This window comes from Sceloporus occidentalis, unplaced genomic scaffold (genome assembly GCF_023333645.1).
Source record: "Sceloporus occidentalis isolate IW3139 unplaced genomic scaffold, rSceOcc1.0.p SCAF_1, whole genome shotgun sequence".
Classification (NCBI taxonomy): Eukaryota; Metazoa; Chordata; class Lepidosauria; order Squamata; family Phrynosomatidae; genus Sceloporus; species Sceloporus occidentalis.
In genome coordinates this window covers 185,100,288-185,217,000 of record NW_028316981.1, presented here as the reverse complement: position 1 = coordinate 185,217,000, position 116,713 = coordinate 185,100,288, and the positions used below count along the sequence as shown (strand labels likewise).

General features: G+C 42.0%; 1 protein-coding gene across 1 annotated transcript; it reads right to left on the bottom strand.

Annotated features, from left to right (window-relative positions):
- Positions 1 to 43,838: 43,838 nt before the first annotated feature.
- Positions 43,839 to 116,477, bottom strand: LOC149323035 (A.superbus venom factor 1-like). Its single transcript, XM_089535646.1, has 38 exons — positions 116,395 to 116,477; positions 110,880 to 111,072; positions 107,728 to 107,890; positions 104,718 to 104,788; positions 103,532 to 103,617; positions 102,837 to 102,919; positions 101,327 to 101,417; positions 97,844 to 97,946; positions 97,616 to 97,736; positions 95,971 to 96,086; positions 95,656 to 95,802; positions 94,184 to 94,396; positions 89,960 to 90,154; positions 89,514 to 89,675; positions 89,275 to 89,404; positions 87,718 to 87,792; positions 85,226 to 85,337; positions 84,291 to 84,376; positions 83,984 to 84,123; positions 82,418 to 82,630; positions 81,705 to 81,768; positions 80,014 to 80,100; positions 79,051 to 79,254; positions 77,698 to 77,773; positions 75,555 to 75,717; positions 74,079 to 74,174; positions 71,774 to 71,924; positions 70,523 to 70,686; positions 67,996 to 68,154; positions 66,525 to 66,675; positions 62,871 to 62,925; positions 61,899 to 61,986; positions 60,917 to 61,006; positions 59,281 to 59,386; positions 58,428 to 58,517; positions 44,622 to 44,711; positions 44,075 to 44,137; positions 43,839 to 43,951 (listed from the first exon to the last, which is right to left on the bottom strand). The coding sequence occupies exons 1-38, from the start codon at positions 116,466 to 116,468 to the stop codon at positions 43,839 to 43,841; spliced, it is 4,584 nt and encodes a 1,527-aa protein (XP_089391772.1). The 5' UTR covers positions 116,469 to 116,477.
- Between the last annotated feature and the right edge of the window lie 236 nt (positions 116,478 to 116,713).

Genomic DNA, 116,713 nt, shown 5'->3' with positions numbered 1-116,713 from the left:
CGCAAGGTTTTTGGCTCCAATTTTGCTGCCTGAATACATCATGTGTCCATCCACACTTCCAGAGCTGTTCCTCATGGCTCTTTTTGGATCCGAGAGTTTTCCAGCTGCTGGAACCCTCCTGGAAGTGAGGATGAGCCCGGCAAATATTTGGGTGGGAAAATTGGAGCCAAAAACCTTGTGATAATATTAGGATGCCACCCAAATTAAGGGTTAAACCAGACTGAGGTAAAAAGAATTAATATCCATGCAATAAGCTCCTGAGTATGGTTAACTTGGAATCAGAGCCTCAGAGAGAAATTTTGCAAGGCAGAACAAGACTGCTCGCGGGCCGTCACTTCAGTCTTTTCAATAAAGATAACAGTATAAAATAAAATTTTAACATTGTAGTTCTACTCTATTTGTAGAAAAATATTTTAATGCTAAAACATGAACAAAGAGCCAATGTGGTGTAGTGGTTTGAGCACTGGACTATGGAGATTATTGCACCTGCAAATCCTGCTGGGATAGATACGGGATTGAAAAATCAAAAACAGGTGTTATCACACGCAGCAGAGGCTGGACTAGTGCAACCCGTCTGCAGCCCGGATCCCAGCCACACTTATCCAGTTGCTTTTCAAAAATTAGAGCTTGCCATTTTTGAAAAGCTGCTGAATAAAAGTGGCTGGGGTTCAGGCTGCAAACGGGTTGCACTCACCCAGCCTTAGCTGCATGCAATAACACCCGTTTTTGACTTTTCTATCCTGCATCTATCCTGGCGGATTTTGCAGGTGTGATAATTTCCTATGATTCCTAAGACCAGGGTTCAAATCCCAGTTCAGCCATGGAAACCCACTGGGTGGCCTTGGGCAAGTCACACTCTCTCAGCCTCAGAGGATGGCCATGGCAATCTCCCTCTGCAGAAACTTGCCAAGAAAACGTCTTGATAGCTTCACATAACAACACCAATAAAAGATGGCTTTTGGTTTATTATAATGAAGGCATAATTGAAATGTCAATTGAAATGGTCCATTTGTTTCATAGGAAAAATAACCAGTTTCCAGTAACAATCCAAGAAAATATCTGAAAAGCTACATGTCTGGAAACTTTGTTAAAAAAAAAAACCACACACACACACACACACACACACAATGGAGGGAGGCTGTGAGGGTTTTACAGAGAGGAGGCTTTCAGAAATGCATGGGCTTTAGGTCTTTAGCTCTCCGGGCCCTGCACAAATGTACTGGCCCAACCCTCCTGTTATAGGCCCTGCTCCGAACTGAGGTATGTGTATGAGGTTTGTCTTTAAATCACTTCCAACCTATGAGACCCTTAAGATGAATCTATCATGAAGTTTTCTTGGCATGTTTTTTCAGAGGAAATTTGCCATTGTCATCCTCTGAGACTGGGAAAGTGTAACTTGCCCAGGGCCACTGAGCAGTTTTACATAGCTGAGCCAGAATTTGAACCCTGGTCTCCATTGGTCATAGACCAATGCTCAAATCACTACGCTATGTTAGCTCTCCAAGACAGGGAGGGAGTGGCAAATAGGCTTCCTATGCAGAGTCTGTCCCATGAGAAGGAAGCCAAAGCAATAAAGTGACATTTCAAATATGTCACAGCATATCACCATTTCTACAGAAGGTCCCACCTTGTTTACACTCATATCCAAGATGACACCACCCATAGAATACCCCTCAGAGTAGTTTGAACAAACATTTTTTTTTCCTATAGAATTCTATAGGAGAGGTGTCTGACACCCAAACAGCAGTATGAGGCAGCCTCTACTTGAACCATGAGCTACCATTGTTCTATAATTAATTGTTGTCACTGTCACTATGGGCAGGTTTTTTTAGAGACCAAAGCAAATGTACTGGGAAAAACACATTTGCTTGCCAAACAGCAAGTGCTTTCAGATGCTCTCTGGAACCTCAGACTGTGAGACAGTGCACAGGTATTAGCCTAGATATTGGGAAACTTTGTAATCAGCATCATGTGCGATATGTAGAATCCCAAAAGGCTAGAGCAGCTTCCTCTGTGCAGAACTTGAAAACATTTGCATCTTCAGTTACAATTCATAGAATTTGTATTAGAGTTCCCAATCCTCAAAGGGTTTCCTTATGTATGTAATTGTATTTTTGGGCTAATGCATCATGTCTGTACATTGGGACCTTGGTATCTACTATGTTTTGGTTCCAGAACCCCACATGGATATCAAGATCCATGGATACTTGTCCCATTAAATGTGGCATTGTAATATGATGTCCCTTATATAAAATGGCAAAACTGAGGTTTGCTTTCTGCTATCTATCTATCTATCTATCTATCTATCTATCTATCTATCTATCTGTATCTTAATATAATATTTTCAAACCACAGAGGGTAGAATCCATAGATAAAAAATCCGTGGATATGGAAGGCCAACTGTATTCAGATTAAGGTTATAAATGCTGAGTTATGCATGTGGTGTCACTGCGCATCATTGTGCATCATTGTACATTGTGATTTGATTGCATGGTTGTTCATGGCAATGCACATTGCATATTTTGGTGTAGAAAACTACAGTTCTATAACAAGATGGTGAACCTATCACAGGGTTTTCCTGGCAAGGATTATTCAGAAGAGATTTTCCATTGCCTTCTTCTCAGGCTGAGAGAGTATAACTTGAACAAGATCACCCAGTGGGTTTCCATGGCTGTGCCAGAAGTCAGCCCTGGTGTCCAGAATCCTAGCCCAAGACACAAACCACTACACCTTAAAAGTAGAACCCATAGTGAATGAATGAAATGCAACGAAAGTGTCTGTATTTCCTGTATTTTGTTTTCAACTGTGACCAGCCAGAAGTGTCAGGGTTAGAAGGCAACAGCTTTTTGTTGTTCTGCACTTTCAAGAAATTTCCCACTTATGATGAACATTAAGCAAATTTATCACATTTTTTTAGAAGAGCTTTGCCATTGCCTTCCTCTAGGCTGAGAGAGGACACTCAGTGGGTTTTCATGACTAAGCACAGATCTGAAGGCTGATCTCTCAGAGTCATAGTCCAATAGTTAAACTTCTATCTGCTCTGGATCTTGGATGTATATACCCATTGATTAAAGCAGGGCTGGGCAACTTTGGCATGCCCAGGAGGTAATTTTCCACCACACCTGGACCTATCATGGACTGTACCATATTCTCCCACTGAAACTAGAAGTAGCCAGAAGTCCATCTTCTGTTTCAATCCCCTTCCCTCACCTTATCTTTAACCTTCCAAAAACGCCTTATCTTTAACCTTTCAAAAATTAAAGTTAGCCATATGGGGATCTGTGAGCAGTTCAAAAAAGATAACCAGATGGATACATAGATGGAGGGGATGTTTAAATGTTTCCCATTACAGCCTGGAGCCCTTTCACATTACACACTTTGAGCTCTGTAATTCCACTTTGTCATAGTAACATTCAATGGCACTATGGGTCACAAGGGTAAAAAGTGTGATATTCACTGTCTTATGGAATCCTGGAAGGAACACTTTAGGGAAAAGATTTTAGACTCCTCAGCCTGGGAACTCCTCTGGTGCCCCTGACCAAATTACAAAACCCAGGATTAAATAGGATGGAGCCAGGGCAGCTAAAGTGGAATCATAGCGCTATAATAACATAGTGTGAAAGGGCTACAGATCCACCATGAGTGACCCCCTACAAAGTGTAGGATTTCCAATGTGGTGAATAAAAGCACTGGGATTCCTGCAGGGTGAGTGAGGGGGAATAACCATCTCTACTCCTAAGCAATGGATGAGGAAAGATCAATAACTCCAATCGTAAAGTTAAAACAGCCAGAGGCCTAGACTACATACAAGCAAGCACGGTTTTTTGTAGATTCAAAAGGCAAATTCAAATTTTATTTCTTCTATTTTATTACTTTGGCCTGGTACAGACTGACAGTTTGCACTGGCCTGGGGTCTATTTTAGGGCTCAGAAGAGCAGAGCATCTGCACACTCCCAAGCTCTACCATGCTGTCCGGGCATCATCTTGGTGCACGCCTGTTCAGACAGCACGCGTGATAATGACGTGTCTCGTGCGCAGTGTCCAAATGGCGCGGTGCACAAGGAACATCACCGCGCCATTCTAGGACACTAATGGCACCTCGGCAACGGTGGAGAAAAGAGCGTGTTTCATGGCTCCTTTTTCCAGGTGCATTGTTGCTGCGCTGTTTGGTTGGTACAGCCACGATCCGGGAGAGAAAGGGACAGCCTCTGTCCAACCCTTTCCCCCGTTTGTTTCCACTTGGCTAACATCCACTGGATGGGGAGTTCATGTTTTACATGCACATATTTCCTAGACTCCGCTCACAGCAAAATATAGAGGTTATGATTACAACATGGCTGCATTTTCCACTGCTCCACTACTTTACCATTTTTGCTTTTTGAAGAACCTATGCAGCTTTGAAAGCTAGCATGATATTTTGCACCTTTTGGTTGGCCCAATAAAGTTAACACCAGAAGACAGATTTTGGATTTTATAGTTGTTTTATGACAAACATGATGTCCCTTACAAGGTTTATCACATGCCTTAATATTCTTCTTATCCAAACAGCACCCTCCTGAAATGATTTTATCCTAATAGAAAGATTAACCAGAGTTTGTTATATTCATGCACATCATATTTAAGTTGTAGTTCTGAACTCACAGACTATCCTGAAATCACTTTATCTTAATAAAAAGAGCCATCAGGGTTTGAGTACACACATACACATCATATTTAAGTTGCAGTTTTGTCCTAACAGAGGCAGGATACAGACCGCCCAAAAAGGGCGGTCTGCCTCCGCCTCCATTTCCGTCGGCAGGAAGCCTCAGCTGCCAAACGGCAAGGCTTCTCAGCAGCAGAAAAAGAACCCGCAAAAAGTGTGTGCATCCTTGGGCTTGCGATGCGCAAGTGCGCAAATGGTGCACTCATGACGTCACCAGCGCAACAGGACATGTGCATGCTATGTGGCTGTCATGTCAAAATGGCAGCGCCCGGGTGTACAGGGCGCCGCCATTTTGACACCCGGGTCACGTGCTAGGGGTAAGGCCGGTATCGACGCTGCATCCTCGGCCAACCCCTAGAACATGACGGGGGCGGCGCAACGGCCCATTTAAATCGGGCCAGACATAGCAAAACCTACATTTATTTGTATACACTATCTCCTTAGACATGTGAACATATGGTTTTTAAAGATGGTTAAATGATACAGCAAGTAAGGGAGTATTCTGAATTTAAATAAATATGTGGGTTTCTGGGTTGCTTGATCATGTGTTATTTGATGAAATTAAAACTCTTAGGAATTGAAAATGTGGCACATAAATATATCAAATAAACACCTCTAGAAGAAAACAAGTTGAGATGGTGCTGACAAATCTCCCTACAAGTCCAAGTTGTGTTCTCAAATTTTATTCAGAGACATTCCAATATGGAAGATAATACTCAAAAAGGTATAAGGTTAATCCACAACAGTTAAATGTGTGGAGAGTGACAAAGGATGTATCAATCTGTACAAGTTCAAATTTTAGACCTACTATGTGTATAATCACAACTTGGGAATAGGCAGATAAGGTGGTAAGAGGTATAAAATAGAAAACTGACATATCACTTCATAAGACACAACCCCCCCCCCCCCACACACACACACAAAACCCAATGTTCTGGCATGTTCTAAACCAGGGGTAGGCAACCTTTTCGAGCCAGGGGCTGGGTTGGTGTCCCCAAGACAACCGGGGGGGGGGGGGGGGGGGGCAAAGCCAAAAATTATTAAATAATATAGGACAACATTTTCAAATGTAGGACACATTTTTAAGAAATGGAGGACATGTGAAAAAAATTGATGATTTTTAAAAAATGTTATTATAAATGCATGTTTCTTAGGCATGATCAAAATGGAGGACATTTGGGCATTATTCCTAGACAGATGGCAGAAATGTACTTCCCTTTCTGGCCAACCCCCCCTTCCCCCATTCCAAACAGCACATTTCAGCATTGAACATGGCTTTACTTAACATGGCAATCTCTTGCATATTTCAGAGGCTTATTGCATAACCAAACTCTTTGGATTTCACACTGAACATGGGTTCACATGGCTATGCGTATTTAACATGTCAAAGTGGTCTCACAAGAAGTGATTTGCCCTCGGGTTCAAATGTACTTCTCAGAAGTGTGTACTTGGTCAAGGGACTGTGTTTTTTCTTCACTGCGCATGAGTTTGTAAAAATCACAGCAACTTACATTGGCCATGCCTCTGAAGCTGGCTCATATCAATATCACCATCACCATCCTCCTCCTGCTCCTCTTCTTCTTCTTCCTCCTCCTCCTCCTCCTCCTCTTCCTCCACCTTCCCCCTCCTCCTCCTCTTCCTTCCTCCCTCCTCCCTCCTCCCTGTGCGGCTGTGTGAGAGGTCCAAGGGCCTGCGTGCTTGTGCACGGGGCCTTTGCCCCCCCTGCCCGCCGCCAAAGGCCCCGCACACTGAGCAGGGGCCGGTCCCAACGGCTCAGCGGGCCACATGCGGCCCGCGGGCTGTAGGTTGCCGACCCCTATTCTAAACACTTTTTTATGTTGTGCGTTAAGAACACATATTGGTAATGGCAATAATATTATGAATTACAATGGTTTTTGTCAAATAAAATGCACAGAGATTTGCAAAGTAGTTCATAAATTACATCTACTGTTGAACATCAGGAAATCAGGAGTTAATCAGGAAATGCTGGTTATCAGCTGTTTTCCAGTAACAGGTTTGCCTTCCTGGCAACTAGTTGGATAGAAAGGGGCCCTGGATAATATCCAAAGACAATCAATTGCAACATGTCAACATATTTACTTGGGAAAACATTCAACATATCCAGGGTCATAACTCTGGGAGGGAGAAGTGATCTATCCCTACCAAGGTGGAGGGAAAGCAAGGAGAGTGAGGTGTAGGAGGCCCTGGGAGTATTACAAGGAAACTAGAATGCCTCTAAGGGGATGTCAAAACAATGCAGTGGAAGGGATACTGGTGGCATTTTGTGTGAAAGGACTTGTCAAACTGGTTCACAAATTCCTAGAGTGAGCAGGTACTCAGAAGCACTGTGTTACTGATGCTTGGCATATGTGTCCCTGCCTAAACCGTCATTATGCTCCTGGCTTTGGTTCGTGAATGTTTTGGTTATCACAGGCATTGAAATCTGTCCAAGGATGATGCCAGCATTGAGTATTTATACATGATGTTGTAGAGCTAAGAACAGAGCAGGGCTTCTTATCCTGCAGCGCAGAGGTGGAAACTATGTGGCCATACACATGCTGTTGAACTGCAGTTTCCAACATGTCTCCCCCTAGGTTATGTAGTCTAGGGATAATGGGTATTACAGTTCAACAGTATCTGTAGGGTCACACAATTCCCACCCCTGCTGTAGCCTAACAATCTTTCTAAGCTGATAGAGATGGCCTCAGAATCCATAGCAACCATGGAGCCAGTCTGCTAATTCTCTTAGACCTTTCCACAGCTTCTGATGTCATCAGCTCTAGTATCTTCCTGGAACAATTGTCTGGGGAGGGGAATTGGGCATTCCTTGGTTCTGTTGCAACATGGATGACTGTTGCAAAAGTTCTTCTGTGCCTCACAGCAATTATGTCATGGTATGCCAGAAGACTGTTCCATTTGTGCAGTATGAGGATGTGAAAAGGATCCGTGGAGAGGTGAGAGCCACCACATCTGTACTAGACTCTTGGTCTTTCTGGTGTATTAAACAGGCAAGAGGAGGACTGACTGAATGAATAAAAGAAGTGATTAATGCCTCTTTACAACAAGAAAGGGTTCCAAAATGCCTGAAGGATGTTTGGTGAGACCTCTTCTGGAAGGAAAAAAAACTTCCCTGGATCCTACTGTACTAGATAACTATATGCCAGTCTTTAACATTCCATTTTTGGGCAAGGTACTGAGAAGGCAATGGCAAACTTCCTCTGAAGAAATCTTGCCAAGGAAACCCTGTGACCTTAGGGTCACCATAAGCCAGAAACGATTTGAATCATGCCAGACTAGTCTACTTTCTTTCTTTCTTTCTTTTTTCATTTTTTTATTTGTTTGTTTGTTTGTTTGTTGATAAGAGTTACAAGTTTGGTAGATGAGAGGAATGCTGCGGATATGGTGTATCTTGATTTCAGTAAGATCTTTGACAAAGTCCTCCATGATATCCTTGCAAAAAAGCTAGTATAATGTGCTGTAGACAATACAATTATCAGATTTATTTGTAATTGGCTGACTGACTGAATCCAAAGGGTATTCACCAATGGCTCCTTTTCATCCTGGAGAGAAGTGACCAGTGGGGTCCCACAGGGCTCTGCCCTGGGCCCAGTGCTATTCAACATCTTTATTAATGACTTGGATGAGGGAATAGAGGGCATGCTTATCAAATTTGCAGATGACACAAAATTAGGAGGAGTAGCTAACATCCCAGAGGACAGGATCAGAATTCAAAATGACCTTAACAAACTAGCAAGCTGGGCCAGAACTAATAAAATAAATTTCAACAACGAGAAATATAAGGTACTACACTTAGGCAGAAAAAATGAAATGCATAGATATAGGCTGGGTGATACCTGGCTTCACAACAATATATGTGAAAGGGATCTAGGAGTCTTAGTAGACCACAAGCTAAACATGAGTCAACAGTGTGATGCACCAGCTAAAAAAGACAATATGGTCCCAGGTTACATAAAAAGGAGAGTAGTGTCTGCATCAAGGGAAGGAATAGTACCACTCTATTCTGCTTTGGTCAGACCTCACCTGGAATACTGTTTCTAGCTCTTGGCACCATGATTCATGAGGGTTATTGACAAGATGAAGCATGTCCAGAGGAGGCCAGCCAAATGGTGAAAGGTCTGGAAACCATGCTCTATGAGGAACAACTTTGGGAAGTTTAACCTGGAAAGGTTGTTAAGGGTTGACATGGCAACCATGTTCAAATATTTGACATACTGAAGATGGAGCAAACTTGTTTTGTGCTGCTCCAGAGACTAGGACAGGGGTAACAGATTCAAACTACAGGAAAAGAGATTCTACCTCAACATTAGAAAGAACTTCCTGACAATAGTGGAATATGCTGCCTTGGGGAGTGGTGGAATCTCCTTCTTTGGACGTTTTTAAACAGAGGCTGGATGGCCATCTGTCAGGAGTGCTCTGACTATGTATCCCTTCATGGCAGGGGGTTGGACAGGATGGCCCTTGAAGTATCATCCAATTCTATGATTCCAAGCATCTGGAGGTATCATCCAACTCTATGATTCCAAGCATGTTATGGCTTCCCAGTGGTTCCTGGATGAGGTGGATTATCTAGATCCATTTCAATCTGGTTCAGGGTTGATTATAGGACAGAGACATCATTGGTCACCTTGGTGAATGATCTACTGGATAGGCGGAGTGTGTCTCTATTGGACCTCTCAGCAGTTTTTGGTACCATTAGCCAAGGTTTCCTTCTGAGTTACTTCTCTAGGATGTGTCTCAGAAGTGCTGTTCTAGCGGGTCTGTTCTTTCTTGGAATAGCAAGAAGATAGTTCTGGAGAAATCCTGCTTGACTTCTTGGCCATTGGCCTAGGAGTCCCTCAGGGTTCAATCTTGTCCCTTATGCTATTTAACAGCTACATGAAACCTTTGATAGGGTTTCGAAATCAGACGTCACCAGTATGCTGACGATACCCAGCTCTATCACTCCTTTTCACCTAATTCCAAGGAAGCTGTTCCTCTGCTAAACTGGTGCCTGGCAGCTGTAATGGACTGGGTGAAGTTGAACAAATTGAAGCTTAATCCAGACAAGACAAAGGTGATCCCATTCAGTAAAAAAACAGATCTGGGAATAGGGATTAAGCGTGTTATACTCCCCTGGAAAATGAAGGTTGAGTTTGGGAGTACTGGTGGATTGTAGTCTGAACCTGGAGGCCCATGTTTCGGTAATAACAAGGACAGCATTTGCACAGTTAAAGCTTGTGCACCTTTTGCTCCCATTCTTGGAGAGGTCCAATCTGACCTCATGCCTTGGTTGCATCCCATTTGGATTACTGCAATGTGCTGTATGTGAGTCTGCCTTTGAAAAGTGCTCAGCAACCTCAGTTGCCCAGCCAGATAGATAACTGGGGCTGGCTACAGGGAGCACATAACTCCTTTATTGCAACAGCTTCACTGGCTGCCTCTGTTTCCAGGCACAGCTCAAAGTACTGGTTTTGACCTATGGGCCCCGGTTATTTGAAAGACCAGATTATTTGAAGGACTGTATCTCCTTTTATGAGCCTATTAAACTGTTAAAAACATCCAGAGAAGCCCTTTTCTCTGTCCCACCATCCTGTCAGGTTAATTTAGTGGGAACAAGGGAGAGGGCCTTCTTGGTGGCTACTCCCAGACTTTGGAAAACCCTCCCTAGAAAGGCAGTGATGACCCCCATCAGTGATCTCCTTTTGGTGGCAGGAAAAAAATATTTTTGTGCCACAGACTTTTAAAAAGTGGCTGGGGTGATGTGTGTGTGTGTGTGTGTGTGTGTGTGTTTTTTAATGAACCTTAATGTTTTATTTATAAATTGTTTAATTGCTTTTTAAATAACTCTTTATAGTTATATATTTATTAATGGCACTCAATCGTTTTAGTCTGTATTGTTTTTAAATATGTTGTTAGCTGTCTAGAGTCCCATTCTTTGGAGAAAGGCAGAATATTAATTAATTAATTAATTAATATTTTTTCATTTGAGCCAATGAAAAACCTCCATAAACCAGGGGTGATCAAAGCACAGACTGTGATTCACTTCCTGCACCGATTCTTGAAACTGGCGCAAACATAGTGGGAACCAAAATGTTTGCTGAACCGGTTTCAGGAATTGGCGCAAGAAGCGAATCAAGAGGTAAGTGGGAATGAGGCCAAAGAAAACAAAAAAATAGTAAGAAAGCAAATAGAAACTATACAGGGTTTAAAAAAATTCTTTTTTATTTTTGATGAAAACACAATTTTTTGTAAAGAACTCAAGGAGATTGGAGGATAAGTTAAAGGTAACAATGAAATAGATGGAGCGGATGATTGTAAATACATATAAATATGAATTGTGTATGACAATGGCAAACGTCTTTCCCATTTTGACACAAAGGAGTTTCTACATAATGAGATTTGTTTTATATTTATACATGTTAAATAATTTTGGAAAAGAAATACTGGGAATGTGACCCTTAATAGTCTCCTGAAGTGGTAATGTGGGCACATAGCCTCCCAAAATTACCTACTCCTGTCATAAACCATACTACAGTGTTAGAACTGAAGAGAGGTGAGAAATCAGTCTGTTTGTTTGAATTGTCCTTAAAAAGTAAAAAAAGGGAAATGATTTTCAAAGATCAGAAATCAGTAGCTTAGAAATAAGGACGGTGACCAGTCTGTAAGAGAGTCACAGTACCTAACTTTTGCTGACAAGATGTTTACTGCTCTTTAGAGGAACCTGAAGTCAGTGTCTTGTCCCAGCTAGGTTTCAAACAGGAAACACCCTTTCCGTGAACGTGCGCCTGCAAAGGGTCCGTGGTTACATTGCCTGGGACTCAGTGGAATAAAATTAAAGATTATAGACAAGCTTGTTGCTATGGGATAATCGTCCCAAAATGGCATTGCTAGACAGATAATTATTTCCTCAATACATGTCACTGGTCAAATATGATTTGGAGAAACTCCGACCCTTCACTGTTAAGATTACAAAATAAAATGTTCTGTCTAATGGTTAGAACTCCTTCTCCTGGGGTTGTACCCCAAATTCATGTTTAATAAAAGTGAACTCCTGCTTCGAAGACTCTTTTGTTTTCAGAGTCAACTTTGGCTGAATCTACAGGAGGGGCTTTACCACACTAGACAATAAACTGCAATAACAGCTGGTTAACAGTGTTTGTTGCTGCAACTTATCAGACAATGTTGTCTCCTTTCTGTTGTTATCTTGGTGGGAGACCATTTGGCAGGCGGATCTTTTCATCCACCATGCTTCCATGGTGCATTTGCAGTGCAATAAATCAATAAATCTGCTTTAATCCCAATGTTAGGTGCTCTGTAGGCAGGCTTTAGGTGTTGCTTTCCCTTTGCTTGATTTGAAATTAACCATTGGTAGATTAATCTCTCTCATTTCTCATTGATTAATCTACTCTGAATCAATAAGCCTCCTCCCACCCAACCTCCCAGGTAAAAAGGCCTATTTTTAAACAAAGCAATACTTGTATATTTCTTTGGGGGAATGTCTGTGGGTGGGTCCAAACTAGGCACACACTGGGCAGTATTTGGTGGGCAATGCCAAATGCTGCATGAGAGTAAAAGTAAAAGCTATAATGCTGGACACATTACAAAAATTATGAAGGTGTGATAAAGAAGAGAGCAGTCCCAACCACATAAGAAAATGTCACAATTTTAGCAGGAGAACAGCCTGGTGCAATAAAAGTCCAAGGGCTGTATCCCAGTTTCACTGCATAGTATCCTAGTTTGATCCCTTTGTTCCCACACTCACCTGTTTTAATCCAAACTAAAATCAGTTTGGAAATCCACACATTATGTAGCCACAATGGTGCAAGGGGATGTTTCTATTGTGTGCGTGTGTCTGCTGTATTGGTTTATATCTAGTTACACAGCCACATAGGCTGTGGGTTGTTGTTGTTGTTGTTGTTTTAATTCCTGAGACGCATGCATGTATTTGTGTATTCACTTAAATAGCCTTTGTTTTCCTTTTGTTCTGATTGCTCATCTGCACTTCTATAAAGTCAAGCCCACAGACAAGGGAGAGGTGAAATGTTTTTTCTGCAAATGTGTGCATACAAACACCAATTCCCACTCACCCCCACAGGCAACAAAATGTTTTCCTTCTGCCAATACAAACAAAGGAGCTACCCTTCTGTGACTGGAATGATCAGATGACCTAAGTGACCAGATGATCACCCACCAACATACATACATAGACACACATGAATCTTTGTGGAATTTGGCCGACTTTGTCCTTGTTTGTGCAGCTTGCACAAGTCTACAGTAGGTAGCCTTTCTCCAGCATTCCTGGAACTGAATCATGAACTGGGTACATTAACCTTTTCTTTCTACCTTTTCCCGATATTGAGATATTTCTAAATATTCCTAAAGGAGACATTTTTTGGAATATCCATGGCCAACCTCACTGGCATTCTGGTAAGCCACAGAGACCTTGGGAGAGTGACCCACTTCATCTGTAGTATTGTGCAAAACTGGACATTGGATAAATCAAGCCTTTGCAAAGCTGATACAATTTAGGGGAATCATAGTAGAAATGGGGGAGGGGACATTCCAGTTTAGCACTTTGTACTTATACTGGTCTTTGCTTATACTTGAATTAATTACACATTCATCATTTTGTTGACTTACTGCCCCACACTGGTTAGTAATTTACATAAATATTTTCTTCCTATCGATGATGTTTAGCTAGGTTCATATATGCTCTCCATGATCATTTGCATACCAACTTCCTCAAGTATCCATGTAAGAATTTATTTGTACAGTTAAGACTCATATACTCCGAAGAATAAGGGGTAATAAGGAGAGGCTTGCAGAGAAAAACCTAAACAAACAATTCTAATCAATAGGTGGAGGTGATGGGGAACATGGGGAACCTACGTATACAGCAGGGAATTCCCCTTGGCTTGCCGTCAGATCTGTGGTTGACCTGAGGAATTTCTTCCTTCTCAAATTACTGGCTGGCAACAATATCTGTTACTGTGAGTTGCAGGACACGTAGTCACTCACCCCATCACTATGGGACAGGAGGAGGACTTTCACCTGCTCCTGGAATTTCCTCCTAACCTGCTTGCAAAGTGGCTGTCTCACCGTCTCTTCTGAATTTCCATACTTCAAAAACAAACTATCAAGAATCTTCCAAAACAGCAATATTTGGGGACCAAAACAAAAATGCCATTAAGAATTAAGAACACAAGTGTTCAAGTTGTCCAGAACCGGTCTTCTGTAATGTGTCATTCTTTCAAACTGCTTCTAAAAAATTACCTTGAAAGAGCACCAGTAATTCAAATATCAGATGAAATCATGCAGGTTGATACCATTTTAACTTCCGTGGCTCAATGTTATTGAATGCTGGGATCTGTAGTTTGTTATAGCACCAGCATTCTCTGACAAAAAGCTAAATGTCTCCCAAAACGGCAAATCCCAGACTTCCACAGCATTTAGCCATGGCAGTAGTGTAATGTTAAACTGCATTATTTCTGCAGTGCAGATTAGACCACACTGGACTTCCATGGAAGGTAATTTCCTTGATATGGGAGGCAATTCTCAAAGAAGAGTAGTTTTACACTGAACATTAATCTTCATTTATAACCTACCAGGAAGTTGGCAGTCTGCAACTGGAGCCCATCATAAAGAGGAATTGTACCATCAGCACCGGAAACAGCTTTGGAAAGGTGACAAAAACAGTGAAAAACTGGGGAACCATCTTGCTGGTTCCTCAGTTATTCACTCTTTCACACCAAGATTTATGATCCAGCATTCTGTCTCCCACAGCCACTAACAAGATGCTTTTGGGAGTTTACAAGTAAGATGTGAAGGCAAAGACCTTCTTTTCTTTTTTGAATGAGCACTTGGTTATACAGAGATACACTGCAACATATGTAAATGGAGGATGAATTACATACTATATATACTCATGTACAAGTCTAAACATTTTAGTTTAAAAATTGACCCATAAAACCTGGGACAACTTATCCATGGAACAATGTAATTAAATCTTCAATCTTATCAAAAAGGGAACCATCCCCTGGTGAAAGGTGAGAGCTTAATCCCTCTCCTTGGAGCACCTAAAAGAAGCACTGGCCTCTTTTACTCTCTCATCCATCCAGCTTTTAGGATGAGCACAAACAATTATGCCTTCTTGAATTTTGTATTTTCTTTGGCATCATTTTTCTTTGCTTCATCCTTTACATCCTTTGTTATATGGTTTTCTCCTCGACATATGCACAAGTCATATAAAAATCCACAATTTTGACCCCAAAATCTGCCCTCGGCTTTTACATGAGGTCGACTTACAGTAGGCCCCATTTAGACTGACCTTTTTGCACTGGAAGGAACTGGGAAGATTCAGTCCCCTCCCCCCCCCCCCCGAATCCCTCCGGAAGCAAGTGCTTACTACCTCATCAGGGTATTTTAACCCTGAATGCCCTCTCAGAGAAATCCAGTTAAAATGAAGGCGCCTAGCTGTCAATCAAATTTAGTTATGTGTTTGTCATAGGTGACATTTCCTGCACCCACTGGGCAATCAGAAGTGTCCTTCCCCCCTATTTTTTTATAAAAAACCAGGCACCAGTATGCACACATTTTGTCAAATTTAAAAACCTCTTCTGTGTGTGTGTTGTGTTGCAGGTATTTGGGTCACTGCAGGTTTTCAATCACCAAATGCAATCTAATGCCATCTCTGCATCCTGTATCCTCCCTCCTTGCCATGCCAGAATGCTTCATACACATGTAATAATAATAATAATAATAATAATAATAATAATAATAATAAATTCCTCACCTCGTAATGCCATAAAAGGATGCCATGCATTCTTTGCTTTCCCTAGGCTACCCCTGAATTCCTTAGAGACAGTAGCAAAAGCATTCTGTATCAGTTTGCCAAATTGGAAAGAGAAATGTTGTAACATTTACATTGTAGTATTCACAAAGGAAAAAAGCCTCTTGCAAAGTACCCTTTGCAGCATTACCTTTGCTGGAAGCAAGGAAATGAAAGGGAAAGGGAACAGGCATCCAGCCACATTCTATCTATATATCTATCTACCTATTGCAAAAAATATACACATAATTTGTCAAAAATAATAAAAAAAATTAAAAGGAGGGAAAGCTGCCTGGTGCGAGCTCCATCCTGTGCCCTCCCTCTGACCTGCCTTGAATTGACCCTTCGTACTGCTCCTTACTTCCTCTCCTCCTGCTCCGTTACAGAATGCCCTCCATGGCTCCCTTCTTCCCCTCGGCTCCTTCATCCTCCTCCTCCTCCTTCTCCTCTGTCACTCTTGGCACCCTTTCTCCAGTTCCCCCCTCTGCCCTCCCTCTGACTCCCCTTTGCATCCCCCATCAGTCACCCCAATTGCCCTTTTTTGATCCTTCCTCTGGCTCCTTCCTCTTCCTCCTCCTCCTCCTCCCCCTTCGCCCCAATGAAGGGGAGGGAATGCTCTGCCCACTGCCCTCCCTCTGACCTAAATCCCTCCCCTGAACTTGCCCCGATCATGATCATATTCATATTCACCAGGGGTTTTTTCAAAAGAGACGGCTTTTACCCCGATTCCAAATGATGCGCGCCAAGGGGTATTTGCCCCAAAATGGTTGTGCATGCCTCAAATTCAATTGTGAGAGATTCGGGGCCAATATGAACTTCATGTGCAAGATTCGGTTCCTGATCCAGGGTAAAAGGTAGTCTGAATGGCCCCCTAGTAAGTTTCTTAAGAACATAAGAGATGTGGTGATTCAGGTTCAAACCCTGTTTAGTACAACATTCTGTTCACAAGGTGGCCAGTCATTTGTCTCAACATCTCCCAGAAGGACATGAGTACAATAAGTACAAGCTCAGGCTTCCTAGCCTCTGATAATGGTGGTGATGTGTAATCATCTTGACAATCATAGAATCATAGAGTTGGTAGAGACCACAAGGGCTATCCAGTCCAAACCCATTCTGCCATGCAGGAACTCTTAATCAAAGCTTCCCCGACAGATGGCCATCCAGCCCCTGTTTAAAGACCTCCAAGGAAGGAGACTCCACTACACTCCGAGGGAGTTTGTTCCACTGTCGAACAGCCCTTACTGTCAGGAAGCTCCTTCTAATGTTGAGGTGGAATCTCTTTTCCTGGAGCTTGCATCCATTGTTCCAGGTCCTGTTCTTCGGAGCAGCAGAAAACAAGCTAGCTCCCTCCTCAATATGACATCCCTTCAAGTATTTAAACAGGGCGGTCATATCACCTCCTAACCTTCTCTTCTCCAGGCTAAACATCCCCAGCTCCCTAGCAGCCATGGATGACCCTAGCTACTGTATTTCCATCCTGAACATATTTCTGTGATAAGAAGCAATTAAAATATTGGAAGTCATATTCAAATTAGAGATGACAGTGCCTGGACTCTCCATGAAAACTCTATATTTGAGGCAGCCTGGTCACATAGTACAACATAGATTAAATTTATACCTGTGGCCTCCTCAATTTTAAATAAAAAATTGAAGGTTGGTCTGATGTTGCAAATGGATACCAGGTCTACACAAGGTGAAGACCATAGAACTTAGAAGGAGGAGGAAAGAAGGAGGAAAACACCAGATGGCCCTTGTGGTCTCTTCCGGCTCTACAATTCTATGATTCTATGATGGCTCAAGATAGTTCTGTGAACCTCATGGGGAACCATCTACATGGCGATCCATGGGGAGAGGTGGGTAAGAAATTAATATTAATATGAATACTTCTTTCATTATTGTGACCCATTTGGAGATTACACTTCTCTTTTGCAAGCAAAGAGCTAGGAGGAAATAGAAAATAATTACTAACCTACGTTTTTGCAGGCTGCACCACATAGGTGTGTCTGTGCCAAATTACTCTTTTCTACTCCAGCTCTGGGCAAACCTGTCTTCTCCTTGCCAAATCTGGCACTAATCCTGGAGGTGGAGGAACTTCTCCAATTACTAATTAACCTTAGGAAACCTCTCTACATAAGGGAAGCCCCAACTAACCTTACCCCACTCTAAAGTGTGGAGGTTTGCCTCTTGAAGCATGATGAGAAGCTATGCTGCTTCTCTGGGTTGGTTGGCTTTGTTCACATTCTTTTTGGTGGCTATCTCTGACCCTCAGCCCTTGTAAGTATCTCTCTGACCAACAGCCAAGGTTCAGTGGTCTTTCTTACACTTTATTTGGAGGAATAGCAAGAGGGTTTTCCAAAAGGGACTCTGATTTTTGCAGCCTCATCTAATAATTCATCATCACTTATTTCCTAACATTTGGCTTCTTTGAGGCATTGGGACAGAAGTAGAATGAACCAGCTCTGCTTGCTTACACAAAGCCTCTCATTTCTAAAACATTAAAATTCTCAAACTCCGCAAAACTGATCTTCTTCTTTATGACTTCAGAATTTTAGCCCTCTGCTTGACTACTTGTAGTCTGTAAATATTTTGGTAGATTCGCTTTAAGTTTTTGCTTTTTTTCCAGATTATTTATCTTTAATTGATTACCTTATCAAAGATTTGAGGGTTGATAATCTGTTTCAAACTTCACCAAATGAATATTTGTTTGTTTGTTTGTGTGTGTGTTGCTAAGGGCTCTGAAATAGTTGAAATCCCTCCCTTAGTTATCTTGACTGTGTTATACAAATAATTTAAAAGTTTTTATGGGGCTGTTGATGATGGTGTTTAGGGCCGAGCACAGCTACAAACCTTTTTACAAAACATAGCTGAAAACTATGGTCTAGTGCAAACTGTAGATATAATATTTACCAATTGCTTAACTATGGTCCAATACATACCTCTCTCTAAGTCTGGGCTACAGGTGCCCAGTTTCCCTCCAGAGGGATGCTGCGGAAGCCAAACCACATGGCGTCCCTCTAGACCAAATAAAACCTGGAAAAAATGGGTTCTTTTTGGTGTGCAGGGATGACATCATCAGTGCACCATCGAGACAGATTTCTAATGAGAACTATCAGACACAGTGGCACTCCACGTCCTTCACTTTTCATGGTCTGTGCAGTCAAATGCTTTGCTATAGTCTCTAAAGTATTTCTTTGTATGCTCCAATCAGCCATTCTGTGTTTGCACTGTGGTCCAAAGTGCCTCTTCCTTTCCAAATCCTGCTTGGATCTCTCGGATTTCTCTCTCCATGTACGGTTGGAGTCTGTGATTGTTGCCTTTTGTGTCTCTTTTTTTGTGGATGGGAATGTATGCTGGCAGTTTCCAATCTGTTAGCCACTGTTTTTTTGTTTTGCTTTCTCTGTATTTGTTGACATATGTTGGTTACTAGAGTTGATTCTGTCTGTGTGGATTGTAGCAGTTTGATTGGAATATCATCTGTTCCTGGTGATTTGTTTTTCCCAATTTCTCTTATTGCTGTTTCCAACTCACTTTTTAAAATTTGGGGTTTGTCTTCATATTCATAAATTCTCTTACAAGAGATAAAGAGGGGAGAAATATGCCTGTTTGTGGGACACTAAACTTTCTTTACCTATAATTGGGAACATATTGGTTTAGAACAATTTGCAATTCTTCACCTGTTGACATGCATGAGATTAAAATGTAAATTATTTGTGCAAATCCCATTGACAATGAGAAGATTTGTTTATTTTAATAGGTCCTAAATTCAGCTCACTTAATCTGGGCGCAACCTGTTATGTGTGCAAGAACATGCCTGAAAGAAGCTAAAACAGATCATTTTTAAAAGAGATTCCTAAATCTGCCCTTCCTGGTGTCATTATTTACACAGTTAGCAGAATTACATGATAAAAGTTTCATTGAACTGGACCACTTTAAACTGTAGTCAAAAACTGCATGTAGAAGCAATGGTTTCTCCCAGATAAGCTATATTTCTGCAAGACATGTCTGACAAATGATACCCCAGTGAGAATTTCCCCTATGCTCCCTTAAGTGACTATTTTTATTTGTCTTTGGCTCAACATCAATTAGAAAAACACTATTTTAAAACAGGTAAATGTTGTGGGCCTAAATATCCTAAAACCCAGATCTTGTCTGATCTTGGAAGCTAAGCAGGGTCAGCCTTGGTTAGTACTTGGGTGGCAGAGAGCCAAAAATACCTGGTGCTGTAGGCTATATTTCAGAGGAAGGAACTGGCAAAACCATGTGTCAATGGCAGAGAAGCTAGAAAAGGTGAGGGCTGCTCCCAGAAGCAGGTATAAATAGAGAGGTGGAGCTGTGTGTTAGGGGAGTGTGTCACTGTACCCTGAGCAGATAGCAGTCAAGGAGTCTGAGGAAGAATGCAGTGAGTTGCAGTTAGAAGGGGTTTAGTTACCCCAGTTAGGGACTAGGGGAGTCTGGAGTTAAAGTGTATGTGTTAATACCCACATATATAAATGAAATATATAAATCACTACGAGGCAGTGGAGATCATTAATGTTATCAAGAGAACAGATGAAATAATTTTTTAGGAAACTGAGGAAGTTCAGTTATGTGGTTATTGGTGTAACAGATAACCAGAAGGGTCTATAAGGGAATGTTTGTAAAGTCAAGTGAAAGGAACGGTTAAACTTTGTAACGACTGAAACAGGTTATACACCATATCAAGCTTGACTACTAACATCCTACAAGAAAGCTACTTATCCAACCTGTCTGAGTATTCCTTGCTTAAGAAAACCCTATGAAACCCTTCTTGGTTAACAAAGTAGATGTGTTCCTGTGCATTACTTGTTTAACAGAAAATTTGATACCAGAGGCAGAAATAGCATGGAAAGAATAAGAACAGGTTCCTAAACCACAAAAAGGAAACGTGTAGTTCAACACACTTCAGCAAACTTTGGAGCAATTCGTGAGAAAAATAAAACTCTTTTCTAGATCCCAGGCAGGGGCTGATATTTTTTAAAGACAGCATGATCTAGTGGTTTGAATGTTGGACTACAACTCTGGAGACTGAGGTTTGAATCCTGGCTTCGCCATATAAAGTCACCGGTTGATTCTGGGCAAGCCACACTCTCTTAGCTTCATAGGAAGGCAATGGGAAACCCACTCAAAATGGAAAAAGCTTGCCAAGAAAACCACATGGAAGGTTGACCATAGGATCACCCTAAATCAGAAACAACTCAAAGGCATGCAACAGCAACAACAACAACAACAACAACACTTCTAAAGATCTTGACATCCACATGCGTCAGACCTCCAGACAGACGAGCCCAAAGACCTTCTTACTCAGGACTTTATCACATGAGGCTTGAAAAGTAAAATTAGAGCAGGATAGTAGGGTCTAGGGCATGATTCTGCTCCTCTCCCTTCTTTCCCTTGCTATTCCTAAGTAGGCTGTTTTTCTTTTTCATTTTTTCAATTTCTTTTCTTTTCTAAATTTTTTGCTTAATGGATTGCCATGATTGGTCAATGGCACTAAAAATAAAAATAAATACAAACCGTGTGCCTTCGAATCATTTCCAACTTATGGCAACCCTGGTTTGGTTTTGTTTTTGTTTTTTGGCAAGCTTTGTTCCCAGGAGGTTTGCCACTGCAAGAAATGCTGGGAAAGACATGAGGCTGGGAAAAGTGGCTACAGAGGCTGATGTGCAGCAGGCAGAGGCTGAGATAAAAGCAGCACCCTGGTGATTTGGAAGAGCTGCATAATAATGACTGTCCCCAACTGTCATGTTTACATTTGCTAGACTAACAACAAAGAGAACTCCCAAAAACTACAAATCCCATTCTGTAGAATGCAGCCATGACAGTTAAAGTCATGTCAAACTGCATCACTTTTACAATGTAGATGCACCAAAGATAGTAATATAGCATATAGGGGAAAGAAGATGACAGTGATGCAGTCACAGGAAATGTATGTTGATAAAAACTGAGATTCCTCCCTCCTTCCATGGCCATAAAGAATTGATTATTACATTTAAAGCCCTATATAGTTTGGGTACAGGTTATCTAAGGGATCACCTTCTCTCATTTAATCTGCTTTGTATGCTCAGATCTTCTGGGGAACATTTGCCCCAGTCAGCCAGGACTAAGCAGGCAACTATCAGCCAGAGGACTTTTACTTCAGCTGTCTCTAGACTGTTGAATGACCTGTTGGAAGCTATTTAACAGCAGACTACACTGTCTGAATTTAAAAGAGCACTAAAGACCAGTATTTTCCAGCAGGCCTACCCAGATGCTTTTTTAATTATACGTTTTAAAAGTATGAATTTACTGTTTTAATATGCATTGGGGTTGTTTTATTATTATTATTTTAACAGATGCCATGTGTTTTTTTAACTAGTATTATGTGTTTTTAACTGATGTTATGTGTCTAATCTATTGATGTGTGTTAATCTGCTGTTGATCCTTGCCTTGGTTTATAGGAAGAGGAAGGTAAGAAATTGATGTTGTTGTTGTTATTAGCCAAATGGGCATAAACTCAATAAAACAGAGACAGTTTACTTTCTCCATTTGAAGGTACACTATTCCAAGAACTATACAGTATTTGCATCTATCCATTATGAAGCCACATGCCACTAAGACCGTAGAGTGCATTTAGAATGCATTTAGCATCCTGGAAAAGTGTCTGTGGTCCAAAACACACTGCAGAAATAATCCAGATTGAGAGACAGCTTTAATGGCCCGGGTTCAGTGCTAGGGAATCCTGGGAATTGTAGTTTATTGTGGTACCAGAGCTCTTTGATATTTCTCACAAAATGGCACATAAATGTAGTTTCCAGAATTCTCTAGCATTGAGCCAGGGTAGTTTAAAGGGTCTCAAACTGGATTATTTCTGCAATGTGTTTTGGATTTATATTCTCTGGTATGGAGATCATTTCAGATGATGGAAGAAGCATCATCTGTCAGTTGAGACAAGGGATGCTACATGTGCCAATTATGCCAGTTGCCCCCTGGACCTTACTGCAGTCTGTCTATCTGACACAGGGCCAAAGCTCCAATTTGAGAGCGGACTATCTTCATGAGTAAATGGCAATTCTACACCAAATCTGATCTATCTGTGGCTAAACCTGGATTTTAAAAATTCACCTTATGCTGTGGATTTTGCAGAATGCGGGATGGCTGTTTACCTACATGTCCCACTGTGCCGCCTGGTACTGCTGCTGTTGGCATGGCTGTCTACACAGTGCTCCCTCTGAAGTCACAATAAAATGCCCAGCCATGTGATCAATGCTGGGCACCTCATTTCTGACCTCAGAGGGTGTAACTAGCACCAGTGGGAGGCACAGCAGAACATGTGTGTAGACAGCCACCTCCTGTTGCTCCGGAGTGTGGCGGTACCAGGGGTAATCCAGTGCAGCTCTGGGGCCAGGAGCAACCTAGAGTATTCAGGCTAGTGTAGATGAGCCCTGAATCAAGTTGGTTTAGCTGTTGGTGGAGGAATTAACCTGACAAGAGGTTACTCTGACAAGGACCCTTCACCCTAAATGTTGGCAGCGGATTCATGTGCATAGACGAGATGATACTGAACTAGTTTTAGCTTTGTACTGCTATGCTTTGACTAAAAATAAAAACTTGATCTTGGCTGCTTTCTTGCAGGTACATGCTCATCACACCCAGCATCTTATGTGTGGACAGTGAGGAGACCATCATTGTGGAGGCTCATGATCACACTAGCCCTTTTTCAGTTCAAATCAGTCTTTGATTTTCCTGAAAAGAATAGCTTGTTCAGGATGGAAGCCAGACTAAACCCTGATGATGGCTTGGTTGTAGCAAAGATAAAGGTAGGCAAGGTCTAGAGCCAGATGGGAAAAAATGGTTGTCACTTGTATCATGGTATATTCGTACAGGAAGGCTGAAAAGAGTTCTTGCTTGGAAGGTTTTGTTAAAGTGAAGATGAAACTGGAGGCTTGATAATTGTTTTGTAAAGCTAGGATTATACATTTGGTAGAACTAAGCATAGACTATTTTTCCCACCCGAGAATTGGTGGGATGAGCAAGAAGGTTGTATCTTTGGATCCTATCCTATGTGGCGAGGGGAGGGGGGGATATTTAATGCAATAAAATAATACTACAGAAAAAAGAGTCAGCGTAGCCTTCTCCCTTATTTTCTACATCAGGTATGAGAATGAGGCAGCCATTCAGATATTGTGGTACTGCAAGTCAGTGCAGGCCTGACCAATGGTAAAGAGTGCTGGGAATTGCAGTCCAAAAATATCTAGACGCTAGTGTGATTCCCACTTTGTTTTATGTAGAGATCCGTTTGTGCCACCACCATAGAATCATAGCTTGAAGCTGTCAAAACAAAGTGCATTGTTTGCCTTCAAGTCATTTCTGACTTATGGCGACGCTAAGGTAAACCAATCACAGGGTTTTTCTGACAAGTTTTTTTCAGAGAGGGATTGCCATTGCCATCCTCAGAGGCTGAGAGAGTGTGACTTGCCCAAAGTCATCCAGTGACTTTCCATGGTCAAGACAAGATTTGAATCTTGCTGTCCCAGTGTCTAACACTCAGACCACAGCACCACTTGTAAACCACTTACAGCAAACACAGTAAATGGGTACTACAGATAATAACATAGTCCCTACTTACTATATTATATGGCATAATGTTTTCTTGCTTGCATTTATCCAGTATCCAGCATCCTCAGCAGTACCCTTTGAAATCTCTAGCTCATTCTACTTTTAGTTTTCTTATCCCAAACACTCTGACTTCATTTTCTTTAAACTCTCCTCTAAATTCCATCCCCAAAATTGCTCATGAAAAAATATAATAGTTTGTTGTATATCAGAGGCATAGCCATGTTAATCTGGAATATTTGTATGCAAAGAGACTCAAAGGTACAAGGTACCTTTTCTGAATAGGTATATGTTGACTAATGTCTGTCTCATCATCCTGTTTTGAGAAAAATCAAAGAAAAAATGGACACAAGTGAAATGTGGCCTCCGTGCAACACAAAAGCAGTTTTGTGGAGGACCACTCAGAAAAAGTTGAGGGTGAAAGGCAAAATATGCTGTTTGCTATTAATGCAAGCCATTTTTCAAAAATGAACAAGTGAACACAAGTGATGGCAAGAGAGCCAAGTGCCCAAGTTCCACACACCACCAGTCTTATAAACCACATCCAGGTGGCGACATCGAGGTGGCACCTGTAATGATGGCACTATAATGGCCGTGGAAAGTTTAGTATGTATTCCTCACCTGGGAGAGAAGGAATCAATTAGACTAGGGCCCATATGGCCTTAGCTTTAAACCTAGTACATTCTAATTGTTATTGTTGAACAAGAGAGGGGTTTCATTCCAAGGATTTGGTTTACAAGGATAACAATGGAAGTGGCAGAGGGTCCCATCATTATGCACTGGCCATGAAACGGTGAAGCCACCATTCCTTTTAAGCTCTTGCTTCTGAACACCAGGCGTTTGTTCAGGTGGAGGATAGAAGGGTGGGATCAGGAGATGGCAGAGAAACAACATGCCCTGTTTACATTAGAACTGGATTAAGTAAAGTTGAGAGCCATTTTTTTAACATAGAGACACTTCCTGGGAAATTATCCAAATAAGAAGACATGAAAAGCAGAATAGGTTTTTGTTTGCTTGGATTGGGACTAATTCTTCAGGAGTCAGAATGGATACTTGTGTATGGAGGCCCTCTTGACATTTCTATATTGGTTACTTTTTACCAAGTTCATTTATTGAGAATCTTTCTGAAACAGGATATATATAAAAATATTAGCTTCCTCTTTGAATGGAACACTCTTCAAGAATCAAATATGAATCATTAGTTCACCCAAGTTCACCTTTCTTCGGCCCGGTACACACAGGTGCTTTGTGATGTGGCAGCTGTGATTTTAGGGTTCAGGAGCACGCAGCAACTGCACGTTCCCGAACCCTAATACATACAGAGGCTGGCATCATGGTGGCCTCACATCCATATGGCGGCCACCATGATGCCACCGTCACCGTACAGTGACTAGACGTCGCTGGCAGGAAATGGCGTCACGGCGGCGCCCCTTCCTGCTTCCGGCATCGCAAAAAAGAAGCTGCTGTAGGTGGCTCTTTTTTTGTGGACGTCTGTGCTGCACCATGGGGATGCTGCAGCACAAACACAGGCAAAAACAGACGGCACAGAGCCGTCCATCTGTACTGCCCCTCACTTCCTGATCTTTATGTACCTTCTAGAATAAATATTTCTTGGGGTCACTCTCCCTTTAGAGTTTATCACACAGCAAAATAAAACTTTTTACCGCTCCCAAATTCAAGCCAAATTCGGGCTGCCCCCTGCTGTTATCGCACGGCTTTTGTCCCCAAAACTGCCATCCAGGTACAGCCTGGCTACAATACTGGTCCCTGAACTCACTTCAGTGGCCATTTTTCAAAGTCAGAAAGCTCCCGACTTTGAAAAATGGCCGCCAAAGCGAGTTCAGGGACCAGTATTGGAACCAGGCTGTACCCAGGTGGTGGTTTTGGGGACAAAAGCTGAGCGATAACACCAGGAGGCAGCCTGAATTTGACTTGAATTCGGGAGCGGTAAGTTGCTTTATTTAGCTACTCACTAATGTCTCTGAAAAACAGCATGAGATGGTAACATGTTTCTTTTTTTCTGTTTAAAAAGAATATGATATTGCTATCCAAACCTTTTCTTTTTTCTTTTCTTTTTCTTTTGGTAGATTCCAGCCATAGAGAAGAAATATGGAAACCACTATGTGTACATCCAAGCTACCAATTCACTCTTCACTCTGGAGACAATTGTTCTTCTATCTTTCCACAATGGCTACATTTTTATCCAGACTGATAAAACCATCTATACACCTGGATCAATAGGTAACATACAATGATATTTGGCTGACACTCTGCCACATAGGTGGCATCACATACAACCTGGTGGCTGAACACAAAGGCCTCATTCTTCATGGAATATGAGGTTGTTTACTCCCTCACTGAAGGAAAGTATCTTGTCTAGAGAGTTATGTGTCTTGATATACCCAAAAGGGAATGAGAAAGCTTTTAGTTGTTGAGGTGAAAGCAAGTAAGGATCGAGCTCTCAGATTCTGATGCCTCAAGTGTCCTGGACATGGAAGGGCAGGGAGGGGGTTAAAAAACAACAACACCTAAGATATGGAACAGTTAGAATCATAGAATCATAGATTTGGAAGAGACCACAAGGGCCATCCAGTCCAACTCCCTGCCATGCAGGAAATCTCAGTCAAAGCATCCCCGACAGATGGCCATCCAGCCTCTGTTTAAAGACCTCTAGTTGATTTGCTGCACTGTGACAGAATGGTCAAACACTAAATTTCTGGGATAAATGTGGATGACCACAACTTTATTAGAGAACAAATGATTATAAGCTAGCATAGTGGCAACCAATGGAAAGAAAGGGTGTGTGTGTGAAAGAGTAAGTAATCCAGAGCAAGGCAGAAAGCAATTAGGGAGGCTGGTAAATGGCAGGTAACACCTGCCAATATTGGTCATTCCAAGGAATGATCAGAACAGTCCAGACGATGTGTGCTAAGCTACAGATGTGTGCTAACCAGCCCATTGTCCTCCCACAACAGTTGCCCTAACCCTCTGGAGCTTCCACTTCCTAGATCTGTATAGTGCTCAATGTTCTTTCCCCCTTACCCACCAGTTATGACAAAGCAAATACAAATTACAATATAGATTAGCATGACATAAAACCACCAAGTGTAAATCGCAACTGAAGAGCCCTATGTAAACAAGTGAAACCTACGTAAGCCCCTATTCTTAGGGTGAGTTGTGCAAGAGGTCCAGCTAGAAATGGTCAACCAGGAAGTGCATCCTGTTTAGTAGACTTTGTGCACAATTTCAGCCAAGAACATGTATGACATCTCATAAAGGCTGAAAAACATACAGCCTCCATAAGACGTTCTCTCAGACCTGTGGCTGAGTTGCCACTTAGTTTAGGCCTGGGATCCACAATGCTGGCCCACCCCTCAGCAAAATGTGCCCCTTTTTGTGAGAGCATGAGTCTCTTGTTGAAGAAGAGAAAAACAAATACTCTCTTCATGTTCTTCTAGACTAAGGACCTTATCACACTAGCTCAGAAACAGGATTTAAAGCAGAATTAAAGTAGAAAAAAATGCAAATGTGGGAGGTTTATCACACAATGTTTCTGCAAAGCTGAAATAATGCAAAAATAAGCGAATGTAAAGGGGACAAAAACAACACCTTTTTACTTTCGGAACTTCCCGAAAATAAAAAGGTGTCATTTTTGTCCCCTTCACATTTGTTTTATTTTCATGTTATTTCAACTTTGCAGAAACATTGTGTGATAAATCTCCTGTATTTGTGTTTTTCTACTTTAAATCTACTTTAAATCCCATTTCTTAGAGAGATTCCTCTAGTCTAGTGTGATAAAGTCCTAAGTTGTGTCAGCCTTATTACTGTCCTGATTTCCCAGAGCTCTCAGAAACCTGAATTTGTGAAAGCACAGGGATAAAATTTGTCTTTGTGAAGAAGAGAAAAGCTCTACTAGGAAGACAAATTGTTGTTTATCTCATTTTCACATGAAATATTTATTTCCTCCTTGCTGGGTGAGAGTGTGTACATTTTTCAGTTGCTTTTGGCACTTTGGAATTTGTTTGCAAAAAAAAAGTGTCTCCCAAAAGATTGTTTTTTGCACAAAATCCTAATTTTTTCCCCAAGCTGTTTTGGACAAAAATGTTTAAAACAGCTAAAGTAAAGCTTTATGTACAAATAGATTTTTCACATTAAGAAAGTCCCAAAATGTAAGACAAAACACTTACTTGCATTTGGTTTTCGTGAAGGATAAGAAATTTTGGACATATTCTTGATCTCCTTCCTATCTCTAGCACTTTAGAATGGGACTTCTTAAAATTAGCTGTTTTCCTCAGATAATCTGTAGATTGCTGTCCCCTGGTGTCAAATGATGATACTGCCTTTAAAATAAAGGGAATTCAGAAACAAAACTCCATGTAACAAGGAGTTCTTGATCTTGTGATGTTTTCATTTCATTATATCCTCCTTTTTGAATTTGGAAAAGAAGAATGGAATAGTTTTTGGTAGGTTTTTCAAATAACTATGGATGCCGGTCGTGAAAGCCTTCGACTTCTCAAGAATGGAATAGTCAACTAAATGACTATAAATTTGGGAGTAGCCTCACTGAATGAAGGAGCTTATCGCATGAACTTCAAAAGTGTTTCAAGCCTCCTGGGCTGGAGCCGGGGATTATTGCATGCTAAATTGCTGCCTAATTGCCACCCGCCATCAGCCCAGGTCCAAGCCGGGTCCCAGCCATGCTTCACCAGCACTTTTTCTAGGTCAGAAATTTTCTGGCTTCTAAAAAGTGCTGGCAGAACGTGGCTGGGACCCAGACTGATGGCGGCAGGTGATTAGGCAGCGATCTAGCATGCAATAATCCATGCCTCCATCCCGTGTCCCGGCTTTCGCCCAGGAGGCTTGAAATGCTTTTAAAGTTCATGTGATAAGCTCCACAGTAGGACATAATGCTAAACAGGCATGTAATCTACTCTCCTCTCACAAAAGGTGGAATGAATAGCTCCCAGTTCCCAGATTTTTCCCTCTACACTTGATAAATGCTAAATGAGGGAATTTAATATAAAATGTAAGAAATTTTATTGCAAACATACATGAGCAGCACAAAATCTAATGTGACCATTGAGCTTATCGCTGAGCCTAAATAACCTGGTTTACCTCTTCCAAACTGAAGCCTAAATTTCTGTCTAAATGCAGGTGTTTGAGGAGCAGTGGGGTCTCATCCGGTGCAGTCGGCACCCGCACCCCGCACCCCTCTAGTGATGCCACTGCCTGTAAAAACCCTGTAGAAATCATGGGGGTCACCATAAGTCAACAGGCAACTTGAAGGCATGTACACAGAGAGAGAGAGCATGAGGAATGCACAAGACAATATAGCTGTATCTAGATATAGACAATGTTCTGAAGAAGACAGAGGATGTTTATAGCACTGGGAAATGATGGCGAGAGTAATACCAATACAGTTTTCTACCCTGCAACGTTTTAAGGATGAAAACTGGGACACAAGCAACACCAGAGTGCAATCAATATGGCAAAAGTTATTAATGAGGAAGAGCACACAAGCTGAGGGAGGCTAAGGCTGTTTGCTTTTGCATGAACCTCCTGGAAAAGACAAGAGTCCTCATGCCATTGCTGGATTAACGGAGTACTGCACTTTGAACTCAGTGTGCAGCAATAAAATAAGTTGAAGACAAGGGGGGAAAGTGAAAGGAGAGAGAAACTGGAACTTTTTCAGCAGCTGAAAAAGTGAAATGACACAGGAATAATCAGAACTGTCCCTGTCAAATCAGGACATTTGGGGGAAATGGATTTTATAACTAGCCCTGCATGTTTATGTCTATGATACACATGCGCACAACACTTTGGAGTAATGTTTCTGTCTTTTGCTTAGTGAAGTATCGACTGTTCACTGTTGGACACGTATTGGACCCTCAAAGAAAGATTGTTGATGTATCGATTGTGGTAAGAAAATATTAATTCATCCTTCTTGTTTCTCCTCCTGGAATATCCATTTTCCTCCTACTGCCAAGACTCTGGTCCATGCTCTGGTCATCTCACGACTAGACTATTGTAAGCTCCTTCTTGCAGGGCTTCCTCTCTCTCACCTCCGTCCTTTAATTTCTATCCAGCATTCAGCTGCACACGTTATTACATCCACCCACTGTTCCAACCATATCTCTCCTTTATTATCATCCCTTCACTGGCTCCCCTTCCCCTTCCGTATTCAGTATAAGCTCCTGTTGCTGACTTTTAAAGCCTTCCATGGGCTGGCCCCTCCTTATTTATCAGACCTTCTTTCTCCTCACCGTCCCGCTCGTACCCTCCATTCTGGTAGTCATGGTCTGCTATCTCAGCCCAGGATTTTCTCTGCCCCGTCCTGGATTCGCCCCTTTTCACTTGCTGCCCCTCATTCCTGGAATCTCCTTCCCCCACGAACACGGCTTATCACTTCTTTAACTAGTTTCAAAACTGAGTTGAAGACCATCCTGTTCAGAGAAGTGTTCCCTGGCATTGCGTGACTATTATTTGCTATTTGACGTTTTTAATTTGTTGCCTGTTTTACTGAACCCTTTCCTGTATTGTTATGTATTATTTATATGTATTATGCTATTATTTTTTAGATTGTACACCATGGGCAGGTTTACTCTTACCTATTTTAATATTTGTATGTACAGCGCTTTGCAAATCTACAGCACAGGCTTTTATTGGGATTCTTTAAACATGGAGTGCTAACATCTTTGCCTATAGATACCACTTTCTGCCATCTGTGAGGATAGAACAAAATGTTCTTTTTCAGTAGCCAGTGCTATGAAATGGGCCTGTAACTTTGGTGAACTGCAGTATAACATCCTCACCAGGACCCAAGTTTCTGCTAAGATATGCCAGCAAGTTTTCCCTTGGTTTTTTTTAAACATTCCCAGATCAAGGTGAAATAAGATTATTTTTTCTCACTTACTTAGAGAGATGGGATAAAGAATAATTAATTAATTAATTAATTTGTTTTATTTATATACCGCTATTCCAAAGATCATAGCGATGAACAGCAAGTAAGCTAATTAGCAAGTAAGCTAATTTGCCCCCAACAGTCTGGGTACTCATTTTAGCGACCTCGGAAGGATGCAAACCTGAGTCGAGCTTGGGCCCTTTCGCTGGTCTTGAACTCGCAACCTTGTGGTTTTGAGTGAATGGCTGCAGTACAGGCATTTAACCATTGCGCTACCAGGGCTCCTGTATTTAATCTAGACTACTTGCTTTTAGCCAGAAGGTGGGTGCAGAGCAGAATGGAGGGTAAACCCTGGTGCCACACTGACTGGGACAGAAAGAGGAAGCTAACTAAATAAGCACATAAAGACCTGGAGAGTCTTTGCAAGTTGTAGCAGCAAATCAATTAATCCTTATGGATGATAGCAAACTACTGTTCCCCTCCTGAGTTGGAGGTTTTCACACAGCCCTTTATACCCTTGCCTGGAGATGTTTTGTTCTTCATGCATACTCAGAGCTTGTCCACATGGACCAAATAAAACAGCCTCACTTCATTTTTACAAGGAGCTGTCCACACAATGTATGGGACAATTGGGACAAATTCTAGCTTTTTCATCACCTTAGGGCTTTCATCTAGAGAGGAAAAAAGTGGAGATTTAGGGGCTGTGCAGACCGCCCCTGAAGGGATGGCCTGCAGCCGCCTCCATCTTCACCAGATCAGGGCCATGACAACCATACACCACAGCCCTGATTTGGCCTTTCCAGGGTGCAAAAAGGAGCCGCTAAAAGCAGTTCTTTTATGCTCCCTGGAAAGGGTGCCATAATGCCGGCACTGCGGCTTTATGGTATGCACCGTGTTTTGCAGTGCATGGCATCATGCTACCATGGGGCGGAGTCGGGGCATGCATCGTGTGGATGCCACGCCCCAACTCCACCCCCAGGTCAGCCTTAATGGCTGATCTGCACAGCCCTTCACTCCAAATCTGAGCAAAAGATCCAGGTATTCATGCGTCAGTGGGTGGACTGCACCTGGCCTAACCCCTCACCCCTGATATCATGCTTGCACATTTTCATAAATAAAAGATAGATAAAATACTTTTTCCTCTTTCTCCATTATGTGTATGTGTTTATATATTTAAAATTCCCTCCCTCCACTGGGGTGGCAAAGAAGGAAAGTGGACTGGATAGGGAGGTATGCCATCACAGTGGATGTAATAGATTCAAGGGCAATCAGTAAGGGCTATTGGCTGATAGGTTGCTGTATACTGGGAAGGGAGAGAAAGCAAGTTCACCAGGGGAAAACATCAACAGCTGGTTATGTTGATGTCACCTCACTGTGTCTGTGTGTCGTGTTGACAGCACTGATGCAGGGTCAAGGCAGAATGGAAAAATGCAAGGCAAAACTGATTCCCCCCCTCCCCTTCCCAGTAATGTAGATGCACCTTGAGTGAGAGATTCTGGAAGGCAGCTGTTGTTTACCTTGCTTGTCATAGGCAGGCATACACAGCTACAGTAGGATCAGCTATAGTAAAATCCCATTCTTACCAGTTCAAGCATTATTTAACGGAACTAATGCAGACATGCTGCTGCAAACTGACAGTCTGTATTCATCCAATGCCTCTTCACCATTATCCCAAAATGGTGATGCTGATTGACAACTTCCAGCCAGACTGAAGACAAAGAGGAAAGTGGGGAAGGGCTGGGCAGACATCAAAAGACATCAAAAAGTGGAGATTCTTTGTCAGAAGCTTTGCTGACTGATATATACCTTTAGCACAACCCCAGGCTGTCCCTTCTGAAGGTGCTGGCTGAGACCTGCCAGAATTTGCCATGGAATTTGAAATCAAGGAATATGGTACTGGAATAATACGACTAAATATGTGCATGAACATACACACACATAAACAGTTTCTAATCTAGAACTATTTTAGAAACTTTTTGGTGAGCAGTAAAAATCTTAGGCCAGACCTAATGTGATTCTTCTCTAAGCCATGTATCTGAAAGGTCAGGAAGGAGGGCAGGCAATTGGGGGGGGGGGGGGGCCTTGGGGTTCCTGCCAGCAGTGTCATCATCTTCTTTGAATGTTGAGAAAACAATTAGCTCAAAAAGAAGACTGCAAGAGGTGGATAACTTTGGGGATTTTTTTTCACCTATTTGTACGAGGACAGTCAGCCCTCCATATCCATGGATTCAAACTACCACAGTTTGAAAATATATTTAAAATAGATAAATTCCAAAAAGCAAACCTTGATTTTGCCATTTTAAGCAAGGGACATAATCTTACTATGTCACTGTATTTAATGGGACTTGAGTACTCACGGATTTTGGTAATCACAAGGGGTCCTGGAACCAGAGCCCAATGGATGCCAAGGGCCCACTGTACTAACCACAAGAAACTCCAGTTCGGAATAAATAAAGAGTTTTCATTAAGAAATGTGCAAGGGAGCACTCAAACACACGCAAGACCTGATTCAGTAATAAGATACACAAAGCTACAGAAGGGGAAAGTTGAAAAACTGGATAGTGAAAGATTAAGGATTAAGAAGGAGGTATATTTGCCCATCTAGAAAGAAGTCTGCTGGAGTTTCGGGCAGCCTCTGTGGGTACATTCAAAAAAGTGAACACTGGATAACCTGATAGCATCCGAGGGTACACTGGAGAAAGTGAGCATTGATAACTGAGATGGCGAGGGGGGGTTCTTACCCAAACCTAAGGATTTTCAGCACCAAGGTGTTCATGAATTGATGGTATCTGACACAAACCTTTGATGATCAGACAGGAAGAGGAAATGTGAGGACTTCAAAGAGGGAGAACAGGGTATGGTGTCTGTCAGTTTGACAAAAGTCTTCCTTTGTTTCCATAGGAAATGCAAAATGGGCAAGCAGGAGAAATGTGTCATGTTTACCATAACCCATGGTGCTTGTCTTTGATGTCATTTAGGCTAGGCATGGCCTAGGTTAAGTGACCCTGACATTGGTGGCTTTCAGTTTCCTTGGGTCATTGTAATCCCTGAAAACACATGTCAGGTCATTGTGACTTCCAGTCTTGTTCCTCTCTAGATGTCAAATATGAAATCCCATATTCAGCAGGAGGGGTGATAGGGTATGATAACAGAAATGGAGGACAATCTCAGGGCTCAGAATAGAATATTGTCAACCTGCCAAAGATGCAATTGAAACTCCTGCCGCTGTAATGAGGTGGCACCTAAATTAATCAAAAACTATCCTATACCCTACAGAAGTCTTCCTATTTGCCTGACATGGATATGCTCATTAGATTCCCCTTCCAATCCCCCAAGTGTTCAGAGCTACAAACAGAGGAGATATATGTTGGAGCTACTATAGCAAGCCTTATGCTCTGGAGCAGTGGTAGGCAACCTTTTTGAGCTGGGGGCCAGGTTGCTGTCCCTCAGACAACTGGGGGGCTGAAGCCAATAAATAAATAAATAAATAATTTTTAAAAAATTAAAGAAAGAAAGAAACCAGGACAAATATAGGACAAAATTTTCAAATGGAGGACACTTTTTATAAAAAATGGAGGACACGCGAAAAAATTTGCTGATTTTTTACAAAATTTTAAGATAAATGCATGTTTCTGAGGCTTCTATAGACAACTGCCCCACCATGCCCCCTCGCGCAAGAGGCCAAAGGCCCCGGCAGCATTCGGCAGCAGGACTGGGCTGGGGCCGGTCCCAAGGCCTTGCCGGGCTGCATCCGGCCCACAGGCCGCAGGTTGCCTACCCCTGCTCTGGAGGGATGCCATATACCAAGGGACAGAATATCCCCAAGGGTTTGGTCTAAATCGTAGAAGGTACTGCTGGCTGCACTCTGCTATTTTCTCTTCTTTAAAGGTGGTGATTTGGCCTTCTTTAAATTTGCTGTTTTAAGATATCCCTCTGTAATGCTGTCTTGTAGTGCAAATAATGTAACACAAAAGGTTCTGCTCCTTTCAACTTGAAAAGCTTGTCTCTCCAACATTTTATAGTGTTGCCAAACTTCAAGGTGACTCTGGTGTCCTCCAAAAAGTTCTTCTATGTTGATGATAATGAACTCATCATTGATATCACTGCCAGGTAAACAGCTTCCTTTTGATTTTAATCATTCAGTCAATATAATAATAGTGAGTGAATGAATGAATGAATGAATGAATGAATGAATGCTTTTATTTCATTTAACAAATCATAGGCAGTATAAACGCAAAACAACAACAACAGCAACAAATTAAATAACAGCAAGAGTAGTACATACACAGCATATAAACGAACATGTAAAATACGGTACATTATAACAGGGGTTTTGTTAACAGATTCGCCACTTCATAGTGCAACCCACCCCAATTTTCCATAAGTGTTTGAACCGGGAGAGGACATCACTACTCGCCTTTATAGTACGTGACTTTACAAACTTTTATAGCAGGGAAAATAAACTTTGCGACTTCCTCTGTGATCTTTTTGTCCTCATCTGCCAATAAAAAGTTCAGATACCATTCAGAGGTTCTGCCTGGATGTCTATTTTATAAAGAGGTAATTAATCGTAGTCTCTCATCCTTGTAAAATATACAATAAAGAAGAATGTGAGATATGGTCATTCCCACATAACGCGGGTCTGGATGCGAATCATGGGTGCATTGTTTCCATTTGAGCGTGAATCCAAGCCACATTGCTCCAATATCGTTCCCATTGAGATTCGAATCTGATTCGATTTATCTAGGAAAACCCGAATAATAGGTCGATAAATCGGTTTTAAAAAACAGTGGTTTTAAAGCAAGTTTTCTTTTGTCTCCCGAGTCTGATTTGCAGCAACCGAATGGGAACAACAAGGGTTTCTGATTCGGGAACCTGGAGATGGGAGGAGCAACGTTCAAGGGGCTGGCCTGGGGGGTATCACCCTCTTTGTTCTCTTTCTGCATCGCTGGCGCCATTTTCCCCGTTCATGTCCCTTTTTCCACTGAGGTTGGTGCGAGAAGCAGGTTAGTATATAATTTTTAAAAAAAAAAAAAAAAATTAAATCTAGCTCTTTAGATCACTTAAGCACTCTGATGCTTCCCTTAGAGATCGCTTAGGCGCTGTTTCGGTTGTCAGAGCGTACCATGAAAATCACTCCTGCTTTTCCTGGTTACACAATATATATTAGCCATTGATATACCCCCCATTTGCTAAGCACATTACCGACCTCATGGGAACCCCTCCTCAACAGAGATCAGTATGTTCTTAGGGCCAATTTTTACATGTTCTATTATATGTTTTAATTATAATGGGTGGAGGAATTCCTGCCTGACCACTTAAGCACTTTTTACCCTACTATTGTGTTGACTGACCAGAAAATTGCCTTTTAAGAGACAATGGCAGAGCCAGGTTTTGTTTGGTTTTTTTGGTTTGGGGCCATGTTTAGGTGTTGTGCTCAGGAAGAAGGGGGGAAGGTAGGTGATGGCAACCATGTCTTCTCTTGTTTGTTTGTTTGCCATGTGGTCCTGACCAGAACAATTGCTGGCCTTGGACACAAATGATGGATGGCATGGTGGGCGGTCAAAGGTGGGCATGGGCATCACCTATCCTGACAATCATAGAATCATAGAATCATAGAATCATAGAGTTGGAAGAGACCACTAGGGCCATCCAGTCCAACCCCCTGTCATGCAGGAAATCCAATTCAAAGCATCCCTGACAGATGGCCATCCAGCCTCTGTTTAAAGACCTCCAAGGAAGGAGACTCTATCACCCTCCGAGGGAGTGCATTCCACTGTCGAACAGCCCTTACTGTCAGGAAGTTCCTCCTAATGTTCAGGTGGAATCTCTTTTCCTGTAGCTTGCATCCATTGTTCCGGGTCCTGTTCTCTGGAGCAGCAGAGAACAAGCTTGCTCCCTCTTGAATATGACATCCTTTCAAATATTTAAACAGGGCTATCATATCACCTCTTAACCTTCTTTTCTCCAGGCTAAACATCCCCAGCTCCCTAAGTCGTTCCTCATAGGGCATGGTTTCCAGACCCTTCACCATTTTTGTCGCCCTCCTTTGGACACGCTCCAGTTTCTCAATGTCCTTTCTGAATTGTGGTGCCCAGAACTGGACACAATATTCTAGGTGGGGCCTGACCAGAGCAGAATACAGTGGCACTATTACTTCTCTTGATCTAGACACTATACTTCTATTGATGCAGCCTAAAATAGCATTGGCCTTTTTAGCTGCCGCATCACACTGTTCACTCATGTTCAACTTGTGGTCTACTTGGACTCCTAGATCCCTTTCACATGTAGTTTCATTCAGCCAGGTGTCAACCATCCTATATCTGTGCATTTTATTTTTCCGCCCTAAGTGCAATACCTTACATTTCTCTGTGTTGAATTTCATTTTGTTAGCTTTGGCCCAGCTTTCTAGTCTATTCAGGTCATTTTGAATCTTGATCCTGTCCTCTGGGGTATTAGCTATACCTCCTAATTTGGTGTCATCTGCAAATTTGATAAGTATGCTCCCAATTCTGTCATCCAGGTCATTGATAAAGATGTTGAATAGCACTGGACCCAGGACAGAGCCCTGTGGGACCCCACTGGTCACTTCTCTCCAGGATGAAAAGGAGCCATTGTTGAGCACCCTTTGGGTTCGGCCGGTCAACCAATTACAGATCCATTTAACAGTTCCTTTGTCTAGCCCACATTTTACAAGCTTGTTTGCAAGAATGTCATAGGAAACCTTGTCAAAGGCCTTACTGAAATCAAGATATACTATATCCACAGCATTCCCTTCATCTACCAAGCTGGTAATTTTATCAAAGAAAGAGATTAGATTTGTCTGGCATGACTTGTTTCTCTGAAACCCATGTTGAGTTTTTGTGATTATGGCATTGCCTTCTAGATGTTCACAGACTCTGTTTAATAATCTCCTCGAGAATCTTTCCTGGTATTGATGTCAGACTAACTGGACGATAATTGTTGGGATCCTCTTTTCCCCCTTTTTGAAGATGGGGACAACGTTTGCCCTCCTCCAGTCTGCTGGGATTTCTCTTGTTTTCCAAGAGTTTTCAAAGATTATTGCCAATGGCTCCGATATTACATTTGCCACTTCTTTTAGTACCCTTGGATGTAGTTCATCTGGTCCTGGAGACTTAAATTCATTTAGATTAACAAGGTATTTCTCTACTATCTCTACTTATTCTGTGCTGAAATTCCCCTATTCTGTCCTCTGCTCCATTACCCTCAGGTTGAGCACCCTTTGCCTTTTCTGAGAAGACTGAGGCAAAGAAGGTGTTGAATAATTCTGCCTTTTCTCTGTCCCCTGTTAGCATTTTGCCATCTTCTCCACGCAGTGGCCCTACCGTTTCCTTCTTCTTCCTCTTGCTGCGGACATATCCAAAAAAGCCCTTTTTATTGTTCTTAACCTCTCTAGCAAGCCTGAGTTCATTCTGCGCTTTAGCTTTTCTGACTTTACCCCTACACATGCCTGCTATTTCTTTGAATTCCTTGATTTCCCCCTTTTTCCATTTCTTATACATGTTCCGTTTCAAACTTAGCTCTGTTGAAAGTTCCTTAGTCATCCATCCTGGTTTCTTGAGACACCTCCCGTTTTTCTTTCTCACTGGAACTGTTTGAAATTGTGCCTTCAGTATCTCTCTTTTGAGAAACTCCCATCCATCCTGAACTCCTTTATCTTTTAGTATTTCTGACCATGGAATCGCCCTCAATACTTCTCTAAGTTTACTGAAATTCGCTCTCCTAAAGTCTAGGATGCGCGTCTGACTCTGCCTGGCTTCTCCTTTCCACTGTATTACAAACTCCAGGAGAACATGGTCACTTCCACCTAATGATCCCACCACTTGCACCCCATTAACCAAGTCATCCTTGTTGGTTAGGATCAGATCTAAAATAGCTGACCCCCTTGTTGCCTCTTCCACCTTTTGGACCATGAAATTGTCTTCCAGGCAAGTGAGGAATTTGCTAGACCTTGAGGATTTTGCTGAGTTTGACTTCCAGCAAATATCAGGGTAGTTGAAGTCGCCCATCACTACTACATCTCTCTTTTCTGACTGTGTGGTCATCTGTTCTAGAAAGATATCATCCAATTCCTCAGTCTGACTTGGGGGGTCTGTAGTAGACTCCCACCGTAACACCCTTGTTGTTTCCCTCCCCTTTGATTCTTATCCAGATGCTCTCCACCTGGCTTCCATGATTGATGTCCAGGATCTCTTCACTGGTGTAAATATCTCTGACATATAGTGCTATTCCTCCTCCTTTCTTGTTTGGCCTATTTCTCTTAAAAAGGTTAGGCCAAACAAGAAAGGAGGAGGAATAGCACTATATGACAAGGCTTGCCCTCCCCCCCCCCCCCATTGTGTTCCCTATGCTCGCCCATCATTTTCACCACTCCCTCGTGAGGGAGCCATTTTAAAAAAGCCTTTTGAAAAGCTATCTGCTGGCTACTGCTGCTGCTACTGCTGCTGTTGCTGCTGCTGCTGCTCCTCATCTTTTCCTGTGCAATTTAGCAATGGAGGACAACTCACAGAGAGTGGGGAGGGGCATGTCTTGGCAATTTGAGGAGACGAGGGATTTGATAGCTTTCTGGGGGGAATACACTGTTCAGATGCAGTTGAGAAAAAAATCACAGGAACATATGTGTTTATGAGACTATTGCAGCAAAGCTTAGGAAGAGGGGCTTTCAGAGGACAGGCAATGAAAGTAGGACAAAAGCGAAGGTGTTGAAACAGAATTTTAAGAGAGCCAAGCAGCTGGCCAACAGTAGTGGAATGGGGGCAATATCTATGCCTTTTTTAAGGAGCTTCAAGACATCTTTGCTGGCGACTCTAGTGTTGAGTCTGCCAGGGTGACTGCCTTGGTGGGTCTCACATTTGATAAGAATAAGGAGAAGCCATCGAAAATGCCTTCTCAGACACAGACTTCATACAAATTTCATCCTGAGGAAGGGTCAGAGGACCTGTTTTCCCAAGGTAAGTTTGCAGTTTGATGTATTCTTGGGACTGGGATAAAACTGAGTGGCCATGAGTTGCATCTGTGAAGTGGGGGTGGGGGGGAGTTAGCACAACAATGGGGGAGGGGAGGAGAGGGGAAGCGAGGGGGAAGGGAAGAGGTAATTGTATGTTGTGCTATCCTACTCCGTGCTATTTAAGAAGGAAAGATTGATTGATATACATTTAGATAGGTAAACATAGATTTATACCACAATATGTATCCATAAACACTAGATGCATATCCCTACAGGGTAGTAAGAAATTTAGGTATGTATTATTTTGTGTGATGTTTTATGGATGTGACATATGCACTGATGAATTCTTATGAAAGTATATATGTATGTGTGTGTGTATATATATGTTTATATATATATATATATATATATATATATATGCGCATGTGTGTGTGTTTTTTATTATGTTTTTTTTTTGTGTGTGTGTGGTGTGTGTGAGTTAAGAGATGTGTTCCCTCAGAATGCAATGCAATGCATGTTGTGTGGAATGTACAGTCTATAATATATGTGTTTTGTGTGTGTGTGTATATATATATATATTATACACACACACACACGTGCATGGATGTCATTTCCAACACTGTCATTTGTGTACAGAAATACAAGAAGGAACGTCATATGTGCTCACCCTTACAGAAGTGGAGGGAGAGGAGGACGCTGACATGACGCAACTAGATGTTCCACCAAATAATGCAACAGAGGATGAAACTGGCAAAGATGGTGGCACCTTGCCTGCCCCTCTGGTTGACCATGACCCCACGGAAGGTCCAAGTTTTGAACTGGTGAAACCCAGTGGTTAGTACATTTCATATCCACCTTTACTTAGGGTTGTGTTATGGAAAATATTTTTAAAATAGTAGTAAAAGTGGGAGACAGTCCTATGTTCTAAAAATCCAGTGTGATTGACATAGTATGTGTAATGCAAAAATGTCCTATGTTCTAAAAATCCACAGAAACTGACACAGCAAGACAGTTACAGTCCCTGATGCCTGCAGAGAGGTTGGCTTTGATTCAGCGCAAGCAGGAGCGTACAACAGCAGAGAAAATGGCTGACAAATTGTTAACTAATTCCTCTACCAACCTGGGCCTTCTGTTGGCACACACGAGTGCCAAGGAGTCACGTGAGCAAGAGCACAGGGAATGGGAAAAGCAGTTCAAGGAAAGATACCTTGAGCAAACTAGGACTAAATTTATGGAGGTACTAAATGTATTCAAAGAGCAAACAATTATAATGAAGGATCTTGCACAAAAAAATGATGGCAGTACAGCTAAAGGTAGGGTGTTGAAGTGTGCCAGAGGCACGTGCACTCCAATGAGCAGCCATGTTCCGCTAAATCTCCCAGCTACGGCAACTCAGCAGTATTCTAATGGTGTGGAAGATGCCTCTCAGGCATCTACTAGCTCTGCACTGATGGGAAGTAATACTGGTCAGCCATCGGCCAATGCCCATGTAGTGTCTAGCAAGTGTCGCCCCCAAAGAACTGTTAAGAAACCTGTGCCTCTGTCCCCTTGACCTGGCATTGTCACTTGGTAAACCTGGAAAACACTGTTTGTCTCTTTTTATCCACCACAAACAGTTTACTTAGATGTAGCTATACATATGTTTACCTATGATTAAATAAAATGTTTTTATCACAACCCATTTATCTATTTTCTTATGCATCCATCTTGTAGAGCTCTGATCTTAAATGGAATAGTTCCACGAAGACTAGTGGGTCAATGTGTCGTTGAGGAGACCATAGGGTAACTACAATGACTTCGCTACATACCTTTACATACGTTCCACCGGATAAATACAATAGATGTAGTCACCACAGTACACAGAAATAACCAGAAGCAAAATTTTGTTTATGAAAATAAATAACTTTTATTTCTTTACAAGTGACAACATAAGTATAGTAATGATTGCACTTTGATATTGCAACATATGAAACTTCACAGTAATAGCTACAGCACGGTTTAAAGTAGTTAGTCTCCCTTATTAATTTGTACACAGGAAATACCACACCATACAGTTTCTCTGGATCATAAGGCCAGTACCGCAATCGTAGTGCAATAAAGTACAAAACATGTCAAGGGGAAATGGTTATCCCTTTCATTGAAAGGGTCCATTTGAGCAATCATGATTTGGTCATTAGACCAGTACAAGCAGCAAAGCACATTGAGAAGTTACAAATGGTGCAAAAATGGCCACTTCTATACATAACGTTGTGGCTAGTGCCGCATTTGTCTAGTACTAAGTACTCTCTAAGTAAGTAGGCAGTTGTACTACAGTAGCTGTTTGACAGCTAATAAACATTATGATTGCCATATCAAGGTTTCTTTCAGCATGTGCTGCATTGCAGTGAAAGTTCTATATTGAAAAGCAACACAACTCTTTGAATTCATCCTTAGCAATCATAATAGAAGTGATTGCATTGTCAGATATTAAAGCAAAACTAGAAAAATCACATCACCACAAATGAAGTATGGAATATTGCAAAACTTTTCATAGTTGAGGAAAGTGCAGTCATTCACTGCCCAGTTGTATTGTTATGTTCATAGTGGGCAGAAGGCAAAACAAGCAAAAAAAAATTGGGCTTAATGCCAAATAACTCTTGATCTTCTTTATTAATTTGTACACAGGATGTACCACATCATACATTTTCGATTGGTCATAAAGCTAGCACCGTAATCCTAGTGTACTAAAGTGCAAAACATGCCTAGTAGGTTACTGTTAATGTATATTTCTATTTGTATTGAAAATGTCTAGATGTGACAATGGTTAACTAAACTAAAGTAAAATGGTTCCTGTTGAAGGCCAGGACGTCTAGCCTGGAAAAACAGAATGTTTAAGGGCAAATGGCTGAGACAAGATGTAAACATGATATGTTTGTTGTTTGTACTGTGATTGGTTCTTATGTGGGAAGAGGCTGGACTACATCGTGGGAATGTTTATTCTTTTGCGAGAACAAAGACTGATGTCATGTTCAAGTTTTTTTCTTCTAGCGTGGATGTGATATACAGTAACTGTAGCTGTGAATGTGTACATAGCAACTAAGACAATAAACCCTCTTTGAGTGAAATCTGTGTTGGAGTTTACTTTGATCCTGAGTTCCAGAGAAGACTGCATCTGTTCCAGTTGGTACCAGTTCAGAACCACAAGGGCAAGGGACATCACCCACAACAAAGAGTTTTTCTAACAGTTACATGGTTACCCCTTTCATTATAGGGGTCCATTTGTGCAGATGTGATTTGTACATTAGACCAGTACAAGCAGCAAAGCACATTGAGAAGTTACAAATGGTACAAAAATGGCCACTTCTAGACATAATTGTGGCTAGTGCCGCATTAGTCTAATAGTAATTACTCTCTAAGTGTAGATAAGTGCACAGTTCTATTACAGTAGCTGTTTGACAGCTAATGAACATTATGATTGCCATATCAAGGTTTCTTTCAGTGTGTTCTGTATTGCACTGAAAGGTCTATATTGAACACCAACACAACTCTTTGAAATCATCCTTAGCAATCATAATAGAAGGCATTGCATTGTCGGATATGAAAGCAAAACTAGAAAAATCACACAACACAAATAAAGTGTGGAATAGTGCAATACCACTGTTACCTTCATAGTGGTCAGAACACAAAGGAAAAATAAACAACCAAAAAATTAGGCTGGGATTACATAGGGTCAAAGCTGCATTCCAGCTTTCCAGGCGTTCTAAATGCTCTTTCACGCCATCCCCTGCGGAAAATATAGAAGGAAGAAAGAAGAATTAATTATTTAAATCAGACTATTTTCTAATGCTGTTCACATAGTGAGATGGAAGGCATAGTTACATTCTTGTTGGGAAGGTCCCATCGAGGACTTTAGTTCCTCACTTGCCTTCTCGATGGCCGTCATCCGACCTTCCAAGTCAGCAACTGTGTGTAGGAAAATATGAATGTTATTTACCCGACACTATGAGTTCCCTAGTTTTGTTTATTTCAGATTTATGTGTACTTGGAGTACTACAGCAGGGTAAGCATTGCATGCCTGTTACTTACAGGATTGTGGCGAGACCATGTTTCCAAGAGCGCTCTCTGCTCTTGAAATCCACTCGTACAGGTCTGCAAAGTAAAGGAATTTTAATTTAGAATTCTCCACAATAACTTTGTCACACACTTCATTTTTAACACTCATGCACATCTCACTTCATACTTAGCATTGCAGACATTCCATTCAGGACTATTAGAGGTAATTTTTATAGACTCATAACAGAAATAGGAGCAGCAGAGGGATGTATAGTATACACAAAATTATTGTTTATGTTTCATACTGCTGCTGTGCTTCCATTCCCAAAAGAGGTACACTAGTGTGATTCCTTTGAGAGTAGTAATGAGAGGCATGATGCTAAAGGCCAGAAACATCCCCCAGAAACAATTATGAAACAATAATGTTTCAAGTTTTTTACCAATGAGAAGTACATGGTTTTCTAAAAGACAAATAAAGCATTTAGAAAAGCATTAACAATAACACTGCATGTAGGGTGTCTCCATCAATTTGACCTTTCCCAAACAGCAACATATAAACAAATGGTTAAAAATTAGTTACTATTGAGTTCCTGGGCAGGTTGCTGGGCAGGAGCAGGAGGAGTTGGGGAATGTGCTGGGCTGCTTCCAGCATCCTCGGAAGCAGATGATTCTGCCAAGAAATCAGAAATTATATATTACACTTTCTAATGCCCACTGGAAAATCCTGTTACCAACTGGAAAAAAAGTTATGATTATGAAAAGTTGTTTTGAAAACTAATTGCATCGGGTAAGTATTAAATCTGTGGGCAGGAAATGTAGAGTGGACATATTACTTCATTTATGTTTATGTATCCTTCAGTTGGCATACATCACAATTTACATATAGCTTGTTATGTAGGTCAAAAGAAATTTTAAAATTATATATATACACACACACACACGTATTCCTATAAATGTATATCTGTATGTATGCATGCATACTGATATTTTTTGAAAAAAGAAAAAATGTATCGAAATAAATACTCTAACATCTTTTTTATATTCATTTATTAAAAATATTTTAGTATACACACACACACACACACACACACACACACACACACACACACACAGTCCCATAAATGCATTGGAATTACAAATAGAAACAAACCGTAACAATAATCCAATCTTCCTTGGAAAAAAATGAAAGGCTCCATGGGAAGGGAAGTAACATATTTTGATGTATGAGTTGAATATATATGAAGGGCTTTATTCAATGGGATGGGAAGTAATATATTTTTAAATTGTGGTGCTCAAAACTGGACACAGTATTCCAGGTGGGGCCTGACCAAAGCAGAATAGAGTGGCACTACTACTTCCCTTGATCTAGACACTATACTCCCATGGATGCAGCCTAAAATAGCATTGGCCTTTTTATCTGCCGCATTACACTATTGACTAACTTCAACATTACAAACAACATTGTTGTTGCTATTCCAGAAATAATATATAATAAGTAGACATCATGGTAACAAAAATGGTGCATGAGTATTGAACATTCATCCAGATTTTGACAAGCTGTCAAGACTGCAATCTGCATTCTGTCCCTTTGCTTATTTATCTTAAGGATGAAATGTCTCTGGCCTGTATTCCAAGTAGTCAAAATACGGTTGCTCCTTTGCTCTAACTGAAACAGACCCAAACCAAGTCAATCATTTTCCTATTTGTGAAATTAGACTTCAGTTTTATATCTGTGTCCTGCTATTCCTCTGTAATTTACATTTGTGTACTGCTGTTGAAGAGATAAAGTCCAAGAAAAGCTTTAGCACTTGATTCTGCTGAGGCATACTTTCATACATCACCACTTTATCTCCACAACAATCCAGTGAGGTTGGACAGGAAGGGATGAGAGATATTGACTGCCTAGCAACAATCAATGAGTTTTGGGGCTCAATGTAGATTTGAATATGGTAACCACACAATAAAAGCCTAATCTAGCAGCACTTCTGTGTCCCTGTGGTTGAGGAACAAAATTAATTCTCCTATGCATTGCACTGTATTGACTTTCTGAGGATCCAGTTCTTTATTGTGACTTCTTAAACCTTGCAGGTTCTTGTTTGGTGAAAATGTTAATGGCCAAGCCTTTGCTCTCTTTGGAGTGAAAAATGGTTATACAAGGAAGAGTATCCCTGACTCATTTAATAAAGTCCCGGTAAGAACCCTGCCTTATTGGATAACACCCCATTTTTAAATGGAGGGCTCCTTACGCAAAAAGAGGCCTTGTGCAGCCTGTTCTGTTTTTCACATGCCAAGAAACCCTAAGGAAGAATCCTGCACAATCTTTATAACTCAGCACTGGTTGTTGTTAGCTGCCCTTGAGTTGGTTCCAATTCATGGCAACCTTGTGGATGAGACATCTCCAAGAATCCCTATCCTCCACTGCCTTGCTGAGATCCTGCAAGCCCTTGCCCATTACCCCCCTGATTTGGTTTGTGGCCTTCCTCTCTTTCTTCTACTCTCTATATTTCCCAGCATTATTGTTTTTTCTAGAGATCTGTGCCTTTGCATTATGTGACCAAAGTACGATAGTCTCAGCTTGATCATCTTTGCTTCCAAGGAGAGCCCTAGTCAGATCTGTTTAAGAACCCAATTGTTTTTCTTCTTGGCTGTCCATGGATACCTAAGTACTCTTCTCCAGCACCACATTTCAAATGAGTTGATTTTCTTTCTGTCTGCTTCTTTCACTATCCAGCTCTCACATCTATACATGCTGATGGGAATACAATTGCTTGAACAATTCAGATGATAGTGCTCTTTGCACTTCAGTATCTTTTCCAGTTCTTTCATAGCTGCCCTTCCCATTCCTAGTCTTCTTCTTATTTCTTGACTGTAGTCTCTATTCTGGTTAATGTTTGAAAAGGCACGATAGCTGTGGTGCTGCTTCGTATGGATGCAGTGTCAGAGGAGCCCCATGTGTGCCGTGTGGAGTGGTGCACTGCGTCAAGGTGCTCCGGGGGTGGAGTTGGGGTCTGCATCATGTGGAAGCCATGCCCTGACTCCACCCCTAGGCCAGGCTTAATGGCCAGTCTGAACAGCCCCTGATTCTGCCTTCCTTATGATGTTTTCAGCATATATGTTAAAGAAGTAAGGTGATAAGATGCAGCCTTGCCTGCCCCTCTGCCTATTGGGAACCACTCTGTGTTCTTGAATTCTGTTCTGATGGTGGCCTCTTTTCTTTGGTACAGATTCCTCATCAAGACTATCAGATGTAGTGGCATGCCCATGTCTTTGAGTGCATTCCATAGTTTTTTGTGATCTATATAATCAAATGTTTTGCTGTAGTCTATGAAACACATGCTGATTCTTTTTTGGAATTCTTCGGTGCGCTCCATTAGCCATCACATGTTTGCAATGTGGTCCCTTGTGCCCCTTCCTTTTCTGAATCCTGCTTACACCTCTGGAATCTCTCTCTCCATGTATGGTTGGAATCTATGCTGCATAAGTCTGAGCATTATTGAGGACTTATACTATGTAAAATCTGCATGTGAGTGTTTTGCATAGAAAACAGCATTCTTTCTACAGGAAATGGCATTTGCTGTGCAGAAAACAACCATATGTGAATTATTTGCAGACTATGTCACCAGCTACAGATTTCCTGTGCAGGAAATTATTTTTTGTACACAAAATAATATTTCTGCACAGAATGCTCTTTTCTTCTAAAAAATGGCATGTAAAAAGTTTGTGCAGAAGACACCTAAACTGTGGAAAGTCTTCAAAAACTACTTTTCACAGAAAGAAAGAAGAAAATTCCTATAATTAATCATTGCTTCATTTGAGAAAACCATTAGCAAAGATTTACATCCCTAACCTGGAGCAGCATTTTCTGGGCAAGATGATTATTTCTGCCATAGAAGTTATATGAATAAGTCCCAAACTATATGTGGACAGGTATATATAGAGAAATCACAGACTGACAAGAGGGAGTATGGCCAGTGCTCAGGAATTCTTGGAGGTGAAGTCCCAAAGATCTAGAAAACCACAGTGTGAATATAACTGATGTCAAAGACAGGTTTTCAGCTGTGGTTTCTCATGATCATTCAACTTCCTGAAATTCTTTCTTTTAAAAAACACTTAAAGGCACATGAGCTCTAGTCTCTTTTTCATTTTGCCAACAAACGCAACACAGAATTTCCTTAAACAAAAGGCAATTGTCCTGGAAACAAACATCAACTATCTCTGAAGGTGATGGAAAAAATAATACCTGTCTCTAACTCCAATTCCAAGGAAGGTTTCTCATGACTGTAGAAATCTAGCATTAAGATGAAGGACAAATCCCCACCCGCACTGGTATTTCACCTAATCCTTCAGGTGGAACTGGTAAAAGGCTTTGTTTATTTATTTAATTTATATGCTACCTTCCTCCCAGACCAAATGGCTAGACCAAATTACTAATGCGTCGCTTTTTGACGACAAGAGCAGCATCTCCACCTGCATGCTAGGTTTTGTTGGAAGTTTTAAGCCAGTTAAGTTGTGTAATGTGGATGATGCTCATAGTTAATGAGAAACTGGCTTGGGTGAGTGAAAGGAAGAATTGGCACTGGAAAAAGGAGTAGAGGACAGAAAGAAATCCAACTTCCTCTTTGGTGCTTTCAGATCCAAAATGGAAAGGAGCGTGCAAAGCTCACACAAGCTGTCCTGCAAAAGAGATTCCCCAACCTTGATGAGCTTGTGGGCCACTCCATTTATGTGTCTGTGACTGTGCTGACTGAGACAAATGAGAGGGTGCATTTCTCAGCGTGAAGACAAAGCACATTATGATGTTTCAGTGTTGTTCTCATAACGGAATTCCCACTGGAATATCATTGATTAGGAACGGCATGTAGGGGAAAAAAGGAATGTTCAATTCAATTTTATTAATGCTTAAGCCAGAAATTTAGAATTATAAAATTCTCCATCAAATAACTAACATCCAAATTTTATACATTAAACATAATAAAATTCTAGACAATTAAATAAAACAACATTAAAAACAACTTCAAAGTTTAGATAAGATCATCCCCATGACAATCAACTGCAATGTCTACTATTACCCTTGCCCAAATTTTGAATGCTGCTGAGACAAACAGTGAAACCTTATAAGTTACCTTAGAATCAATATCAGACAGGAGATAAAAAATCTTTTCAGAAATGGTATTAGACTATAAATTGGACAGAATAGATCCCATAAATTTAGTTCTTGGATCAGTATATAGTGAGCAAAAAAGCAGATAATGAGGCAAATCCTCGATTTCTGGAGCTCCACAAATACATAAACGGGAATCTTTAGATGTGTGTGAATATCTGCCATCGATCATGGCTGAAGGCACTGTTTGAAAATGAAGAGCTGTAAAAGCCTGCCTAAGCCTTGGGAATGTAAGCTTCCCTAGGTAAACAGCCATCTGATGGTCCAATGTATATAATCTAAACCATTTGGAAAATTTCGAATTGTTAATAGCCAGTCTATCCTGGTACACATCATGGTTAAAAATGTATTCACAAAGCTTCTCTCTTGAATTCCAGGTAGAAGGATTTTCAGTTAGCAACCTATGATATCTTAAACTCCAGACTTTGCAGCTTGGTAAATGTTGGAAACACAACTTAGGAAAAACCTTAACCGGAGAATCTATTACAGATCTCCAGTAGTTAAATAAAGTAAAATGAATACGAGCTCTGATGGAAGGGAGAATGACCTCAGCCCAAACCAAAGCTGCAGGCGTGCCAGGTGAAAGTAGAAGCAATTTCTTGAAAAATGTATTCTGGATGGCCTCCAGTTTGACCAATTGGGTATCATTCCATCCCCACACAGCAGCGCCATAAAGGATCTGACCTATAATTTTACTCTGAAATATTTTTAAAGCTGGTGCGACCAGATGACCCCCTGCCTGGTTGTAGAATCTAAGGATTGCTCCAATAGATCCCACAGCCACTGCTCTACTAGCTTCTATGTGGGACTTCCAGGAGAGGTTTTCTGTAAAATAGATGCCAAGATACTTAAATTCTCGGCATTGTTCAATCCATTAATAAAGCAACGAAAATCAGAGTGTCTTTTCCCAAACACCATCACCTTTGTTTTATTATAACTGATAACAAGCTTTTCTTTAGAACAAAATACCTCAAGTTTGGAGAGTAACCTTCTCAGGCCTATACGTGTGAGTGAAATTAAAACCTTATCATCAGCATATAACAGAATTGAGATCTTTTTTGACCCAAGTGTAGGTGGAAAAAATTCTGGGCCAGAAAGTGCTGAAATGATGTCATTCAGATATAAATTAAAAAGTGATGGTGCCTTGTTTGACTCCTTTATTTGTGGGGATAGGATCGGTTAGTGAACCAGAGATACCAACTCTTATCCTTGCTGTTGTATTGGTATAAAGTTCCTTGATCAGAAACAGTAAGCGGTTATCTATATCAATATTGGCCAGTTTATGCCATAGCAAGTTTCTGTCAATTGAATCAAAAGCTGCTGCTAAATCAATAAAAACAACAAATAGGTGTTTCGTGGGACCCTTGATTCCTTGTTGCGCTAAACAATAAAGAGTCAGACAATGGTCAATAGTACTCTGGCCTTCCCTGAATCTGGCTTGTTCAGGGTGAATGATCTGATTACAAGATTCCCATTCCTCCAATCTATTTAATAAGTATTTGCTATATAGCTTGGAATGAACATCCAGAAGGCTTATAAGCCGATAATTGTTGGGATCTTGCTTATCTCCCTTCTTGTATATGGGGACAACTACGTTCTGTTTCCAGCCTACTGGAGTTATCCCTGTATTACTGATTTGGGTAAACACCTTAGCCAATATTGGAGCCCACCGTTCGGAGAAGTTTTTATATATTTCTGGGGGCATCATATTTTCTCCTGGGGTTTTATTCAGTGCAAGAGCTGCAATCAACTTTTTTATCTCAGACTCTGAAACCGGGGGCCAGTAAGGCAAACAGATAGTTTTTAATGCAATAGAGGAGTGATGCTCTGCGTTTGTAGCTCCATAGAGTTTACTAAAATGGCTATACCATTGCTGTGATGTGATGTGCCCAACAATAACCGGTCTGATCCTGTTCATGCCAGAGGCAGTAATATCCCAAAACTGTTTCTCATTCTTTTCTGTAACAGCTTGTGCTAATTGTTTCCATTGTGTTCTAATATTTTTTTATTTTTTTATATATTTATTTTGTATATTTTTTTTATTTTTATATATATTGTATAAAAAACTAGAGACCCAAAAACAAGTTATAACATTGGTATGGACTTTACATTTCTTAGTACAGTGGGCCCTTGGTATCCTGAAGTTTCCAGGTTTAACTGTGGATTCCAAAATCTGTGGCTACTGAAGTCCCATTATATACAATGGCAATGATACAGAATCCATGGATATGGAGGGCTGACTATACAGCAGTCTAGAGAAAACAACACACTATCAGGAGCATGGTTACATAGGCAAGGTATTTACAGAAAGTACCCAGCAACATCAGGGACTGCCTGAAGGAAGAGGCTCCTCCCTCTTGTAACTGTCATCTTGGCCTCAGAGGGAGCGATCAGGCAGACCCAGCAACATCGGGGACTGCCTGAAGGAAGAGGCTCCTCCCTCTTGTAACTGTCATCTTGGCCTCAGAGGGAGCGATCAGGCAGACCCAGCAACATCGGGGACTGCCTGAAGGAAGAGGCCCCTCCCTCCTGTAACTGTCATCTTGGCCTCAGAGGGAGCGATCAGGCAGACCCAGCAACATCGGGGACTGCCTGAAGGAAGAGGCCCCTCCCTCTTGTAACTGTCATCTTGGCCTCAGAGGGAGCGATCAGGCAGACCCAGCAACATCGGGGACTGCCTGAAGGAAGAGGCCCCTCCCTCTTGTAACTGTCATCTTGGCCTCAGAGGGAGCGATCAGGCAGACCCAGCAACATCGGGGACTGCCTGAAGGAAGAGGCCCCTCCCTCCTTTAACTGTCACCGTGTATTTTATATTGTATTCTATTGCAATTTTTACTGTACACCACTATGATCATTGTGGAATAGCAGTCTATAAATAAAACTTATTATTATTATTATTATTATTATTATTATTATTATTATTATATATTCTGTTTTAACAATGCCTTGTAAGATGACCACATAGAAACTAAGATGTCAGGGGAGATATCATTATTTCTAAGTACCTGTCGAGAGCAATCCATCAATGCTTTCCGAGTGCTTTGACATTCCAAATCAAACCATCTGTTAGTTACTACCTTGTTGGGGTTAAATTGTTTATTACTCCCCAACTTGGTCCTAAGCTTTTGAGTAATGGTTTGGAAAATGTGTAAAATATCTGAATTGGAGTTTAAAATATAGCGGTATATAAATAAAAAAAACACAAAAAACAAACAAACAAAATAGCTGATTGTAGGGACATAAAAGTAATACTCTCCAACATCTGATGAACTGATGTGCCCAAATTAATTGACCACCATATTCTCTGTTCTTCCATATGAATTCCATTTAAATTTTGGAGAATACATGGGGGGGGGGGGGGAACAACCCAGAATTAAATAACAATGACAATGGGAAATGATCACTTTCGGCACGATTAATAACTTCAAATCTACAAATATCAGGTACCAGGTTTGCAGATGCTATTATATAGTTTATTATACTTGCTCCCCTGTTGATGACATAAGTATAAGGGCCCGATGTCACATCATAATGGGTTCCATAAAGGTATTGCAAGCCATGCAAAGAAAAATTTCTATAAGCCTTAAGCCAGATTTGTTGGTGGTTATATCTTGAGAAACCCTAAGGACAGGGACAGCATAAGCAGTCGATCCGTAATTAGTGCTCTCCACCTTCCCTGAGTCATTTCCAATTTTAGCATTAAAATCTCCACAAAGTAAAAACCTTGTAGAGGGATACTGACTCTCCAAAGAGGACAGGGTTTCAGATAAACTATCCCAAATACTAGTAGGACCTACGTTCTTTGCTAAGTTAGGAGGAAAATAAATATTTATACAGTTTAAGGAACCAAAATGCATGCTCTTGATGACAAGCACTTGTATACATTGTGGAAAAGCACTAGTTATTGGATGAATCTCAGCATGCAAATCAACTGAGATGAATATTGTGAGACCACCACTACCATGGCCTCTTGTACAAATTTTAACCGCAGGAACAGAAAATGCTTGAAATCTATGGAGTGATGGCAAATTAGTTTTGAGGGCCCATGTCTCATGTAAACAAAGAATTTTAAAGTTTTGTAAGTAGTTTGCAAAATCTGCATCATGGAACTTATTTCCCCAACCCATAATATTCCAACATAGTAGGCTTAGTTGTCAAGCTGATGTAGTCAAGTCCATGTCATCACCAATGTTCAAAAATTCTGTTTGAGATGGGGCTTTTTGATTGTTGGATGCTTCATGTAGAGAAGGTATAGTATTAACCCTCTTAGGTTCCAAGGGTTGTATGACTTGTATTGGAGTTGAAAGATCCTTTTCATTCCTTAATAAGAGAGCATCAATAGGACTCATATCCGAAGCCCTCTCAGCATTGGGGACCTCAGCAATAGTTATTGAATTCAACAGTGGTATGGCCAGATCCTTGGTAGTAAGCAGCATATTTTTGAGATCGTCCACTCTAGAGGCGATGTCATATTGTTCTACATTAATTATTAAGTCGCTCAAGTCTGTGACCTGCTTCTCTGTGGATTGCCTCTCTGCCATAATGTTCGAAGGTTTAACTGAACTAGGCTTCGATGCAGTCTTACACAGGGTTCCTTTAGGGATTCCTTTAGGAGTTATCAAGCAGGCATTACTTTGCTCTGTGGGCCCCCCACTACTATGCTTATAAGGGAATAGAGGAGATATAGTTTGATCTTGAAAAACCCGTGCTGGAATTATTTGAAAGTTGGATAAAAAGGGCTTCATTTTCAGCACCATGAGAGGAATTGTAGATTGTTCGAAAGTTAACAAAATTCACTTCAGAGCTGATATATTAGGAAGCCACTCCACAGCAAGGATATCAATATCGTAGGGGGATACCTGTAGAAGTTGGCTCAGCGAAGATCTAATGTCTCTATTGGACCTCCATCTACCATTGTTTATTCTGTTGTAAGCAATTTGCAACATAACTTGATTTGCTTGTAGAATCCTGCTATGGTTTCTTTTCCCCATCTCCTTAGCAGTTACTGGTAGACTGCCCCTAGGCTCGTTTATAGTGGGATTCCCCACTTTACTAGATGTTTCTCTGTTGGTGTAATCCAAACTCTCTTTTACCACTGATTGCTTCTGCATGAAAGTCTCAAAAGAATGTTTGAGAAGCTCTACCTGATGCACAATTTTCCCTAAATGCTCATAAATTGAGTTAACGGTATGAGCTGTTAAAAGGCATTGTTTTGTCACAAAGTCAGGAGGATTTAACTTTGTTTGCTTTGTGAGTTGTTCCTTCTCGGTATCTGGCAGCTCGTTCCTGGAGATACTAAAAGTTAGGATAGAGGCTCATTTTCTTTTTCCAACACAAGGAAGTTGTTGGCAGTTGGAATTGTAAACTCCAAATTTAAGTTTATAGGTGTAGTTGGAATGCTCACAGTTTCCTCATTAGCAAGTAAGTTATCGATCTTAAGCTGTTTAGAGGCCTTATTATGCTTGTTTATACCAGGGCTTGTTCTAAGGCATTTTTTGTTGCCCATATCAGTAATTTCACCAAAACACTGGAAGAGCAACAGCAGCCAATACTACACGTCACTGGAAAATAGCATTCAAAACAAAAATAATCAAAATAATAATAATAACTTTATTACAGCCATTTGGCCAGCACAATCAAAATAAAATAACAGAACAGAAAAATACCCCAGAGCTCATTAAAAACACCTCCTATCACACCGGTGCCATCTTGGCTCTCCCACCTTGGTATTCTTCCTACCTCCAGCAGGATGTAATTAGAAGGAAGGGAGTGGCCTCTGGAGCCAAGCCTCAAGGTCCTCCTTGTCCTCCAAAAACAACAAGTGGAGGGAAGAGCAGTTTTTATAAAGGCAGCCTTGGTGTTCTTCGTATGTCCAGCAGAAGGGGTGTGCAGAGCTCACGCGAGCTGTCCTGCAAAAGAGATTCCCCAACCATGATGAGCTTGTGGGCCACTCCATTTATGTGTCTGTGACTGTGCTGACTGAGACAGGTGAGAGGGTGCATTTCTCAGCGTGAAGACAAAGCACATTATGATGTTTCTCTCAGTATTGTTCTCATAAGGGAATTCCCACTGGAATATCATTGATTAGGAACAGCATGTAGGGGGAAAAAGGTATGACAGAGAGAAGGCATAGTTGAACCATCCTTTCTGACATTTTCACTGTAGTTTAATTTGGACATACAGGGGCAGTACAGATGGACAGTTCTGTGCTGCCCATCTTTGCCCTGCATCTGTGCTGCAGCATCCGCATGCTATCTAAAAGAACCCACTCTAGGCAGCTCCTTTTTTGCTCAGGCGCCCTTATGTCACGAGGCTGTGCCCCATATGGATGCGGCTGCAGCCTTCTGATGTAATGCCCTGATAGTAGGGCTTGGCGCATATGGATGCTGCGCCAAATTGAGCCCTACTATCGCCACAAACAGCTCATCTGTACCAGGCCACAGTTACACTTAATTCTGTGTTTGTGTGTGTGTTTAAAATGATATGGTTCAGTAAAAACTTTATCACTTAATTTTGCCAACTGTATAAATAGGGAGCCTATCAGACAAAATTAGGAATCTCTAAGGTCTTGATTGACCTGTTGCCACTTGTTTGACTCAATTCAGACATTGTATGTTAATTCCAGATTAAATGAGTTGAATTTAGGCCGCTTTTTTTTTTTTAAAAAAAAAGAAACTTCTCATTATCAATATTTTACATTTATTTCAAAGTGTGTGTTATGTGCCTTCAGGTTGTTTCTGAAATATTTTGACCCTAAGGAAAACCTATCAGACAGTTTTCTTGGGAAGATGTGTTCAAAGAAGATTTGCCATTGCCTTCCTTAAAGCTGAGAGAGGGTGATTTACCCAAGGTCACCCACAGGGTTTCCATGGCTGAGTGAGGATTTGAATCATAGTCCAGAACCCAAACCACTAAGCCACACTGTCTCTCTTATTTCAACATTTGTAAATAATGTTCAGTGTGATCCTGTGAATAATCAGGTGAAGGATTGCTACTTACCTGGATCCAACCCAGTGTTCCTCATTCCCAGCCCAGGTTGGGGGGGCAGGGGGCAGCCAGGCAAATAAAGAAGCAGGAAGGGACAGAAGGGAGAGAGCTTGGGTGGTGGCAAGGCCAGAAGAGGCACACCCTCCATCGCCCCCTCAGCCTCCTCAACAAGAAAGCTGATGGACAGAAAGGCCAGGAAGGGCACATTCACCCCTTCACTACTGCCACCTCAGCTTCCTCAAGTAGACAACTGAGGGCAGCAAAGCCTGGAGGTGCATGTTCACCCCTTCTCTGCCATCTCAGCTTCCTCAGCAAGACAGTTGAGGGATGGCAAAGCCAGAATGGGCACACCCTCCGCTTCTCCTCCACCGCCACTTCAGCTTCCTCAACAGGAGAGCCAGGACAGTGGCAAGGTAAGGAGGGGTGCACTCGTCCCTCCTCCTCCCATTTCTTCTCTTATCTGCCTGCCCACTACCCTTTGCCCACTGCTACCTGGCCGTACCCAAAAAGGGATGCAGGATGGCAGCGGCCTACCCTGTCATCTCTCCATTTCCTCCTGCTGCCTCACTCACATGCCTGGGCACCCAACTGCTGGCCACCCAAGGCTGCTGGGGGTGGACAACTGGGTGGGTGAGGCAATGGGAGGGGACAGAAGGGAAGACAACAATATATGGAGGGACACAGAATTTGCTGCCCCTCCTCCTCCTCTGCTGTCTTGGCTTCCTTCCCTCAGAGAAAGCCAGGACAGTGGAGAAGAAGGAGCATGCACAGTAGCAGCACACGCAACTGGGTGCCAACCCTCTTTTGAAATGTCACCTGGTGTATACGCATACTCTCCGCAAACCCCTAGTGACACCACTAGTATGAATGCTGTGTTTTCTCAAATGTGAAGGGGTGGGAGATGTGAGTCTGCTTCTTCTTAACTTTAATTGTCCTAAACCCAATTGCTTGTCCCAATTAGAACTGACTCAGTGCATTTTGGCTCATCACATTCCCATTAATTCAATAGGTCTTCTCTAGCTGGGACTCACAATTAAGTGTAGACTAGTACTGTTTTCTTCATCTTTTGACTGAAATGACCTTCTTGGGTGTCATGGACAAGGCCAAATAAGTGACTAGATAAGAGTTTCACCGGCTGCAGATGAGGTTTCAGTGTCCATGTTTAGTGTCCCAAGACTAGCAAAAGTAGGATAAGTTATACAAAAGTAGAATAACCTGAATAAATATTTCAAAGCAAGGGATTATTTGAATTTGATCAGGTTGTATAATTTATGCAGGACACAGGTATTATATAGAATTAGGCTGTTCTTGTAACATAATTTGAATCAAATTATGGTTCCTTGCCCAGTTACTGGATGGTCATCAGCAGGACAGAAACAGTAAGAGAGGTGTCCAAAGACTCCATGGGCCACGTTAGATTGAATCACCTTGAGTTTGTAAGCACCGATGAAGTGGACAAGCTCCTTGGAAGCGTAAGGAGGACAACGTGCGCTCTCGATCCTTTAGGGAGAGCAAATTTCCATCGCAGTTAAAATTGGCAGTGGTCAAACTGCTTTTAAAAAGAGCTCTCCCTAGATCCCCTGGAGAGAAACAATTATAGACCAGTTTCCCTATTACCATTCTTGGGCAAGGTGATCGAGAGGGCAGTCGCCTTCCAACTCCAGGCTGTCTTGGATGAAACAGATTATCTGGACCCATTTCAAACTGGCCTCAGGGCGGGATATGGAGTGGAGACAGCCATGGTCGCCTTAATCGATGATCTCCGTCTGGGCACAGACAGGGAAAGTGTGACCCTGTTAGTGCTCTTGGACATCTCAGTGGCTTTTGATACCATCGACCATGATATCCTTATGGAACGCCTGAGGGAGTTGGGCATAGGGGGCACTGCGCTCCAGTGGCTCTGATCCTACCTCTCGGGCAGGTCCCAGATGGTGAGGCTGGGGGACAGTTGCTCTTCTACGAAAGAGCTTACATCTGGCATCCCTCAAGGTGCCATTCTGTCCCCCATGCTATTTAACATTTACATGAAACCGCTGGGAGAGATCATCCGGAGACATGGGACACGGGGTTATCAGTACGCTGATGACACCCAAATATGTTTCTCTATGTCCCCAACTGCTACAGTGACTAAGGATGACTTCTCCTCTCTGAATCCCTGCCTTGAGTCAGTAATGGGCTGGATGAGGAAAAACAAACTCAACCTGATGAACAGAAGTAGCATTTCCCACTCCAGCTTACCTTCTGCACATTGGCAAACATCTCCATGGCATATACTACTGAGGAGGCCACTTCCGTTGGACAGATGGTAAAACTTGGTGCACTGCTCATCTGAAATGGAGGAATGAAAAGAAGTGATGTTTACTTCAACAGCCAGAACCTGCATACTTGGGAAATTCCTCCATAAGGAGACTTAGGGAATGGGACAACCCATTGCTCCCAATGGGAATATTAGTAGCACATCACTGTGACTTTATGTAATAAAGATAAAGGTAAAGGTTTCCCCTTGGACACAGTTGTCAAATGTCTGACTGTAGGGGGTGGTGCTCATCTCTGTTAATAACTGAAGAGCCAGCGTTGTCAGAGACAACTCTATGATCATGGGGCCAGCATGACTGCACAGAACACTGTTACCTTCCCACTGAAGTGGTACCTATTTATCTATCTGTACTTTTTTATTGTATTTTGCCATTTTCAGGGGAATCACTTTTCATTTCTGCAAACATATACCAGAAGGACAAGGGCAACCTCTGCCTGCCAAGAAGCAAAGCCCTCCTCCCGACCACCATCTTGAGGGGAGAGAAGCAGGTAAGAAACAACAGGCCTCTGCCTGCCAAGAAGAAGAGCCCTCCTCCCAACCACCATCTTGAGGGGAGAGAAGCAGAGTGATGATGTGTTATGTATTGTTAATCTGATATTGGAAACCGCTTTGATCGTCCACGGAAAAGCGGTATACAAATAAAGCTTATTGTTATTATTATTATGTCTTCAGAAATGTCTCAAGTAACTGTCTGCCAAGTCCTAACTGGACTCTGTGCCATTTGACCAATCTCCCCTGTGCTGAATTCACTGGAAAAACTGTAGCAGCCATTACCTAATTTATAATAGCTGTAGACCTTCACTGAAGCTGGCTGAATGAGACCAACTTCAAAGAACTGGTGAATTTTAAATTGTATACATTCGTCTTTCAAGTGAGAGACCTGGGATGAGGAGAGAAAAGAGAAAACAAGTCTTTAGGTGCCAGCCTTCCAAGGGAGGCAATTTCCCCCACCTTAGCCAAGCATAGATTTTCCAAACTGTCTTGAGGAAACTATTCTACAATTTTGTTCCTATTGGGGGTTCATGTTGGGCAGGACAACCCAAGGATCAGGTTTTATTAACATGAAGATCCAATGTTTATGAGACTCAAGAACATAACAGGAATGGCCCATATATAACAAAGACCAGTGGGTTAGAATGTCAATTCAGTCTTGCCAAAATATATCTGTCAACTCAAGGATGTGGAGCAGCACTGAGCCTGGCACTTTGGGCATATATTGTGCCTCATAAAATGTTTTACTAATCCTAAGCAAGCCCCACCATGACAGTAGGGAGGAGTGTATGTAAACATGTGTTACCAAGTACCAGATGATCCACAATTTCTTGAGTGGCATTGCCAGACTTTTTTTTATTCCTGAACAGTGACCTCATCATGATGGGGCAGGTTCAGACATCATCATTAGTTAAAATGGCCAATAATCACACAATATGGTGGTACCAGATCATGTCAGATCTTGGAAGCTAAGCAGGTTCAACCATGGGTAGAACTAGGATGGGAGACCACCAATGAATACTAGATGCTATAGGCTATATTTCAGAGGAAGGAACTTGCAGAGGAAGGAACCTCTGACTACTCTTTCCCTAAGAAAATCCTATGAAACTCATGAGGTCACCATAAGTGGACAGGTGACTTGAAGTCATATATAGACACACATAGCGAAGCCCAGATATAGGTGAGGGGCAAGGGAAATTCTGCAAAAAAACAATTAGGGTAGGAAGAGGGGCTTCCAATACCACATCCCACTCCCGAGTCCTTAATCTTGGTATTATTGTATAATTAAACTCAGGGTGAGAGGGATCCTCTCATATTTAAGAGTTTTTTGAAGAACAATGTTCCAACAGTTGTGATTTCTCCCTCCCATGCAGCTCTGTGATGGGAAAGGCTACAGAACTTAATCCTCAGTTCAAAGTTACTCATAAAAGACCCAAATACCACTTAGGATCTCACCTTGGATTTGGAAAACCTGTGCTTTGCACATCTCAACCAAAACCCTTTTTGTTTGTCAGCAGACAACTAGTAGTCATAAAGTTTAACAAACCTTAAAATGCAGAAGAGAGCATAACATCACTTTCTCACTTTGTATGGGGTCTGATGCAATTAGAGATGTCTCATGAAGACAAAATGCTTGTTGGAACATTGTGAAAGGAGAAAAATATAATGGAAAATACACTTCCATCCCAGTGTTTGAAAAAGGTTAGTTTATAGAACCCCAGAATCCCAGAGCCAGAAAATATATTGGTCTTACTGTTTGGGGGGACTCTGGGAGCTGCAGTCCAAAACAGTAACTTTTCCTAGCTCTGACACATCTTACCATCTTATTTCATAATCCTTGCTTTAACACACACTGGAACCTTCCTAGCTGTGTTTCTAAACTACAGCTGTCCCACAGATCTCCTCCATAAGCCTTTACCTTGTCCAAGTAAATGATGAGGTTCCCCCTTTCAGAGTAGCCTTTGTCAATTTCGAACTTGGCAATATATCTGTCAACTCCTTCAGAAAGCTAAACATTTAAAAAAGGACAAGAAACATTGTTGGTACATGGTATAATCCTCAAGAATAGAATTGGTTTTTCATTTCAAATGTAGCATTTAGGAGGGGGATTTAGAATTCTCAGCCAGAGAGCTCTTAAGCCTTACTGAACTACAAATCTCAGATTGCAACAGGAACAGTAAAAGTGGAATAGCAGCACTATAAGAGTGCAGTGTGGTAATGTAGAAAGTCTCCTCTTTTTTCCCTCCTATTTTTCTCCCCTGGTTCATGATTAATTTTTGTACTGTAGGGACCTATAGTACTATAAAATAAGAAGGTAGACTATTTAATAAAAGATAACTGTAAGAAATTGGCTGGGGGAAAATAACCAACTGGTGGCTATTACAATTAATCCTAAACCTGTCTCTCTGTACAGATTTAATTTCCATGGTGAAAAGCTTTTTATTGACTGCAGGGAATTTTCAAGTCCAACACATTCAAAGGATAAGTCAAGCAGCCATTTCCTGCATAAAGGAAGACTCAGGCGCGTTACAGATGTGCCGAAGGGGCATGCTAGGGTTAGGAAGGGGCGTATTAGGGTTGAGAAGGGGCATCACTTCCTGACACCCCTCAACCCTAGTGCGGACCGAGTCCGTACAAAATGGCTGCGCCCGTCCACACAGGGGCCACCATCTTCATGTAGCGGACGTGTTGCATCCACGCGTCGCACAGTGCAAATGACGCAAGTGCGCCATTGGCGCCTCACGGCGTCATAACCACACCGCAAAGAGAAGCACCATTTTGGTGCTTCTTTTTGCAGCATGGAGGAGCCACGCAGTTTGTACGCTGGGGCTCCTCCATGCTGCAAATGGCGGCGGCGGCAGACCGCCCGTTTTGGGTGGTCTGTAACGCGCTTCACATACCCTTTTAAGGTCACTGACGTCAGGTGCAAAACCAGTGAGCATGGAGACATCAATGATTGACATTGTAGCATTAACTTCACCAAGATACCTAGAATCAGGAGCAGAGAGAAGATGGCCCAGAAAAATTGCTTAGTAATAAGATTTGTTCCAGTTCTGTAAGCTCAATTCTTCATATTTTCAAAGTTTGAAAGGTGAAAAGTGAGATCTAGCACATGCTTACTGATTAGTGCCTACAGAATCACTAAGACTTCTGCCCTTTGTTACCAAAACATTTCTGTAAAGACTTATAACATGTCTAAATATGTGCATGTGTGTCAAGGATCATTATTTTTATAAGTTGGACAACTTACATAATGCACAAGCAGAGGAGCAGAAGCTGAGCCAGCTTTTGGCTGGCTTTTATGTAGTTACCTACTGCAAATTGTAAATTGGTCATCATATCAAAGGAGAAAACCTGCAGCACTTAAAAACCTGTGTCCATTCCTCATTTTCTCCCTCCATAGTAGACTAGAATCTTCTAGGCTACAGTGAAGAACACATGCCCTTTCAGATGCAATGGACTGCAGCTTCCATCAGCCTTAAGCATAGCATCCTATGATAAGGGACGGTGAAGGCTTCAATCTATAAACACCTGGAGGTGTATATACACATCCCCATTTTAGGCAAAGTGGTGTAGTCCTGTGCATAACACACATCCAAAGTAAAGGGGGTGGCTCATCATCTTCAGTGAAAAAAATGGAGCTCTTCATCTATTGCCCTTTGGTTTCTGGTGTGTTCCTTTCCAACCAGTGCAGGCTGGGAGGAGGATATATTCAACTGCTTTGCTGATCAGACTCAAAATATCTCTAACTTGTGAAAATAGAAAGCATTTGGGGAAATATTCAATCAGCTATTTCCTTTTAAAGCAATAATGTTTTCTCCTCCTAATTATTTACCTGAACCTCCAGTTATGACCCAGCAGAACATTCATACCTTATGCAGATTCTGATGTTGACAGCTTGCAGGGATCCCTTTAGCTCCTTCTGACCTAGAAATTGTTAAGACAAAAAGGGAAAGAATCAGTATTCACACAAAATCCATGCTGCATAGATTGTTGAATGTGTTCTGATGAATAGCCTTGATTGTCCAAGCAGCACTGATGATCAAAGCCTGTGTTAGATGGGGTTACACTGCCCCTGAAGGCTCAGGCTTGCAGTTTGGAGGTACCTGGACTCAGCTCTGAACCTGGAAGCCCAGGTCTCTGCAGTGACCAGGAGTGCTTTAGCGCATTTAAAACTTGTGCACCAACTGCCCCCATTCCTTGAAATGCCAAACCTGGCCTCAGTAGAATTGTCCACTATTACCAGGGGCAAAATGTAAGACAAATTCGAGACCAAACGGTAGGACAACTGCAGGACAAAACTCAGCCCAAAATGTAGGACATTTAAGGTCCTCCATTTTTCTTAAATGCCCTACATTTTGGGCTGAGTTTTGTCCTGCAGTTGTCCTACAGTTTGGTCTTGAATTTGTTCCACATTTTGTCCCTGGTAATAGTGGACAATTATGGCAACCCCATGCCTTGTTTACATCCCATTTGCACTACAGTAACACGCTCTACTTGGGGCTGCTTTTGAAGAGTGTTCGGAAACTTCAGCAGATCCAAAGAGTTGCAGCCAGATTGTTAACAGGAGCAGTTTACAGAGACCAGACAACCCTCCTGTTGAAACAACTCCCCTGACTGCCAGTTTGTTTTCGGGCGCAATTCAAAGTGCTGGTTTTAACATATATGGCCCTATATAGCTCAGGTCCAGTCCATTTGGCAGACTATGGCGGGTTACAGACCACCATTTAGTATGTAATGAATACGTACTAGGGTTAGGAAGGGGCGGTGCTTCCGCACCCCCCTAACCCTAGTACGTATTCTGTACGTACAATATGGCGGCGGCCGTTCCACACGGCCGCCGCCATATTTACGTATCGGACGCTGTGCGTCCGCACGTGTCGCGGCGTCTATGACGTCACAAGTCCGCCCCTGGCGCCTCTCGACGTCATAGAGGCGCCGCTTAAAGAAGCTCCATTTTGGAGCTTCTTTTTTGCTCCGTAATGGAGCCGCGTGGTTTGGCTGCAGCGGCTCCCTTACGGAGCAAACAGCGGCGGCAGCAGATCGCCGCAAAGCGGCGGTTTATAACCCGCCTATATCTCCCTGTATGAACCAGCCTGGGCAATAAGATCCTCGGAAGAGGCCCTTCTCTCCGTCCCACAACCATCACAAACACAGTTGGTGGGGACATGAGAGAGGGCCTTTTCTGTGGCTGCCCCTAGATTCTGGAATTCCCTGCCCAGGGAGGCCAGGATGGCCCCTTCCTTATTGGCCTTCCACCAGCAGGATAGGACCTTCTTATACAGTCAGGCTTTTAAAAATAGAATATCCTTAAAGGATGGGCTTAGGGTGTTGTATCATTTTATGTGTTTTAAAATTTTATCTTTTTAATTGTATTATTAATCTTTTAACATGTAATCTATTTTAATATCGTAACAATTTAATTCTGTTTTAATGTATCACTTTTCTTTGTTTTTAACTGTATTGTGTTTTTTTAATATTGTGAGTCGCTCTGGGTCCCACTTCTGGTGAAAGATCAGAATAATAAAAATAGTCTCCATGAAAAAAAAATTCATCGACTGCCCACTTCCTCCATTTCTGGCCACCCAGTAATAGGCCCCTTCTGTCCACACTGGCAGATTTTCACATAGTACTCCAAGATCTGTTTCAGTCTGGATTCTAATTTGTGTTCTAATTCATGAAAAAGAGTTACATGCATGTACAAGATTGATCTTGGCTTGGGTCCAAACTATCTTCGGGACTGCCTTCTCCCCTATAATCCTCCCTGCGCACTCCGCTCCTCTGGGAGAGGCCTACTTCAGCCACAAAAATCTAGGCTTTCGACTACGTCCCAGAGGGCATTTTCCATTGTCACCCCCAGACAGTGGAATGGCCTGCCGGATGAGATCCGTCTACTTACATCCTTAGACAGCTTTAAAAAGGCTGTTAAGACAAATCTCTTCCAGCAGGCCTTCCCAGAATAGAGAACCTGGCCTTAGAAGAGCGTCTGGGAAAGATACTGCTGCTCCCACTGATTGTTTGCAGGTGTGATGTTGCTGACTTTTTGGTCAGTTTTTAACTTGTATGTTTGTTTGTGTATTTTTTGTTTTGTGCCTTTTTAAATACTATATTGGATTTAATACTTTTTTAAGGAGGGGAGGGTATTAGGGATTTTATATGTTCTGTATTTTTAACTTTGTTAGCCGCCCCGATTGTTCTCAGAGGGGCGGGATACAAATACATTTTTTTATTATTATTATTATTATTATTATTATTATTATCTGGAATAAAACTTTGCATTGTCATTTGTGACCATTGTGCCACTCCTTTATTTTCTGAACACTTTTGCCTTTCCTTTCCCCTTTCCTCTCTCTCTTATGCTCTTCCTTTGCCCTCTCTCTGCCCCAGTTGAGTTTATAAAGGGTGAGTTGGCACCACTGCACCCATATTGCTATCAATCTATGTACGTTCCTATATTAATGTTTTCAGAGAATAAACAAGGTCACTTCATTATGAGGCCTCAAGATGTCCTCTTTCATTAGTAATCTGGATTTTTTAAACCTAGCCTGTAAGGTAAGGTAAAGGTTTCCCCTTGACATGAATGTCTAGTCATAGCCAACTGTAGGGAGGGGTGTGCATCTCTGTCACTAAGCCAAAGAGCCAGCATTGTCCGAAGATGACTCTGTGGTCAAGTGGCCAGTATGACTGCACAGAACACTGTTACCTTCCCATCAAAGTGGTACCTATTTATCTACTTGCATTTGCATGCTTTTGAACTGCTAGGTTGGTAGAAGCTGGGACTAGTGACAGGAGCTCACCCCATCAGACTCAGGCCTTTGGCCTTTGGACAATTTGTTCAGCTTCTAAGAATGAACATAAATATTGGAAGCACAACCCCTGAAGAGCAAATCAAAAATTGAAATAATTCAGGAATACAGGCAAGTGGAGCATCTTGTTCAGCACACGTATACATCAGAGAATCATAGAGTTGGAAGAGACCACAAGTCCAACCCCCTGCCATGCAGGAAATCACAATCAAAGCATCCCCGACAGATGGCCATCCAGCCTCTGTTTGAAGACCTCTAAAAAAGGAGACTCCACTACACTCCGGGGGAGTTTGTTCCACTGTCGAACAGCCCTTACTGTCAGGAAGTTCCTCCTAATGTTGAGGTGGAATCTCTTTCCTGCAGTTTGCAATCATTGCTCCATGTTCTAGTCTCTGGAGCAGCAGAAAACAAGCTTGCTCCCTCCTCAATATGACATCCCTTCAAATATTTAAACAGGGCTATCATATCACCTCTTAACCTTCTCTTCTCCAGGCTAAACATCCCCAGCTCCCTGAGTCGTTCCTCGTAGGGCATGGTTTCCAGAACTTTCACCATTTTAGTTACTCTCCTTTGGACACGTTCCAGTTTCTCAATGTCCAACTCAACACTACAAAAACACTATTGCTAATCCTTACAAATTTCAGTAAACTGGGGGAGGGGATCTAGTCTTCATTAGAACCTGGATTTTCTATCAAAACTGAGCTAACAATTTAGACTTACTCAGCTGGAGTGGTTCAACACTAACATCAAGATTGAATTTCTTGCACTTAGTAGCATCTTCTTTCATCTGTGCATTATACACTGTAATGATAGTGATAGTTGCTTTTCCTTTGCCTGAGGCTTGCACAATGAAATCTTCATTGAGCTTGATCTGAAAAAACAGAGTCAACATGTCCTTGTAATGGATTCTCTTGATTTGTTTGATTTTATACAATGCAGTTATTGTTATTGAGATACTATTATTGTAGTAACTTGGCTTGATAGGTAGGCTTTAGGTCTATAATATAAATAATGGGGGGGGGACATTTTAGCATATGTATGGTCAAATAGCAATATATTGGAAGGGGATCCAGAAGATAATATTGGGGGGAGGGAGAAAAATCCTCTCCCCCCTCCTACTTTCTGAGGATGTACCAATCAAATTCTTCTCTATGTAAACTTTATTAAAATAAATAAATTCTGGATTACTTGGCAGTGCCAAAAACATTCTGGCATCAAGGAGAAAGTTGGTTACATTATTCATTTTCTCTGACAGGACAAATAATTTAAACAAGCACATCAAGATACTCTTTTTTAAAATGAAGTTTTTAAAAAGAGTCACTTTTTAAAATAAAGACTGAGAAAATTTGTGAGTAATCTTTACATCCCTACTCCTCTCTTTGAGAGAGTACATCTCTTTGTTTGTCGAACACAAACATGGCTTTCTTTCTACACAAATGTAGCAGAATCATTTTTAAATATATGGCTCTACCATTGTGCCATATTGTTGGTCCTGACTCCAAGCAATATTTCGCAAACAGCAACAAGATTACCTTCTTGAGTCTGATCTGAAAACAGATAGAACTTTGTCCCTCGCCATTGTGGATTACATTGTTGTTGTTGTTCTTGTTGTTGTGTGCCTTCAACTTGTTTCTGACTTATGATGACCCCAAGGCAGTTCTAACATGGGGCTTCCTTGGCAAGATTTGTTCAGAGAAGGTTTGCCATTGCCTTCCCCTCAGGCACAGAGCACAGGACTTGGTCTATGGGTTTTCATGGCCAAGTGGGGAATCGAACCCTGTTCTCCAGAGTTGTAATGTATGTTGGCTCTATGTGGACAGCAAAATTATAAATGCTCTTACGGTATTTCACCAAAAGCGGAACATTTTTTGGAAATGCAAGAACTACATTTTTTTCCCATTTGTTTCTTAACAGTGGGATTAAACCAGCTACAGGTTTGTGGTGCCCTGGAGATGGACAATCCACTTGCAAATGTAACTGTAGACAGCAGTTTAGGGTTTCACTGGTATTTTAGATTCCTGGTTTCACTGAGCCTTATGTATAGTTAGCCATTGCCAGCCCTTTCAATAAGTGGGTTACAAATCCAAACAAAAAACAAACAACCATTTGCAGAACAGAAGTAATGTGTAAAACTCAATGAGATAAGCAATAGGTAAAAAATAAATAAAACTTGCTCAAAGGAAAGCTATACCTCTGCTGTCCTGGCCAGAAGGGCACCCTGGTAGTCAATTCTGAAAAGAACTGGATTTTGACGTTCTGGCAATTTGATATTAATGCCCATGTTCAGGTCCTTATGAGTAGGTACCTTGATCTCGTATTCAGCAAGAGCTTGGAACACCATGATGGTTGCCTGAAATGGCAGAAGGAAAGTGAAGCTAGTTTACCTTGAAGTGGATAGGAAGCCAAAATCTGGAAACAATGGTTACCAGGGATTTGGAGATCACTGAGAGCAGTTTTAGGCATACTTTTAGTCATGCTTTGTTAAACATTCATGGATTTATGGCTGAGGGACCAGATATAGAATTATAAAGTTGGAAGGGACCTCATGGGCCACTGATTCAAGCCCCAAGCTCGGTGCAGGATCTCCAGCTAAAACATCCCCAACAAGTAGCTATCCAGCCTCTTTCTGAAGACATTCAGGCCTCATTCCCACTTACAAATAAATCAGTTTGTGATCCGAATCGATGGATCAGTTCGACAGCGGAGCATGGTTCACACTACATTTGCCCTGAACACATTTTCTTGTTGTAAAATAACCCACTTGTCATTCACACTGACTAATGAAATGATTAAAAATGGACTTTCTTCAATGGGTTCCTGATCGCTGATCACATCATAGGAAATCAATTCCAATCTGCATCTTGTTCACACTTGCACTGAATCGATTTATTGCAAAAGATGCAGAAAGAACAAGCACCAAAAAGATGCGTGTTTAATGGGTCTAGTGCTGGGCTCCTCTTGCCAAACTGCTCCAGCAATTTGCCGCAAGTGCAAACAAGGGTCATTTAAACCACTTCAAACCGATTAGCAAACTGGTTTATAACGTAGTGGGAATGAGGTCTCAAGAGAAGGAGATCTTTTCTAGCAATTGGCAAAATGCTCTTACTGTCAAGAAGTTCCTTCAAACGCTCAGTCAAAATCTGTCCTCCTTTTAACTTCAAACCATTAGAATTGGTAATATCTTCTGGGGCAGCAGAAAACAGGCCTTCCCCCTCCTCTCTGTGTCAGCCATTGAGGTATTTTAAGAGGGTACTCATGCCACCCCTCAGTCTTTTACAAAAATGTTCTACTGAACATTTATTTGTTGTTGTTGCTATTGTTGATGCTGCTGCTGCTATCATTATTAATTAAATATTTATTTCCTGCCCTATATTAAGATACCTCAGGGGCTGCTTACTAATAGCATCAACATAGTTAAGCAGCTTAAAAAAACTAAGATAATTTATATATGCGCTCTCTCTCTCTCTCTCTCTCTATATATATATATATATATATATATATATATATAAAACAATATAAAAACAGATTTTTAAAAACTGAAAGGTTTTTTTAAAAAATTTCCCACTCCTTCATGACCAGCTCCTTCAATTCTTCTTATATGTGAAGTCAAAGGCTTTCATGACTGGCATCCATAGTTTTTTGTGGGTTTTTCAGGCTATGTGGCCATGTTCTAGAAGAGTTTATACCTAAAGTTTCCTCAGCATCTGTGGCTGGCATCTTCTCTGAAGACGCCAGCCACAGATGCTGGAGAAACGTCAGGAATAAACTCTTTTAGAACATGGCCACTTAGTCTGAAAAACCCACAAAAAACTATCTTCTCATATGCTTAATTCACCATACTTCTGATCACCTCACTGCTCTTCTCTGAACTTGTCGATATCCTTCTTAAAATGAAGCACTCAGAAGTGAATGCAGTAATTGAAGAAGTTAATTTCAGGTATGGGAAGCCATTCTTTTGACTCAAATTATAGCACTGAGGGAGGGCCTCAACCCTTCCTCATTTTGATGCACAAATGTCCTTTTCAAAGCTACTACCTATTCACCTTGCAGGAATCATAAAGGTGTCTCTATGATGATGGCGAGGAAGAATTCACTTTCTCCCTTGCCTTTTCAGCTGCACAAGACCCAAAGCAAGAAAGCTCTCCATCTGGTCTACCTCTCCCTGTGGCTGTGCTAGACTACTTAACAGTGCAGGTGGACAAAACAAAAAATGAACATAGTTTTTTGCGGGGGGGGGGGGTTGGGTTATGCTCTAGAAGAGTTTATTCCTGACATTTCACCAGCACCTGTGGCTGGCATCTTCAGGAGAAACTCTCCTAGAACATGGCCACATAGCCCAAAAAAACCACAAAAAACTATGAATGCTGGCCATGAAAGCCTGCGACTTCACACTAAAAAACAAACAGCGTCATTTATATACCGCTTCATACTGAACTAACAGTGTCTAAGCAGTTTACAAATGTAAGATAAACGGTAAGCAACAGTGCAGGCGGACAGGTTTCATGTGATTATAAATGCACCTCCATATGAAAAATTCCCCCATATAAGGGAATCAATCCATGACATACTAGTTCTATATATGCAAGGAATTGTTCCATATGAAAACTGTGCCTCCAGATTGAAGTAGAAGAGCAAGTTCATTTTTCTACAGCCTGAAATGAAAGACAGATTTTGAAAAGACAATGCCATTCCCAGAATAACAGAAGTATAATGCTTACCTGGGTTTGTCCATATGTTCCGCCATAATACCTCTGCTCCGTCAACCACTTGACTATGATGCCAGTGCCATCATACTTCTCCATTTTCAGCAAGGCCAGCAAGGCATAGGAAGTGCCTTCAATGTTGTACGTGCGAGCATTATGTTCTTCCCAACGGTTCCCAGCTAAATATGAAGAAAGAGATCTTGGCTGAATAGCTCTTGAAGGCATGTGAGATCATTATTCTAACTTCTGAATTCTCTTGAGTTTCTCTTAAAATACCATCAGTCTCTTGCCTACCTATCTCACTCTGCACCTCCTACCCACTTACTAGAAAAGCTGCTAGAATGCCAACGCAGTCAGATAATAACATTAAAAAGATATACAAACACACCCCAGAGAGAACTGACAATGTCTGGAAAGCCCCAAAATTATCATTTCATGATAACTAAGGTGGAAAAAAAACCCCTTCAGTTAACTCTGGCCTGTTACAGACTGCCAAAATAAAGCTGCTTCGGGTCTCTTTGGAGGTATGCTATTTAAATGATGCATGGGTCCTATGAGTCCAAAGGTCATGCCAAAGCCACACTCCATTCCTAAGCACTGGAGTGCAGCTTTGGTGCAGCTTCCGGATTTTTAGGACACATGCATCATTTAAACAACATACCTCCAAAGAGACCTGAAGCAGCTTTATTTTGGCAGTCTAACAGGCCATAGATTCCCAAACTCTGGCCTTCCATGTGCTTTGGACTTCATCTCTCATAACCCCAGATGTTTGACCAAGATGGCTGAGACTTCTGGAAGCTGAAGACCAAAACACCTGGAGGACCAGCATTTGGGAATCACTGAAGTAACTGTTTCCTAGCTAATGTTAACTTGGCAACTGTTTAAAAATCCATGTATTATTTGGACATAAGTAGATATTTCACATAATTTTCAGTTGCTTCAACAAGGAGTTTGGCAAGAGGCTAATTGGAATTAAAAATTAAAGACGAAAGGATCCTCTGAGTCATAAAGGATCAACTGAGTGCATCTTTGAACAAACCACCAGAGCAGAATGAAAACAAGAAAAAATAGTCCAAAGCTAGATGGCTAGGAGGAATAAGAATGTGTCCTAGATCAATTTCCACACATTAGCTCAGAGACTTCGGCAGTGCAAATTTCTCATTTCACATGGGGCAGCCTGTGTATCGGTTTTGCCTCGGCTGCTGTTGCTGCTAACAGGAACTGCCTGTCATTTTGCTCCTGTCCAGTGCAGTGCTGCAAAGGTACCTGTTGATACGGCCATGAGTACCCTGTCATCTTTCAACCATCCTGCTAGGGCCAAAGCGTACGCTGTGAGCGCTGTGGTGTAAGGTCTTTCCAATGTGTCATATTTCTTCATTAAATAGTCAGCTGCTTTGTTGATGCTGCCTTCTAGAGCCTGCATTGCAAAGTTGTTTGGGACGGGGGGGTGGGGGAGGGAGAAGCAAAGCATCCACATATTAGGAGCATTTGGGAAGCAGTTTTCAAACATTTTATGTAAATCAATTGGCCTACATCATATTGGGGCTAAACTCTCACAATGGACTATTCTGGACCTACCTACACAAAATGTCCCCCATTGTTTGGAAAATGTCAGAGAGGTCAGATGATGGGCTGATTGCAAACTCCTCAGATGTGTGAGAGGTGATCTCTCTCTCTCTCTCTCTCTCTCTCTCTCTCTCTCTCTCTCTTGCACACACACACACACACACACACACACACACAAGAGTCATTACCAGTTGCCAACAGTACTTGCTACACTACCCAGATTCCATTTCCTTCCTTCTCTGAGCAATTCTACACAACTACATTGGTGGGACTTAATGCCTGGCCAGTTTGTTGTTAACTGTAGGATTTTAATTATTGCTAGGCCTTCACTTCTGAGTGATGACAAGTTTTGGGGCAGCTCAACTGGGCTCACTTGGATGTGAAAGTCAGATATGAACAACATGGAGATTGAGAGTGTAATTACATTAAGATTCATTTGAATCCCAGGAGTGGTAGTTTGACCAAAGGGACCAGAGAAATTCTCTAGCTGAGCATTCTCAGTGTCCCTCCCTAAACAGCAAACTCATGGATTCTATAGGAAGGAACCATGGCAGTCAAAGTGGAATCATAATGCTATAACTATATAGTGTGAAAAGGCCCTACATGTCTGCAGCAGATGAAGAGATGTATAGCTGTGGCTGGGGGTAGCTGGCTCTAAGCCTGTTTAAGGCATTAAAGAGATGTCAGTAAAAATTTGCTTCCCTGTTTAACAACCTCATTTGTGAAAAGTGGAATAGGAGAAGGGCATTTTGGCTATTTTGAGTGGGTGAGTGTGGCCTAGTGAGAGCCAGCATGGTGCACTGGTTTCAACATCAGACTTTGTCTCTGGAGACCAGCGTTCAACCCCAATCTGCCACAGAAACCTATTGGGTGACCTTCAGCAAGTCACATTCTCTTAGGACCTTATCACATGGGAGGGAACCACCAAATCCCGTGGATAAATAGGATTTAAATCTGGGAATATCCCACAAAAGCCGGATTGTTTTCAGACAACAGCGGGCTAATTGAACATTAACCTAACACTAACCCATGCAGAAAGTAGGCAAAATCGGTCACTTTTTACTTTGCGGATTTTACTGAAAGGAAAAAGCGGTCGATTTTGCCCATTTTCTGCATGGGTTGATATTGGGTTAATGTTGGGTTAATGCTCAATTAGCCTGATGTGTCTGAAAACAATCCTCCTTTTGCAGGATATTCTCAGGATCTAAATCCCACTTATCCATGGGATTTGGGCACTTTGCCTCCCATGTGATAAGATCTTAAGCTTCAGAGGAAGGCAAAGGCAAACCCCCTCTAAACAAATCTGGCAAAGAAAACCCCATGATAGGTTCAATCTAGGATTGCCATGCGTCTGAAACGACTTGAAGATACACAGCAACAACAGAGGGTGAACTTACATATTGTATTTCTCCCCATGAGTGTCAGTTGGTGGCTTTTAATTTCCACCAACTAAATGCCCCAAACAAGACTAGAGACAGGAGATTCGTGGGGAGGGGAAGGAATAAACCATAATGAAAGCAAGCAAGCAAGCAAAAAGACCTCTCCAATACTTTTTGCCAGAACTCCCACCACAACTCCCTGGCAATGCACCTGTCTTTTACCCCTCCTTTTCTTTTGACCCACCCCAAATCATGGTCTAATAATTCTTGGAGAATAAGAGTGTTTGAGTAACACATTAAAAGCAACATAAACACTTTACAACAGGAGTGGGAGCCATGTGATCTTCCAGATGTGGTTGGACGGCAAGTCCCAACAGCATAGTCAGGAATGCTCTGCATTATAACCCAACATCATCTGGAAGGCTATATGAGGGCTGCATGAGTTCCTCACTTTGAATAGAGGGTGCAATTGATTGGGTTGCTCTTGGGTCCTGAGAAGTTACAATACTGAAGGTGATAGATTAATAAGGAACAAAAAAATGACAATGTGGAAAAGAATGAAGAATCTAATCGTATTATAAGAAACAGCCACCTCTCTTAATCGTTCTCACTACAGATGTACTTACATTGACATGATCCTTACAGAGGCTTTTGGATTCCAGCAATGCAACCAGGACGAAAGCTGTTAATGACACCTCTGGTTCAGCACCTTTATAGCCTCCCTAAAAAGAAGTAGAGAAGGGAAGAAAGCAGAAACTGAATGCAATTAAATCTTATCCTCTGAACAGATCAGCCTCTGAGAGTTTCTTTAGAATTCAGACTAAGAACATTTCACTGACACAGAAGCCACCACCAGCTACTGTATGCAGTGGATGGCATTTGAAACAAGAAAGCCTGGGCATATCAGACAACCAAAAATCTTTTACAAACTAAGAGCACAAGATACAAAGCCTTAAAGAACTAAACAGTGGTTTTGGAGAGAGAAAAAAATTATTTGAGATTATTGCAATTCCTCTTATGGTCCCATATACCAGTGACAACTGAGTTCCATCAGCAACCATAAAATAGTGGTGGTTCCAGCAGGATGGCTCCGAAAACTATCATTCAAAAGACATTGTGCAGCTATTTTGCCACTTCTTTAATAGATTTTACATGATAATGGATTTTCCATAAGAACAATTTGGAAGAAACATTACAAAAACACAGTAAGATTACAAACGGAAGACTCTTTTGTTTGTATCACCTGAAAATCCCTCGAAAGAAGCCATGTGATTGCACCTGGTTAGAGTAACTTCCCTCTTGCTAAAGCTCCCCATTTCTCTACAACTGGCTGTTTCCTCTGTCTCATCTCTTCCTACATTCTTTGAGTACTCTTCTTTCTCTTCCACAGATCCTCCTCAATGTTATATTTTAGAGAGTATCACTCTTAGTAAAAACTTGACTGCTCCCCAATGGGATACAGTCGTGTTGTGAGTTGCTGGTGGGTTCTATCAGGCTTAATTCTCTGCCGATTCCACCGGGCAATTGCAACCCAGCTGCATCCCGTGTCCCAGGCATGCTTTGGAGGCCACTTTTCCATGCTTGCCATCTTGGAAAAATGGCCTCCGAAGTGCGCCTGGGACCCAGGATGCAGCCAGGTTGCAATTGTCTGATGGAATTGGCAGTGAATTAAGTCTAATAATACTGAGCAGTAATCCGCAACCCAACTGTATCCCATTGGGGAACAGTCGGGTTTTTTGTAAATGTGATAATCTCCTTTAATTCTCCTCTTCTTCCTCTCTGTTATGAGTTTACCTACACCTGAAGCAGCCTCTTGCTTTCTGGTGATTGGATCTACTTTTTCAAATCCCTTGAAACCTAGTTTATCATTACCTTCCTTGAACCTCTTTAGTTTTGCCTTCTCTTTGCCATTATAATCTGCTACTACTCCTCTTACATTTCATTGCCTTTTGTTCACACATTATGTCACTCTGGTACAATACAATCAGTTACTTAATTCTTGTGTTATGTTCTTCTGGGTATAAAAAACATCTATCTATCTATCTATCTATCTATCTATCTATCTATCTATTTTCTGCAGAACTAGCAGAAAGAAAGCATACCACCATCTCTCCATGAATCACATAGGCATCTTCAATGAAAGTCCCATCTGGCTTTTGCTTCTCTAGAACCAGCCACTTCACACCTCCACAGACAATGTCTACACTAATAGTAGATACAATCTTGGAAGCCATGGCAAAGACCTTCACTACATACGCTGTTAGCCTGCAAGAAAAAAACAGAATGCATCAGCTGAAGTATATCAAAAAGGCCAGCCCTGCTCAGGGTTTACTGGGGGTTTTGCTGTTGACTGGAAATTACACCTTCAATGGAATTGGTTGAAATGTTCACAAGTTCCCTTAGAAGTAGGATCCAAAGGGGAAACAAGCCCCTTGGATCCATCTTTTACTGAAAAGATGAAAGCAAGCAAGAGCTTGCCTCTGGGACTTTATTAGGCTACACAGCAAAAAGAAATGGCCCTTCAAAAATAAAAAAGCAATGACCAAAGAAAACCAGAGGTAGCCAAGCACATTTCCATACTGCTCATATAGAGTGCTATTATCCCACTTGAATTGCCATGGATGTTTCCAGAGGCACTAGAGGAACTCCCAGCCTGAGAATTCTAAATATGCCTCCCTAAACCACAAATCCCAGGATTCCATAGGATTTATTTTTATTTTCTTTCTTTTATATGCCGCCCTTCTGCCAGAGTGGAACTCAATGGGACTCGTAGAAGGAAACCAACCAAAATCCACCTATGCAATTTCAAAAACACTCAAAATTGTCACAGTTAAAACTATATATATATTATATGCAAAAGTTTAAAAATAAATAATACACATAACCCAATAACAAAGGCTCCCTGGTGCAGTTATATATTAAGAGCTGCTTAGAGAAAAAAAGATTTTTGCCTGAAAGCAAAAGGAGAGCCTCGCGCCCCCCTTTATGGAGCCTCGTGCCCCCCCTGGGGGGCCCGCCCCACTATTTGAGAAAGGCTGCAGTAGTCCAAATGGGATGTAATCAAGTCCCTGTAGACAGATCTGACATCTCAAGGAATAGGTGCATCTGGTGCATTAATTTTAGCTGTGCAAATGCACTCCTGGACACTGCTGAAATCTGGGCCTCTGGGATCAGAGATGACTCCAGGAGAACATCCAGGCTGTAAGCCTGAGATTTCAGGGGAAATGTACCTCCATCCTGCATTTGTTGTTGTTGTTGTTGTTGTTGTTGTTGTTGTTGTGTGACCTCAAGTTGTTTCCAGCTTACAGCAACCCAAGGCAATCTTATTATGGGGTTTTCTTGGCAAAATTTGTTCAGAGGAGGTTTGCCATTGTTTTCCCTAAAGTCTGAGAGCATATGACTTGTCCAAGGCCACCCAGTGGGTTTCATGGCTGAGTGGGGATCAAATCCTGGTCTTCAGAGTCATGGAGTCCCTGTTTCTTTATCTGCTTTACAATTGACCAGGAGCACCTCTGTATTGTCTGGACTGACCATTCAAGTGAAATCAAAGTGTAGTGTATAGTGTGGAAGTGACCTAGAATTCAATTTCTGGTTTTGAAAATCAGAGTTGTGTTTTTTTAATGTTAAGCAGTGCAGGGGAAGCCTTCAAACTATTTAAAAGCTACCACATACAACCCTGGGGCTACACTTTCCTCTTGCTAGACTAGAGCCTCAGAGGAGAGTAAGAAACAGTGGGACTGTACATCTCAAAGAAAATTGGGATAAAATTAAGACAACAACTACAACGTCTTGACCAAATCCAGGGCTATGATTAACATTGTCATTTTCCTTTCTTTCTCCTGTACCAGTTTTAATACTTTTGCTTGATGAAGAAGCCAGTGAAGCTTCGAAAACTTGCAACATGTATAATATGTGTTTTGGCTGGCCTTATAAAGGTATCACTGGTTTGTGGATTCTTGATCATACTTTACTGGGATACATTTAGTCAAATCTTTCACTGAGTAATTAAGAGAATTAAACATTTTAATTCTATTTTTTCCTTGGCTTATGCATGAGCCTCATTTATCCTAAAGAAGAACCTCTCCATGAAAATAACAAGAAGGCTAATGGAACAAGAAATCAATTTGTGAGAATAAGTTGGAGCAAGAGAATGAAATTTTGCACAAGTCAATGTGATAAGAAAGAAAATATGCTGGCAGGCCCATCATAGATTTAAATGTCGTTTTGCAGCGGTATTGTTCGTACCAAGTGCTAGATGGACGGTCTATCCATGCAGCATAGGAATGATCTGGTTTTTTGTATGCCATCTGCTGGGCATAACCTGAAAATACAAGAGGAAGAGGAATAAGAAAAGCTTATGGAGTGCTAGTCCAGCACCTGCATTCAGACAGACAGAGCCATCAATAACACAAGTCCAGCCCCCCCCCACAACAAAAAAACCCCTGTGCTTTCACTTTTTCTTATGCTACACTTCCACATTTGTGCTGCTTTTCTTTTAGGTATTCACTTAGCTTCTGCTTCTCCTTTCTCTGAAGCATGCAACGCCTTATTTAGAAAAAGGAGGGATATAATGCTTTGTTAATTTCATTCTCATAGAATGCAGCATGTATTATTTTTGTCTTGCTGTGAGAAAGTCTTCACAAGCTGAGCAGTTTTCAAAGATTATTTGCAGTCCGGGACATATTCTGTACAAAATTCACATGTGGGTTTTGTGTCTGTTTCTTTGTTTGTTTGTTACATAGATCACAACTTTTCTGCACAGAAAACAACATTCCTATGAAGATATTTTTTTCTGTTTAGGTAATACTCTTTCCTGTGCTGAAAATGCTGTCGTTGGGCGCTTACTCTGAAAAAAATCACATTTTTTAAAACACAAATCAACATTTTCTTCTGTTCTCCTGTATTAAAACCCCACATTCAGATTTTGCAAAGAGTGAAGCCTGAACTACAAAGACTCTTTTCAGTCCAGGATTCATCTTATCAGAGTTTCCTAACATTGAGAAGCCCATTTATGACAAGGTTTTGAATATTTTCAAATATTTTTCCATCTCTGTTAAAAAGTAACATGACAATGGCATTTAATCAAATAGGCAGCACTTAATTTAGTGAATGAAGTGTGGCCTGTAGACCAAAAGGGACCCCAAAACAGGTTTTTTGTAGTCTGCTGCCCTTTGAATCCATTAATTCCCCCAAAATGCCAGATTTTTTAAAAAAAAATGTTTCCTTCTCTTGGAAACCTGCAAGAGCTGTGGATTACTCTATAAATGGTGTACAGAGCCCTCCAAATCACTGAAGCTTTAATTCAGAATTTTTTAAAAAAACAAGCAAATAGAAGTAGCTTTCTAGGTAAAGCAACATTTCCAGGTTCAATGTGGCCTAGGAGAGAGAATTGGCACCTGAAGTTGCTTACACACACACACACCCCACAGCAAGAGAACCAGTCCTCTTACTAGGTATAGACACAAGGACACACACACATCCAAAACTTGAGTTGGTCCAAAATTCAGCTACTCTGGATGACTCAATTTACAAACCACTTGAACAAAACATTGCATTAGCTGGTGGAAGGACAAGTCCAGAGATGCTTGCTTGCTTTACCTTGCTCAATCTGTTTGATTGCCTCACTCCTGCGACCCACACCAACCTTCTCCCATTGTTCGGTGGTGTCAAGATAGAGGGTGGCGATAACTGAAGGTGTCATAGTGATCATGTTCTGCTCCCCACTGCCAGAAGGGGTTATGATGAGATGTTTCAGATTGCTTCCATCAATGGACTCTTCAACAATCTGAGCCACAGGGTCTCCTAACCACATACACACAAAAAAGAAAACCTCATGTTAGTTAGTTTTAAGATTAATTGTATTATTGTTATTGATGTATTTTATATGTATTTTATTATTGAGGGTATGGGTTTTAACGGACTGTAATCCCACCTCGATCTACCTGGGAGAGGCGGGGAAATATAAATAAAATTATTAGTAGTATTATTATGTTAAACCCTGAGTGCAGAAAAATTGATGGGAACTGTGAGGGTAGTGCTCTTAAAGGATGCTGAGTATATACAGTGCCTTGCAGGACTATTTCTCCTCCCCTCTCCTAGAACAAAATAATTCAGAGGACACCAAAAGCTGGTATAGTTAGCTTTAAGGCCTAATATAAGAGCAACTTCCTTTGTTAGTCTTATGCAAGATCGGGCCACTGTGCCTATGGAAATCAGTAGCGGTTTGGGACTTCTGCATCTTCAGGATGGAGAATCTGCTCTGGGCTTCAGCTGAGATTTAGCACCTTGGATCACTCCTTTATATTTCAGAATTTTTATTAAATCCCAGAACTGAATCATCACCCACTGCCACAGAAGCCACCAGATGCTACTGGTCGGAATAGTTTTGCTGAACCTTATGTTCATTGAGACCATCAGAGTAAGCCCTGCTATATGGAAGGAAGTGCACTGGGTGGATCCTGGGAGTGCCTGGGTTGCAGCAGTGGGTGTTTACTGGAAGCAGTTTGGACCTTGTTCACTTCTACAATCCCAGAGTTCTGTATTTTAAAATCAAGCTCTTGCCTTGGATGCTAATTGTGGTCTTGGCTTCCGTCCCAGGAACAATATCCACTACAGGATTAGCTTTCACCAGTTCTTCCTGGACTCCATCTGGGAGAAAAAGAAAAAAGTTAAGTAAAGGAGGAAAATGACAAAGAAATATAAGTTACTTCCACATTCAACCCCCTTAATGCTATACCAGCATGTGGAGAGGCATAGAGAAACATACTGCTCTCCCACTCTATTTCAGTTTTCTTTTCTCATGCAATAAGGCTCAGAGAGGATTTACTGTCCCATTGACCTGGTAACCACCAGCTACCACCTTGTAGAAGTAGAACAATTATTTATTTTATTAGGTCATAAGATTTTTTTTAAAGATGAATGAGAAGGATTTATTTAACAATCCAGGGGAAAGAGGAGAGAAAGCAAGAGAAACCAAGCCACCAAACCCAAAGGACTCATACAGTTCAGTGCTTGCTATTCATAACATTCCACACACACCTTCCTCACTAGTTGGGATGGGAGCACAGTTCATGGTAGTACAGTAATTTCTTTTAGAACAGTGTTCCTTAAAAAAATAAGGTATGCCTATCCAGGTCTCCAGAGCCTGAAATGAGCAAAGGCCACTGAAGAGATCTGATGACTGGCCATTGGTCTACCGTGTTATAAGATCTGAATGAAGATTGGACAGTTGCCATCCCTACCAGTCCCCTGTCTCTTCTGCCTTTTACAGATTGCATGTGAATGCTCAGGCAGAAGTAAGAGGCACCAACTATCAATATTTACTGTGAGAACTCTTGCTTCTTTGCAAGCCTATTTTTCTTTCCATTGCAGTGAAATGAAAAACCATTCTCAGTAGAACAGCCATAAAACGGACAAAGTAGGGCTCCTGAGTTTTAAAATTTGGTTTTAATTGATGTATATTTCAATAGCCTTAGAAAACACTGGAAACCAGCTCATACTCTTTGTCTGTCGGATCCAATATTCTACCTGCCAGCAATTCTCCAGATTGCCAGGCAAAGGTCTTTTCTCATTATTTGCTACCCCATCATTTTAACTGGAGCAACTAGGCTCTCAACCCACAATCTTCTTCCTATAGTTACATGCCTTTGAGGAATTGTCCATATGTTTTGTTTCACAATGTGACTATGCAAATAATTTCAATCATACATTCCCGATTTGTTGTTCACACAATTTTTTTAATGGGTCCACAATTGTGAACATCTCTGTGAATTCTGTTGCCCACGCATGTCAGTGCTGGGAGTACAGATGGAATTTATGATGTATTCAAAACATGTTCAACACATGCACAGTTTTATCCCAGGTCCATCTGCATCAGTTATTCACACAGCTGACAATGCGAATCCTTCAGTATACAAAGGGAGGGAGGGACCGGGATTGTATATTCTGATGTTTGTGGGGGTTTTGGGCAGCCCCCCTCCTAATGTAAAACATGTATGTTCAATTTGCATGTGAACAAGACAGATTCTACCCACATTCTACCAGGATTATTTGATCATCTAGACAAGACCTTAGTGCACACACAGCCATCTCCCTGAGCAGAAAGAATTCCCATCAGTATTTTATCTAGATGCACTCAGATCTGCTTTCTCAAGAAACAAGATGGCTGAAAGGGTAAAGCAATAAAGAGGTCTTTACAGGACTCAAGAAAGAGTTTTAAAAGCACACACTGATGAAGAATGGTTTTCACTCACTTTTTCCTTTTACTTCAGGTTCCAGTTGAATGACATTAGTAAGTATTCTCTGCATTCCTTCAGGCTGCTAAGGAAGAAAGCACAAAGATCACTTTTTTGAAAGTCTCAGCAGAAATAAAATTAGTCAATCATGGCAGCAAACAGCATGGCAGCTTGGAAACACTGACAGTGATCTATTTTCTTGTACAAACGCAGCATAGATTAGGAATATGTAGCAAAATATACTGTGCAAAAAAATTCAGGTCAGCCCCAAAGACATCAAGTAGGTAAGTCTTAGGTGGATTCTTCTCCACCTAAGAATCCATAGCTGTGGGGTAAAATTGGCCTTAGGCTTCATCCACACTGCAAAATTAATCCAGTTTGACAACACTTTAACTGCCTTGGCTCAATGCTATGGAATTCTGGGAATTGTAGTTTGTGAGACATTCAGCCCTCTGTGTTAGAGAGATCTAGTGCCACAACAAACAAGAAACCCCAGGATTCCACAGCATTGAGTCATAGCAATTAAAGTGATGCCAAACTGGATTATTTCTGTAGTGTGGATGCAACCTTAGTCATGCACCACTGCTGGATGTTTCCAAAGTTTCCACTTGTTCCAAAGTTTCAATTCGATCAGCCCATGTGGAAACACTGGAGTGACACAAAACTGATGTGCGCAGTAACAAGACTATTCTTTCTGTAGATTTTATTAGAGGGCCTAGTTTGATACCTACCACAACCCTCAGCTTCTTCTTCACACCATCCGCCATCATCACATTCCAGACAGCTGCTTTGACCTCAATGTCATGGAGTCCCAGTTGCAGTGGAACCAGTACAAATGGCACTGCAGTGGAGGACTGGTTTTTAATAATGATATCCTGACGGTAGCGTTGCTTGGCTGTGGAAGCGCTGCAGAAGGCTGGGTTGTGAATCAGCTCCACTTGCACCTGACCACAAAGAGAGAAGAAACTGATCTTTGAAAGTTGCTTTGGCAATATAAAAAATTCTGAACAAGGAGAGGGCATTTTCCCCCCTTGGAACAGCTCCACAATTCCTTTGCTTTCTTCTACAATCATCTACCTAATTTCTAGCCTTGACATAAGTTGTGTTTAGCCATATATCTATCGTATAGCTTTCCACTCACACATAATATCTAACATCATTATTTGTGGTCAAGGCATTTGTTATTGCGGTTCTTATGTGCCTTCAAGCCAACTCTAACTCATGGTGACCCTCTTACAGAGTTTTATTGGAATTATTCAGAAGAGCTTTGCCACTGTCTTCCTTGCAGGCTGAGAGAGCATGACTTGTCCGAGGTCACCCATTGGGTTTTCATGGCTAAACAGGGATTTGAACCCTAGTCTCCCACTGTCCTAGTCCTGGCTGTGGTACAGACATATTCATCACCAGTTCAAAGGCTGGATCAGCAAGTCAGCCCATGGTCTTGACCCTACTCTTGTAGGCCAGGCAGGTTGGGTTTAAGGACTTTTTGTTTTAAAGGGACACAGACTGATGGTGTCCCTTTAAAAAACCTTTATGTTTTTTCCTCTCTGCTGGACAAGATGATGAGAACCTTTGTTTTCAGAGTCTCCTCATTTTAAGGACTTTTAGGACCACTGCCCTTACTTTTATGATTTTTTTGCACAAATGATCATGTTTTTGCCAAAGCAAGTACATTTTGGCACAAACTATATTTATTCGCAAACCATTTTTTACACAAATGATTATTACTGCTACATTGTTTTTAAAAGCAGAAGCACTGGATTGGTTGTTCACCTCTCTTTGATTAACAATCCTTCCCCCCCCCCCCCCCGTGTTTATGCCATGTTACAGCTGAACTGCTTATAGCTGGATTGTGGCATTTGGCAAAAAAGCTTGTTACAGGTAGTAACCAATCTCTGTGTTATATCAAGTTATATCCAATTTTGAGGTGTGAGTTGGCTTACCTGCTCCAATTGGAAGGTGGGGAAGTTCCTAAAGGCTGGGCTCACATCGAGGTGGCAGGAGTAGGTACCACCCAGCAGTTCACACTGCAGTGGGAATTATTATCTTTGCCATTCCCATCATTTAACCAAGAATCAGATTGGACTAGGTACTGGTTGGCAAATGGATCAACCCATTCATGAGATCCAGTCCCTATGCAGAGTCAACACGTTGCAATGGGGCTGTAGCCAATAACGTTGTGGCTTTTTCTCCCCAACAAAATGTTTCTGTTGTCTCTTTATTTTTACCTTCTCCCCTTTTCTGGCTTACTCTTTGCTGTTACTGCTACAAATCCTTGTCCAAAACCTAAAGCCTACCTTGATTGTTTGCAATCCATAGTTGTAGAGAACAGCCCGAATCTCCACCTGCTCATTCCTCACTACTGAGTAGGGCAGCTTTAGGTCAATGAAGAACTCCTTCATGACTGTTATTTCATAAGGGTCAGCCACACAGATCCCTGTAAGGAAGATCAATAGGGAAGGAAGCAGGTTGAGAATCAAAAGCAGTCATGTCATGCATCAAATCTCCTTAGATGCATTTCATAAGGGTTTGAAAGGCAGGCTTGTTGCAGCTTGTCATCACTTTCACAGTTGTCCATTCCCCTGACCATGTAGGATGCTTTACCTTTTGTTTCTGAAATGCTCACAGCCAACACCTCCCAGGTTGTGATGGAATCCTTCAGGTAAAAAGACACTGTCTTGGATGAGATCCTAAGTGCAAGAAGAAAGGTGCCATGTCATACCTGAGGACAGCTGTTAATATTATGTAAAGTGAGATGCAGGTGTGCTAACTTCTATGTGGCTTGTAGTTCCTCTTTAATTTTTCTAACATCCAGGGCAACATGTCTATGCCCTTATATGACAACTTTGTTTCATCCCTGCAAGTGGCACACACAACATATCAGAATAAGAATAAGCTTTCCTAGGCATCCCAAAAATGGAAAGGGATCTATATTTGAGGATGATGTATGTCTCTGTGCTGTTTCCAGAGGTGGCTGCACCCACAGCAGAACACCCTGTTCTGGTATAAGTCAAGAAAGACCTTCATCTGGCCAATTTATTGTCACTAGAGCCCAGCAACTGTTAAGGAGACCAAGTTTTTTCACCAAGAAAAATCTAGTTAAGCTGAACGGCAAATTTAATTTTTTAAAAAAACATTGATATAGAAATCCACCTTTTCCAGAGTCTGCTGCTCAGACCTTAGCTGGTTCCAGCTGGCAGGAACTGAAGGGCATTATCCCAACCGATCATCCCTACCTCCAGCTGCCAGTTTCTTTATGTGTTGAGCAGTCAAAAAGGAAGGATAGACAGTTCCAGCATCAGAACTGAGTGAAAGTTTGTTCCTCACATGGGAGGAACCATGAACTCAATTTAGGTTGTCTCCTTTCTCTTAGATGATTTAGGATGGAGAATTATGAAGCAACAGTCTCACAAGCAAACAGTCAAAACTGATTAGGCAATCCTCGGTAAATTTTCTTAGCCAATTAAGAGGACAATTAAGTTTGTCTTCAGAATGAAAAGTAAGCTGCTGTAAAGAAAAAAATATAGCAGACAACATACCCCTGAGCATTAGGACGTTCAGTCAGCACTTTGGTTTCCCACAACCAGCTCTCTGCAAATTCACTCCTGGAGACAATATCATCCTCATCCATGATAAACTCTTCATTATCACCTAGGAAAACACAAGACAGGTATGGCTGTGATTATCTTTAGTACTGTGATTTATCTTTAAGAGGGGGAAATGCAAACTCAAAGGCTGTGTTTTTTTAGATGTTCTTGCTCAAAAGAAGAATAAAGATGTGGCCTGGGGGGTAGGGACAAGTGGACACCATCTCACCATGCTCTGATGGCTAACACTTATGATCCCTTATGGTGTTCATATTATCTGCCGCCACAAGACTGTTATGAAGGAACTGTAACAGAAGACTAAAAACATGATCACATAAGTCCTGTTCTCACTGCAATTATGCAAATTAATGAAAACCCAAACATACCAGTTTGTGAGAAGCCATTATTGCATGTCTTCACAAGCATGTGACTGGGGCCACTGGGGCCATCACACTTTCTCCTGAACTCCCACATGATCCTGCCCCACTACCCCATGCCCTATCCACCATGCCTTTTGTTTTACTTTATTTATTTATTTTTTACTTTTGTAAATGGAATTCTGCAGTTCTGGTAATGCAATTTAACTTTTAAAGAAGAACTACCAAAAATAAAAGTGAATCAGGCTGCTTGGGAATAGCGAAGGAGACTGGACAAGGCGATATAAGGAGACTATGTCACCACATGACTGCAAATATTGCAACTGCTGCAGTAGCAATGGGGCTGCAGCCGCCCCTTTTCACTCTGATGTTTATCACACTATACTCTTAAAGTGCTACTATTCCACTTTGACTCCTCTAGCTGCCTCCTGTTGCATTCTGGGATTGGCAGTTTTAAGGAGGGATATTTAGAATCCTCAGGCGGAATCCTGTGATTGTGGCATAATTGGGAGATAATGACAGGTGTCCCATATCAATGAAAAAGAACACCCTAACCACACTTGGCATGCACAGCAGCTATGGGTTGGAAGCAACATCATATCATAAGTATTGCTAAAGGCACTATTTCCTCCTCTCAGGACACTATAAGATTTTTAAACAAGCTAATTCCCTTCCCGTCCATTTCCTTTTCCCTCCAATATCCTTAACATTGCCAAGGCTGTGGAAGTCACAGATCATGTGTCTTGTACTGCCATTTGGCCAATAGGAATTAAAACTTGCTTTTTATTTACAAATGTGCAAACCGAGATGTCCTTTGTGTGAATATCTCAAGATTCCTAGGTGGTGTCTGCATGGGCCAGGATATAGCCTGGAATATCCTGGCCCAAGAGCTGCCCCAATTTCCCCCCTTTCCTGGGGACCTCCATTCCAATACTGGACGGCTGTTTAAATGCACATTCTGCCACCCAGTGCCACCAGCACTGCTCCACATTGCTCACTCTGAGGTCAGAAAAAGGCAGTCAGCATCAATCACATGGCTGGGCACCTTGTTCTGACCTCAAAATGAGCAAAGCATGGCAGTGCCAGGCAGCACCGCAGGATGCGCACGTGAACAGCCACCTAGTGTTAGGATACAGGGCTCTGGATCCTGGAAGATCAAGGAAGATCCAGAGTGTCTAAAGACTTATTTTACACTACTTTAAAAGGACTTGGCACTGAATGGGCTAGACACTGTCTTGACTCTTCATGCCAGAAAAAGGGATTGGGCCCCAAATTGCTGGCACTCCCTACCAAGAGGACAGAAAGGACATTTTATTTGGCCTCAGAATAAGTTATTCTTTGAAGGATTCTTGTTTTGCTTCCAACTCTCAGGCCCTGGGCAGCCTTCCAACTTAGAAAAGGTACTATATTGGATTACAGCTCCCAGGACTGCATGTCAGCACACTGGGCCAGGATTGCATGTCAGTCACTGGTAATGCATTCTGGGGAATTATGGGAGTTGTAGTCTGACAAAGAAAGTTCCCCAAATTCAGTAACTACTAGACCATCCAAGTTTGAACTGTTAGGGAATGTGTCAGGCCACTGGTCCATCTAAGCCTGGTATTGTCCCCTCTTCCTGGCAGCTCCTACCCAAGGACTTAGATGCAGATCTTTTCCAGCTTTGCATCTTGAGGTCCTTCTAAGTACTAGAATCTTAGAGTTGGAAGTCACCTCAAGGGACATCCAGTCCAACCCTCTGCCATGCAGGAAGACACAGTTAAAGCACCCTCAACAGCCTTAAAAGGAGATTCCGCCATACTCAAAAGGAGACTCACCATACTCCAAGGGAGTGTGTTCCACTTGACCTAGACCATTTGTCAGTGTCACCTAGGAGTGTCATAGAGCAATGTCCTCATGCACTGAGTCAGTCTAGCCCAGTATCACCTACTCTGTTTGGCAGTGGATTTTCAGTGAAAGGAAAAATACTTATGGCTTAAGTATTTCTCCCCTCTTTTGCACATTTTGCAACCTTATTCATCAAGACTCAGACTTTCGTGTTTCCTGGAGTCGTTGTCACTCGTCACATACCTTTGCTTGTTTTAGATTCAAGGAGCTGTATAGAGCGGCGACGTCTCCGTCTTGCAACTTGGGGGCACCTTAAATCTGGAAGAAAGCGGGGAAGGTAATAAGAAAACATTATTGCACTGACATGAAATAAGAAGTCGATGCTAAATTCTATGATTCCATGCATCTTTCTGTAATCCTATGCAGGTTTATTGAGAGGAACAGGATTTATTGCTATGTCAGAGACAACAGGACCACAACCTTAAGGCTTTTTGCATTCCATGTCCATTTGTCTCTAGAATCTCTGAAAGCCTCAATTTCAACCCCAAAGCAGCTTACACTGGATGCTGTTTGGGGACAGAGACATGGCATCCATTGTGGAGGTATGTTTAACCCAACACTTCTCTGATCTAAATCACCAAAGGTGCTTTTTCTTAGAATTAAAATTTTCTTAGCCTTTGTTGATTTGTGTCATGCATTTGTATGCTAAGTAGTGGAGGATGCTGGGAGATCTGCTTGCCATCTCCAAGATCCTGCTCTTTAACAGGCACTGCCAGGCACTCTAGAGTGTACTTTTCAGACAATAAAAGTGCAAATACTGAAAATTACAGACCATCTAGGCATGGCCCTGAAGTTAAATGTATTATTTCTCAAAGCAATTCCTTTGCCATGTCACGCATTCAGAAACTAGAAACAATTAGTTAGTTTGTGAGGCAAATTATTAACATTTTAAATAATGTTTAATATTTTAAATCAGATGTGGGCCTTTGAGAATTGGCTGACATTTTTAAAATGTGGATTTTTGAGATCCAGAATTGAATTTCAGGCCACATTGAGATTTTTTTCCCCTTTCTTTTTCTTTTCCAGTAGTCCATGGGTGTCCTAGTGGGTCCCAGGGCAAAAAGGTGGCCCCCAGAACAGCAATGTTGGCCATCCATTTTAAATAATGAATTAATACATTAAATAATAGAGGCATGAAGTTGAGAGGGCCCTCATGGGCCATCAAGCACCCAGTGCAGGATCTCCAACTAGAGTATCTCTAGCAGAAGCTGTCCAGTCTCCTTCTGAAGACATACGGAGGAGGCCCACCACCTTGCTAAGCAAGCGGTTCCATAGCCAAACTGCTCTTACTGCCAAGAAGTTCCTTCTAAGGTTCAATAGAAATATACCACCTTGCAATCTCAAACCATTAGACCTTGTCCTATCCTCTGAGGCAACAGAAAACAGGCTTTCCCCCTCTCTCTTTGACAGCCCTTGAGGTATTTAAAGAGGGTGATTATGTCACCCCTCAGTCTTTTCTTCACCAAACTGAATGTGCCCAACTCCTTCACCCTCTCTTAATATATTTTGTTCTCCATACCTGCTCTCATCCTTGTTGCCCTTCTCTGAACCTGTTCTCACTTGTCTATATATATCTTAAAATGGGGCTCCCAGAACTGAATGCAGTACTCCAGATGAGGCCTGATTTCAATTATTAGTATTACTGGAAATGAATTAATTTCCCTGATGTCTAACATTTAAGATGATAAAATTAATTTTCAAACCACACGTTCATGCATTCTGGACATGTCCCACTCCTACCTGATCTTTGTTTTGTGGAAAGTTTGTTGCTGGTCTCCAGGGCCAACCCAGCATCTTCAAACACACCAATGTTGTTCCTACCACTGCCAGCAGTACAGCCAATGTCACTCTTTTCTACCGTGTCCCAAACCTGGAACAGAGGAGAACCCAATGAAGCAACACACAGACAAAGCAAGTTCCAAATCAGGATAAACCTCAACAGATTGGGGTGTCAAACACCAAGGAATACTGTATCTTACCTTAGTCTGAGTCAGCTTATGCTTTCTGTTCAGGACATAGACAGCTTTGTCCACAGCCACAAGACCAACCCGAGCATTTGCATCCCCTTCCACTTTGATTTTCATTGGACTTCCTGGCTGGTGAATTCGATTGTCAGCCGCAGTTGCTCCTTTCACAACCAGCTGTTTGAGAAAGGCAACACAGACTGTTTGAAGAAAGTGCCGTTTTCCTGTGATTAGCTTTTGAATAAGTTGCAAAGATGGTTTAGAAGTCCCCTGTCCATTTTGTTCTCTCAATGTTAAATAAGGTTACAAATGTACAATAACTCCCTCATTACACGTTGTTCAATCTACAATCCACAAGGGGAAAGGAGGAACTGTCCCAGAAAATAACAGAGTTTGGACATATCTAAGAGGGTGTCTTGCCTGGACACTGATAAATAATATCAGCAGAAAGCATGACTTACCGTTCCCATGCAGGTATCCTTCACATCCACCCAGACAGAGTCGGCCACAATTTCATTGTTCCCCACATGATAGTAAGCCACAATACGGAAGGAAGGGATGAGATTTGGAGTGATAGGCAGAGACATGGTCACTAGATTCTGTCCGGCAGCCTTGGTTTGCTTCCCAGCCTTGTGTATCTTCCCTTTAGTCACGATCTGATGATAAACAAGAAGATTGGTTTAAACCAGTGGTTCTCAAACTATTTACCCTTGTGACCCCCCCCCCTTAACATCTACATGTAGATGATCCTCCTTCCCCAACTCGGCATAAAGCAGATAAAAATACTTTGTTTGTTTAGTGTGTCTTTTATTGTTTGCTCATTTATGTAAGGAAGTAACATAATTCAAATTGGAAAGATTTTATTTAAATACTTGGCACATACTATGTTTCCAAACTCTCATACACCAAGGACATTATCACACAATGGAAACTGGAAGTATAATCCAGTGTCATCCTGAACGCATATATGCATATTCATATTATTGTGCGAAAGGTTACCACATGCATTCGTTGGCATTCCGAACGCACTCCGAACACAATCACGCATCAATCCATACTCAAGTAAATTCGGTGAACTAGGGAATTCACAAATCCTATTCCCAGGCAACTTGGCATTCAGTTCGGTGTTGTTCGGTGTGATATGCATGTCTGTTGTTGGCCCTGTTGTTCCCCCACATCAATTCCCATGATCCTCCATTTTGTTTTGGCTTTCGGGGCTCCTAGTCAGCTGGGAGGAAAAACAGCTGTTTTTGACAGGAAAGAGTGGGGGGGGAGGTAGGGTTGCCATAAGTCAGGACCTCCAAACCGGGACAAATGTAGGACAACATTTTCAAATGTAGGACACATTTTTTTAAAATGACGATTTTTTAAAAAATGTTAATATAAATGCCTGTTTCTTAGGCATGATCAAAATGGAGGACATTTGGGCATTATGAAATATACTTCCCTTTCTGGCAAAACACCCCCAACCTCCATTCCAAAACCCACACAACAGCACATTTGGGCATTTCACATGGCTTTCCTTAACATGGCCTCTTGCATCAGAGGCTTATTCCATAACCAAACCCCTTGGGTTTAACACTTAGCATGGTTTAACATGGCTATGCATATTGAACATGTCAAGGTGGTTTCACAGTTCTTGCACCAAGTGTACTTCTCAAAAGTGTGTGTCAAGGAACTTTGGTTTTTCTTCACTGCGCATGAGTTTGTAAAAATCACAACAATTTACACTGGCCATGCCTCAGAACCAAAAACACACAGAAAAGGCACTTTGGAAGGTGACACTCTCTCGGCTTAAGAAACAGTGCCTGCATGCCTCTCAAGCTGACTCATATCATCATCATCATCATCACCACCACCACCACCACCACACTATCATTGTCAAAACAAGGGAGACTTGTTAGCATTAAAAGCACCCCCCCAAAAAAAACCACCTTGAGGCCTCTGGCCACTCACTCACCACCTCCTCCCCCTCCTCCTTTTCCTCCCCCTTCTCCTCCATTCGCCGTGTGGCCTGGGGCGGACGGGACGGAGGAGGTGGGTGGCGCGGTCGCACGCAAGGCGGGGAGGGTGGCGTGTGTCCGCGCGCAGGAGGCACACCGCCTCCACCTTCGCCTCCTCCACGCGGCCGTGCAGCCTGGGGAAGAGGGAGCGGAGGAGGAGGAGGTGAGTGGCGCGCCAACGCAGGGAGGCAAAGGTAAATGGAGGCAGCGCCTTCTGCGCATGCCCGCATCACCTTCCCCCTGCCTTCTCCGCCCCCTCTCCCCGCGCACCCGCGCTACCTTCCCCCACCTCCTCCGCCCCCTCTCCCCCTCCCCACGCACCCGCGCCACCTTCCCCCGCCTCCTCCGCCCCCTCTCCCCCTCCCCGCGCGCAGGAGGCACTGGCTCCGTCCACCTTCGCCTCCTCCACGCGGCCACACAGCCTGGGGGAGAGGGGGCAGAGGAGGGTGACGCGGGCGCGTGGGAAGGCACTGCCTCCAGCTTCGCCTCCTCCGCCCCAGGCAGGCCTCACTGCCCTCCTCTTCCTCCCCGCCTCCCCGAGGAGGAGGAGGAAGGCAGCGAGGCCCTGCAGGCCACAGCAACCCGGCTGCAACCGGAGTGGTCCCGGTTTTTGGCGGCACCCATGAAGAGAGGGGCCCGGGGCCGCCAAAACAGGGAAATTCCCGGTTGCAGCCGGGTTATGGTAACCCTAGGGGGAGGCCAACCCTGCAAGCTCTCTCTCTGCCCAAAATGGTGGGCGTCAGGCTTGCCCTGCTCCTTTGTGCCCCTTTTTGCCTTCCTTCCTTCCCTCCTTACTTCTTCCAGGACCAGGGGGCTTCAAAAAAAGTGAAAGAGTTCTTCTTCTTCTTGCCTCATTCCTCCTCCTTTGGGGGAGGATGGAGTGGGGCAGTCTGGGGAATGGTGGTCTGTTTTCCTCCCCTCAGGGGCATTGCTCTGGGCTGACAAAAAACTCCAACTCCCAGAATTCCATAGCCTTGAACCATAAAGAGTTAAAGCAGTGTCAAACTGGGTCATTTCTCCAGTGTAGGTGTAGCCTTAGTTGCCAGCTCTGGTTCCCGCACAGACCTTTCACCTTTTTGGTCGCCCTCCTTGGCAAATGGGGACTCTTCCCCATTCTCCCTCCACTCCCCCAAAGGCAGGGCCTCCCTCTCCCCCACTTCAGCCGGTGGCTCATTTCACCCTCTCTCCCTCAATTCATGGGGGGGGGCAGAGGAGGGGGTTTGCTGGCAGAGGGAGAGTCTGGGGAGTTGGGGAGGGAAGGAGACAGGGACAGGCTCCCTTCATCCCAAGGGGGCTGGTTGGAACTGAGACCCCCCTCCCCAGCTGGGATTCAAGCAGAGGGGCTCCTCCATGAAGGTTCTCCCTCCCCCATGTTCCTCCCTTCTTCCTCTTCCTCTCTTGCCTGGGCCTCTCTTCTCCTTCCCTTTCATCCTTTAAGAGGCAATGAATACACAAATAAAGTGCATTGCCTAAATAACGTGAAATAAAAGGTAATGAATGAACAAATAATGTGAATTGGCTAAATAACATGAAATAAGAGGTAATGAATGAACAAGTAATGTGAATTGTGTAATAACATGAAAAAAGGGTAATGAATGAACAAATAACGTGAAACAAGGCAAAACCATGGGAACCGGAGGCAAGCCCCACCGGAAGTGTAAAAAGGTCACGATCCGATTCTGACCTCACTGCGCATGTGCAGGGATGCTAATTCGAATTCTAGGCTATGAAGGATACGTATTCATATGATACTTTCATTTGCACTCGCACTACTTTCGCTTTGGGGTGGGTGCTGTGTTCTTCTGTGCATTTAATAACCATTCACGTAATTGCGTTAAATTGAGTATTGGCCCCACTTTCTTTTCTTTCAAAATTGGGAGACATTCTTCCCATGTGATAACTCTCCCAATGTGACTTTCAGTCATGCTCTTTCATTCTTTCTTTCACTGACACATGCACTCATTTACTCTCTCACACACACAGGCACACAGAAGCATTCATTGTCTTGTCTGAATGTGAGGATGCACAAGTGCATAAAAGAGATGAAGAGTGTGATTTACTCCCTGTGTGCGTGCATGCACGTGTTTGAAAGTGAAAACAGGGACAGTGACAGGACAAGTGAGAATAGAAAAAGCAGCATCTCAGGAATGGCCCTGCCAGAGGCCATAATCCAGTGAGCTTCCCCACTCGCCTCCTCCTTCAGGCAGAGGTGGCTGTTCAAGTGCCCTCCTTGCCTTTCTCCTTATTTTGCATTATGTGTGTGTGTGTGCCTCCAAGTCTCGCACCCATGGTTGAGCTACTCCTGTGCTCCCCCCGCCCATGGTCCCACAATTTGAGATTTAAATTTTAAACAATGGGATACTGATAATAAGAAGATAAAAGCACTGGCTTCACACACATAAGTGGAATAAAAATGTGTTTCACCTTTTCATAAAGGACTGTGACATACAAGGGTTTGCTTATTTAGGTCCTCAGAGGGGCCATACTGAAAAGCTACCCTCAGTCGAAAGCTTTAAAGAAGAGATGGGTTGCAGGAAATATTCCTGGATCCTACTTTCCCATGAGGACATGACACATAATGAGAGGTTTCCCTTACCTTCCTTGAAAACAAATGCAAAGTCAACAAGCAAACAAGAATTTGACCCATGGATTTTCCATTCTGCCCAGGGCTACATCACTTACTATGTAGGTGAAATCTCCTGCCTGGTTCAGCACATTTTGATTGTTGCTTCTCACGTTGAAGTTGATAGGCAAGTCATCCCCAGCCTTGAGCTCAGTAGCTGTGATTGCTAAATGGAGATAGTTCCCAGATCCTCCCTGGGTTTGGTAGGCTGTTGCCACCATGGTCCTGGTTGCCTGGCGTTCAGCTGGGAGTTCCTCTTTTCTGGTTTTTACCTAAAGAGGGTGAGAGGGATTAATAAAATCTCAAAGAAACTTAATCACACAGCAATCCATAAGGAGCCACTGAAAAAAGGCATAATGGCCACGGGAAGAAAAAGTAGCTAGTTCCTCGTACCCATCAGGATCTGTGAGATACCTCAGTTAGGTGACCATCACTAGGAAGAAAGAACTACATTCTATTATGAGAACAGCAGATAACTACCACATCAGAACATATACCCTCCAACATAGTATGTGAAACTTGTGAGAAATGAAACAAACAGGTAAAGAGTGCCAGAGGATAAAGAACCCTCTCTGAGGCCTGAAGCCCTTTGAAGATGGAAATGCTAGATAGTGAATTTAGAACATTCTGCATCAAGGCTGGGGATATTTTTTCATAAATGTTATATTCCTCAGAGGTAATGGACTGCGTGGAGGATGAAACCAGTGCTAGTGGACAGAACTGCCCTTTTTCTCTCACTCTTTTCACCACTTCTCCTCCACCACTTTCTGCCACCCTCCTGTCCTCCACAAAGTCAACCTTCTTCCCTCCTGCTCCTTTGGCCTGTTCACAGAAGGAAAATGTCACTCTTGGCAAATGTCTGAACTGATAATTTGCAGAAGGATTTTGAAATTCAGACTATGGCAAGGGCTGCAAATAACAACAACAACAACAAAACATGCCCTATGAGAGAGACTTAGGGAGCTGAGTATATTTCGGCTGGAGAAAAAAGGGTTAACGTGTGATGTGATAGCCCTGTTTAAATATTTGAAGGGATGTCATGCTGAAGATGGAGCAAGCTTTTTCTGCTGCTCCAGAAAGTAGGACACGGAGCAATGGATACAAACTACAGGAAAAGTGATTCCACCTCGACATTAGGAGGAACTTCCTGACAGTAAGGGCTGTTCGACAGTGGAACACACTCCCTTGGAGGGTGGAGGTGTCTCCTTCCTTGGAGGTCTTTAAACACAGCCTGAATGGCCATCTGTCGGGGGTTGCTTTGATTCTGTGTTCCTGCTTGGCAAGTAGTTGGACTGGATGGTCCTTGAGGTCTCTTACAACTCTATGATTCTATTATTCTATAAATAAATGAAGCCACATGAAAACACAGCCCTAGAACAGCCAATTGCCCACAAAGCCCATCTCTCTACCACTGAGAAATGGTTCCTACCCTAAAAGTGTGACAGTAATGAACAAGTTGGTTCTGTGTTTTGAAGATCAGGCAACTTGCCCCTCAACTACAAAGGAATATAACAATCTCAGAATGACTCACAGTGATTCTTAGCTCGTTGCTGTTTGCTGGTGTGTTCAGGATCAGCTTGGCAGTCCCATCATTCTGGGTGGTTGTCTCAGCCCAAATGGGCTCTGATATCAAAGGGACCTGAGGAGCTGGGGAGCCATCAGGGTTGGTGACATACACCTGTGAAGAAATTCCAAAGAAGCAACTGAGAGTGGAGTGAAGAAGTCCTTGCTGAGTCTAAAACACTGTTCCCAGGACGTTTGCAAGATTTGGGCAATTTCTAGGGCTATTTGTGCACCTCGCTCTGGATTTAAGACAGCACTAGCAAGGCTGGAACTGGGCCATTACCATCAGTCCATAGGGCATCCCCGGCTTGAAGAACATTGGGGTTTTTGTGAAGTGGAGCTGATAGGGGGATGTCACGATGCTAATGCCGCCTTTCTCAGCCACCACCATGTCGCTTCCTGGAGAGAGAGGAGAGGGAAAGTAGATAAAAATACGAAACCAAGTTGTTAACAGGGCAGATAAATGTTGAAAGAGTGCATGCAGTACATAAAACCTCCTGTCCTTAGAGAACATTTCCACATATGCTTGTCCACTGAAGAAGGCCTGTGGACTGAATTGACCATAGAAATGTACATCTCTTGAAGAAAAGGCCACAGAGAGCAAACATATTAAGCTCATAATGATAGTGGCTTATACAGAAAAGACAATTTAGCAAATTGTGGTTGGTAATACAGAAATTAAATTGTAAACAGCTGCCTGATAGGCAGCTCACTCGAGATTGTTCTGCTATGAAGCATTCCCAGGCATTGCATGACTATTATTTGTTATTTGACGTTTTTAATTTGTTGCCTGCCTTATTTTATTGAACCCCTTCCTGTATTGTTATATATTATTTATATGGGTTTTGCTATTATTTCTTAGGATGTACACCATGGGCAGGTTTGCTTTTATGTATTTTATTGTTTGTATTTACAGCGCTGTGTAAATCTACAGCGCTATATAAATAAAGCACCACAGAATCCTTGTGCATTACAGGGGATTCTGAATGAAGAGTCAAGGATCAAATTAGACATCAAAGAGAAAGTGTACTCTGTGTGAGATACCCATGTTTCCTCCTACAATGGGATTTACTCAGAGAGATATGCCACCATATTCATATCATACTTACAAATAAAGCTTGTGTTTACTTTCCAGTGACCAATTACAAACCCAAGCACATTAAATGCAAGATGTAAAGAAAATTGCTGGTCTGATGATCAAACATTTATTATTACTTTAGGGGGCACAGCTGCAAAAAAATTGTGCTGAACATACAACTTTATTTGGCTCCTTGACAGTTTAGACTAGCTATCATCTCCTGATGAACTAATACATACACCTAATACTCTCTTTGCCAGTGAAGATCAGTAATGGTGAACAAGCTTTTCTATTACCTTTTTCCACTGAGGACTATCCAAAGGTACTAAAAATTTGTATTAATGGAGACTCTGTTTGCTCAGAAATTGCCATTTTATTTCATTATTTGGATAATATGCAATGTGTCCAGTTAAGCTTCCAATTATGTGCATACTGTCAGGCAAAGAACAAGTGAACACTTCTATGTACAGTGTTCGATATGTTCAAGGAGCCTTGTGAAGTACTGGATTGTGACCTGAGATGTGAAGGCCCAAGATGGACAATTTAGAAAAAAAACCATAGGATAAAATGTTTCTCTCCCCCCCCCAAAAAAAAAATGCTGAAAAGTGGAAAAATGGATTATGGAATATTTCTTCTAGTGATCAATAAAACTTTTAAGACTAGGTGTTCACATATTTACTATCTTCATCCGCTCGCTTAAAAGGAGAAAAGGCAAAGATGTAGTTGACCCAAGAATCCAGAAGCTGAACTATCTTCAGACAACACTGTGGATGATATCCCTTAAGGCAAACTCCAGAGTTCCCTCTATGAGCCATCTGCTAATTCATGGTGCTTTGAAGCCACAACTCACCGGACTCTGTCATCACTGTTACAGAGATGTAGAGAGAGTGTCCGACAAGCTCATTGATGTTGCGAAATCGGGTCTGAAGCATGGCTTTTGTGAGTGCTGCCTCCCCTTCCCCATCAACAATCTAGAAAGGAAGGGAAAGGATGAAAAAGAAATCAAAGTTGTCTACTCTTTCTCTTACCACCACTACTCCTGACTCTCATTCGGACACAAATATATGGGCCATCTTACTTGAATTCTCCTGAGTGAGTCTTGAATACTATTTTTCTCATCATCAAGTTTCACTCCAAAGAGGACAAAGGCTACACCTTCTACTTTCTTCCCATAGAGGTACCTGGAAGAACACAATAAAGTAACACATGTTGTTTGTTCACATCTATCTTGTTGATGCCTAACATGGAGGCAAGACATTTGCATTTGACATAATATAGGGCCAGACAGGTGAGTGTAGCTGTCCTATTTTATTTTATTTTATTTTATTTTATATGCTGCCTTTCCCCCAGAAAAGGACCTAAAGTGGCTCACAGATAAAATTGGTTACAAACTTAACAATAAAAATCTTAAAATCATCTCATTAAAAGTGTAAAAAATTACATGAAAAAACACAAAAGTTAAAAAAAAAACCCCACAAACAGAACACACACACACACACCATATAAAAGTCTCCCTGAGAATGATTATGTATTAAATATTGTCTCCATTCATGTTGTCTCCATTGATTCAGGAACGTTTTTCCCGCACAACTGACTTTTTGGGATTGGGTTGGGAAAAGCAGGACTTTTGAGTAAGGCAAGGCAGGTGAGTAAAGTGAAGAGAGAATTTATGTTTCTTGCCTATATGGTCCTTTTGATATTTCATTTAGATTTTGTGATCCTCAGGGCAGATGTGTGAACAAATAGGCCTGTCTAATCCTAGTTCAAAGAGACAAACTCTTTGACCCGAAGCAGCTTTATTTTGGTCTGTCTGTATGGGCCATAATATGTTGTGCAAAATGTGTTACTTGAAGCTTCATGAAATTGTAAAATGGTAGTCAATGCACAGCCCAGTCAGAATTAGAAATGCAATACTTAAGGTGGGAAGTAGTGGCGTAGCTGATGTTGGTGTCACTTGGTGCAGAGGGGCGGGGAGGGAGAGATGCCATGGCCTCAGGTATTGCCCCCCACAAAGTTTTGTCCCCCACAGCAGCCAACACTGCTGGAGAGGGGAGTGCCTCGGCCTCTGGAGGACCATTTAGACTGCTGGGCAAGCAAGAAAGGAAAGTGATACCTTTTCTCATTAGCCCAGCAGCTGCACCAGTCCCACTGAGTGTACCACCCCCCTAGGTGACACCTGGTGCAGTCCGCATCCCTCGCACCCCCACTCTCTGTTAAAACTATGGCCCTTATCACATGTGGGGGGTTTGCAGCTCAGATCCGGAGTCAATCCTGCTTAGCAATGTGAATTCACGTTAAAACGTGATGTTTTACCACACCTGGTTGCCCTTCCTTTGCCCTTCCAAATCGAGGGGGAAGCAGAGCCAGTTTGATTCCAAGCAAGACACGTGATGCAGATTCAAGTAAAGCGGTGTGCGTGCACATTGTATTACCACACCAGAACATACTTTGAGGGTTCAACTATCCGAATCGGCACCCTTGTGCATGCTCAGTGGGGCTCTGGATGCTGTCATCCTTCGCGGCCCCCTCCTTAGCTGTCATCCTTCATCAGGGTGAAGGAGCAGTCAGGGGATGATGGGGTAGGTGGCAGGGTGGCAGAGAGGACAAGATGCGGATGCAGGAGCAAACAGGGGATGATGGGATGGGTGACAGAGGGTCACTGGGGCCAGGATCGGGATGCAGGAGCAGGCAGGGGATGATGGGATGGGTGGCAGAGGGTGCGAGATGGGGTGAAGGAGGAGGAGGAGGATGAAGGAGCAGGACGCAGGAGGCCAAGCGGGCAGACATCAGAGTGATCTTCCACACCAGACCAATTCGAAGTGAAATCGAAGTGAGCTTGAATGCAAATTCTGTGAATTCACTTTTTTTCCAAATTCATCAAAATGAGAAGTCACTTTGGAATCACGGCAGAAGTGCCATGGAAGGAGCTCCCACAGAAAGGAATCGCGTCTGATAACACATTCATATTATGATGTGAATTCGCATCGTTGGGCCCACAGTCACAGTGTACAGTAAGATCCCCTCACCCAATAGGCTTTAGGAAAGTGTTATTCTCTTTTGAAGAACTCGGTTGCAAAATGTTCATTGTATGTGCTTCTGCTGACCTGGAATTGCCAAACTATTGAATGTCATTTGAGAATATTGGTTAAGTGGAAGAGAATGATAAAAATTATGGCACACTAGAAATTGGATGACAGGCTATTTCTACTAAAGAAAAAAGATGACATTAGAATCATCAGTTTGCTATAAAAGCAAGATTCACAGAATGCTTTTGTTTCAAGTGAGAGCAGTACTGAAGCAAAACACTTCTATGTTAGGTTTAAAGTAAATTGGCATCTATAGTTCCTACCTCGTTGTGATGACATCCAGTGGCAGCTGATGGATCCAATGGAGCTACAAATCAACTCTGGATCCAATCTGAGGAAGCAGACTTTAGTCTACAAAAACTCATGCTGCCAACTTCTTTCTTTCATTTTATCTCAAAGATGCTACAAGATCTCTTCACATATTGATTCAACAGACTAACATGGCTATATCTTTGAATTCTAACTCTATTTCTGATTGGTATTGTAAGAGCTGGACCATTGCAACTATATTCAAACTTTGGTATGTTTTTAGCCAAATGAAGATACTAAAAGACTAACATGGTTTATTACGTATTGGATCAAGATATTTCAGGGTAGAATGAAACTTTTATTTTTTTTATCAACTATAGTGTAAGAAGTTTATCGCATAGGCTCTGAAATGGGCCCTTTGCGTTCCAAAATGGATGTGCGCTCGGTTGCGCACGGAACAGGATGGGGCTAGGAACACATCTTACTGCACAAAGGAACGCTGCCACTGTCACCGGGTGTTCCAATCGCATCCTACATCCGTTCTAGAGGGTGCAATTTCTGAGAACACTTTGGAACAGTTCTCAGAAATCACGCCCTCTGAAATGGATGTAGGACGCAATTGGAATGCCCAGCGGCAACGACGGCATTCCCTTGTGCAGTAAGATGCATTCCTAGCCCCATCCTGTTCCATGTGTGCCCATGCATGCCCCCATTTTGGAACACAACGGGGGTTTCAGGCTACATGGCCATATTTCTAGAAGATGTTTCACCAAGATGCCAGCCACAGATGCTGGCAAAACGTCAGGAAGAAACTCTTCTAGAACATGGCCACACAGCCCGAAAACCCCACAAAAAACCCTATAAATACAATGAACTTTATTATTTTCTTAATTGTTACATATTTTCCTTTATTCATATTTTATATTGTATAACTTACTGCTATTGGTTATTATTTTAAAATATCCTAATAGCTGTGTTTAACATAGGAGAGTTATACACTGAGGATATTGTTTTTCCCCTCACTTCCCTACCTGTTGATAAAATTTTGTGAGGGAGGAAGGATACTTGTATGACAAGAACATAGCCTGGAATCATGCTACATGCAGATCAAGTGGCAAATTATTTTTTTCAGACAGTCTTTCAGAACAGAATAACTGGATTATTCTGAAGATGATAAGCAGATATCAATGCACCCCATATTTTCTCACAACTGCATATACACCCACCTTGCAGTGATAGACACTGTGAAATCTTCATTGGCATCAACATAATAAAACTTTTCCACTGGTTCAATGATAACTTCAAAGCTTGGCAATACTGGAGATCAAAAAAGAGGGAGAAAAGAAGGAGACAAACATTCATGAAAAGAAAGAAGATAGTACTGTATGAGATTATATAGCATGGAACCTGGTTACATAAGCCGTCTTGGAAGAATTTTGGCCCTTAAACATTGTAAATAAGGCCTTGTCTGCACTGGCTAGGATAATTCCAGGGCAACTCAGAGTATCCTGGCTTGGAGCTGCTCCAACCTGCCCCTGTTACCTGGCCCTCTGTTCCTGCGCAGGAGCAACTCTGCACACACATCCTCCTCAACTGCCTGGCACATCCACTGTGGGTTGCTCCAGTGGCATCACTAAGGGGGTGCAGGGGATGTGGCCACACCAGGTGACACCCTAACGGGGAGTGACACCACTGCTCCTCCAACATCTGTGTTTTGCCAGAAATGGGCTATGGCATTCACCTGTGTCCCATTAAAATGCTGCAGAGATGGTTGGAAGGGGGTGAGGCACAGTGGGAGGAGAAAGGAAAGGCCCTGGGTTGTTTGGGGTTTTTTAAATAAATTTAATTAAAAATTTCAAAAATTTTAAAAGTTTTACTCTTTTAAATTTTTCTTTAAAAATGTCACATTTTACCAAATTTTCACTTCAAGCACAAGAAACTATGGATATGTAAATGCATTTAGGCTGTGCGTATGATATTGTAATTTAAAGGTATAATTTTAATTTGGCTAGTTGTTTATGTCACAACTGTTACCATTACACGCAATGATATATGGGATTCATGGTTTATAAGTAAAATTAGTCCAAAAAACATGACTAAAGTTTCTGTATGGTGTGGTATGGGAGGAGGTCAATGGGAGGGGTTGACACCATGAGTTACCGCACCGGGTGATGCCAGTCCTAGTGGGTTGCTCGCTTCTGAGGTCAAAATGAGGTGCCTAGACATGTTCCTTGTTCTGACCTCAGAGGAAGTGACTGGTGACAGTAGAGAATGTGCAGGGCAGCTCACTGGGATGGGAGTTCAGATAGCAACCCTGGTGCAGCAAATGAGGGCTCTGGATCTTCCCAGCAGATCTGGAGTAAAAGGTATGCTTTTTAAAACTAATTTTAAATGTGTTATACCCCGGTTCTGGTACTGAATATGGTGAACATCATCCAGATTGTTCACATTCGAACAAGATGCTGCCAGAAGGGTGGGATGTGCCTTTTGGCCCATGCAGACAAAGTCTGAGTCATGCTAAATTGCTGTTACCTGCCTTGATCCTCAAAAAGGGAGAGGCGGGATATAAATAAATATTATTATTATTATTATTATTATTATTATTATTATTATTATCATCATTAAATAGGAGTAGCAATGGTGAAGCACAAAATCAAGTCTTGATTAAGGAATAGGTTGGAAAAGGAGATGAAACCAGGCAAGGAAAGCTCTGAACAGGGACGTTTTTTTTCCTACCATATTCCTTGACATCAAATGGTGTTTTGAAGGCCTCATCGGGGGAATCTTGATACCTAGCCACAACATTCCAGGTTCCCACACTAGAGAAGAGAAATGGAGGGATTAGTCACTGCTTCTGTTTTATCAGTCGACAATGACAAGTGTGAAATGTCAACTATGTGTCCCCTTTCTGGCATGTATAGATTCACAGTGAACACACACACATTTTCTAATCTTTGACCCTTATCTCTGGAGAAGAATAGGCTCACCTTTGGGGGGGGGGGGTGGAATGCCTGGCCTCCAAGTCTTATGACTCAGACATGAAGAAGCTGAAATCTGCCCTGCCGCAAACCCAGGTTCAAATTCTGACTTGCTCGTGAGTGGTTTCAATAGAAATTCCTTCATCCATACTGTTTGCCTACACTTCTTGCTCGGTTTTGTAGAAATAAAATGGAATAATGCCTCATATATACTACCCTAAGTTCTTTATTGAAAAGGAGGGGATAAAATATGATGGGCAAATACAGCAACACAGTGTGTGTGAGATTGCTCAGAGTTTTCATAGCTCAATTTGAAATCAGAAAACAGGGTTAAATGGCACCATATATATATATATATATATATATATATATATATATGCTTATATCACTGATTGCTGTTCCAACTTAGTTTCTGTACATGCTTGGTGTAGGGCAATTTCCATAATCAGTTACCTGACAGTCTTAGGTACATGGTACGACTGGGTGATCTGTAATGAAGGATTGGTAATAGTCTGGCTGACAACAATGCCATCTGGTGTCTGGAAGGGAAAGACATGTTTATGAGTGTGCTGAAAGGATACAAAATACCTGGACATATTATTTATGTTTCGTATGATAAAACCTTACTCTGGGCTTAATTTGTGCTCATCAGGGTGGGGAGATCAGAAATGATACAACAAGCCATAACACAGAATGCAAACCAGCAATTGCTGAAAGTTAACTTCAGCCTATGGTGACCCTATGAATTAGAGACCTCCAAGTCATCCTATCCTCAACAGCCCTGCTCAGTTCTTGCAAATTCATGGCCGTGGCTTCTCTGATTGAATCTATCCATCTGGAATGTGGTCTTCCTCTTTTCCTATTGCCCTCAACTTCACCAAGCATTTGCGTCTTTTCTAGTGAATCCTTTCTTCTCAAGATATGGTCAAAATACAGCAGCCTCAGTTTAGTCATCTATGCTTCTAGGGAGAGTTTGAGCAGGATTCAAATAATAGTTTAGCTGTAAAGCTCATTGGCTGGACCTGGGATAAACATTCAGGTCAAATTGTCATAAGGATAAAAAAAGATATGCCACTCTGGGCTTTCATGAAGGAGGAGCATGAGATAAATTTAAGACATATAATTTCTTTTTTTTTCCTCCTCGGTTTTAGCGAGATTGTTTTAATCCTGGGTTGCTAGTGAGACTGGCCACTATTTCCATCTTTTTATGAAGCTTTGGTATGGAATATATTTGCTGGTCAAGGCACACCTTCAAGTCATCCCAACCATGGTATATTTGGTATTCTTTGGTTGGTCTCCCATCCATGTACTAATTAGAGAAGACCCTGCTTAGTTTCCACAATCAGATGGGATCTTATGCCTTTAGGGGATTTAGGTTCTCAACATCCCCTCCAGTTGCATAAATCAGCTGTATTTTGGTTGATTTCCAGAACTGCGACACTGGGCGATATCAGAAGGCCTGTGTGGGAAGGATCTTGGGGAAAACTGGTCCAAATCCCTCCTCAGTTGCCCTCCCCACAAGATAAAATGGTCTTCGTAATCACTCTGTCATCATGATATATTTGTGTGAAATGTGAAGGAAGTATCACCTATTTAGGCAAGTACACCCACATCACACACTTGCACATAAGATTCTCACCTCAAATTCAACAATCACGTTTTTGTCCAAACGTTCCAGGCCATGACCCATAGAGAAGACACGATAGAGCACTGAGGAGGAAAAAAAAATATGAAGAGGGTATTGTTTATTTGTAACCAAGGTCTAATCTGTACTTCAGCGATAATGCAGTTTCACACCACTTTAACTGCCATGGCTCAATGCTGTGGAATCCTAGGATTTGTAATTTGCTGCAGCACCAGAATCTTTGGTAGAGAAGGCAGAGAATATATCAAAAGTTACAAATCCCAGCACTGAGCTATGGCAGTTAAAACAGTGTCAAACTGCATTATTTCTACACTGCAGATTAGACCCAAACCATATGTTGGCATCCAGAACAACTTAAATTTCCACAACCGAAAAATGGGAGAGAGGTGTCCAGGAGTAATACTTTTCACCTTAAACAAGTGATGTGTCTGGGGGCTTTTTCTATTTTATATTTTTATCCAGGAGCTGAGTATGGTTTGTAGAGGGTCCTAATGTAGGAAAAAAGGGGTCTTAGGACATTTATCAGAGCCTTCTCCCCAGATTACAAAGGACTAAATGTGAGAGAATATGCAGTTACATTTTAATGAGGCTCAGCATCAAGGGGATGAAATAGCAACTGTCAAATGAGATGAGCACTTGGGTAAAAGAGAAAACCTTCAAGATGGTTCTGAGTAGAGGTGTTTAAAAGCCCAAACCATCATAAGGCTCTTTGTCCCTGGATCTCTCTAACCAGACCATCAAGAACTCCAGATTTGGAAAGGCTGGTCAAAGCCAGACAATGGACTCTTGGTTCTCAGATATTCCATAAACATCAAGAATTACAAATCCCATCTGATCTGTGAGTAAGATTAGGACAATGTACCAGCCAGTCACATTGGGATACTAATCTTTTCTTGCTTTAGCTGAAATGGTTTACTATGTAACTTAGAGTCTCTACAGACTGGCATAAAGAGCAGCGTGCGGGCATGACTCTGCCCCCATGCCACCCCCATGCCACCCCCGATCAGCCAGTGGGCGGTGTCACACCGCATCTTCAGAACAGTGTTTACATGCTCTGTGCTGAAGAAGTGAAGAACAGCCACTGCCGCTGTGACCAGGGTGCCCTTTCCATGACACAAAAAGGAGCCACTTTCTGTGGTTTCTTTTTGTGCCATAGAAAATCCAGATCAGGGCTGCAGCATGGAGTTGCTATGGCCCCAATCCAGCAAGGAAAGGGGCTGCTGCAGGCCACTCCAAAGGAGTAGACTGTTGAGCCTCTTATACTTTCTCTCTATGTCTAAAAGACAAGATGGTTCATCATGTAAGATATATCTTTTGCTACAGAACATCCTTTCTTAGAATAAAGATTTTTCTGTCACTCTTGCATTTCCTCTTTCATGTGCCTTAGCTCAGCAAGATCTAGCTCTTCCCCAAAAGTGGGAAGAGAAAAAGGGAAGCATCTCTGCAAGGAAGGGTCAGGAGATCTCCGACAATGTCCTGGTGCATTACCAAAGAGGGAGAAGGCAAATCACTGGGTGGTGATGATGAGTTCTTTAGATAAAAGGTGTTCCCAAGAGGTCCAATCCAGCATAGGCAGGAAAAGACAGGAAGATCCAGAGAACTGTTACAGGCCCTCCAAAAGTCATTCATTCCAATTGATACCGAAACATCAATGTAGATTGGAAAGTGACTTTACAAGCTCCTCTGAGCATGGATAGAGCCAATAAACAGAAAGACTCCTCTGTATTGCAGGAAGGGTTTGGGGAGAGGGTGTGTAAAAAATAACACTGCATGGCATACACTCCCCACCCAATGTGTTTGGTTTGAAATTGCACAAAGGCTTCTTCCAAATATCCCATCAGCTCTAACTTCTTGAGGAATGATTATAGTTCTCTTTCAGATATCAAAAGCCTGGGGAAGTGGCGGAGGAAATAAGAAGGGAAAGAAAAGTACCAAAGGAACCAAAGGATTGAGCAAGAGGCACATACTGACATACATATTGGGGAGAAAGTGAGACTATTGCCCAAACACTTGCTCAGCTCTAGAAGGCTCCAGAACCATTTGTGACTCATTTGTCTGACTGACAGAGACCATGGAGAATTACATTACGCTGAGTAGGTCTTGCTTGAGAGATGTTAACTGGCTTGAAAATGTTTAAATGCTTAAATGGGTGGTTGTGATCAAAAAGAAGATAGGGTCCTTGAGCTTTTAATTGTTGGATAGAATATGGTTCTTGAAATTTAGTCTTCTATATGTTTGGGGTATTACCTCTCCAAATTCCTGACCATGCTGTCTGGGACTATGGGAAATGAAGTCGAAAACATCGAGACACCACTGGCTTAGAATAGTCCTCCAGATGTTTTGGACTTCAGCTCCCACAATTTCCAGCCAATATGGCAAGTGCTCAGGAATTCTTGGAGCTGAAGTTCTAAACATCTGGAAGACCTCAGTGTGAGAACCACTGGTGTAGAAATCCGATTTTCAGCAGGTGTAATTTGTCATGGTAGTTCCACTTTCTATAATTCTTTGTCCAAACAACACTCAAAGGCACAGGACCCCAGTCTCTCCTTCTTGTGGCCACCCAATGTAGCATGGAATTAGAAAAGAAGTGATCTTCTTTGAAACAAACATGAATTTTCTCTGAAGGGGTTGGGGGAAAAAGACACCTGTCTCTAGCTCCAGTTCCAAGGAAGGCATATCATGATGGCAAAAATGTAGCATTAAAATGAAAGACTAATCCACATTCATACTGGTATCTCAGCTAAGTCTTCAGGTGGAACTGGTAGAAGGCTTTGTTTAGTTATGTTATTTCATGTATATGCTGCCTTTCTCCCAGAGTGAGATCCAGAGTGAGTGGCTTCCAGATATAGTAAATTAAAAATATTGACAGTAAAATGTAAAAACAATTATAATCACCTCATAAAATACACTAAAATCATTTTTAAAACAACCAAAAGTTTAAAAGATAAATCAGACATCCCCAATAAAAAGCATCCCTATTTATACATTAAACGCCTTCATATACCTGAAGATCCAGGTGTGTAGATGGTTTTGTCCGTCTGGATGAAGAGGTAGCCACTTTGGAAGGAGACCAGAACCACCTTCTCAAGCGTGAACTGAGGACAAACAGCCTGGACAACCACATACTGGTTTTTCTTGGGATCCTTTTTTAGGTCTTTTGCAGGAACCTGTATAGAAAAATCAGGAACTAGAGAATTAACTAGCTTTTTCCACCAAAGTAAACATTACAACAGAAATTATGTCCTGGTAATTTTAATGGGGACTACTACAGTCCACAAAAACTAACTCTTTCTTTGAAGTTATGCAATGCAAGCTGTTGTTTCTCCTTCTCCTCCCCAAAATAGTGTAGGGCTCAGTTAGGCAATTTGGATGCTGTCTGAATCTTTCTGTAACAATCTCAAACCAGGCCAGTCCATCTGTCATAGGCTGCATTTGTGTAGTAACTGGATTTTTAATCTCCTATATAAGTTTATTATAAAACAGCTATGTACATCGACTAACTTCCTCTTAAGTCCACATTTAACTGTTTCATAGGGGTTGTCCACAATGACCAAATTAGGTGGCTTCAAACCAACTTGAAGCCTAGCTGTTTAGACAATGCACGAGGCAAAACTGGGCAGAAAATGAAATGAAGCTGCATTCCGGTGCTAAAAACTGGTGCAAAAAGAAGCTCCGATACTCCAACTTAGGGTGCAAAATGCACATAATCTCACATGCATGTGCCAGTGTGGGACTGTAGTGCAGGATAATAAATGAATAGTGCAGCATGACACCTCATGGTACGGACTGTCCATGGGTGTTTGAGCAGCCTTGGGAATGGCCTGAGCTGACAGCAGAGTTTCAACCCACATTCAGAAAACCCAGGATTGAGCCACTTTTTCTGTCCATATGCTCTGGTGCATAGCTTCATTCCATTCAGTAAGGAGGCCTGAAGCCTAAAGATAAACAGAGAAGCAGCCAGGGTGATTGTACTAGTGGTCCTAAGGAGTTCTCTTTCTGAGAGCAGGAATCTTCCTCCTCTTCCAGGAGGGATTTCCTGGACCTTCATCCTTTATTGGTAAGAAGAAATGCCAGCACTTTGCCCAAGAATTTTAAGGCCCATATGCAGCTAAAAGAGCACTGTAACAACCAGCAGTACAGATCCAGAGACCATGTGCACTTCAGACTGTAAGGATTCAGCCAAAGGAACATGAGAACATTGTCTTTGTTTGTATTCTCTGTTACTTCATCCTTTTCTATCTATTTGTCAGCACTCAAACTCTTCAAAGCCAAATCAGTTGCACAACTGCTTTATGGATCCCAGCAGGGACATGCCCCCTTCCCCAACTCTGCCCCATTAGAACTGGTGCAATCCTAATTTATAAGATCAGCATTCCAAGCTCCAAAGTGTGTCTCCAATGCAATTCTGAGACCGGAGTCAGGCTTTATGAAAATGGAAGCCAAAGAGTGGGTGACTAGACTCAGCTACTGGCTCAAACTATTCTTCTTATTGGTGACAAATAAGGCCTTACTCCACTTACCCTGACTGATGAATTCCAGTCTACATGGAAACAGATGGCGATGACTAAAATTTCTCCACTTGGTCTCTGTCCAGATCTTTTGCTCAGCATGGGATATGAAAATGCTGAAGCAACCATCAAAATAGGGTGATACATATAGAGCGACAGCTAGCCCTAGCTGGTGCCCCAACTTTTATTGTTAGTGACTCCAACAGATACTTGGCATCACCTCCGGCATATGTAGCAAAACTTGAAATACCTAAACACTGGAGAGCTTTTACTTTGGCACAATGCCATGCCCTCCCCTCAGCTATTCTTGAAGGCCTATATAAGAAGATCCCCTTCTCAGACAGCCTATGCCCCTGTGACTCTGGCCAAATAGAGACAACAGAGCACATATTACTCCAGTGCTCATACTACAGGGACATCCACCTCAGCCTTATCTAACCTCTATTGTATAAACATCAAGGGCACACTAGTCAATTATGCACTTGTTTGCTATTTTCAGACACCACTCTGGATATAACATATAATGATGTCAGATTCTGTGCAGACCCTGTGCAGCTAATGTTAAAAGAATGTTTTTAACCTGTATTTTTAACATTGTTTTTACCGTTACCTTCTTTTATTCGGTAGCCACTTTTTACCTGTGCTGGTCTATGACCATAATAAAGCTGAACATCTATTTGTTACCAATAAAGTATAATGTGTACTCTCAATGACTTAGACTACTGCCACAATGCAGAATTAATGTCATTTTGGCACCACTTTAACTGTCATGGCTACATCCTAAGGAATCCTGGAATCTGTAATTTGTAATCTATTGTGACACCAGAGCTCTCTAACAGAGAAAGCAAAATATCTCACAAAACTACAAATCTTGAGTTTGGGGCTCCTAAATCCTTCTCTCACCTTTTTTGGGTGAAAGATACATTTTTTTCTGCCCTCCCCCCCCCCCCAATGACTCTGGGTGTGCAGTTTTGCACTGTAAAACTATTCTCTTCTCTCCCCCCCCCCCCCCCAATGTATGGGATAACAGAAAACTTACCAGAGGTTATCAGACAGCTACCTCTGGTTCCCATATACTGTATATTGTTTGCTCAGTCCTACTTGCCCAACCCTGAACCTAGAGCTAGCTACTCAGCTTCAGAGGGAGAGGAGGAAAGGGCATTGCAGATAGAGTGCTGTTTCTACTGCCATCCCTATAACTCTTCAAGGGATCAGAAACCATCTCCAGAATCATTCAGTACAGCCACTGAAGTGCCTAAATTGCTACAATGAATTGTGCTGTTCTGACCATCACCAGCCCAACATCTCCTTCCACCAAGCTTGCCTGCACATATCCTCAAGAAATGTATTGTACATTAAAATAGTCACTTCTGAAACCTCTAGTAATTTGGTCTGTATGGTCTGCTTCTTATGCATAATTCTGCTAATTTTATTTTCCTTTCCCATAAGTGAAATTAACTACATGGGCGATTCACTTTTCTTTCCCTAATCAGATATATCTCAGGAGACTTTAAAAAATGGTGCTATGTATGTCTTACTGTATTGTTCAAGGAAGGAATGACTTCCCAGATAAGTGGACTACGGTATATATCAGACTTTTTTTGCAAGCAGAGGGTGGCACCCTCGATAACCACCATCCCATACCCACCTTTATGGAAGGAGTTGCCATCATGCCATTCTCTCGATTCAAGGTAGCTTTGATCTCGTACAAAGCGTTCCTCTTCGGTGGGAAATCATAGACAGAGACGGTCACCTCTGTGGCAACAGTGAGTCCATGAGCCTCCACCACAATCTGCTCTTCACTCTCAATCCATAGGACGCTAGGGACAACCATGGAGTAGCTACAAAAGAGGAAAAGTTCATGCACTGAGTCGGGAGTTAAACAAGAGAGAACATCTCCATGTTGCACCTCTAGAGATTTTTGCTTTGGAAAAGTAAAGGAACAATGCTTTCAATGCAACATTAAAGGTACATAAAGAAATTCAGACTCAACTGCTTAAAACTTCCACCTACCCTTCAATCTTAAGCTATCTCAATTTAGCAAAAATAGTCCCAATTAATTCTTTGTCACGTCACTTTTTAAGATGAATCAGTTTCTCTCTCTGCCTTCCACTTTCCCTCTGAGTCCTCAGTTACTTCAGTTGCTGCAAACTGAATTTAAAGAGCAAGAGATGTTTACATTCTGTTAAGTCTAGAAAGGAAGGAAAGGAAGAAGCAGAATCTTGCCCTTCCCAGTAGATTCAGGCAAAAGCAAATTTCTGCAGCCTTTCCTAGTGTCTGTGTTCCTCCCCATTAATAACTTTTGCTATGCTATCTTGTCTATACTCTAGTGATGCTTCACCCAATTTTCCCAATTTTCCTATGTGAAATGTTGGAGGGTATTGTCAACTGGCTAAGTAAATTTCAATATGTCGAGGCCCCTAACTAAGGCCCTGAACAGACCAGCGATAAATGCCGGCATTGGGGAACAGTGGTGGCATGGTGACCACACACTGGTTGCCTTGACTCCCCTCCCATGCCAGCGTCACACTACATGCCCCACAACATGATGGGTGGCATCATACTATGTCTTTGACACAGCACATAAACGCGTTGCACCAAAAAGGTGTGGAAGAGCTGTGGCGACAGCAAAAAGGGCACCGTTTCCACAGTGTCTTTTTGCGGCTTCCTTTTGCGCTGGGTTGGGGGCATGGTGTGTGCTTGCCATGTCCCCAACCCAGTACTTCCAGAGGCAGTGTGGAGCCACCTCTTGGGGCCGTCTGCTGAGCCCCTAAGGTAGCTAGGTTAAACATCTGGTTCCTCTCAACACAGTGCTACAATTTGGTGATCCTAACTTGACCTTGGAAGCACGCATACATCAGAACTGTTTAGATTGCATTCTTGTTTATCCTCGACTTGTGAAGAGAAGCTTTGAGTGCTTTTGATGACCACACATATTCTTTGCACAACAACTGGGGAGCTTTAGGCTTAGAGGAATACAATGGTGTAGTCACAAAGTGAAATTCTAGCCCACAAGGAAAGTTTTTCTAAATTTCTGCCAAGTTCATTGGTCTAAGAAGCAGAGCCATGTGTCAGGTGCTTGTGTCAAGTCAACTGGAGAGTATGATGGCTTTGGATACTGCAAACTTTAAGTTAATGGAAGGTGCTGTTTGGCTTTCCATATTATGATAATATATATGAAGGACTTTGGACACTGGTAGCTGATAATTATATTTGTATGAATTTGGTTCATTTTCATTATTGCACAAAATTTTGTGATCATTTTATTACTGCTGTGATATTTTATTTATTCTGAGGTGTGTTTATATTTCAACTTCTTTATGGAATGGAAGCCTCTTTGGAAGGGCATTTCCATCAACAAGAGATGTATAAATGTTTTGAATAAATAACTCAGATATTGCAGGAAAACAAAATATTTTATTAACTAATTGTGAGAAATGTGCCCAAGTCAAAGGACAGTGCCGATTTTGACATTATCCGCATGCTAAATGTTCACTCTGAGAGAAGAAGGAAAAAGGGAACACGGTTCTTTGTATAATTAAATACATTTATAAGGGAAAGTGTTATGATATCTATCTTGCAGCCTTTCAGCTGATTTTCTGGGTTCAACTTTTAACTGTTCCTGGTAGACTGATACTCTAGGTGTGAGTATGAGATTACCTAAATGCACCAGATCCAGTCTGATCTTGAAAGCTAAACAGGGTTATCCCTGATTAGTGCTTGGATGGGAAACTGCTAACAAACCCCAGGTGCTATTGGGTATATTTCAGAGGACTGAACTGGCAAAATCACTCTGAGTCTTCCTTGGCTAAGAAAAGCCTACAAAATTTAAAGAGTTGCCATAAGTCAGGAAACTTGAAGGCAATTTTGCACACAGAGAGAGACATGGGACTGAACACAATCAACTGAGACATCTGGTGGCATTAACTACATGAATTTATTGAGGGGATATTATTTTAGAAAGGGAATATCATTAGTTAATTTGTTTTTGTTTTTCCAGTAGTATTTTAGTGAGAGTTTCTAAGAGAGGCAGTGGCATTATTAGGTTGGGTGTGCAGGGATGACACCCGATTGGGACCTTCTCCTGCTATGGGGTGAGAAGGGGTTTTGCTGCAGTAGTGGCAAGACTCCTCTGCACCCCTCCTGACTCCTCTGCCACAGCTTTGCTCTACTCCTGAGGAGAAGGATGCCCTGACAGTGAAGCACAGGGCTGAGCATAGCCTCCCTGACCCCCCTGCTGTGAGGTCACTCTACTCCTGAGGGGGATGATGCCCTGGCAGGAGCAGTACAGAAGAGGCAAGCATGCCCTTTTGGTCACAGCTTAGAGGTCCTGCCCCCTGCCCAGAAGCTCTGTCCCCCACACCAGGTGACACCAGGTGTGAGATTGTCGCTAAAGAGAAGAACTGTCACTTTCACAAACTCCTTAAGCATTTTTCACCTCTAGAAAATGCCCTAAATTTGTTACAGCCATATTAAAACTGACTCAAGCACAACTATCAGTAAATTATCTTTGGTGCAGTACAGACCGCCTGAAAACAGTGGTCTGCAGGCATGCATTTTAATTCTGGAGGGATGCCGCAGCCGCTAGACTGCACGACATCCCTCCAGAGTTAAAATAACCCAGTTTTTACAGATTCTTTTCCCGGCGCCCTGATTATGTTGCGAGTGCGCCAATGGTGAGCTTGTGACATAATGGATGCGCCACAACATGCAGATGCTGTGCGTCCATTACGTAAAGATGGCAGAGGCCGCCATTAGTATTCCATTGCACTGTGCTAGGGTTAGGGACTGTGTGGTTGGTGCACGGTCCCTAACCCTAGAATCAGCGCCAGCATGGCGCATTCATCCCCTCTGTTCTGGGCCTATGTCATACTTACATACTTCTGCTTCAGCTTTTCATCTCTTTCTCTCCCCTACCTATATAACCAACCCACTGTCCTTCTAACTCCTCTGTTGAACTCTGTGCTTGAATGCCATGTCAACTGGCAGAATAAGGGATTTTGATTTATTGTTTTAAATTGGTCAGAAACCACACTTTCTCCTAACTGCATATATTGCCTGACATAACTTTTTCCTCCCCTGCATTCTCTCCCACTTCCCTGATAACTGGCCACGTGCATCCATCCCTTTCCTCCTCATCACTCCCACATAATGTTCACTGCAAACGCAGCATGGCTTCCTAATGAGTGTGCATGGAAATCACCTTACAAGCTTCAAAATCTAAAACTGGCTGGGGGGGGGGGAGGAATGAGGGTTCAATACTTAAATAAAAGCTACTAAAATGCAACACATTGTTTCCAATAGCATACTGTTGAAATGGAGAAATTGCCCAATAAAACCTAACTAAAGAGAAGTCTATGAGAAAAATAAATGCAGTGGTGCTGTAACTTTTAAATGACTTTGCACTCTTTCTACCTAGGGTTGCCAGAGTGAAAAATGGAGACAGCACCAGTTGCTTTAATAGTTGAATAGATTAGGAATTTCAGCAAACATTGCTTGTTACCTGGTTACATTACAAGCAACAACTGCCTAAATTCCCTCTTCTACCAGTTTTCATGCCAAATTTCATTCTGGCAAGCCTATCCATACCTGGCAATTGGCACAGGCCATCCTCAAATCTATCTCTTCTATTCTATCAAGTTTCAGATCACCTGCCTGAACCATTTCTGAGTAAATGCTAGAGAATCTACTACCCATCCACACAATCCCTTTATCAATAATGGTGGGTTGAACTTCATTCGACTGAGCCTTAACATAGGCCCTCTTGGGTCATATAATTAAAATAATGTTCTTTTCTGCACTGCAAAAATAAAGCAGTTTGACACCACTTTAAATGCCATGACTCAGTGCTATGAGATTTGGGATTAATAGTTTTGTGAGCCATTTAGCCTTCTCTGTCAGATAGCCCTGGTGCCATAACAAATTACAAATCCTCGGATTCCATTGCATTGAGCCATGTCAAACTGCTTTATTTCTGCAGTGCAGATGCAGGCAATAATTTCCATGGATGAATAGAAGGCCCTGTGCTGCTTTTTGCCTTCTTTTCTCTCTCTTGTAGTTCTTTGAACCAGCTGGTGGTAATTTGGTTGCAGGCAACAAAAAAGATTTTAGGTCTGGATCCAGTTTTAGTTCCCTCTAAAACTTCTTCTAAAGTAGCATTTACATTCCAGCCCAGTTTTACTTCCACTCTCTAACCACAGGTTTTGGAGGGGTTATCCTTGGCTTACCCTATAAATTACTTGCTCTACTTGTAGAAAGACCCTGAAGCCATGTTACCACTGTGCATGGTGTGCAAATAGGATCCAGGGCATCCTAGTTACACCTGAATTGCATGTAGAGGTAGTTAGAATGGTTCCCTGACACTTCACTTATTCCATATGAGAATCAATGTGTTGTAGTGGTTTGATTATAAATTATGTCTCTGGAGATCACTTCCCAGCTCAGCCACGAAACCCCACTGGGTAGCCTCTTGGGCAAGTCACACTCTCTTAGCCTCAGTGGAAGGCAACTACAAACCTCCTCTGCACAAATCTTGCTATGAAAACCACATGATAGGCTCACTTTCGGGTCACCATAAGTCGGAAACAACTGGAAGGTACCCAACAACAACAACACACCAAGCCTTATCTCAGAGACCTCATTTTAAAAGGCAACCACATGCTGGGGGAAAACCCATCTGTCATTACATGGTTTCTGTTCTCTTTTTGTTGTTGTTGTTGTTGTTGTATAAATAATGCTGCCTATATCAGAAATTCAGAGCCAGCCCCACTGTTAGCCAGTGAACTGACTCACTTTAAGTAAGAGACAGTTTGAAAAATCATGCATCTTACATTCAAACCATTTCACTCTTTTTGGTTACTTTTTAATTACCATTGTGGTGTAGTTAGTGGGGGGGGGGACATGTGATTTGGAGCTTCTGCCTCAGATACCATATCTGGGGAAAAGCAACAATCTTTGAAGCAGCTTCAGATACCATATCTGGGGAAAGCCACAATGTTTGAAGCAGGCCCAAACCACCTCTAGAAAAACAAGACTCCTAAACTTGGTGGATCTTTGCAATGTGCTACCATTGAGAAGAAGCAAGAAAGGGGAATGCTCCTTCTTATTTAGCACATGACCTGGAAATGTTGAGGATGGGCTGCTGAATTTCATCATGTACTTACAGTTGGCTGTGGGACAAAGTCGGGAAACAAACCAGGAGGGCAGCCACCAGATAGAGAAGGGAGCCCTCCATCATGAACTGGAGGGTCAGGCAGCAGGGAAAGCTCCAACCCAGCCTTTATTATGAGAGCCCGTTACCAAGCCAAGCCCATCTGCACTTGCTTAATGTTTAATCAGCAGATAGGGAGGAGTTTGAGCAACTGGTAATTTCAGAAGGAACTAAAAAGTCTGTCAAAACATAGAAAGAACGCTTTGTCTTTTACTTTTTAAAGCCTCAGCTAATCAGTATTATGTGTAATCTTCTCTTCTAAAGTGTACTAA

What these genes read in the sequence shown, in the direction of transcription:
- LOC149323035 (XM_089535646.1), bottom strand. Translation starts at nt 116,468, where the DNA reads ATGATGGAGGGCTCCCTTCTCTATCTGGTGGCTGCCCTCCTGGTTTGT. An exon ending in ACTTTGTCCCACAGCCAACT is followed by an intron (nt 111,073 to 116,394) that starts GTAAGTACATGA and finishes CCTCTTTTGTAG; the next exon opens with CTACTCCATGGTTGTCCCTA. An exon ending in TGTTTGCCAATGTGCAGAAG is followed by an intron (nt 44,712 to 58,427) that starts GTAAGCTGGAGT and finishes ATTTCTTGGCAG; the next exon opens with AATCATCTGCTTCCGAGGAT.